Source organism: Chaetodon trifascialis, chromosome 22 (assembly GCF_039877785.1).
Source record: "Chaetodon trifascialis isolate fChaTrf1 chromosome 22, fChaTrf1.hap1, whole genome shotgun sequence".
NCBI lineage: Eukaryota > Metazoa > Chordata > Actinopteri > Chaetodontiformes > Chaetodontidae > Chaetodon > Chaetodon trifascialis.
The window spans coordinates 2942648-3086826 of NC_092077.1; the positions used below are offsets into that span (position 1 = coordinate 2942648).

At 41.3% G+C, this 144179-nt stretch overlaps 1 protein-coding gene across 1 annotated transcript; it reads right to left on the reverse strand.

Annotated features, from left to right (window-relative positions):
• Window positions 1-11903: 11903 nt before the first annotated feature.
• Window positions 11904-76312, reverse strand: arhgef39 (Rho guanine nucleotide exchange factor (GEF) 39). The gene is made up of 11 exons (XM_070992344.1): window positions 76163-76312; window positions 68033-68127; window positions 62076-62196; window positions 57529-57647; window positions 45533-45603; window positions 38418-38546; window positions 23523-23752; window positions 15974-16062; window positions 13305-13425; window positions 12169-12266; window positions 11904-11955 (listed from the first exon to the last, which is right to left on the reverse strand). Exons 1-11 carry the CDS (start codon window positions 76310-76312, stop codon window positions 11919-11921), a joined length of 1260 nt encoding a protein of 419 aa, XP_070848445.1. The 3' UTR covers window positions 11904-11918.
• Window positions 76313-144179: the final 67867 nt, after the last annotated feature.

Below are 144179 nucleotides of genomic sequence, written 5' to 3' on the forward strand. Positions count from 1 at the left end.
GTGGTGCTGTTGTTGTTATGTTGCTCATTCCTCAGCCTTCAATGGGGATCCATATCAGTCAAAGGCAGAACTTTCTAAGCATTGTTGGTCACTCTTTTGTCTCCATAGTTGGTTGAATGGGGTTAATGGGGGGTTATGAAAAGTAGGTTTACTAAATTGTCTGAACAAATTCACATGTAGATCAGATCAGTTCATGTTCCAGATTTGAGGTTGCTCGGTGTTTTACTCACCAAAGTTAATAAGATTGCTGAGTAAAACCTGCTTGTTAAGGCCCCAGGCCCCCCCCATTTAAAAGAGATGACATATTTTTTCATTTATCTCCAGTGGTGTATCCATCTCTGTAGTGTGGGTTTTGCCTTCACTCCACTGCACTGGAGGTGAACTGGATTTAGTTTGTGTTGCACTGAAACATGACATTTAAAATTCAGCAGCAACATCCTCTTTCCTTTCTCTCTGTTACTCTAGATCATCAACAGAACACACTGTCAACTGTTTCAATGTGACCATTCTTTTTAAGAAATAGTCTGTTTTTGTATCTTTCATTTATATTTCCTTTCTGTTAAATTTTAAAATTTACCTTAAAGTCCTTTTAAAATAGACATCTGTTACAGTATGAATTCTTTGGTAAGCTTTGTTATTGAGCATTTTTCTGTGGTATTTTTCTTCATTTTTTAGGCTTAGCAGAGATAGAGAAGAAGAAAAAAATGAACTTTTTCTTACAGCTGGAAGTTGTTTTTGCGTTTTTTTTTTTTTCCACTAACATTTTGCAGGTTAACCATAACTGTTAAGAGCTACTGAAAGCTGCACCTGAATGTCAGATAAAGCCAAAAAGGAACTTTCTAACTCCTTTTCAAAAATGTCTTCACGAATATAACACAAAATACTGCTGGGTATCATGAAAACCCCCAATATCTATTAACTTTATTTTCTTAAAGCAGAGCTGTTCTGCTATCAGACACAATTTGATTGAGAACGTAGGCTAGATGTACCTGCAGCCTGCACTGTGTGCAGTCATGTCAAAGCAAGAACCACAGAAGCAGTTTGCTTAAGGTTCAAGTGAAATTCTGTGGGAAGTTAAATGTTAATGAAGTCAACACATCCAGTCTTCTGCTTCAAGTCACTGCAGACTGCTTCAATATCTAAAGACAACATCTGTTCCTGACCTTAACCAAATACATAGAACCACAAAAATGTCAATCATGCTGTAGTTTATACAAACCGTTTCCTGATATCAGCACTTTGCAGCATTCATTAATCTATCTGCTGCAAGTTAGATGAACTGTATAAGAAAGTTTATTCTAACCAAGTCAGCTTCTCAAGGTTTTATCTGCATTGTCCACTTTGGCATTACATTATATATTAGAAGAATGTGTTGTAATGAATCTAAGTTTGTGCGTATTCCCTTGAAGGTAGTTAGTTATATGGTGGCTATTACAAACATCTTTAAATTTGAGTGCATTGAACTTTATAATTAATTAAATAGTTTGTCCTGGGAACAGTTTGACTGCAGCTGCAGTATCTGATGGCAGATTGTTGTTTCTGGTGTCAGCATCAGTGACTAAGAGTTTTTTTCTATGCTCACAGTTTTTTACTGACAGAAATGGGCACAAATGTAATTACTATAATAATAATAATAAACTTTATTTTTTACAACACCTTTCATACAGGAATCGCAGTTCAACAAGAAAGAAAGAAACCACATATTCCAAGTGAGTGCTTTACACAAAAAGACAGACCGGACATAAAAACAAATAGAAAGAAATGTAAAAAAAGATGGAGAATAAAATCCACTTGGTGACGATAATAAGGATGAAAATAAAAAGACAATGGCAGTAAATAACAGTAATCAAGTCGGCTTGAAATACAGGCATGAATAAGTTTTTCAGCACCTTTTTTGTTTGCAAGCAGAAATCACTGTAGATTTGTATGTAGTCTATGAATGGGGGAGGTCTGGGAGGTGTGTACATGCAGCAGAGGTCAGAGAGCTCTGTGTGCTTCAGAGGCCTGGAATCTGTTTGATGATGGCTAACATATGGCTCTGGTTTGGGCCTGTGGAGGGTAGAAACCAGGGAGACAGGAGGGTCCACCGGCACAGCCTCCAGCCTGATCCCTCTGTGATACGACAGTGGAGTTATAATCAGCACAGTGCACGGTGGGTCCTAATCCGATCCATCCTTCAGAAATCCTTCTAACTTTCGCTCACAAATACTCAGCCTGACTGACAGCTCAATGAAAAGCACCTTTAGCTTACTGCACATTGTTCTCCCCTGTAGCTGGGTACATACTGTACATGAAATCCTCAGTGTGATTTAGCAAGCATGAAAACATAACAGCCATAATGTGTGGTGTTTGAAGTGTTAAAATGTTAAAACATCGCATCAGATCATCAAGTCATTCTCTTTTTAAACACTCAAAAATCTACATCCATGCTTCAGAATGTTTAAAAAAATCTCTTTTTTTAAATCTGTTTTAAAAAAGTTTGCCAATAACTATATAAAAATCAATACACAAGTTGCCAATAACTTCCTTACGTCAGTTGTTACTCTCTTGTTCCCAACTATCTAGTTCCCTTCAGCTGCATCTACATTTAAGTTTAAGTATTGTACTGATTCATGAAATGAAATGAGTGGTCATAAACCAGCATTGTCTGACTGATGACGAGTCCCAGGCATTTAACTTCTTTAGAGCTGTTTTAAACTTGAAGATGGTTGAGGCCATATGTGGTCTACCCTTGGTTCACCTGAATGCTGTGTGAGAGTCACATGAGTCAAGGTGTGAATGGATGTTAAACTGCGAGAGAAAGGTTGTCCAGACAGGAGCTGGTGTGCACCTTCTCTTACAGTGTACAGTGTACATGCTATGGCCACATGCACCACCTGATCATGTACAATGCATGCATCCAGCACTGTGCTGGTGCCATCAACAGTTGAACTCTAATCCTCAATATAAATCAAAACGTATGACAGATGTATCTACAGCGGGACTCCTTTGCAGGGACTGTAAATCCAGTTTTAGTGGACGACAGGCGGTGTTGAAGCATGCCACAACATCACAACGTATTTGAGTGTTACATGAGCACAAGAACCAAATCCCAGACTAAAAATGACCCAAATTGTGCCAGCTGTAATGACTGGATCATCATGGCACATTGCTGTACTGGGACATTTTTAACATGGACTTTCTATTTTCCAAGCAATGTCATGCAAAGCAAATCTGCCAAAGGATTTCCTGAACAGAGAAGCACGTGGCATCAATACGCTTCACAGGTAATGAAACTGAGGTAAGTGCTGTGTTACTTTTCAGCAAAGCCTAAAGTTCCATGAAAAGGTCCTCCACTTCCTGTTACCTGTGTCCTGCTCCCTTCATCATCATCCCTGCCACCTCGCTGCTGGACCCCGCTCAGCCACCTGCCTCTAGCCCCCACCACCTTCTTTGTCTTCTCCTGCACTGCATCACCACGCGTCACCTCTACCTACGGAGACTCTTGTCGGCCGCACTGCGCTCCAACACATCCTCAGGATCCACACGTCTCCCCCGGATCCTGTGCCATCTTTATCACTCTGCAAATTCACCACAATACCATATTTTCGAGAGTCTGCCTGAACACTGTTTACAATAAACCCTTTAACCGGTCACTCCACACTTCCGTCTGCATCTGAGTCCCCATTACTACTTCGATCATCACAGCAACCTCCTCATCACCAACAGTATAGGTATCTCATTATTTCTTGTTGCCCTGCAATCGACTGGCGACCTGTTCAGGGTGTACCCCACCTCTTGCCCGTTGACAGCTGGGATAGGCTCCAGCCCCCCCCGCAACCCCGAAAAGGCATAGTCAGGTATAGAAAATGGATGGATGGATTATTTCTTGTCAAAACTTGGAACCACCTGGCCTTCTGGCCAGCTGCTACACAGAGCTCAGGGCTCCACACCGCCAACTCACTGACAACTGAGATTCAACAAGTGCACTGCCAGCATTCCCACAGCTCTCTCTCAGGGATAAAGACAGAGCTGAGTCCTGTTTGTTGTCCATCACTTGCTGTCTCACTGCGCTCACAGCACAGAGACACCTGTGCAGGGCAGGCATGTCAGGAATGTAGACTTCAGACTGAGGTTATAACTTCAACACTGGGGGAATGCAGACTTGTGCTGTAAAACGCTTGAGTGGTTGTCAGAATAGAAAGCCGCTGTATAAATACAGTCCATCTAAGAATAGGTTGTTCCTCCTCACTCCATTAATCAGTGCAATCTTACAGTGCACCTTTTAAATGGAAACATCTTCAAAAGGCCTTGAACTTGGATTCTCCGCAGCCAAAGATTCTATTTGAGATCCGGTTTTAATTGATTGTAAATATTTGTAACTATACTGTAAGTTTAGCTTTTTAATTTTTCTGGTATCTATTATTTTATCCTGCACTTCATTTGTCCTGTTTGCAAGTGCTGTTTTACATCTCGACACCAATGTAAGTGAGCCCCCTCAATGGTATTTTGAGGTAAAATAAAGATGGATGACAGTTCAGTTTACTAAGGCAGCTGCACATTTGTCTTAATGGCTACTGTAGCACCTGAACCATTCCATATTTGGACCAATTCACCACCTTATCCAACCAAACAGATCTCTTTAAATATGATCAGCTCTACCCAAATCATGCAGGATCTTGTCTTTCATTCAGGACCGCTGAACTCACACATTCCTGTGGAGCATCCACTGTATGAAGGTATGGCCGTCAGAATGCATCCTGTCCTCCACTCTCAGTCTTTGCCTTTGTGTTTGATATTCCTGTACTGATTACTAGTGGCCTTCTTAAACACCACCAGTCTATTTCTTGTACAAGTTATAACCTGAAACTGTTGTGTGTTTGTCTTTAGCATGTTATATTTTATTTTTAGGCTGATTCTTTTTTTTTTATTTTACCAGGAACAACAGATGAATATTAGTCTTTTGGGCAAAAATTAAGTCGTTTACAGTTTTAATTTCACAAAATCATGAAGACCGCCTTTTTTCACCAGCACAACATAGCTGTCCTTGGTTGATGCAGAGATCTTAAATCATACCTTTGTTTCATCTGGACTTGAGTATTGTAATGTTCTGTTGTCAGGCCTGTCAAGTACTTGTACCAAAAGTCTTCGAAAGGTACAGAATGCTGAAGCTATAATGTAACTAAAACTAGAAAATTTGACTTTATCTCACCAATTTCAGGTGCTATCCATCAGACTCTGCGTTGGTTTTGATGACTTACAAAATTGTAAATGTGCAAGCCATCTGAGTGACCTGTTTTCCATTCCATGCTCTCCACCCTCAGAATGCAAGGCTCCTGGCTGTCCTCAGAGTTAAAAAGAGCAGCTGGCTGCAGGACCTTCTCTATCTGCTCTCTTCCTGTGGAATAAACTTCCTGCTGATATCAGACCATCTGTCTCCCTTGGGCTTTTAAATCCAAACTTATAGAAATAATCTTTTCACCTTGATTTTCAGTTAGCTGCTTATTTTTGTCTGCCTTGTGCTCGTTACCATTATCCAGTCTCAGCCTCAATGAATCTCTTGAGCCTTTCTTCTGTGAGCCATGTTTGTCCTGCTGACAAAGATACTGTAAACTTTAAGAAAACCACTGGATCTTTCTAATCCTGTTTGATTGTGTCCCATAAGCACAGCTGTGTGCTTATCTCTCTGTCCCCACCCCCTTTCCCCTCTCTCTCTTGAACTAGTTTCTCCTCCTTGTCCTGTATTGTCACTCAGGAGAGTGGGCCATCGCTCGCTGGCTCCCACTTCTCTCTCTCTCTCTCTCTCTCTCTCTCTCTCTCTCTTCTTGTGTGCATGTTGTCTTTGTCTCTCTCTCTCTCTCTCTCTCTCTCTCTCTCTCTCTCTCTCTCTCTCTCCCTCTTCTTGTGTGCATGTTGTCTTTGTCTCTCTCTCTCTCTCTCTCTCTCTCCCTCTTCTTGTGTGCATGTTGTCTTTGTCTCTCTCTCTCTCTCTCTCTCTCTCTCTCTCTCTCTCTCTCTCTCTCTCTCTCTCTCTCTCTCCCTCTTCTTGTGTGCATGTTGTCTTTGTCTCTCTCTCTCTCTCTCTCTCTCTCCCTCTTCTTGTGTGCATGTTGTCTTTGTCTCTCTCTCTCTCTCTCTCTCTCTCTCTCTCTCCCTCTTCTTGTGTGCATGTTGTCTTTGTCTCTCTCCCCCGGTGTGACTGTGTATTTGAGCTTTGCTCTTGTGACTCTGTGCAGTCTGTGTTCCAAGTCTCCATGATGAAGAGGCGGTCAGGTGTCTCAGGTCCTATTTGGCAAAATCTGCAGTTTCTCAGTGTCTTCTTGGATCCATTCTTCATAAAACCCTGATTCCAAAAGAGCTTAGTGTGCAAAAATGTAGGTAAAATGTAGGTGAAACAATGCAATCATTTGCTGCTAAACAGTGTTTAGTGACAATGGGGTTACGAAGTGTTCCTGTGTCCATGTAGAAATATTCTTTCTACAATCATGTGTTCACAAAGTGGTTAACCTCGCTTCATCCTTGCTTGTGATAGACTGAGCCTTTCCAGGATGCCCAATCATGATACTATCACCTGTTACCAATGAACCTGTTTACCTGTGGAATGATCCAAACAGGTGTCTTTGGATCTTCCATGTCATCAAGGCAGCTGACATAAGTCAAGAAGAGTCCTCATTAAAAGGAAAGGCCTTGTTCTCTTCTGTTCTGTAGAGATCCAGCCAATTGCAAACGACTGTGCAGATGTTTGATGCTTTGTACAATGAAATTTTGAAAACAAGGCCATGCTGCTTTGGTGAGTAATTTACAGCTAAACCAAGGAATTCAATGCAAAAAGAGACAGGGCTTGGAATGACAAATATAGTCAGTGGCCTCAATATTAAGATACATAGCATAAATATGAGTATAGATACCCAACCAAGATGGCCTAAATATAGATTATCTGAATATAAATATACAGACATTTATCTCGATAACTAAAGCAAATGGCTTTTTTGGGCAGGGAGGCGTCCTAGATATACCATTGTTTTGTAGCAGGATAAGGCTTCAAGATGTGGTCCTGCTGTGTTTTCCAGCACTGGAAAACACAGCAGGCCACATCTTGAAGCCTTGTCCTTTTTCATGCAGTGAGCTAAGTCCCAGATAACGTCACCTGCAAGCATCTGCTTGTAGTAATAATAATAATAATAATAATAATAATAATAATAATAATAATAATAATAATAATAATAATAATAATAATATTAATAATAATAATAATAATAATAAAAATAAAAATAGGGCTGCACGGTGGCGCAGCAGGTAGTGCGCGTGCCTCACAGCAAGAAGGTCGCAGGTTCGATTCCCGGGTCGGGCCTTTCTGTGTGAAGTTTGCATGTTCTTCCCGTGCATGCGTGGGTTCTCTCCGGGCACTCCGGCTTCCTCCCACAGACCAAAAACATGCTCATTAGGTTGATTGGTGACTCTAAATTGCCCCTAGGCGTGAGTGTGAGTGTGAACGGTTGTGTGTATGTGTGACCGGTCCAGGGTGTACTTCGCCTCTCGCCCGTTGACAGCCCGAGATAGGCTCCTGCCCCCCCGCGACCCCGAAAGGGATAAGCGGCATAGAAAATAAATGGATAATAATAATAATAATAATAATAATAATAATAATAATAATAATAATAATAATAATAATAATAATGATGTTGAAATAAAAACCTTCTACTTCAGTGTGTTCAGACTTCTATTACTCAATGCCAGCAGCACTTGCAGTGATTCTGACTGCTGGGGATAAAGGTTCAGTGTGTTACCTTTCAAAAGCGACCAAAACCATGCATGTACTCCAAACAGCTGTTAATTTACTTTGGGTATGCCAAAGTAAGTTTTAGGCTTATTTTACAGAAGTTGTTCTTTAATTTAACACTATCTTCTGTCATCATGTAACATTTTTTTTCAGTCTCTCCATCCTTGGTGATGTCACTGTGTTTCCAGATCTGTTATTAACATGGGAGTACAGTGTTATTTTTCGTGATATTTATGTATGAAAGCACCCAGTCCCTGCAGACTGGAAAGTTTGAAGCTTAGTGTGACATTAATCCTGCAGCACAGATCATGTGCTCTAAACTGGGAAAGAGTCATCTATGCATTAGAATGCTTTTAACTCATACACACACGGAGCAGCTTTAAGATTTCTCTGTCTGAAGCCTTTGAAGTCAGGAAGTACAGCTTCATCACTTCCACTCAATTAATTAGGCATAATGAGATTGTGAAAGTGCTCCTGTGCTAACCTCCTTTGATTCTCAAAGCTGATGTCTGATGTGTGCAGATGAAAAGAGCAGGATGAGTCACCACTCCAAGTAATCTCTGCATGATTAAACTGCAAATGGATTGAATTATGCATAATTGCAGGAAGCTGGATCAACTTCTCCCTTATTTTCTAACCTCACAGCATTTAGACTTTTCCTGGTAATCCAGAGCCAAGTTGTCCAACACCCCAAACACTGAGGACCACAGACTGTGGAGGGCGCCCTGCTCTGGTCATTAGGCTGTCAGAGTTCATTGAGGAGTGTTTCCTAAAGTCTAAGCTACAAAGAACCACGAAGAATGGCTCCTTTCAGGCTGTTAGATATATTATTATATTATTAGCACAGATGCATGAACATGTAACAGAACTTATAGTGGTTGTTGGTTGAAGTGAAGCTAATTTTAATTGTAATGTCTTTATATACTTGTGGAAAGATTGCCTCAAAGAATTTGAATAACATTTAAAAAAACTCAAACTTTTTAAATTAAAATACAAGTTAAATGTTAGCCGACATGTGGATGAGCACAGTGTGTGATCAGGGCAAGGCTTGTGCACCAGGAGCATCTGTCCCAGCTGTCCAGTAGGAGCACTGTATTGTAAATGCATTTTTCCAGCAGTAGCAAGTTGCTCAACATGCCGCGTCTCACACATTACTATGATTCTTACTGTTTACCTGTTCGTAGTTTTGGAATTGCGTACACTTTGGCTGTGCACCTTACTGATATTTTACATATAATGAAGCTGGTGGTCGCTGTATATAGTGCTTCCTGAGATGTCATTGTGATGGTACAGCTGTCTTTGCTTCCATCCGGTGTTAATAAAGCAGTACTGCAGAGAGAAAACAAGCAGTGACTGAGCTCTGCTGCTACTCTGTCTGATCATCCACTGTTAAGGAGAAATCCATCAGTGTGATGAGTCTCACAGACTGGGGACAGATGAAGTGACCACCCATCATTTGCCCTCTGAAATAGAAACCTAATCAATCTCTCTGTCCTGCAGTCTACATATAGAAGTGTTGAAAATTTAAAATGTCTTCATCAGCATTACACACTGGCCTGCTACTGGAGGACTGGTAATCCAAATCAGAGCTATGATTCTAGAAAGATACAATTCAACAGGAAATGCCTTTAACCAGCTTAAAACATGTGGACCATCATGTGCTTTGGCTTTCTCCACTCGCTCAGGCACATGGCTGTCTCCCTGACTTTTCAAATGTGAAATGAATTTGATCTAGAAATCACCTTTTTACTGTCAATGCACATTAATGTCATACTATATTGAATATAATATGAACTCAACATGTTTTGGATATATTTATAGTTTGGGATTATTTATGACATCTTTATACTTGTGAGAAAATTTGGCCGTAAAAACACTAGCTTTGGCAGAACATTTCATTATGTGCTGAAGCCTCATAGTAACACTCCTCCCACCACTTCCACTGGAAGCATGTTAGGGAGGAAATTTTATTGGCCAGTGTGAATAAGAGGGATGTTACTGCTTTCTGCTGTAATGCTGGAAATTTCCCTACTGTGGGACTAATAAAGGAATATCTTATCTTATCATAAAAATGGGCTTTGTGTGGTCACAGTGACCTTTGATCAAAATCTGTTCATCCTTGAACGTGAACTTTGTACAAAATTTGAAGAATTCCCCGAGATATCATGTTCATGAGGTTTTCTATATCTATCTGGAAATACAAAACAAATTCTATGTCACATTTTACAAAAATTATAAAAAATGTTGACACACCACTGGTCTGGGTCTCCATTGAGTGTCTGCTATGTGCAACCCCAATTCCAAAAAAAAGAAAAAGAACTGATTTCATAACGTTTGAAAATGATTTCGTTCTGTTTTTATTTATGTTTTACACAATGTCTCAATTTTTTGGAATCGTGGTTGTAAATCCATATAAGAATAAGTGCTGAAAAACACAAAACTACACAGGGACTTCTTTTAGAGTTTTATTGTTGAATTTCCATTATTTCCAGCTTCATCTCATTATTTGCAAAGAGCCACAGACACCCAAAACAGCTGTAAAAACAGCATCATAAAAAATAATGTGTAAAATGCACACTAAGCTTAAAAATCAAAAACAGTGTTAATAAAATCTCTTCAGTATTAGAAGAGGAGCTTTTGTTAATAAAGGATATGATTAAAGGACATAATGGAGGATAAAGACACAATAAAAACCACATCAGTCAGCTGATCAGACTTCACATCTGTTCAGCAGGCTTTCTTGGCTGGACGCAGACACGGACTGTCATTCCTAGAATGGGGTGCAGCAGATTAAATGCACACGTTCAATCAATAATAATTCACTAGTGTCTCACTAAAAGCTATGAGTAACTAATGTGTGTCTGCCAATCAGTCAAATGAGGCATTCCAAAAAGTGTTTATGTGTACAGATTGTCATGTTTGAGGCACCTCAGCTGAGCGAAGAGTCCAGAGAAGAGCAGAGTCATGTGACCTGCTGAGTGTCTGGTCGAGTAATGAGGAGTGTCTGAGCACTTATCTCACAGTGTGTTCCTGTATGATGGCAGAGGTGGTTTGGTTGCTATAATCAATAGTGTGATGATTCATAAATAGAGTTAAGTGGCCGAAAATGATGGCCCATATTATATTTGAACAAATACATTTCCAGTCAGAATTATGGGATGTTAAACAGTTAAACAGCCCATCAACACTAAACTCATTGTCAAATGTTATCTCATCATTCACCTTATTCTGAATGTCTTTTTATATCATAATAGCATTTTTTTTGGTCCGGGAAAACAATACTGTAATTGAATGAAAATAGACTTTTGTTATATGGGCATTTGGAAATAAAATCTATTTCTATGATAAACTGAACTCCAATAAAATAAAATAAAAATGAAATGGGAAAAAAAAAAAGGTGAAAACCTAACATTTCAACAAATGCAATAAATGCTTATCTTAAAAAAAAATGCATTTTTGACTTTTTTTTATTAACATATATATTTTAAGAATGTTTATGAATGTGATACTGGTCATTGTGGAGCTTCATACCATGAACTGAATCTGGTAATTACAGTAAAATCCACACGGCATCAATCGAACATGAGTGCTTGATTGTTTCCTGCTGTCAGTGAAAAGTGAAGGCAGGTCAACGCCACAATCACTCATCACTTTTTCAAAGAGCTGATTGGACAGAATGAGAGGTGTGAACGCTCCTGTTATGTGACTGGATGCTTTGACGTGTACTTTTTAAAATTGGGATGTGGTCCAAGCTCTGAGGTCCACCTGTCATCAAAGTTCTTCCTTTCTAAAGTCTCCCTGTGAACGCAGTGTAAAATGCTGAGAGACTGAAGAGGCTGGTGGAGCGGAGCACTCCGTACAGACTGGACAAAGCACTTCCAGACATGAGCTCATGAATACACTCCTGGTGTTATAATATTGGAAGCAGCAGCAACATATTTCTCACAGTGTAACATTCATTAGATATTTGGTCTTTAAAGCAGTGGATGAAGATAGTTTATATTGCACAGGATGAGCAGAAGCTGAAGCTGCTGAGTAATAATCCAAACCTCTCCTGACTTCACGTGTTAAAAAGCCCAATAAAAAAGAAGCTGTTAGCAGCACACGTACAGGTGCATGTGTGTCATGTTGGAAAAACGAACACAGTCAGTCTGGTCCATCAGAGGATCACACAGCTGGAAGTGGATGCTTCTGCACTGCTGGACACAAATAAAACATCTCAAATTATAGTGAAGCAGAAAGAGCCATCACTCTGACATATGTGCTGCTGTCAGCAAGTCTCTGTGAAGCCTTTAAAGATCCCCCCCAGACATGTTTTAAGGAATGCAAAAATACTCTGGATAATAATTTGTGTCTGATGTGGTTTTCCCACAAAAAGTGAAGCAGCAAAAAGCACAAAAAGATCCCACCTCTGCTCTGGAGCATCACACTGCTTCATCCTCTTGGGGGAGCTGCTCTCCCACTCAGCTGACGGCTTCTGAGCGAACTCGCCGGTCTCTGTGCTCAGCTGAGGAGAGGGTAGAGACACGTTTCATTCCAAAGGAAAATCAGACGGAAGCTCTGAAAACTGCCTCAAATGAAAGATATTCTCTGCAACAGAAAATATTTGGGACTTAATCAAAGTGGACAAATAAATATTAATCTTCTATTAAGAGTTAAACACTCAGAAAGCAATCTGTGTCGGTGAGGTTTAATCAGACTTCACTTCAAACCAGGGAGCATGTTAGCCTGTTAGCACTCAGAGCAGCATTCTCATTCATTTGGCTTCGTGTTTTTGTCTACTGATGAATGCAGTTTCAAAGGTCACCCACCTCTCAGCTCCGGCTTGCTATCCTGAGGAAAATGTCTTTGGCTGATAAATACTGGAAAACCACAACAAAGAGCTGAAAGCTAAAAACTGTACAGTTGGTCACAATCACTACAGGCGAGACCTTCCACACCACACAGTCATGTGACTGATTTCTGATATGAGGATATTGATCTGTGCAGCTTTTTTGTTAAAATTCATTTCAAATTCAGTCCTTTGTGTTCAGCTGTCTAGGATATTATATCAAGGAGCTTTATGGGCACCAGTCTAACTGTGTTCACCTGAATGTGGCGACGCAGAAAGTTAGAAAGTATAAAAAGTCAGCAGCAAACCTGTTTGAGGAATCATTAACATGGAGGTTCAAATCTTCTAATTCTATTTCTAATACTCATTAACTATAAGGACACAGAATCAGGAAGTTCAGTCAAGAAATGTGCATTTGAGTCAGGGGGCGGGTAAACAGCTACGAGTGAGATTGAGAAATTCTGAACATAAAGGTCTCAAATGAAGATTACTATTTAAAAGAAACAACATCTAAAGAGCTTTTTCAAAATGACAGAAGGTCCTCCACCGCGGCAAACAGTTGTAGGGAAACTAAAAAAGTCATAGCTTGGGGGACATAATTCCAGCTTATCACCAGGTTTCAGCCAGGTGTCGGTGAAAGGTAAGAAGGCCACCTGGAAATGGAGATGAAATCATTTAAAATAAATGCCTGAAATGTGTGTGTGTGGAGCGAACCATGCTTCTCTTTCTGCTGGGGTTGCTGCTGCTTGGTGTGTCATGGTTGCTGGCGGCCGAGCGCAGGGGTCTCCGGCACAACTCGTCTCTTTGATGGACGACTGTCTGAGACTGCAGCTTCCTGTTTGACAACACGCACCAGGTTAGATGATCGGGGTCATCTGAACAATTCAATGACTCCAGCGGTACTGCAATCAGTCCTCCATTTACAAAGCTTTTGATGTTTCTGTTGAGAATTGAGTGAGTGATGGTGTCACACTGGACTGCATTCTCTTGAAAGGGAGTTTTACTGTTTTGTCCACCCCGATTCACACGTCCAACTCAGAGGTCTTCAGACAAAAGCACATTCTTCTTCTAGGTTAAAATGAGGATCATAGCCACAAAGGGGCATACCACAGAATCTTGTGAAACAATAACATGATTTCATATCCTGATACATTTCCACTGGCAGTTAGAGATGATAATATGGACATAATGTCCAGCCCTACACATTACATAGAAATGAGAAACAGATCGTACGAGGTGATGAAGGTGGAGCGGGCCAGAGCGCTGAAGATGAAAAGGTGAGTAAGAGTTAAACTGTCTTTGGCCTTCACTCCATCCCAGGTGGTAAGGCCTCAGCCTTCCTCACTGTTCACTTACTGTCACCACACATTGATCTACACACTAATTAAGACCCTTGGCTGGGAGTGTGTGTGTGTGTGTGTGTGTGTGTGTGTGTGTGTGTGTGTATTAATAATATCTTTATCAAGAGGAAATACTCTGCACAGAAAAAACTACAATCAAAAGTAAAGACAGTCTTTAAAGGTCCAGTGTGAGATTCAGGCGTATGAGCATGTTTTCATTAGTGTATAATCCTCTTCCACAGAGTCTGCCATGTTGCTACAGTAGCCCAGAACAGACAAACCACTGTGGGGGAGAATAAGGCAATGGGTGCTCACTTGGATGCAGTCTGCAACCTCGCTGCTAGATGTCGATAAATCCAACGCACTGGACCTTTAAGCTTCCTCTGTAGTCACAGATAAAAGGGCGTAGTGATGTGATGCACAGATGAGTGTCCACTATGTGTGTAAAGTTGTTTTTTTGCCATTAAAATAATCAAAGCACTGAACCGATGGTTACCTATCTGATATGACCTGAGCTCAGAAAACAATACATTTTTAATAGTAATTGAGAGCAACATCTGATAGATTCAGAGATGTCAGTCCAGGCAGTGTGTGTCTTTGTTAAATCAATAATTCAACTATGTGTAGACACACACACACACACACACACACACACACACACACACACACACACACACACACACACACACACACACACACACACACACACACACACACACACACACACACACACACCCCTCAGCCCTCCACTCCTCCCCAGTGGTGTGAGGGCTGCTGACCCCTGGTCCTCTCAGCCTGTCCTCTCCTCAGTCCTCCACCAGAGCTAATTATACTCCCTGGAGTTTAGAGCCGTCAGCCTGCAGCCTCGACCCACATCTGCTGGGTGGTCTGAGCTCTATGACAGCCTCCTCTCTTGCCTTTCTGACAAAGTGATAAACTAATTAGCCTGGCCGGGCACGCCGGGGTTGGGGCCCTCAGCATAGCTGGCCCCTGTACATGGCAGGACTGACCCCGGACCCTCCTCTGGGAAGCCGAGCCACGCAGTCTGAGAGTGGAGTTACTGAGGTCTGGCTGATCAATGCTAAGAGGCTGTCTGAGAGACAGACATGCCTGAGGTTCAGTTTCAGCCTGTGTCAAAGTTTTACTGAGAGTAATTCTATACCTACACACTCCAAACTCATCCCAGACTTTATTCTTTTTATCCGATTATTTGATTAAAAACAGGAAGTTCTGAACCACATGCTTTTCATCAGATAGTGACACACAGGAAGACACAAGTCACACATTATTTGAAAATTCTAAGCGATGAATCAACTGACCTCTGAGGCACTCATAACCCACAATAATGCATTTTAGAGGGTAAACCTGGTGATATTCTTTTTTTCCTTCCTGTGAACAAATCCCATAGAAACAATGAATGTATCCTGCTAACAAGGATTGTGTGTGTATTCAAAGCCTCTTATCTCATTCTTATCTTATTCCTTGATGCCAGAGCTCCACTGTTTCCAACCTCGACTCCACAAAAGTTAGAACGCAGTGTAAAAGTTCATTGATATTCATTGATTTTTAGAAATATATGCTTATTCTGAAATTGATGGAGCAACAAATGGAAAGTTGATGAATGCTCCAGAAACACCTGTTTGGATCGTTCCACAGGTAAACAGGTTGATCGGTAACAGGTGATAGTATCATGATTGGGTATGAAAGGAGCTTCCTGGAAAGGTTCAGTCATTCACAAGCGAGGATGGAGAGAGGTCCACTGATTTGTGAACACATGATTGTATGAAGGATAAACCATTCAAAGTGCCATGTTCAGCCATTCACACAGTGATGGGACAACCATCAGGAGCAGTTTGGGGTTCAGTATCTTGCCTAGTGACACTCCTAACACTCTTGTCCGTGAACACAGTTTGTTTGCATATGACTGCTTTCACAAGAATGGGGGTGTGTGTGTGTGTGTGTGTGTGTGTGTGTGTGTGTGTGTGTGTGTGTGTGTGTGTGTGTGTGTGTGCGCGCGTGTGTGTGTGTGTAGCAGGCACATACCTGACAGCTGAGCTCATGCTTTGGTACCAGTCATTGAGATCGTCCTGGTTGCTGGACATCAGCAGAAGTTTGGCTCTGGGGAAGGTTAGCTGGAGGAGGAGGGAGAGGGCAGCAGTTAGGGCGTTTGTCAGCAGCATGGCCATGTCTGGCTTGTTATGATGGGTGTGAGGTACTACTGTATTTTGTGGGTGTTACAGCCTTGTCATTCTGCCAATAGCAGCGCAGCTAAAAGGCAGACTTCCTCATTCATTTCAGTGCAACAAGCGGTGCTGTCGCTGCAACAGAAGTATTCAGTGCTCTGGCTCGTACTTTTTCAGCTGCGCAGTGGAAATGCATCCAGGTAGAACACCTTGTAGCGTGTGCTTTGTAGGGCTATCCTGATTCACCTCATTAGGAGAAAATTGTTGCTGCTGTGATTCATTTTTCAGAGTACAATGTGACTTTAAAAAGCTTAGTGTTTGTTGGCACTGAAGAAATCTTCACATTAGACTTTGTGGTTTATATTTCCACCTGTACCCTGCGCTAACATGTTTCACCAAAGCTTTGTTTCTGTATTGCCTAAAGTTCCTAATGATTCACCTGGAGACAAAAACAATCAATTAAGGCTGTGCTTTAACGCTTTACATCACAGGAGTAAAACACAAGCGTTTCACTCAGCCTGTAACAGTCATTATTAGCTGGCCCTCGAAAAGAGCAATTCAATATTTGTTGTTGATAATTTATTCATCAACCTGATCAAGATCTGCTCATGGATTTCCAATTCTGGCAGACTTTTAAACTATTAAACACTTAAAACTTCCTTGAGAAATGTACAGTTACAAGGAAGAAGTGATAGATACTTCAAACATGGGAAGGCAGAGTTAAGTCTATTCTTCAGAAATATTTAACCTTTTTAACTGTAAAATGTTCCAAGTAAACGGGAGAAAAAAGAAATGTGTAGTGCTTGTGCCCTTTTTGATCGTTCTAGTGTAGCAACCTGATTTGAAAAGACGCATTAAGGCCATCCATGTTTTTCAAGAGACACAGGAATCATAACAACTGCAGATTTAACAGCTTTTGGTTGTATTTTAGTGGCCTGACCATCTGTTTGACACCACACGCCTGTCTGCAGCAGGGCTGAGCCTGCAGTAACATGTGAAAAACAGTAGAGGGCAGGCCAAATCCAGGTAAAACCTCTTCTCCGTCAGCTCGTCATACAATGAAACCTCACCGTTAGGAGTGTGACTGAAATCTGACAGTGAACAAAAACAGAAAAGTCCAGTAAAGTAACACAATCTGTCGCAATCAGGTCACATTTACAGCAAAATATATTGTGTCCTGTAGGCAGTGGGTTAGAAACCTGGTCTCAGATCTCTCCTGGGCTCTACAGAGTGGCAGGATCCTCTTTCTTTGAGTCAACAGTAATTATCAACTCTCTCATTCACACCGCTAAAACCGGCCTCAGATTGTACTTGTCAAACAAACCAAATGATGATGTCCGAGCCCAAACAAAAGGGGCTTTTAGAGCCGCATAATTACACTGGGAAAGCTATTACAGAGGATCAAAATTAGGCCTCCCCCATATTAAATGACCTTTCACATTTACCTGCAGCTGCAGCCTCTATACAGGAAACTAGCTTGTTGAGAGGTGACATATCGATCATTTCTTTGTGTATGTCGACAGAACCTCATGCTGGTACAAAGGAACATATAGCTCATCAGATATAATGATGTTTTTACACAGGGGAAGGGGAGTGTCTCTCATTATACATTAAATAGATTAAGATTTCAAATGTACCATCATCAAAAGTATTATCTAATTACAGAGTTCACTGAGTGGGGCTGAATAAAGTGCCGCATGATATTAGGCACTCGCCACTTGGGGGACGGCGGTTGATTTATGCACAAATAGATTCCACTTCTATTGCAATGCGGTAATTAGGGATTTGTCAGGAAATCTGACCCTCTTAGGTAGAAATTACTTTGTATAATAAGAACGTCAGAGCACGGAGCTTCATCGCTGCACATAATTTAGCTTGATTATTTATACATCAAAGAGAATCTGTCAGGGATGTGGGAAAATATTCAAGTAGCGAGGGGATATTAGCAGGAGGAAGGCTGCAGACGGAGAGAGGGGAGAGAATAAGGACGCTCGAGAAAGATGTAGGAACAGCAGAAGCCGGAAGATGAGTAGAAAAACGAGGGGTGTACCACAAATAAAAGGCAGCTCTTGTGACCAACATGTGTGAACGAGAAAAAAAAAAAAAAACACCGGAAATTTTAATAAAAGAGATTTTTTTTTTTTTTTTCAAACTTTGCATATAGATTGCCATGGCATTTTCAGCTGTCAAATTTAATTTGGCTTTAATTCTTCATTGCCCTGGATGAGGAGGGCCCTGGAGTGCTGACAGCCCTTTTCCTTGAGCTCAGGTAGGGGCCCGGGATCAATAATGTGTCCTTATGAGAAATTACGTGTAATGCTATTGAGTATGCATTTGGGCCTCGGTGGGATAAGAGGCTAATGAAATGCCATTTCTGCCATTAGATAACGTGCAGCGGGCTGCCGGAGAGCGGCGACAGGCTTGAGGAAGATGTATTTACTGGAGGGCCGGAAGAGATGGATCTGCAGCCTAATCTGATCCAGCAACTGAAAGATTCTGTTACAGCAGGCAGCATCGCTACACTCCCCAGCTTGCTCTCTCTCACACACACACACACACACACACACACACACACACACACACACACACACACACACACACACACACACACACACACACACACACACACACACACACACACACACACACACACACACACACACACACACACACCAAATAATATAGCTCTGACTAATCTCCCCATCAGCAGCCTTTTCATTAGTCCCTTGAAGGCTGCTTTTAATTCACAGTGCTTTCAACAGAGGAAGTCACACAGGCCTGGTCATGACAACATGTCCCCTGTCATGACAAGAGGATCATACTGCAACACGCACATGCTGGACACTCTGGTATTATATATACCAGGATTACCTAAATTCAGCCTCTCGTCTGTGTTTGGTGCTGCATATTTTCACAAATATGTGAATTCTGTTTTTCACCCATATACTATTGGTAAAAATCCTTTCTCTGTTTCTATAAACTACTGAAAATTGGCAGATCACAACAGCCGATGAGGCAGGGAAACTAGCTGAATTTGCATCAACAAGCTGTCAAAGCTCTTACTCATAATTTTTGGGGTTAACCGAAAAAAGTTACTTGTACATGAATCAAAAATAATTCATCAGTCAAAACTACATTCAGGAATATCAGTAAACTGACTATCTTTGGATAAAGAACTGTCGGTCCAACAAGCAAAAACATCCAAAGGCGTCACCTTGAGCTCTGGAAAAATGGAGCGTTTAATAAACTAAACAATTCAATATTAAACACACAGATAGATTGATCATAAAAATGATTGTTAGTTGCAGCCCTGTGTTTCTTCAGGTGAAGTTCTCATATGGCTGCTTGTGTTTTGACAGCATTTTAAAATCTGGGAACTTTAGTTTGTTTTGTTAAATGATTCTAAAGGTGTTGGAGAAAAATATGTTCACATTGCTCAAATCCTAAAATTCCTGAAATGCTGATTCACATGAGACTGATATTATCAAATGTCTGTGTTAAGGGAAAGCCAGAGTTTTAAACACAATTTATGGCTGCCACTAAAGATCGTCTTCATACATTCTATCCATTTATTTTCAATCCACATTTCTTAACTAGTTATTTACAGTTGTCAAGCAAATATTCTCTGATGTCATGTTTTCAAATGTGAGAATTTGGTGCTTTTCTCTGTTTTATGTCACAGTAAGATAAATAGCTTCAGGTTTTGGACTGCTGCTCCGACAAGACAAGACATATGACAACGTGATCTTAGGTTGTTAGAACTTCAGATTTTCATATTTTTCCATTTCATAGATGAAATGTTTTTTGACTAACTGAAAAAGAGACAACAGGTTAATTGATGATTAAAAAATCATTAAGGGCTGCCCTATTTGAACTTAAACTCTAAAAAAATATTACAGGTAAAAAGACATTTATTGGCTCCAGCGTCTGAAATATACCACTTTCCTCAGTTTAATATCATTGATGAATACTAATGAAAAATAAGTTATTAAATTATAATTGGTTATTTTTTTGTCGAGTTTTATCATGTCATTAATTATCTCAGCCCAACTGTGTACTACTGTATTAGTCCTCCGTAAATCAAGCTTCAATGTCAAAAAGCATCCAATGCTGCCAAGAGTTTGGACAGACTGCAGTGTGAGCAGACTGAATCAAACCTCTACATAGCTGCTGTGCATCACAGGGAAGCACATTAGCAGCACAACATAAAGAGCTCTTTGAACGAGAGCGTATCTGCTGAAATGAATATTGATACCATGCAGCACTGGCACTAAACACTCGCTGCATAAACGCTTTGGTTACTCACTCAATGACGCGCGACTCATTCCTTTGAATGTTTCATGACAGCATCTACATCATTTAGACACAATTTGTCAGCCAGCAGCTGTACTAAGACCTCGGAGACGGATCAGATCGAGAGAAGAGACACATTAAAAGTTCAACTTTTGGGCTACTTCAACAAAGGTTTGAGGTGATTAGGGGGAAGAAGAGGCGAGGGAACAAAGGTCTTCTCTGACAAGCAGAACTAAATGACATTTCCATTCAGTGAGCCTGGAAAACATTCAGAAAACCTATGTTTGGCAGATTAGACAACAGCAACTGTCAAGGCCATAAGTAAGACAAATCAAAGCAACATACATCAAAATGGAAATTAAATAATGCCTCTGCTTAGGACTCACTCATGTGTATATTCAAATCAATGAACAGATGTCTCCCCCACCTGCTGCCCAACAAACACTCCGAGCATTTTTCTCCCAACACATTCAACTTTTCCCAGTTTGTCTTCAGTTACACAGAAAATGACAAACCCGGTGTCAACTACTGTTGATGGTCCTTTCACAAACACATGAAGAAAACTGAAAGCTCAGTGATTGTCAGTGACTTTTTCCCCAACTGTATCAGGGCTGCACCCTTAGCCAAACTAAACTGATGACTGGAACTGCTCGCCTTGGTGAGGTGTCTGATAGACTTTAGACTGCTTCTTTATTGATCCCAATTTGGGAAACTATTCTGATGTCAGACTGTAGTAGTGATGATGATGATGATGATGATGATGATGATGATGATGATGATGATGATACTACTTGCAGCTGGTTTTCCGTTTGGGTCGGTCAGTCTTGAGCAGGACTGCGTCTTTGCAAGAGTCAGTTCTGAAAAGAACTGTTGACAGTAGTAGGTCATCGCTTTGCAGCTCAGTGGTTTCATGTTGTTGGTTGTCAGGCACATCAGCTGGTTCCACATTAATTAAACAGTCTAGCAAATATGCTCTGTTTTCTTTTGTTTACTTTTCATGTCCCTAATCCTCTCACCAAATGCCTGAAGGAGATTTCACGCTCACCAGCATGTTCAGATGTCATAGCAGACTTTTGTTCTTGCAGTGTTTCCTCTTTCCTGTTGCACTTGTGACAGCTTTGATTTCTCATCAAATGATTTCACATGTGAAAGCAGAGAGCTGAGAAGCTGGCTGGAGCTTGAGGTTCAGCTCTGAGAGGTACCTGGTAATGTCCACCATGAAGGCCAAATCACACAGACGCTTGCTGTCGCTGAGCTTCCATGTCAGGTTTCCCTTCATCTCTATGAATTATTCCAGACAAAATGACACTTTAGAACAATTTTACTTTCCTTGGTGCTAGCAGCTCTGCAGCAGCAACAAGGCACTCCCTCACAAATTCCCGTTCTGAATGAGGTTTCAGCTGCTTAGCTATTAGCTTACTTGTCACAAAACTTTCCTGAATAACACCGACTCTGTCAGAATGTGGTCTTGTGAAAGCTGACTGTTGGGCACCCAAACTCTGCTGAAGAGCGTTGACTTTAGCCAAGTGCATTTGTCCTTGCAGCTCATCCAGTTTAGCATGTTTCGAGCTATAAAAACTCTTGAGAGTAGCTCTTGAGTCATTTTTCATCACTGTCCCCCACAAACTAAGTTAGGCACACTGGCTTGACTTTTAGTTTCACCATAAAAAAAAGTCTATTTCTCTTGGAAACTGCAACACTCCTCATCAACTTTTGTTCTCTTGAAGTGTCATGATGCACTGACATGATATCAACCACTACGCGTGTTGTGTTCAGGGACGTGTTAGTCTACAATTTAATGTTACTCTCTTTACTGCTGAAAAAAAAAAGCAATTGCTTTTTTGTATTAATGAATTACCTCATAGGCTGGAGCAAGTGGTCTTGCAGGCTGTATGCAGCCCGGAGGCCTGAGGATGTCCTCCCCTGCTGCGGGACAGAATACACAGTCCTTGTTTTTTGTAGAAATGTGGTCTTAAGTTAATCTAAAATGTCTGAATAAGACATAACAAGCTGGTATCTTCATTGTGGCAGTCATGTGTGTGTTTATTGTCCTGGCAAATTACGTGCAACTTCCAGAACGTAAGCTGTGAGGATTCAGCTTTGGAAAACTTTTTTACACAGGAGACCTCTATTTTGTACAGTGTAATTGTACTACGTAGGTATAACTTTGTGGTTAGTATGGAGAGGGAGAAGGATTACAGAGTGCTACAGGGATGATGTGTTTTTGCCAGCAAAGCCAGAGGTTACCATTGCCCTGGTTCCCTTGACAAAAAGCCAATGGGATTTTTCCTTTGGATGTTGGATTATTGCAGAAAACACACTCTGTATTGAACAAAAGTTTAGGATACTTATGTGTTTTCTTTGGTGATATAATCTTCACAATTGAACGCCACTTTTATTACTTTTGAAGTGTACAGTACATGTATAAAGTAAAAACTTACATCAGGCTGTAAATGAACTACAGCACATAATTCCTGTGTCACCAGCACCGAGCTTCCAGCCACACTAAATTATACACACTTTGCTTGATACATCTACAAGCTGGAAAGTCTGAGTGAGAATAGTTTGCAACAGTGAGTATAAACACAACAAAACTGTAAAAGCAGAGTAGCCAGAAGATGATTTTCCATCTTTGATGTGATGATGTTAATATCCCCCAACCTCTATAGTCACATTTAGTTTCTTGTCAACAATTGCCATTTTTAAGACGCGCAAAAGCTTCAAATTTCATCAGTCGGGTATTTATTGATGTTCTCTGGAGCTTGTATTAACCACAGACCTTATTTCAGGCATCTAACAAAAACCTATTCAAAAAACCAATTGATTCGAGACAAGGGAACCAGAATGAAAAGCTTCCTACTGTTTTTCTTGTGTATTGTACTGTATGTATTGTTCCTCCTTCTAATGTGAATTTTCAGCTGCTGTCCATTAATAAATAGGTACTCCATTCATTAATCCTGGTTTGTTAATGTTTTTCACTCTCCACTCTGACTGAGCTGAACACCATCTAAAACGATATTCCATAATATCCTGGAAACTCCAATATTTTAGAAAGAAACTTGTCATACAAACAATGTTCAGGTAAGCAGTTATGGACTTAGCTGGCTGACACTCACGCTGAGCAGGCCTCCCTTGCTCCTCGTGTGGCCAAACACCTTCTCCACAGTACAGTCCTGCAGGGGGTAGGCATGCTGGCCGGCAAACTTTTCTCCATTGTTTAGATGCAGTGGGCTGCAGCGCTTGGCCTGCAGCAGCATGTCAGAGAACAGGAAGAACATCTTGGGCTTAGCATCTGCACCTTTAGGGGGAACCATGTTCAGCCAGCCCTCACGGATGTACCACCTCCCTGGAAGAGGAGGGAGAAACAAACAAAAACATACACAATCATTATCTTTGGCTGCGTGTATGGATTGTATCGAAGCTGAAGGCTTTCCCAGCATGCAGTGAGACATCTGGGACAGATCTCATACCTAACAGAGAGAATGATTGCGTCCATTGGCCATTTAAAGTTTCCTTGCCACCTGACAAGAAATGGGGCTTCATAGCATTTGATCAAATCTGAATCCAGTTCAGAATCTGCTTCTCGAATCTGAACCCTTCCAAATTCCTAATCAAATTTGTTTAGGTAGTTTGTTTAGTAGGGAATGATGACAGCATAGCTAAGCCATGGAGATTCAACTGCTGAATGGGTGTAAGGCTTACACCACATATTTTGTCACTACGCTGTGACGTTTATTAACCCTGTCCTGAGTCATTTTTACTCTTGCTGGAGGGAAAACAGTGTGTGCTCCTCACTTGGGGGCTGTGCTGCAGCTGCAGAAGATAAAGTAAAAAATAACACAGTAGGCACATTATATATTTTACTTTATCATTTAGCAAATATCAACACTGAGGCAAGACTTTTGTTTTTTGGTTCCATAAATTATTTTTAATGGTCTTAAATAGCTCAGGATGATGGGTGACTTGCACTGCAAAATACAACATAATGTTTCATAGCAACACATTTAAACATTATTAATAGCATTATTAGACATTAAAGACATTCTGGTTATCATTTGCAGGTTTCTCACTTTTAGCTGGTGCTGACTGTTGTTTCTGGCCAAATGACATGGCAAATTATCAGCTGTAGCTAACATTAATCCCAAAAACTGTTGAAATGAAAGTTTTGTCTGCTTTCTGCAAACTGGTGTCTGGCTCAACAAGACCAATAGAGTGGCACCTCTGAGAGCTAGCTTATCGCATCATGTATGTGCATCAGTACGCACAAACAGCAAATGCTTTAAGTCCTGATTTGTGAAACAAAAAAGAAAAAATTCCAAAAGTCAGGAGGCCAGTTATTTTTGAAAGCTGAACCAGATTCAAAGTTGATGGGGGATTCAAACAAATTCAGATTCAATTCTGAATTTGGATTTGACAAAACGCCAGTGAACAGCAAACTCACACTGACGGACGACCAATGCAGGTTTACCCAACACCACTACGTCAGTGTAAAAGTGGTAACAATCATTCTCCTCAGCATCAAATTGCAGAACTGCAGAGAACAAAAATAATGAGACTAACTAAGCCATGCTGAATTGAAAAGATAAATGAGGGCTGTTTGAAGGGAGCAAAGACGATGAGAGAAAATCTAAGACAGACTCAGTGGGAGGTAGGCATGTTGGGGTGTGGCGGCTGAGGAAAGCTCCCATATCTTTCACCATGATTGGCAGCAGCATGATGATAGCTAATAAGCATGAGGCTGACATTTGGATAGATAAGATGGAAATTCAGCTTGGGTCCTGGGTGTTTTTGTAATTGCCCCAGCCAGTAGCCTGTGATTGCAGCTAGCCTGAGTGGCTGGAGCTGTGCCTCTGGGGCTCAGAGAGGACATTTTCAGCTACAGACAAGCCCACAGAGATTAAGTGGTGGGGCCAGGCAGGGGTCAAATTGCTTTTAAAATGCCATGGGTCTCAAACGGAAAAACAGTCAAGAGACACCCCATGACTCTCTCAGGTGTTGTGTGGAGATTGGAGCAGTGGTTGTGATCGTTCTATTAAATATGATATAAATAAAACCCTGTTTGAGCCTTATACAACCCTTTAAAGACTGAGCAAGTAACATGTTTAATGACACGCAGTCCAGTCTGTCATCTCAACCCTCCGTTCAGGAAAATTTGAATAGAAGACAAGTGCAGTCGGAAATGTCTTCACACAACAGATGCCTCACACCCTCAGCTTTTTCACAATTAACTGACTGACCTGGGGCTTTTATCCTTTTGGTAACTGTGGTTACTAGACAAGCCTATTTTCTGGTTGCAAATGAGTTTTCTGGCCTCATAACTGCAGAGGAAGGACATTTCATTGAGTTGAATGTAATGCTTTAAGATCATTTTAAGAGGCACAAACGTCAGGAGGAGGACTCTGGCCTCCAAAATGGAGAATCCCTGCTCCAGTGAATCCCCATTGTTCTGCAGGGTTATGCAACAAAATTCAAGCCGTAGTCCATTTATGCTACTCGCAAAACAAAAATATTATTAATGAGTGAATAAATAAAATGTCATAAAAATAAACTATTAGTTAATTGTGAAGTGCGTAGGGTGAATTGAGGAGTCTCACTTAGGGGACACATCTAATGCTAAAACATGCTAATTCATCATCAGAAAATAAAAATATTATCATTATTATTACTGTTAAAATGGTACAAGAGGTTTTGAAACTTGTTCCGGAAATGTAAGTTCCCATAGACAAGCTTGGATGGGCATGAAACAGTACAAAATATAAAAAACTGCATCAGATAAAGAAATACTTCAGAGGAAAAGTTAACTACCACCAACTACCCAAGGTGCATTTCCACACGACAATCAGGTGTCTACACCTGTGTAGTGTGACACGCCCCACAACACCCCGACGAAAAGTCTAGCATGTCCAAATTTTTTTGTTTTGACACACTTAGCGTGACATGTCCCACAACATGTTCCCGAGCGTCAACCAATCAGGTACTCTCTCCAGACCGCAGTCAGGTAACCATGGCAAAGAGGAGGAGGGGGTTGCTGCTGTCAGGTTGGACAATGAAAGAGGGGAAAAGTTCATTAGCTGTGGCAACAGTACCCCTGACTATTTGACGTTTCCTCAAGGGAGTGACCGAAATAGTGGAAAGTCTTCATCAGCCAGGTGAGTAGCTGCTATACGGTCAAAACATTATCCCCAGTCCTAATTGTGGGAATATGCTTACCATCACTCTAGTAGCATACGGTTAGCTAGCTTCTAACCCCAGATCTAACATTAAAGTAGCCTGTTTAATGCGGCAAACACAGGCAAGCCTGCTCCTTATAGAATAAATAAATAATAAATAACTGAAACTCGTTGTATTTGTCGTAATTGTTATCCAGATGCTGACCAGTAGATACATTAATAATGAGCGAATGGGCCAAAGTTGTCACCACCAGCACCACACACAACGCTTCTGTCAGCATGATCGACAGTTGCTTCACCCGCCTGCCCGATTACATCTGAATTTGTGAAATAAGGCGTGCTGTGATTGGTCGGAGTCATATGTATAATCTTGCCAGTCACCCAACCAAGATAAGGCCCTGTGATCCTTAGATCTGACACAGTGACCATTGTCAAAGACAAAAATACTGTGTAGTCTGATCCCGACATAACAGCACATACAGTGGTAAGAAAAAATGTTTATTAGAATCTGCAGTTTACACCAATTTATTTTTGGACTCTAGATCAAGTTTAGATTAATTCAAAAACTACGGTGGTTGCTTTGCCCACAAATTCAACAATGAAGCATTTTGGATTCGACAACTGTTTGGATTTACACCATAAGCTTGCTTCTTTTTCATAGCAATGACTGCTGAGGCTCATGGGTATTGTAGTATTTAGAGCCATGCACCATCCAAACTGATGGACAAAACAAGATTTCAAAGAAAAATTTAAATAATTAAAACTTTTGGTCATAACATAATTCTATGGGATCATTACATAATCAGTGAGGCTCCCATGTTTCTATGCTCAGTAACACTGAAGACAGTGTTATATATTTGAACTTTAAAACATTAGACGTGTCTGCAAAGACTACGAAGTAGTGTATGTGGAAAGTCAGTTATTTTCTAACTTCACTCACACTGCTGAAAATGTGAGCAAAGTGCTTCCAGGATAGTATCACACACACCATGTAACTGCAAGAGCAGCCAGAATACTATGAACATAAAAAAAGAACATAAAAAAAAATACAACTGATTATGAGCATGCTTATTTGCTTAATGTCCTGACATTAAGACTGAAATGACGAAAGAGTTCAAGCATGTTGTGCTTACAGCTCAGACTCTTTGGATGTGTAGTCGTACTGAAATCATATTTAGTCATCCCTCTGTAGTCTCTATCAATGTGTTTTTGAAAAATTGTTCAGTTTATTATCACTAAAAGAAAGAAAAAGTGGTCTTTGAAGATTTATCAGAAATGCTCCTTTTCCTCTCAGCCAGCTGGAGGGGTGTGTCAGTATAGTATTGATTGACAGCAGCTAGTTACACCTACGGTGCAACGCGTTATGGGTACACATTATGTTGTTAGTGGTATTGAAGAGTAAGGAGCACACCAGCATCTAACTGAACCCAAGTGACAGTTCCAGGTACATTTACATGCTGAGCAGCTAATCAGCTATCTAGCCTGCAAACTGACATTACAGTAGCATTTCACGTTACCAGGTCTTTTTCTTGTTTACATGTTTGTAAGGTAGAGAAGGAGACCTCTGTCAAAGCATGTGACTCTTGCTGCGGTAATGATAAATGGACTGTATTCATACAACACTTTTCTATTCTGATGACCACTCAAAGCACTTTTTACAACGCAAGTCTGCATTCACCCATTTATACACACATTAATTCGCCGACAGTCTAGTCCACCTGCTCATTATGAGCTTTTAACCATTCACACACACTCACACACCGATGGCACTGCATCGGGAGCAATTTGGGGTTTAGTATCTTGCCCAAGGATACTTCGACATATAGACATGATTGAACAACCGACCTTCTGATAAATGGACGACCGCTCTACCTCCTGACCCACAGCTGCCCCACTGCTGTCTGACTCATTGTGACTGTCTGCTCTGCATATGATAGAATGCCGGAGAACGTTATTGCTTTATGCAAGATTGACTGGCTGTATCAAAATAACGTCGCAGGATGGAGGGATACTAGAACAGCAGTCCATCAACTTCATGCAAAATTACTACAATACAGTGTTATTCGGCAATAATAGAATATGTCACTTCTATATAGATCACTTTTAATTCATGCATGGGCAGGAATGTGTTATGCCTGGGACACGCTGCCTGCTTTTCATTGGGCACCCCTTAGAGCGGCCACATGGCCCAGATGAGCATCACGTCATCTATTTTTGCTGCAAGATGCAAGCAGTTCTCAGCAAAAACAGACCATGAAAATGATCTGTTGAGTCATATCGACATGATAGCAGTCTGTCAAGACAGTTTCACTGTCTTTATCTGTAGAATACATCAGACATGAAAAAATATCAGGTGAAGGACAGTATTCTCTCTCTCTCTCTCTCTCTCTCTCTCTCTCTCTCTCTCTCTCTCTCTCTCTCTCTCTCATTCTCTGGAGGAGGGTTAACAAAAATCACATCATCATCATTACTAACGGCCACTATCAGAAGCAAACTCAAAAGAGAAAGATGGGGCTGGCAGGAACAACATGGCAGCAGCTCAGTGAGGTAGTCGTCACGCACAGTTCCAGGCAGGTATTACATGTGCTCAAGCATCAGAATGCTGGCAGTACCCAGTGCGCTAGAACTGATGCGTTTCAGGAGACACCAAGTGTAGTGATTATCCAGACATGCTGGGATCTCCCTCTCCTACTCTCTCAAATTATACATCTGACCAGGAAGTGTATGCTAAAGGTGCACGTCTACAAATCCAGTCCTGAGGTTTCAGTTTATATGGTGAGGTATTCACATTTGTACTCTGGGGAAAATAATGCTGCAACAATAAATGGAAATTAATTAGCGTACTGACTTTGTTTCTAAAAATGGTTTCTTATTAACTAAAACTACATCCAGTGCTATTTTTCAAAGTAACCGAGGTTTTTCTAACCTTTTAAGTTTTATGTGATATCCCTAATCAGACCCCCTGATCGTCAAAGTTGACAGCGTCAGAGGGGCTGAATATGCTCTGTGTGTGGAGTTTCTTTGTGGACCAGGCACACTTCAGACCCCCTGCCTAGATCTGACCATCCACAGTGCTTTGAGGCAGCAGCAGGTTCAAAGAGCAGGAAGTGCCAAGCACTCCTTTCCATGTCCAGGCCTTTCAGATTCCCTTGTCAAAGAGCACCTCTGCTCTACTACAAAGTCTTTTGGGCTGGACCAGGTGGGGGGGCTGAGGAAGGTGGGGTAGGACATAAAGATTGATCTACAAAGGGTCCTGTTCCTCCTGATGTATCCGAGGCCAGAGAAATAAGAGATGCAGAGGGCAGCTGCTGTGGCAGGATGAGTGCAACTCAGGTTTGGTATTGTTGAGTTTGGAAAGCCAACAGTCTTTCTCGAATAGTTAAGCTGTTGATGATAAAAGCAAACAGATGAACTCAGGAATGTAAAGGCATAAACCAGACTATAGCTGAAATAAGTGATTATTTTCATTTTTCATATGAATCTGTAGAATCTACAAGTGAAAAATATGCCTCAATCAGTACACAAGCACGGATTCCATTCCAGTAGTGTGTGTGTGTGTGTGTGTGTGTGTGTGTGTGTGTGTGTGTGTGTGTGTGTGTGTGTGTGCGCCCGTGTGTGTGTAACTAGGTAGCTACATTTCCAAACTGGGTAAAGTCAAGCCAGACATCTTCACAGTGCATTTGAAATCACAAAATGGGAAGTAAGATATGCTCGGGAACACACATCTTGTTACTGTATTGTGCAACATCTTAAATGGCATCAATATTTATATCAAATAATAGATTTTAGATTGCATTAAGTCAGTTCACCTCAGGGCACTATATGTCCAAAAAGTAAAACTGCTAGCAAATTGAGTTGTCTCACCACATACACTTTGTACTTGTTTGGATGTGCATGTGTTGGGTACATGGCAGAGTGTGTGTGTCGTTGTTATGCTTCTGTATGTTCCACATACAGAAGCACAGGTGTTAGTCAGAAACAAAGAAACTATGTGAACCGATGTGTGGCTATACTGGAACATTTCATTGGCATTAAGGGAACTGCGCTAAGCTGGTTTAAATCCTACCTGTCAGATCGCTCTCAGTTTGTACGCGTTAATGACGACTCCTCTGTGCTCACTAAAGTCAGCTATGGAGTTCCGCAGGGTTCTGTGCTTGGACCAATTCTATTCACCTTATATATGCTTCCTTTAGGTAAGATTATCAGGAAGCACTCAATAAATTTTCATTGCTATGCAGATGATACCCAGCTATATTTATCAATGAAACCGGAAGAAACCAGTCAGTTAACTAGACTACAAGCATGTCTTCATGACATAAAGACCTGGATGACCTGCAATTTTCTGATGCTAAACTCGGACAAAACTGAAGTTATAGTAGTAGGCCCTAAACATCTTAGAAAGTCACTTTCTGATGACATAGCAGTTATGGATGGCATTGCGCTGGCCTCCAGCACCACTGTAAAGAATCTGGGAGTTATCTTTGACCAAGACATGTCCTTTCACTCCCATGTAAAACAAATTTCAAGGACTGCCTTTTTTCACCTACGTAATATCGCAAAAATCAGGCATATTTTGTCTCAAAATGATGCAGAAAAACTAGTCCATGCATTCGTAACTTCCAGGTTGGATTATTGCATTTCTTTACTATCAGGCTGTCCAAATTCGTTGCTGAATATTCTCCAGTTGCTCCAGAACGCTGCAGCACGTGTTCTGACAAAAACCAGGAAGCGAGATCATATTTCTCCAATACTCGCCACTTTGCACTGGCTCCCTGTAAAGTTTAGAATAGAGTTTAAAATTCTCCTCCTTACTTACAAAGCCATAAATGGCCAGGCACCTTCTTATCTTAAAGAGCTCATAGTACCTTATTGCCCTACTCGAACACTGCGTTCCCAGAATGCAGGTCTACTTATGGTTCCTAAAGTCTCAAAAAGCAGAACAGGAGTCAGAGCATTTAGCTATCAAGCTCCTCTCCTGTGGAACCATCTTCCAGTCTTTGTCCGGGAGGCAGACACTGTCTCTACATTTAAGAGTAGGCTTAAAACTTTCCTTTTTGATAAAGCTTATAGTTAGGGCTGGCTCAGGCTTGTCCTGGACCAGCCCCTAGTTATGCTGCTATAGGATTAGACTGTTGGGGGACATCCAAAGATACACCGAGCTCCTCCGTCCTTCTGTCCCTCTCCATCTGCACGCTCTCATGTCCTACCACGGCGTGTTACTAACTTAGCTCCTTCCCCGGAGTCTCTGTGCTTTGTTGTCTCACAGGTTCTCATGGACAGTGGCTGAATCTGGATTGTGGATTTCAGCTGCATCTCCTGCCTTGGCCCTGCCTGACATCCACTGCAACTGCTACTGCTGTTATTACATCCACTGTCACTGTTACTGTGACTGCATGTCTGTCTCTCTGTCTCTGTCTGTCTGTCTGTCTGTCTGTCTGTCTGTCTGTCTGTCTGTCTGTCTCACTCTCCCTCTCTTGCTCTTCCTCTCTCACCCAACCGGTCGAGGCAGATGGCCGCCCACCCAGAGTCTGGTTCTGCTCGAGGTTTCTGCCTGTTAAAAGGAAGTTTTTCCTCGCCACTGTCGCCAAGTGCTTGCTCATGGGGGAATTGTTGGTTTCTTTGTAGATAAAAGAGCTTGGTCTGTACCAGCTCTATATGGAAAGTGTCCTGAGACAACTTCTGTTGTGATTTGGCGCTATACAAATAAAATTGAATTGAATTGAAATTGAATTATACAGTAAGGCCAATTCAAGGTAATTCAAGGTACAGTATGTCTGTGATCCATGTAGGATAACAGTGCCAGGTCACAAAAGAAGATAGTTTGCATGAAAGACCCTCTGTGAGTGTAAAACAACTACAAACTCAATACTATAAAAAGACATAACCACAATAAAGCTAAATGAATAACTTTAACAGGGACACGTTATGAAAAAGTCACTTTCTCAATGCTTGTGCAAATACCTTTGGTTATATGGAATGTCGACCAAGCAACAAAATTTGAAATACGACAACCCCGTCAGCTTTTAGTCGGCTGGTTCGGTCAGAAAACATGGGATTCAACAAGCCATTCAGATATGGCTCCCCATCCTGTGTAAAGTGCAGGCTCATCCTGCACTCTATATCATCTGAGTATCTTCACCCAGGACCAGAGAACTACCTGACTGAAGGTGTTTCTTTTTGTTTTCCTCACAAGCAACGGAGCTGCCAGCATTATGTTGAGGCTAAGAGCTAAGTATGGGAACTCTGTGGCATTCTGTTGTTGGTTGCATAGACCAGCACAAATCACAACATCTTCCCAGAGCCTCAGAGAACAGAGGAGCTATGTATTCACTTCATTTTTGATGGAAATGTACCTCAACACCGGGAAAACCTATGTGCTTGCAAACCATTTTACTTCAGACTGCTTTCTCAACAGGGGCCAGTAAAGAGGAATAATGAAGGTCAAGGATGGATGGATTTCCAAACTTGGAAGCTGTAAGTTTTGCTATTTCTGTGTTGCTTTACTATTTATCTTGCATTTTAGCCTGTTGAACTTGGTTTTAGTATGTTGCTTGGCTCATCAGGCTCTTGTAGTCCAGTTGCTCCAGAACGCTGCAGCACGTGTTCTGACAAAAACCAGGAAGAGAGAGATCATATTTCACCAATACTCGCCACTTTGCACTGGCTCCCTGTAAAGTTTAGAATAGAGTTTAAAATTCTCCTCCTTACTTACAAAGCCATAAATGGCCAGGCACCTTCTTATCTTAAAGAGCTCATAGTACCTTATTACCCCACTGGAACACTGCGTTCCCAGAATGCAGGTCTACTTATGGTTCCTAAAGTCTCAAAAAGCAGAACAGGAGTCAGAGCATTTAGCTATCAAGCTCCTCTCCTGTGGAACCATCTTCCAGTCTTTGTCTGGGAGGCAGACACTGTCTCTACATTTAAGAGTAGGCTTAAAACTTTCCTTTTTGATAAAGCTTATAGTTAGGGCTGGCTCAGGCTGGTCCTGGACCAGCCCCTAGTTATGCTGCTATAGGATTAGACTGTCGAGGGACATCCAAAGATACACCAAGCTCCTCTGTCCTTCTGTCCCTCTCCATCCGCACGCTCTCATGTCCTACCACGTCTCACAGGTTCTCATGGACAGTGGCTGAATCTGGATTGTGGATTTCAGCTGCGTCTCCTGCCTTGGCCCTGCCTGAAATCCACTGCAACTGCTACTACTGTTATTACATCCACTGTCACTGTTACTGTGATTGCATGCATGTCTGTCTGTCTGTCTGTCTGTCTGTCTGTCTGTCTGTCTGTCTGTCTGTCTGTCTGTCTGTCTGTCTGTCTGTCTGTCTGACTCTCCCTCTCCCTCTCTTGCTCTTCCTCTCTCACCCAACCGGTCGAGGCAGATGGCCGCCCACCCAGAGTTTGGTTCTGCTCGAGGTTTCTGCCTGTTAAAAGGAAGTTTTTCCTCGCCACTGTCGCCAAGTGCTTGCTCATGGGGGAATTGTTGGTTCTCTGTAGATAAAAGAGCTTGGTCTGTACCAGCTCTATATGGAAAGTGTCCTGGGACAACTTCTGTTGTGATTTGGCGCTATACAAATAAATAAAATTGAATTGAATTGAATTGTAGGCCTACATGCTGGAGCAATGTTGGAGTATTTAATATTGAGGAATTTAATAATGTAAAATTGCTATGTATTTGTGTTAGGCTATATTGCTTGGTGCTCATAAGGAAATACAATTCTGCTACAGTTGTCAAAGCTACTGTGTCCTGCAAAGACTGGCGCTGGCAGTGCCTCAGGCCTTTCCAACATCCATACCAACAAAGACTCCTCATCTGGATGTTACCTTTGACCCTGCAGACTCTGCCACAGCTTTGACAGAGATGACAGACATGAGTTATTCAAACACCCCTGTGCATAAGTATATGTCAGTTGTCAAAACTAATGCAGTCAAATTCAGAGTTTGAACATTTTCTGTGATGTTATTCCAGGCTCAGTGGCAGTCCTTGTCTGTTGGATAGTCCAGTGATGTGGAGAAGCTGAGCCATCACCACTGAGGCCTCCCAAAGTGTAATCCTATGGTTCCAAATAAAGATCACAGTAGGTGTAAAATGTAAGTAGAAGGAAACGTATTTTCAGTGCTAAAAATAATTCACATGAAATTAGATCATGCATTGCAGGAGTTACTCTAAATACCAATATAAAAATGATTTTAAAAAAACCTTTCCAAAAACATATCATACTACAACAACCCTGAAAGTGATTCTTATAGAAAGCCAATCAAAGAAGAATAATTCTTAAACATCAGTAACTACATTCGAGCAATGAAATACATAGTACGGTTTACCTAGTTAGATTCAAGAATGACACAATCACAATGGGTGGGTGTCCTACATGCTTATCCTTCATTCGCTGTAGGCCTACAACACATCTACAAATGGTTGGTCCTGATAAAATATGACAGTATAATGCAAGTAACTCTGAATCTGACATGCTGTACAGATTATCCGAGTAGCCTGATGAGGCTTGTGGTGTTCCTGGACCCACCTGACTGTCCTCAAAGTTGGTTTATTGTCATTCATCGATATACATAGTACACAGCTGACAGAAATCTTGTTCCTCCTGGGGCTATCAGGTTACAGTTACAGGAAGTTAATGGAGGAGAGCGCCGACTGTTTATGTAATGACTTGCATTTCATAGTAAAAGTTCAATTTAAGTCACACAATGAAAAACGTGTAGTTCTAATGGTACCTATGTTAATATCATTCAAGAAAGCCACATGCTCACTTCATACCAAAGAACAGTCTACCTGAAGAATGTAACGCCAGCTAAAACCACTTCCAAGAACTGGTGAAGGAAAATAAAATAAGCCGTTTTATTTACAAGAACATGTACCCATACAGTCTTGAAAATACCAAGTTTAGATGGGTGGCACTCACCTAGGATCTAAGGTGAACAAACCTTAGTCAGCAACATTTTAGTGAAAAATCATCCTCCTATATGATTGGCCAAAATGTTATCTACTGTATCACTGCTCATGCTTACTACGGTTTGTGTGTTTATGTGGCAGTAGAGCTATTGAATCAGTGTATTTCTGATTCAGTATGTAAACTGACAAAAATCCAGAAACACTGATGTTTCCTTTTGAATTTAGTCCTGAAAAGCTAATACAGAAATCACTCTGAAGTAATAACATAAAATCTGAGTTGAAACCATATCAAATCACATCTGAATCCAATCCCAGCATATTGTATTGTTACAAAGTGGTTTTTCTATTGGATTGTGGACTCTGTATTCAGATATGTAACAAATAGCCTGTCAGAACATTGCAAAAAATATCTGTTACAATTTCTCAGAGTCAGATCAACCGTCAAAAATCCAAAGATATCCAGTTTACAACATCAAAACAGAAGGAGAAGACTTGTCATCATTTTTGCTTGATGAATGACTTGAATGATTATTCACTGGGAAAAACTGCTATCAGTTAATTTTGAACATTAAAAAAAAGAAAAAAATATGTGATAGATCAGTGTAGGTCAGGATGGTCAAAATTGGCTGAAAAAAAAAATTGCCCCCCCCCCCCCCCCCCCAAATATTTAAATATCTATTTTTGTGCATTTCCGCCCATAGGAGGGCAAATCAATACAATATGAGAGACACACTGTACTGAACATTATTTCCACAAAAACGTCTTAAAAGATTTGCATAACTACACATTACAAAATAAAGAAAATTTGCTTGTATCAGCTTGACCTACATTTCATTTCCAATCAATGTGTGCAGAATTTCCAGTTGGTGTTGGTCCACGTGTCGTGGAAAACTTCTTACTGAGAGCGCTGCAGCCAACAGCCACCAAATGCACTGCAATGTAATCCCTCCTTCAATGCACGTCCACTTAAAGTGTTTATTTGTGCCACTGACCAGCTCAGATTGTTATAGTAAGTGTCTGAAAACATTATGGAAAGGGTCCCTGCAGAGATAGACTTTTTTGTTCAGTAAGATCCTTTTTGTTGAACCACAAACAGCTGTAACATCACTCTCCCCAAAGCCACCAGACTCCATTCACAGAAACAGTCATTTTTATCATTGTAAAGCACACTTCATTCATTCAAACGCAAAACAAGAAGTCACCTAAACTTTTTTGATTCATTTTTTCACCGTTCCAACAGTCACCATTAACTTTGGATTGGATGAAATAAAGTCTTAATTCACCAAATCAGGAGACGGAGAGAGAGAGGACAGACATCAGGGAAGCCGTGAAAATGGTATGTAGACCCAAAATATGTTTACATCCGACTCAGGATTTATATATGTCCGACTTCAACACAGTTAAGAAACACAACACAGTAATAACTGAATAACTAAGCTCTGGCTTTGCAGTGCATTCCAGCGGCCACGGCAACAGTGCTGCTTTTTTTTCCCTCAGTGGAATATTAATTTTCACAATCGAATGCATGGATTTCTTTTTCTTTTTTTTTTTTTAACTGTAAATATAAATTCAAATTCAGAATGTCCTTTGACAGCCCTGGCGTAGGATGAGCATTTTCAAAGGAAGCAGGAAACATTTCATCATCTGTTTCTCTCTAAACTTTTCTTAAATGCACAATAATGTTTAATTGAATGAGGTAGTTTGATTGACCACATGACAAAAAAAATGCAATAACAGAAAAATGATAGAAAATACAAAACACAATTATGTGCAACAGTCAGGAACACAAAGAGACATAAATTAGGAAAAAGTCAATGTGAAACAAGATAGAAAATGTGAGACATCTTTGTTTTAAATTGAAGGAACAGGCAGGCAGACACAAATCTGCGGCCTCCAAGGGAAACAGGCTGACTGTCTGCTGTATCGATGTCCTATTGATTCAGGCTTTGTGTCTCACAATCGCCCCCCTCATCTCCTACAGAGCTACTTAATATGTTTGAGGGGCTCCGACGCTTCTCATCTGTAAAAGGCAGAGCTTTTCTTTTACCCACATTAGAGGTGGTGTTGGTGGGGAGAAGGAGAATGGGTCGGCGTGGGGTTGCGGGGTGGGGTGGTGCTGCTGCTGCTCTGAAGTCTGCCTGGTGGGACCGGAGCTTTATTGGCTGGAAAGGAAGCCGGCGGAGTTGCAAGGGTCTGAGAACTTGGATGAGAGGAAGCTTTTGAAACTTCCCACATTGGCATTAGAGAGATGAGCTGCTATTCAGCGCTCACTCCCAGTCTACAACACCACATCCGCAAATACACACATAAAACAAGCCTGCATATCCAAGCAAACGAACACGCACTCGTGGCTTCGTACACACATGCATTCACTCATATCCACGCACATATAAACACACACACAAAAACACACTTTGGCTTCCTTTTTATCTGCTGGTTGGCGAGATGAGGCTGGGCTCTAATTGGTCCTGGGGGAGATTGGCAGGGTGAGCGGAGCAACGAGGAGGCCAGACAAACAACAGGAGGGGGAGTGGCAGCAAGAAAAGGGCCACTGCTCCACAAGTAGAGAGGGAGCCACAATAGAAGAGGGGAAATAATTGAGGGAGAGGGAAAGCAGGATGAAGGGGAAAAACACACTCACTTGCTAACAGTTAGCAGTAATGCTCTATTAATACAGTGGGTTCAGTGTGATGTGCAAAGTACTTCAGTTTCCTGCAGAAAGTCCAATGAATTCCATTGATTAAAAGCACTCCAGGCGAGTGCTTTCAGAATGTCTCCAAACTAAACTAATTTCCCTTCAGTTTATCTATACTTGTCTTGCTTCCCCCTCCACCCCAATGTGTCCCAAAGGACACAGATGCAGAAAGAGGTAGAGAGGAGATGGAGGTGGTTCTTGGGGGAGATGAAAGGAATATGTGATCAGAGGTTCTCACCTGCAGCCAACACCTTCGTCTTTCGCCCTTTCAGCAGTTTCTGCACCCGGCAGAGCTGCAGGTGATTCTCATGGCACTGGACATTCTTTTGGATGCGCTGGGACACCACACACACTGCAGTCACCGCTCCTACAGGAAACACAAACATTGTATTAGCATACATGTGAGGACACTCAATGATGAAATCCTTTCTGTGTAATGATATATCTGGGTACGACATTAGACCATTGTGGAAAAAGTTGCAGCCACCAGGGATCGCAACGATGAATGAACATAACTCCTTCTATATGCACCACACCTGATGCTCTTTGGCGACAATTTCTCATAAATGACAAAACAACATGTTTTCATTTACCATGAGTGGGATAGAAGGTCCAAAACACACAGGATGTAAATATAGAAGAGAGGATGGTTGGAGCTACGCAAAGACAATTTTCTTTGATTTTGGTCCAAGATGCCTGAGCCCTGAAGTTGAGGTCCATTTGTTAACAGTATGCAGGCCTTTTTCATAGGTAGGTCTCACAGGACGTAGTTATCTTTTTGAGCTTTTGATCCCCTGTGAGCCTCTGAGCTGCTGAAGGTCCTCAGGCACAGCTCTTTTGCGTCTTTGTGTTCAGGTTAAAGACTGCATAGTGTTGGGCTCCAGTCATCAAGGTCTTTAAACTAGGATAGCAGCATCATCTTTTAAGTGACCAATTGTTCATTTTCTTATCTATTCAACCCTAACTGGTATGCCTGTTGTTAATTCATTAAAATTAATTATTAAATTAATGGGTACACTCATTTTAATTTAATCGATTTTATATTCGATATATATAATCTATATATATATATATATGTACGTGTGTGTGTGTGCGCACACACACGCACACGCACACGCACACACACACACACACACACACACAACTGGAAAAATAGGAAAGTTGTTTTATTTATGAGAGGACAGGCAAATAGAGAAAATGGTGAGAATTTTGTCCATGTTTCTGTGCTTCATAATAACTGAACAACAAACATGCATGCACACAAATATACATGTGTATATAGACACATATCATGAGGCTCAGTGCAGCCTGAATGCATTAGTCAAGGCAGAGTTGCTGTGTGGCATCATGTTATTTGAAGTGTAGCGCAGAGGGGAAATGAACAGGGATCACCAGGGAATTCATTGCCTCTATTCCCCCTCCACCTGTGGCCGCAGCCTCAGTCTGTGGCTCTGTGCATGTTTGTCATTCACCCATCACTCCACTGAGATGCAGACACACTCACAAATACAGCATGGTATATGGTTTTAGGTTGGAGAAAACATCAATCCGAGGATATCTAGGTTTAATATCGGTTTATGTTGTAATCTTTAATCAGAAACACGATTTGGCACCATTACTGTCCAGCCCTGATCGTTTGCAGTTTGGCTGATTACATACTGTATCAACTATATTCATTGTAGCTGAACAAGAAATAGAATAAATGTCTGTGGGAAGACATTAAAATCAGTGTGTTCTGAATGTTCTACATCAGATTTCAGGATCAGAATCAGTTTTCTAGCTTAGCCTGCACCAATTCTGCTCAGTGGGGTGCCTCTGAAAGTTACCGACAACACACGGGCCTCGAAATACACCGCCTCAGCATTATACTGAGAGTGAAATCTAAAGGGACCTTAAAGGGATAGTTAGGGTTATTTGGAGGGGGTTCTATGAGGTACATAACCATAACTCGTGTATCATCAACAGTAGATGGTGTCAGCACACCCCCAGTTTAAAGAAGCAGCAGGAGTTCTGGCACAGAAGCTCAGCAGTGTAATGCTGCTGACAGCCTGTCTTTTCCTCGGGCACTACATTTTCTCAAATGTAGAATGTTTTACGCCGTATCTCAGCTGTTTGGGTCAGATTTTCAGCAGTTTGTGGAGGGGACAACAAACATGAGAAATATGAAAGAGTGACACTGAGTGGTATGACAGCAACGACAAAATGTCATTCACTGTGGAGACAACATGATACCTTAGGTTGGAATCAGACTACATGAATCAAGCCTGATTTTGAGACAACAGTGTCATGGCCGATTGTGAAAGACAATCAGGCGTCTGTACCCGTGTAGTGTGACATGCTAAACGACCTGTTGTGCAGCATCTAGGACGCCCAACAACACCCTGACGAAATGTCTTGCATGTCAGATTTTTTTTGTCTTGACACACCTAGTGTGACATCTCCCATGAAATATTCCTGAGCATTTGCCAATCACATGCTCTCTCCAGAGCGAAGTCAAATAACCATGGCGAAGAGGAGGAGGAGGAGGAGAGATGCTGAGGTTGCTGCTGTCAGGTGGGACAATGAAAGTAAGGGAAAAGTTCATTAGCTGCAGCAACAGCACCCCTGCCTATTTGACGTATCCTTGAGGGAGAACCATGACCGAGTCCAAAAACACAAATGTTGGTAAGAAATAGTGGAAGCACTTCATCAGCCAGGCGAGTAGCTTCCTATGTGGTCAGAAAATAACCCGACCAATACACAGCAAGAGCTTATGGCACTATGATAGTTCGATCTGACATGGTGACCATCGTCAAAGATGGATTTGGTAAAAAAAACGTGTAAGTCTGATGTCGGCATTAATGACCTAGATTATAGAGAAGAACTTTAGCAGATGGAGACTGAACTAACCTGAAAGAGAGAGAGGGAAAACACGGTCACTGAGCTACACAATCATTCTCCACAAACCTACAAGTGACGCCACAAAGACTACATCCATGTTTTAAAAGTCTATGACAGTAGTGTGATAGCAACACCATCACGACCAAAAATCTCCAAAGTCTGGGAGCATTTCACTTCCAAGTTGGCCAAAAATATTGTGAATTGCAACATGTGCAAAACTGACTTTCATCAGTTATGCTGGAGCATCGGAGGCACATTGGCGTTGACCGATTATTCAACCATCAAAATAGTTGTAAGTTGCAGCCCTACAGCGGTCTGAGGGCAATATCAGTCAACAGAACACACTGATATCTCTAGATTGTGATCAGGAAACCTCTTTTGTTTGAACACAAACACACACACCATCTTTGGAATCTTCAGAAAAGTGAAGCCTGATTTCAGTCTTAGTGCTTATGTTGTTGAGAAAATGTAGTGGCCAAGGTAAAGGTAGAGCTAAAGCTCGTTATGTATTGCTGCTGACCCCGTCGCCAGCAGCTTTGCCTCTGTGCTGGAATTCTTGCTTCTCCAGAGCGTTCTGATGCCATCTACTGCAGGTGATACACTGATGATGGACCTCATACAGCCCTACTTCAAGAAGTGGAACTATCCTCTAACATCTGGCAGGTTACTATTTCACAGGCTTTTGAAGGTGGTTAAAATAAAAAATCCATGTTTGAAATTTTTATCAGACTCGGTTTTGTTCAGGATTTTTTTTATTGTGAAATTAGAATATATGTTAAATGTGTTTTCCTGTCCTAAACACTGCAATACAACTCCCTAAATAAATATAAATATTCAGCTTTTGTGCGAAAAGTTACAAAATGTGACCAAGATACGCAGTGAGCAGGACAGTTTGCAGATGAAAACTAAACTTGTCAATGCTCTATGTGTTATGTAACTATGTAATTGAAATACTGATTTCAGTCCGGTTTATTGGTCTGCCTCTGGAATGGAAAGACTGATGATATTATACAGGCGAAAGAAATAATCAGGTCACCCTCGGGCACCTTAGTGGTTTAGGGGTTAAGACACATTAACTGCTACACTCCCTGTCAGATACAGCCACAGACATTTGTTTCATGTCATTCCCGATCTGCCTCTTCTCTACATCTCTACTGCTGGATTTCCCTCGGTTGTTAACTGTCCTAATAGAAAATATAAGATTTGAATATCAGAACAAATATATATCCAAAACTGCTGTGTTCCTTTTGTGGAAACACAGTAAGGCTTATTGCATGCAACCCAATACTACACAAGTGCACACACAGACATGTGAAGCAGCTGGACTCTTTGTTTTGGGGGCTCACTCAGCATTGTGTTCTGATTTTGCTTAATTTCACCAGCGAGCTTTTGCAGAGAACTTAACTGAGCTGTGCAAATTAAATTCTCCCAGCAGTCCTGATCGGGCCTGATGGCCTGCTGAGTAGGTCAGACTGACCTGTATGTTGTGTCTGAATGTGTGTGTAGGGACGCCTAAACAGGTCATATTAATTAGAGGGATGCTGGTCTCCACCATGGCGGCCATTGTAGCCCATATTGCATTGACCTCCTGCAAATCAGCTGAGCTGTCAGACTGTAATTTTATACAGCCCCCAATAAGCACTAACTAATTTGGTTGAATAATTTGCTCCGAAGTGTTTACCACAACACCAGACCATTCCCACCTCACCTCCTGTACAATGCCCTGCTGGTTTAGGGACTGTGGATTGATAATGTAAAACTGATACAAGCTAATGCTTCGTATTTTTGTGCATAAAATACCAAAATGTAATCCTATAAATTTTAGCTCTAGTTCATGTGGTGACACGGGTCGTAAATGATGGTAAAAGCAGGTCCCAGATTTCTGTTTGCTACTCCGTCAAAGTGGAAGCACAACTGATGTAATAAATAGCTTACCAGCCGAGCTGTGGGCTGAAATGATTTGTCAGGCACCTGAATGTTATGCAAACTGAACAATAATTAGCATCGTAGCTTAGCAAATCCGTGCTAACCTTCATGTCTGTGCCCACATGATCAGATTTCCACGTGAGCATGCAGTGAGAAATTCTCATATTGCAAGGTCTGGTTGTGGTAAAGGAGAGGAGTGCTGCAAAAATAGCAGGCTGAGGTGGACAAAACACAGGAGGTACAGCAAACAACGGATTGGAAATGGTCGCCTTTATTTTAGCTAAAACTGAATCATCAAAATACGTCCAGATCAGCCCTGTTACTGATCTTTAGGATTGGCTCGGGACATCTCTAATTGTTATATCGCCTCAAAATCTTGTGAGGAGGTGGTTTTATTAATAGTACTATTAATAGTCAAGCCAGTGCTTGAACAAGAGGAACAAAATCCAGCCCTACTCAATCGATCGACAGAATACCAAATGTGATTTTGAATTTTCAGTTCAGTGAATTTTATGTCAGTGGATTAACTGTAATATTCCACATCTATCTGCATGTAAAGAACCTCCTCACAAACTACCTTCCTTACTTTTTTTGTACAAAGCTTTAAAATCTTTGCCCCAGAACAAATAGGCAAATCATCAAAATAGACACAAGCATCCAATTACTGTGTGCCAGCCATAATAATTGCTGTAAACATTTAGAACTACATCATTAACGCGTCCAAAATAACAACAAAGAGATGGATTCTAATTTCAAGCGCAACTTTCCTGCTTTTGTTCTGAGCACTGAAACTTGGCGGATGAACTTGATCCTCAGGGCAACTTGACTACACTAAAATAATCACAGTCTAATTGGCTCGCTTAACTTCACAACAATTACAATGTAAACCAAACAAGGCATCCATGTAGACTTTTTCCCTTTGTTGCACATGTTTGGAATATTTTCTATTGCCTGCTTTAGAAAAACAACAGCTTCTAATTACAGTATTCTTGGGCTGAGTTCTGGCCGAGGCATTAATAATACATCCAGCCCATTACACATTCTGAAGACATCTTCCATTTCTTACTGCTCTTTATTCCATTTATTCACTATTTAGACTGTGTTTGACCACGGGAACACAACTGTTAACTCTTACTATTAAATCTCTGACAGAGTTGGAGAATTGCTTCAAGTCAGGTCAGACTTGGTTATGGTTACTACAGTGGAGTTAGGCGTTAGAGTGTCATATTAAAGCAGGCTGATGAAAACTCCTGAAGCACTGCAATTACAACAATTAAATCCAGCCTGAATGCACTGTGAGGGAAAAGGGAGGGGGGACAAAGAAGGAGAAAAGCAGCACAACAAGAGAAAACAACAACAACAAAGCCTCTTGTGATTCTATCTGCTACTTTGCTTAATCAGATACAATGTGATTTGTCTGGAATTTCTTTTTTTAAATAATTCCCTTTACAATACAACCAGGCTGACTATAGGAAGTATTTCCACATAAACACACACACACACACACACACACACACACACACACACACACACACACACACACACACGCACACACACGCACGCACACGCACACACACACACACGCACGCACATGCACACACACGCACACACACGCACACACACACCCCAATAAAAAGCAGCAGAGTTTTAAAAAAGGATCTCTAATGAGAAGAGGAAGAGGAGATGGTGAAGCACATTTAGATATGTACCTTCATCTTAGAGTAAGGGGCTGTTTTAATTTGTAAGCAAAGGCAGCACACCAGCAATGAGATTTTAATTGATACACATAAATAATTCCTTGTGTACATTCGCACTTGAGTCAGATTTGCTGTTTATGTGACGATTGAAATTAGTCATTATCGGGATTCGTGTTGATGTTGAAGATTTTATTTATTAATATAGCTCCCGCTTAATATCCTCTGATCCGCTCCCAATTAATTATGTCAAAATCCACATCAAACTCGAACTTACACGCATATTGAGCTTTGCCTCGCTTTCATTTCTCTGCTAGCCAAGCGCCTCTGTGACAATAATAACAAATGAGGAATGAAAGGGATAGAGAGCACTTTTCTTTGTTCCTCAAATGAAGATAATGAGGGCTGTCTTTCACTATGACAGAGGCTGACGGGTGCAATCAAAGTCTTCACACGCTGTTGTTTTTTTTGTTTATTTTTCTGCTGTTGGAAGACTGCTCTTACATTCTATAATTGTGCAGCTTTGCTTAACTCATGTGCCCCAAACTGCTTGTCACATGTAGGAAGAGTTGCACTGTAAGTGAGCCAAAAATCTCTGTGACTAGTGACGCCAAGCACATCATCACACACTCATCACTTGTTAGGTTGCTGTCGCTGACAATCCCCAACAATCCTGACAGATTGGCAGAGGTGACAACATCAACCTCAGCTTCACAAGTGTGCAAATTTGCGTGTGCAGCTCCAGACACACTGCTCCATAATAAAAGGACTTGGGGTTAATCTGCAGATGTTTTCCTTGAAATGCAACAACACGATTACTCGAGGCAGCAGCACAATCAGAAAAGACACTTACTTGATACCTGCTGAAACTCTGGGTTGTCTGGACTTGTGTTGGCAGCCAGGTCCTGTAGGAAATGTTTATACCTGTGACAAAACAGAAAATAAAAAAGTGACACTCACTAAGTGTAAACTGGAACAATAAACATTTGATGACATTATTCATGTCGCCCAATCACTAGCAGTGCCACAGTCACTCATTCTTTGACCTGTCACTGCAAATTGAATGCGGAACACTAGCGGCAGCGCCTTAGAAACTGCACCTCGGAGGAATCGAACAGGCCAGAAAATGCACACACAGTGTGACTGAAGCTACTGACTGATGCAGACGGAGAGCAGGTTTTGCTTTGAAGTAATGTTGATGGTGACAACCTCCAGACCTGTGAGCAGTGAGATGAAGATGTGCACTGGTTTTAATTGAGCTCTCCTCAGTCACATGAACAAACAAATGAAAGACTGAATGTATGAAAAAAGTGTTTTTATTTTTTCATTTTCATTTCAAGAAATGTGCATCCGTCACATTACAAGCTCATTCAAATGAACTACCAAACCTACTTAATGAAGTCTGTCTCAGCACTGATGTGATTAGTGAATCGGTGCTGACTGGTTCGGTGCATCCCTAATTCTTATAATGCTACAACAATTAACAATTAACTATTGAAACCAGACACAAACTTCTGACTGAATTTGAATCAGTTTGTATTTTATTATGATGCTACACTTCATTTATACTACTGCGGGAAGACCTTATGCCACACATGGCTATATGTGTAGAGTGCTTGGCTAACATGGACCTCACACTATACTACAGACCTCAATAAGCTCACCCCAATGCCATCTTTTCTTGTTTATGTTTCCCAGTAAGTTACAGTGACACTTGGAGGATCTGACAGAAACTGTGGTTGAGAAAAACAGTGCTCAACCACAGCTGAGTACATCTCTGGAGACGCTGCATACATTGTGTCTGCATCACCCACTTTCATGTATTACAGGGCTTGACTCTGCCATAACATCTATAACATCTGTTGTGCCTTCTCCTCATAAACAAGCTGCAGTCACCCAGGAATTATCCAGTACCCTGCCAGTCACTCGCACTACTCATGAATACAGCTCCAGGACAACACCTACATCACTGAAATGCTATTCAAAATGACACTAATTACGCTCAAAAAGCAAAGCCTCACTTAAAATCCCTTTGTTGTGAAATTAACTTGCTATCCCAATTTCAGGTTCCATCTTAAATAACAGCTGTGAAGAGCATCAGCTTCCTCAGAAATCTTTATCCTTTTTACTAGGATGATGTGACCTTGACATGCATTGACAATTGACATTGATTTCCAGTGAGTCTGTCTGTCTTTGCAGCCCTCTCTTTGTGCAGTCTGAGCTTGTTTTAGAGACACAGTGGTGCCACAGAGAGAGGTTATTAGTGATGCTAGCAGACTGTACACCACTGCTGGTCCATGTGGTGGCATGAGTGGGATGAGACTTGTTGGTGAGTGACAACAGTGTAATGTGATAGTGTTTATATGCACTGTGTGTAAAGAACATAACAACACAATGAAGATTCTCCAAGCTGCATTTGGAAATATTCTTACTTAACTGAAGTGTAAAGCCTTCATTACCCAGGAATCCTGTAAAATGACATCAAAATGGGGAGCTGAATTTTGAGCATTTGGAGGAAGTGGTGTATTTGAAATATTTGAGAAAAAAAAATAAGGGTTAAGTCTGTTAAGTTCCAAATATTAATATGCATTAATTAGTGCTGTCAAAAATATTGCGTTATTAACACGTTAACGGAAATCAATTTTAACGGCGTCATTTTTTTTATTGCGCGATTAACGTTCTTTGTGACCGAGTGAACTTGTAGTTTTTTATAAGCTGTGGCCACTGCTAGTCAAGTAAGAAAAACTACAGGATACGATTGTGATCCGGAAACAAAACAATAGGCACGCCCCATGCACGTGTTTGGTTTTGTCTGCTTGCTAGCTGTAAAAGAGTAGCCTATACTGGTATGAAGACATTCATGAGATTAATCGCGATTACATATTTTCATCGATTGACAGCACTAGCATTAATACTTCTGTGTGATTACAATGTTTTCACACAGCTTGCACTGCATTCAACTGTCCAATGAACTAGAGGAGAGTGTGCGTGTTATCCTGTCTTAGGAAGAAGTGAGAGCTCTTATTGTGAAGAAACAATAGGTTCTGCTGTTTTGGTGCAGCCATGTTGTCTTCTTGTTAAGGTCAACGTGGAACAACAACAAGAAGTCAGGTGCTTATAATCAGGGTTTCAACTACATTTCAACGCAGCAAACTCATTTTGTTAGTGAGACAACAATATGATGCAAATCTGATTTTTTTTTTTTTAGATTGTTTTGCCAACTGCTGTTTCCAAGGTCAAGAATGAACTGTCAGGCTTAACTACAGGTTCTATTTTAACAGTGTAAGACTAGCATAAAGCACTAGGTCTGTGCATGAGGCAGTGTTTCCCCTACATTCATTCTGTAGAGGCCAACTCCAGTCATAACTTTGTTTTAATGAAAACTCAACTCCTAACATTTGCTCCTGGTGGTCTTCAACGCTTTTTGAAAGAAGGAAAGAACAGGTGTAATGTGGCAGATCTCTGGAAACTCTGAAGAAAAGGATTAGCTACAAAAGGCTCAAAGGTCACTGACCAGGAGTTAGTGGACGACTGGAGAAAGATCAAGGAAAATATTTGCATCTGACACCAGAGAACAGAGACAGTTACCATCTCTCCCATATTCAACCACCTGTTATCACGAGACTGACTCATGTGAGCACAGCTGAACTATGTCCAGGACAACTGAGCAACTCCATTTGCTGAGGAAGGCCAGTTGTGAGGTGTTGAAAGCTTGGCCTGAAACTAACCCAGCCAAGTGCATGTGTGTGTGCTGCACTATTACAAATTTACATGAGCTCAACTACAGAACAGTAGGTTAGCACAATGGTGGGTCTGTGGGTGGAGAAGGAAGAAGGGGGGGGGCATTGTTCTTGTAGTCGATTACTCATTGGAAGTAAAACTTAAGTCAAACAAGCTCCAATTAAGCCTCCTTCAATTAAGAGACACTTAAAAAGAGAAATAATTTCACTTCTTTCTCTTCTTGTCTCATCTTGTAATAACAAATACATTACAGGCATTATTAGCAATGGATGCCCTCGTTCTTATTAAGGAGCGGAGACGAAAATCTAATTAAAGCAACTGTGTAACAAAAAGGGAACACTCTAATGAGCATTATTACGGCACATTTCAAATAATGTAAATGGGACTCTCTCGTTTAGCTGCCCTGTCCCGCTCATTAGCAGCAAAGCAAAGAAAAGATAATGAGACAATAACGTAATCTGAACCATATTTATAACAGTTCAGATATTCTAATGAAGAATGCAGCTTCAGAAAGTATGCACGGGTGAAGGGATGTGCCTGCCGCCACTGCAGCAGGAGCTACTAATTCCTTTCTAATATGCAGATGATATGCAGGCTTTTTTCTCACTCTCTCCTAGCAGACATGTCAGGTCATTTGGGCATTTGCACACACGTCAGTAAAGAAAAAAGAGATGGAAGAAATATCTGTCTAATTATTTTGCCTCCCATACATGCATTAAGGATTCAAAATTGTAATTAAGAGACAAGAGGCGCTGGCAGGCTCCTGCATGGGTTACTGAACATGGCATGGGCTTGTGGGTAATTACTCAAATTTAATAGCTTAAAAGGAAAGGAATGCACACCCGTTGTAAATATAGAAGACTAGAGATAGTCCACTGTCCAAACTTGAGCAATTAAAATGTAATGTGATTTGTGATTGTGATTGAAAGTGATTGTGAAGTCAGTCTTATCTTTCTCTAAAACAGTGACTAACAGGGATTTACTCAAAAAGAAAGTGCAAATGTGGATGTTAGGAAACATTTCTCCATCTCAGAACTCCAGAATGACTGGAGCTTTCTTTAACAGTGTGCTGCTGCATGAGTCAACGTTTATCAATCAGTATGAGACTTGAAATTGGACAGTTTTAAGTGAAAATATGGCAGAGAAGCAATTAGGGCAGCCCTTGAACCTTAAACACTGGAGTCAAAGATGAAGAGCTCCTGATTCATCTGACTCTTTTCTTCATTGTGCACAGAGTGGCAGATTATTACCTTTTAGAAATTCAGTTTTAACTAAAAATCAGGTAACTGCTAAGTGTAACTGAAATGGAAGAATGATGGATAAGTGTAGCAGATCAGCGTGATGTCATCCTCATTCACACCCACTGATATCTTGCTCAGGGGCACTTTGACATGTGGAAGAAACAGCCAGGGGTTGAACTTGGGTTCAAGTCAGAGTATGGGTCAGTATCTCTGCCTCTCAGACATTTTGATAGATTTAGATACAGTCTATGATGCAGAAACCACACAGATATATTCTCATAAGATACAACAGCCTGCAAGTCGAAGCTTATTTCAGTTCAGTTCCACTGTACAGACTGATGTCCCAGTAAATAAACAATGAGAGGGGTTCCATCCTCGACTGTGGTATTCAGTTCTCCCTAATACATCCATGGTATACACACTGTACGTTTTTTGTGCACAAATCTGATGCTTTCACCTCCCAGATGATGATCAAAGACACTGAAACATCTTACAGCTAAAATGTGAGACTTGACATGTCGACACATGGTGAAGTGATTCAAAAACATCAGTGTTTTTTAAAGCTGATATATATCATCCAATGACTATACGACTATTATGATAATTGAGTAATATGTCGATTGTTACTTTGATGAATCCATTATTAATCAGATAAAATGAAAACTAAACTTGATTATTTCCAGCATTTCATTCAAAACACAAAACTCCTCATCTTACAGTGCAATGCTCTTTCAAACTATGAAGCAAGGAAAGTACTGACAACAAAAGAGAAATGTAACTAATATATACTGTATTTCAGATTAAGCTCAAGTTTCTGCTGTGAAGAAATAAAAGATTCACTTTGAACTGTCTCAGACGAATAGCATGAAGCCATATTCCAAAACATTACACTACACCTCAGCATCTCTCTCTCACCTAATTTCAGCTAATTAGCATTAGCAAAATCTGCCATCTCCAGCAGATTTGTGTCATAACACAGGCTCAACTAATTGAAAATGAAATTTGTAGCCAACTATTTTTATGATCAATGCAATCAATTAATTGTTGCAGCCCTTATCTATGGAAAAGAAAAAGTATTTCATGTCAAGCCACCATCAACCACTTGCACCAGTTCAGAATACCATGTAATACATAATCTGCACCGGTGACATGGACAATACAGACTCGGGCACAGCCCTAGAAATAATAATGTTTAAGTTTTTCTGGGTCAGTTGATTATGAAAAGCGCATATTCAATCATCAGAATCTTGAACTTTTCTTCATAGAGTTATAGTGTGGTCTCTATGTTCAGGGTCAATAGAATCAACTAACGATGCATGACAAAACACTGTTTAACACCATAACAGAAACACTTTGTTTTATTTCAAGCCTCACTTCTAATTTGGCAATGAACTACAGGGTCAACTGACAATGATTAACGGAAATACAACGGAGCACCTGCAGACCACAGACAGAAGCCACTTATGAAAGACTGCATATATCAAAATTCTTTCAAAATAAATTAATCAAAACTCTGACCTTGTGTTGGAGAACCTTGCTGTGTTCAACAGCTGGAGATTATGGAACTACCTGAGCACATAAAGCAGTCAATTGGAAATCTATTTGGCAATAGAGACAACATCAAGCATGGCCAGCTACACACTTCTCAATGCTTGGCAAGTGTGACACTGACCTCAAGACCTCTCGAGTTGTACGGCCTTTACATGAAGCATGCTCTACAGTGAGCCAACCATTGGGCCATTCTGTTGTTATACTAAATGGTGCTCAGCTAAGAGCAGATATCTAAAGGTCTCCAATTGCTGCCATCTCTATGAGAGCTGCATCTCTATTATCGACACAAACATGGGCAATAGAGGCATAGAGGGCTGCTATTCACTCCTGCAATAAACTCGAGACCCCATCACTGTCATAATGGTGATCTCAGTGGGGAGGACACTGATGACTGCTCCAGCCGGCTCAAGTGAATGCCACTTAATAAAGGCAATGATTTTATTCCTCCCCGAGCAGCAACATAAGTATCCACACTCCAGGCCCTACTCGCCATCCATCATCCTTGAATGGTGATAAGTGACAACAATTTCCTGCTATTCCCAGCCACGGAGCCAGAGCAAGGTAAGGCGCCAGCCATAGATGATTATCTGGCCGTGCCACTTAAAATCATCATACAATTAGACACATCCCTCGAGTCTACTGAGTTTCACTGAGGACGACAGACGAATCAATGATGATGATGGGAAGTGCAGAGAAAAAGGTGGAGTGAGAGATGGCTGAGCTGGAGAGAATGAGGCACACTGATTAGGTGTCAGTCAAATACAGTGGTCAGCCTGCTCACATGAGAGATGGAAGGCACTCTCATTTCTTTCATTGGTTACATAAACAGTAAACAGGCGTGCCACTCTTGTAAAGGAAATACTTCCAGGACATTTTCAGTGACCTAGAGACAAATACATATGTGGTTTTTGTGGAAGTCATGCTTCATTTAGGCAATACAATGAATGGGAAAACAGGAAAACCTTTCATTATACTGACCAGCCTCATTATCACACCATATAAATTAGTCCAATTCTCTCAATACTGATTCTGATACCTGCTGATACAGGGTACTTATCTGAGACCAGAGCTCTTTTTTCTTAAAGTTTAAATCTTTATTCTCCACTGCATGTAATTCATTTACAGTGTGTAAGTTAATGTGAAATGACACAAAGAAAAGGATTGCTGGGGCAATAAAAACTGAGTTAGGAGAACTGTTTTTGTAACGGAGTCTCTGTGCTTTGTCGTCTTGCAGGTTCCCATGGACAGTGGCTGAATCTGGATTGTGGATTTCAGCTGCATCTCCTGCCTTGGCCCTGCCTGACATCCACTGCAACTGCTACTGCTGTTATTACATCCACTGTCACTGTTACTGTGATTGCATGTCTGTCTCTCTGTCTCTGTCTCTCTCTGACTGCATTTCTGTCTGTCTGTCTGTCTGTCTGTCTGTCTGTCTGTCTGTCTGTCTGTCTGTCTGTCTGTCTGTCTGTCTCACTCTCCCTCTCTTGCTCTTCCTCTCTCACCCAACCGGTCGAGGCAGATGGCCGCCCACCCAGAGTCTGGTTCTGCTCGAGGTTTCCTTCAATACAGCTAATCTGTAAAGTAAATGATGGTCCCATTTAGAGTAAAATAGATGACAAAGCATGGTATGCTTTAGGGTGTGGCTACCATGGTATGTCCTCAGGTTCTCAGTCAGATCCAATCAGGATAGAGGCACAGCAATGCATATCAATGGCAGTTCCACTCTTTCGTTCAAATATGATCACTTCTGGCTCCATAAAATCAGGATGGTGATGGCCATAGTTTCAAACTCTGCGTTTCAAAAAGGCAGACAACAATCCAACCAGTGACCTCATGGTGGGCCTGTCCATTATTTATTACACTCACACAGCTCTGGTGTTTTTAGCTGTCAAGTTTAGCTGCTCTTTTGTATGGTGAACATGACCACACTAATCCCTTCAAACCAAAAACTTCAGCATTGCACATTTTTGAGCAGGACTCTGATCTGTTTAGCCTCTGCCTCACTGCCCAGGAGGCCAGCTACACGTTGTGTTTTTATCACTTGTGGAGACATTACACAGACTTACATTCATTTCCTGGAGCCTTACCCTAACTCTAACCATAACCACTATCTGCCTATTCCTAACCCTGTACCTAACCTAACCTTACCTATCCGTAACCCTATCCTCAGTCTGCACCCTAAAATTTAATGATTTACATTAAGGGGACCTGCATTTTGTCCCCATAAGGGAGGTGGGTCCCCACAATGTGAACAATGTGAAAACAGGCATCCAACCTACTGCTTCTGTAATTTAGTTTGCTTCAAATGAGTTATATGTGAAATATCAGGAGAGCAGCAAAGGGGAGGTTCTGGCATCAGAGAGGTAGCAGGTGGAAAACAATGTGGTGAGACAATATTTTCACATCTAACCAGGTGACTTAGTGTTTATTTTGGCCAACCCAGAGTAGGTGATTGTTGGAGCGGTGGAAGGAATAATGCTACATACACATGGGTTATGGCAGATGGCAGACCGGATATCATGGTGCATGAGGGCAGGATGATAGAAATTAGGTTAGGCTGGCACATTCTCCATGAAGTAATTAAAGCCTGACTTAGCTCCCTCACACAAGGAGAAAACGGGGGATTTGGACTACGAGAAGCTAATAATTAAGAATAATTAAATATCATTCTAATGTCAACTAATCTAATCATCTAATAATTAATCATTCTTTACAAATGATACATCACCATAGCGACATATCGGCACGCATGTCGTCATTCCATCATTCCCTCTGCTAATTTTTCCCAGTGCTAGCAAGAGGGTGTTGTCTGTCTGGCATCTACCACCCACCTGAATCCACGTGAATGCAGCATAACAAAGATGGCTTTGTTGAGTTTTGTTTCTGTCGAGTTTGAGTCAAATGTTTTCAGTGATCCGCAAGATAAAACTATTACGTGAATCTGGTTGATTTGAGGAGATTGAAATAATGGCCATTTCTGGCTAAATAAAAAGGATTTTACTCTTTAATACAAAGGTCTATGCAGGAATTCTTCATAATGTTGTCAGACACTTAAAATAACAATCTGAGCACTTTTAGTGGACGTACTTTAATGGTTGCAGTTGCCCACAAGGAAAGCAATGCTGCCACTGTAGCCCGTTTCATTGCTGCAGGTTCAGGTGATCTACCAGACCAATTCCAAACCTTTTTGAACCTATTGGTATTTTAGACATCAAAATAGGGGCCAGGTTTAGACACTGAGTAGCTGTATCTTAACTTACAAAGCAGTCCAGGAGAAAACATAACAACATGGTCAAAATGATCCGCAAATTAATCCTAATAAATATAGCTGCAAGCAGGCATTCTATGCTGGTCAACCGCTCTACCTCCTGAGTCACAAATTAAAATAAATCGGCACTAAAACAAAAGGGTTATATCACTTCAGGGTTTGAATCCTAATCATGTCAAAAATGATGTGACCCTGGCACAAATGGCAACACACACTGGTGGCACATTTTTAATTAACCTACTAATATGAGAACATGCATGCAAGCATGCTTCACATAAAAATGATTTCTATGAGTTCCAATATGGTATACTGACTTTGAGTCTGCAAAAAAAGGAGCAGTGGAATTGGATTGGTACTTGCTAGTGGCGATATTCTGTGTCGATGCGTTATATCATGAGAGAAAAGGTTGGACTGGTGCATCCCTGTCATTTTCTAAGGCTTGTAAAACTGCATTCCAGAAGCGGAGGGAACTGTGAGAAAATAGATGGAAGGTGATCCTTTGTTGTAGACAAGAAAGTAAACAGAAATGAGAAATCCAGTAAAGTGTCTCAGATGTTAAGGTGGGGGGGTCAGCTCATCTCAGAGACAACTTTTCTCTTGTATGATGGATGGATGTAACATTTTGAGTGCTCAACTGTACAGCTGGAGAGATGAGAAGATGAAAAGGGCCTAATTAAGATACGACCAAACAGCTTGATAAACCACTGTCATGATATCTGCTGCATTGGAAAGCACGTTTCAGCGCATTTCTCCTCTTGTTCCACTAATTAACAAGCAAGATCAAGACCGCATGAAATTACAAAACAACCAAACAAAAACTGGTGCTTAACAAAAGAGATTTTGACAGTTTCTGGACAGTCTGAGTACTTACATGGGCGCTACATAAAATAATAATAATTAGATCTGTCATGGACAGTATAGATTGCACAGTGCAGCGGGTGACTGCTGAAAGGAAAAGAAATGGCAAAAACAGAACTCAAGCGTGAAATCTGTGACCCATCGACTGTAGTGCTCTCAATGGTGGAACACACGAACACTTTTCTCTAAGCTGTGAGTAATAAAAAGTATTTTCTATAACTTGAGCATCAATTACATAGACAATTGAACCAATACATGAATAATTTTATGGTAGTTAAATTAAGGGAAAGCTCACAAACTCACATTCTTACACTGAAAGAGGTGATGTGATCTTCTGCTCCTTCCCCCTGTTTTGAGAACAAGGCACAATGCCTGGTCGCTCAAATCTTAAAAACACAGATGAAGTGGACTTGTACTGATGGAAGTGTCATATCATCAGACGTAAGGCATCATTTGCACCTGCTTCCCCTCCATGTTAATCATAATGTTGCAGCCTGAGGAGTTTATGGCACTGACACATGCTTCATGAAGCCATTCAAAGGTTACAAAACGTTACCTTTTTAAGTTGTAGACAAGGGAACTTCAGGTAGATCCAAAGTTGACATTTACCAACAAATTCTCAAATAGTGGCTGAGGCCTTAATTTATCTCAATTGTGTGTGAGTTTAGTAAGACATTTTCCCATTTACTGATCTGTTTGCTGTTGATGTTTTTTGCTCTTAGTGTCAAGTGAAGTCATTTTTTTTATAGCCCAATATCACAAATTACAAATCTGCCTTAAGGAGCTTTCCAATCTGTAAAGCCTGACACCCTCTAGCTTTAGATCCTTGATTCAAATAAGGAACCCCCCCCCCCAAAAAAAAAATATATATATAACAGGGCAAAAATGGAAGAAGCTCAGGAGGAGCAATAGAGGGAGGGGGGACGCAGGATGGACATGCAATAGGTGTCATGTATACTAAAATTACAGTATGGACAATAATGATGAAAAAAGGCCCATTAAAAGCCTAAAGGGAGGGACCAAGCCCTTTGAGCACCTATAAAGCTTTTAGTATGAAAGTGGAAAACATCTGTGCCACAAGCGCAGACTTTCACTGATGGCAGATTAACAGCAACCAAAAAAACAGTAGAAGCGACTAATAAAGTAGTAGTAGTAAATGAGAACAGTGTTCAGACTAAAAGAGTGGTGAGTATGTCACAAATTGATAGAATTATGATGTGGAAGTGTACATCAGGGCTGTATGTAAATTTTTTTTTGCACACAGCACTGGTGTGACTGTATAAAACACTGCATACAGAGCACCACTCAAACCTTAACAAGAAATGTTTTCAGACAAACATTTGTCCACCGTGGTAAACTGCACGGACATAACACCTCTTGCTGTACAAACATCCATATATTACGCTTCAAATGAGCAGTATAAATCTCATCATACATACAACACTATTTATTAGTGATTTACACAAACAAACATGGAAAGCGGCGTACCAACTAAGCCTGCGAGCAGACATCCCATGACAAAAGGGCTCTTTACTTAAGGATCGTCTCCTCCAATATTTTCTGGAGACTCACTCCACCAGCAACAGAACAAGAACTGCCGCTCTTTATTGAAAGTTAACCAAAGAAAATGCTTTATCCACTTGCCATTATATAAATACATTTTCCCACTTCACTTATTTTCATTTATCAGTGTTTCATTAATTAACTCATTAAATGATCCTTATTTTACACTAACATTAAGTCATTTAGCGACTGTTCTGATACCAAGTTAAGCCAACTTATGTCACATAAAAAACATATATTTTAATAGAAGTAATATATCAGTAAGAGTAAGATGGTGAAAATGACATTTATCAGTCATCACCTGTCTCCCTAATCTCCCATAAACAAACAGCTCCAGCAATGTCTTCCAAAATGTTCTCAATCCAATTACGAGTGCAACATTCTAATGTAGATTCATCTTTATTCCAAATTAAAAACTAAAGCAAACCATCACAGACCTTCAATATCTTCAGCAGATCTTGTAAATCACTGGCCAAGACATTCATAATATAATAATGGTGAAATCAGAACATTAGGTCCCCCCCCCCCCAACACACACACACACACACACACACACACACACACACACACTGGAGGCAGTAGGAGTTGTTACAGCCCTCTTGTTTAAACAGAGAGTAGATGTCTTACTGATCAATCCGCTGAACGGGAAGTTGAAGCAAGTCCTCAAGCTTATGGTTGTTGAACTCTGGTCGGGCTTCCTGCAGCTTCTTAAAACGTCTGAAGGCCTTGTTTTTCTTCAACTGAATCTAAGACAACACACAAATCACTGTGAAGTTATTCTCAGAGCTGGGCACATTTAGAAGAAGAAACTTTGTGGCTTTGAAAAATGACATTTTCTGATGTGCAGTCAGGTTTGTCCTTGGCTGTTCAGTATTTTGGCATTATATCACTTCTATGATTACCACATGTAGTACTACCTTCACTGTCTCTCCCAAGAGAAATCCCACATAAACAGGGCTTTCACCCAGGATGCTGCTCGCGAACTATTCTACATGTTTTGGGTTTTTTTGCTAATACCATCTACATACAGCAAACAGATGATGGACATGTCACAACCGGTGACAACCCCTGAATCTTATGTCACTTTCTAGATGCTTACTTTGCCTGACAACCCCAAAAACCATCCTGTTGTGACTCATTATGCTCATCTGAGCCAGCTGAGGTATGAGGAGATGGAGCAGGGGGAGGCTGTAGATGTTATTAAATATGTATTTGTACATCATGTCAGCATGAGTACGTGTCAACATTTGGATGACAAAAAGCCTTATCTTGTCATTTCCTTCAATCATCACAATAAACATTACTGCTCCATTTAGGCAAGGCAAGGCAAACTTATTTGTATAGCGCAATTCATACACCAGGCAATTCAAAGTGCTTTACAGAAGCATAAAAATACATTAAAATCATACATTTCAAAGAATAAGGGAAAGAAAGGAAGAAATTAGAAGAGAATATAAAAAATAAAAATAAAATAAAATACATTTAAAGGAAATTTCCCTTCGAGGGACGAATAAAGAAATATTGAATTAAAAACAGAAGCCAGTAAAAGACAATAGTTCAGCATTAAGAATGATTAAAATCATTGAGCAGATATATTTACTTTAATCAAAAGCTTTAGCAAATAATAATGTTTTCAACCCTGATTTAAATGAGCTGACAGTTGGTGCAGACCTCAGGTGTGCATGGAGAATGTTCCACAGGTGAGGAGCATAATAACTGAAAGCTGCTTCACTTTGTTTGGTTCTGATTCTGGGAACACACAATAGACCTGTCCCTGATGACCTGAGAGGTCTGGATACTTCATATGGAGTCAATAAATCTAGGATATATTTTGGTCCTAGACCATTTAATGCTTTATAGACCAACAGTAAGATTTTAAAGTCTATTCTTTGACTCACAGGAAGCCAGTGTAGTGATCTGAGGACTGGTGTGATATGTACATTTTTCTGGTGTTTGTAAGGACTCGTGCAGCAGCATTTTGAATCAGCTGTAGTTGCCTAATTGTTTTTTTGTTTAGGCCAGTAAAGACTCCATTGTAATAGTCCAACCTACTGAAAATAAATGCATGAACGAGTTTTTCCATGTCTTCTTTGGACAGACATCCCTTAATTCTGGTTATATTTTTCAGGTGGTAGTAGGCTGATTTGGTAATGACCTTCAAATGATTGATAAAATTCAGGTCAGCATCAATAATTACGAATAAATATAATTTAAGTGGACCTGGGGAAAGCTCAGTTAGATAGTCAGTGAGATAATATAGAGCTGGAGAGCGTTATTAACAATGTTTCTGACCTCAAAATCTGTGAATGTATCAAATCTGAAAAAGTTAATGTATTGCTATTCTTGATGTATAACTTTGTATTACTTGTCTACCGAAGCAGACAGTACGTCAATCTGGACCCTGCCCTTAATCAGTGACCAGACAATTCTCCAACTCCATCCTCTCTACTCCGTGGACCCACCATCTAACCGCTCAGCTCCTGGGCTGGCCTTTCCCTGGAGCCGACAGCAGCCCACTGGACTGACTATGTAAGATAACTCTGGTATTGTCAGAGAATCACAAAGCTTGTCTGTTGGACATGAGGTGTCGCTGCGGCTTATTTTTGTTGGCCAAATGTTGTATAGCTTCCCAAACTGAGTGTTTCTATTTGCTTCGTGGGATCCCAAAGAGGAGTTTGTTGTTGATATAAGGACTCATTCATTGGTAGTTGAACTGTGGGTTTTGAATTGACTGCCTCCTTGGTGGAGGTCTGATATCATTGTGCATTTTCTATGCTTTTGAAGGGTCTGTTCACACTGATGTAGGTTCATAAAATGAATATTAATAAGAAGAAGGTGAAAATATTAAATAATAATAGGTAGATCCAAATCCATTTATTTATTCATTTAATTGAAAGTTTAGCCCCCACAGTGTCTGCTTGGAAAAATTCTGGTTCTTGGACAAATGGAGCTGAAGACCCCTGAAATACTTTGAGTTATGTATGGGCTAAAATATGTTTTCTATTTCGAAATACAGTTTCTATTGATCAATAAATTGTTAGTGACGTTGAATATACAGTGTATCTGGAGATCATTCACAGCGATCCTGCCCCAGACGATTGTGGTTTTAATGTGGCTTATTTCCCTATTGTTGACATCATTGTCATGGCAAGGTTAACTGGTGGAGAGTGTTGTGTTTCATTGTTCACACAATGACGTAACACCTGAGAATTTGCTCTCAGCTCCTAAATCACAGATACAGAATGAGTCTTTTCTCTCACAAACAAGTGTAAATGTAATTGTAAGAATACGTCGGAGTCAGAAATAAATACGGACAAACCGTCCGAGCCTTGTTTGCCTCAGTTTTGTGCTGACCCACTCACAAGAGATGTCACGTTAAATCATTGATTAAATGTTATTTTGTGATTGCCAATTGTTCTGGATAAGGATGCACCGATACCGATACTGGTATCGGGTATCGAGCCGATACCGGGCATAAGTACTAGTACTCGTACTCATAAAATTGCCACCGATACCACGATACCGATACCACTTTATGGCAGCGCGCAGTTTACAGCAGTTGACTGCAAGGCGGGCAGCGAGGAGTCACCATGATGTCAGCAGTGTGGAAGTATTTCCGGGTGAATGAGAGCAACAAAAACACGGCAGACTGCAACTTATGTAGAGCAAAACTTTCAAGTGGAGGGACAAAATCTACGGGTTACAATACAAGCAACTTAATCAAACAACTGAAGTCACAGCATGAGGCGGAGTATAAAGAATTCACGTGCAACAAGAAGAGACAACCAACTTTGCAGCAGATCTGCAAATCTGTGATCTGTGTCACACCACATCTCTTGTGGGAGAAAATGTCCAGCGACAACCCGCATGCAGTCAAAATCACGGAAGCTCTGGTTGAGTATATTGCCCTGGATGACCAGCCACTGTCCGTTGTGAGTGTATCCAAAGCTCAAGATAACATTGGAAGAGTCCAAATAATGAAATATATCAAATATCAAATCTATGATCTCATGTAAGTCTATATGGTTGATTCAAAATGCTAAATGATTATGTCCATGATACCGCAGTGTCCCACAGCATCCCCTAAGTCAGAGAGTTGTAATGAGTGTAATTCACGGAGAGACAGTCAACCAGAGAGGAAGAGAAAGATTTCAATAAACAAAGCAGACCTCTTCTCCTCTCACCTGCTCCACTGTGAAGGCCAGTGTGCCAGTGTGTGTGACGAGCCCTGCAGTGTGTGTTGGTCTGCCGGTCTGATTTGTTACGGCTGATCGCTGCTCACTTGTGCTAATGTTTATCTCTGAGGGACGGCATAGAAAGTTCACAAAATGTTTCACGTTCATCTCGCAAATAGAATTATGTAGTCATTAATTCAAAAGACTCTTGCAAACATTGCCTTTTTTTTGAAAATGAAGATAAGCCTAGTGTGTGCTGCACTGGCCTTGCAGGTGAGTTCTGCCCTTTTTGTTCCATCAACATCATGTTATTACCCAACTGAGAAAATAGATTTTTGACATTTGTGAATTGATTCTGAGGTGCAGGAGGTAAGATTTCTTCAGTGAATGGATTGTTTTCACGTGCCCCTCGAAAATAGCACTGGCTACCACAAGCTAGTAGAACATCCTAAGTGTGGTAATGCAGACGTTGAATAACTGGAGCCTTCGCAGAAAGTAGGCCTGGCCCGTCTTGTAAACGGCCTCAGTGTTCCAAACTCAGTCCAGCTTGTTGGAATTAAATCTGAAGTTGCACCTTACTGTTAACCAGGTTATATATAATGATGCTTATTGTTAACCAGTACAATTTTGACAGCCCTGATAGGTACTGTGGTATCGAACCTGTCAAAGTCACTGTGACAGCTACAATTATAGCACCCAGGTGTAATTCACCAAGAAATAGTTCTAATACACGACTCTGAGTAACCACTGTTGAACATCACATAAACAATTCCGTCACGCTATACAGTACACACATGAAAGAATACAGTTACCACTTCTGCATTTGTTATTGTGTATACAGTAAAATAATGGTAGAATACATGGGCTAATTTCCCAACAGAGATGATTAAAACATCACATCACACATCATATCTAATGTAATAACCAAATTGTGAAATGCTCTGAAGTGCAACAGGAGAGTGACACAGAGGTGTGCTAATGTGGAAACACTGTTCCTACCCCAAGCACTTTGCTGGCATTATAGATGTTGTCCACATATGTGTTGTAGTGGTGCAGATGTGGACAGAACTGGTCAAAGCCACGGCCAAAGTAGCCATTCTCCAAATGGACCAGCAGAGATCTGAGGAAAAAAAAAAAAGGTTAGAGAGCTGAAATTTAAACTTTAAACTTGTAAAAGTAACTATGTCTTAACAAGCCATAAGTCATCCAGCAAATGGCAACTCGGCTATAGTTAAGTAATGTTTATTCTTTTACTATTTATTTTACTGTATTTATGTATTACAACAGAGTTTCAGGGCCACATTGAGAAGAAAATGTTTTTTTTGAGACTTCGAGAATAAACTTGTACTATTATGAAAATAAACTTGGGAATTTTCGAGAATAAAATTGTAATTTTTTGAGAATAAATCAGAATTTTATGAGAAAGGGATATTACGTTACCTATCCTACAAAGGGAGCAAACAAAACAGACATGAGCACGGGCAGCGCCCTAGCAACCACCGTCTCCAGCATCGTGTCATGACACACAGTCAACAGAACATGTCATGTTATACGTTAAACGTTAATTGAACCGTTTTGCTCAGGTTTTGGGTACAGTAAAGCTACCTGTGATTTCCAAAGTGCCTATGTTAGCTAAGTTATGCTAGTGTGTGCAAAGTACAACGTCGCAACCTTCTCCACGACTCTCATTTTGACTAAAAACAGAGACAAGAATTACGACTTTATTGTCCTATTTCAATTTTATTCTCATAAAAATACGACTTTATTCTTGTAAAATCACAAATTTATTCTCATAATATCAAATTGATTCTCATAAATTTACAAAATCTTTGATTTTTTTTCATTGTGGCCCCAATACACCGTCGTTATGTATTTATCATGTTATTTCATTGAGTTTTTTATCCCTCATTCATTTCATTTGTTGTGTTTCATCTTTTTAATATACTTTTAGTCTAGCTTTTATCTAACTCTCATTATCAATATCTTATCAATGCTACTATTATTATCATTCTGGCTTTTAAATCTTTTTCATTGCCATCATTTTTACCTTTGTTTTGTCTTTCTAATCTAATTTATACTTTTTTTAAATCTAGTTTTTTTTCCACTCTTATGGTCTTGTTCCATCATATATGAGCAGTTTGAAGTGCACAAAACTAATAAATAAATAAAGTTTGACTGACTGATTGACTGAGTGATATGAATGTAGATGGGAGATGCATTTTTAGTTTCCGAGTTACCACAATATTGGTAAATAAAACTAGATTTTTTTCCCTAAGCCCAAAGTCAATTTGACCATACATTTGTATAAAATGTTGACCCAGCCAATATAATTCATCAGGTGACACTCATTTTTAGGGCATGCAAACAAGCAGTGTGACATCATTACTGAGTCGCAACAACACACTTAACTTCAACACAGGACAGTAACTATTTCAATATGTGTGGCATATTTTTTGTGCATCACAGACCTTTGACACATTCATTTTAAAGTGTCCCCCAGTGAGTATTTAGCCTCCAGTCAAACTGCATTGGACTTTGAGTTAATGCACATTACCGCCTAAGAATGCACTGCTGCCCTGCATCAGTGAAAAGAAGGAGCTCAAATAAGATGAGATCACATCTGAAGCATCATTTTCAGGAAAGGCACACATGTTTAGAGACAGTGTGGAGGTTGAGCAAAGTTCAGAGGACTGCTTCCCCGTTAATGGGGGGTTTAGCAGGCAAAGCTCTGTAGTGTCATTTGAAGGCCTCTCCCTGTGGGTGACGTATTTACTGGGACCCAGACGGTGGGTCTACCTTCAGGGCACCCAGGGCCACTTTGTAGTGAGAACACGCCCGCTGAACTCAGAAACAAAACAACTGGATCAAGGCAGAGGCAAAGCAGTCGTTCAGCCTGTCAGGCACATTACAGTAACACGGACGCAATTGGTTGGGGGTGTTGACACTTGTGAAGGAGCTTGTTATCCAAACTTAGAGGAAGTACCACACACACACAAACATGCACACACACAATCCTACTCTCTAATGATGTTCCCAGAGACTTCTGTTCGTACATGCTGTAAGAAGGAGCACTTTGCTGTTGAAGTTGATTTAAATAGATTTTAATGAAGTTGTGCGCCAAGGTAGCCTCTGTTCATAATCAGGAGATGCAGGAGCAGCCGAGAGAGTTCTAACAAGGGCAAAGGGCGGGAAAAACTGTGTTTCCGTTTTTTTCCCTTCTTACTGCCAGAGGCTATTATGATAAATATGAAATTATGGATTACATTTTTTATACTTTTTTCACAGCAATTAAATTGTCTGGCCATCAGCAGCAGGATGGAGATAACATTAGCATTCCGGGTGTGTCACGTTAATCCATATTAATTCCAAGCAGTTGCGACATCTGGGGCGGATACAACCTCGACCAAACAATTCAGGCCGAGGCGCCTTCATTTGGGGGGAGGGTTGAACAGAGGAATACTAATTGTTACGACACAGTGTGAGCATCCGCTTAACATAAATGACTACTTATTAATTACATTAACATAACCACAAATCACTGACAAGAAAACAAAGCAATAAGGCAGCACTTTGTTGCTCTCAGTGAAGTGTACAACGTGATTCATGCTGTGTTGAAACATGATGACTCGTGTCACTCCGTGTCTGATCTACCTCTCAGACTACACCTATTCTCATTATGATCCTCCTACTCCATATTTCAATTCCAATACTGATTGTATGCTCCTGGATCCACTGACTGCTCTTTCAAGTTGTTGATTCTTGTTTGTCATGTTAGCAGCTGGGGATAATTGGGCTGCTGCTTCTGCTGCCTGCTCTCTGTTCTCCATAAACAGTGAGAAGCAGAATGAATGGCCTGGCATATCAATATATTCACATCTCCTTTTCTTATGTAACTCAACAAAGCTTAATGAAGGCAGAATTCATTACTGCTATTCCCACTGCACTCTGGAGTTAAGTAAATAAAGACAGAAACAGATGAATATACCTCCACGCTGCACACACTGACACACTTGTACTACTATCAGAGAGCCATTAGGCTGCACAGAGCTGACAAGCACGGCTCTCACGCAAGGTTTCTGGCACTGAAGTGATTGCTTGCTGCTTTGTGAATATCAACAACTCACCTTAGAAATCAGTGCCCAAATGCATAAATCATCTTAGTGATGTGTGTGGGATTCTTCAGATCCACGCAACATTCACCATCCAGCTGGAATTAAATGGGAGCATATGGTGACCTGTGCGTTCAGCTTTCCATATGTGCACAGTTTCCAATCAGCTCCTTAACATTTTTCTGTGTTTTGATTTGTTTCATTAATCTTTTAAAAACCTGAACACAACTTCTCTCAGTATCGGGAATCCTGACAAGGAAAATGACAGAACAATGAAACGATGGTGACGAAGAGGAAGCTCTAAATCAAATCAATATAAAAGCAACTTTGGTGCGTTGTAGTGTCAGTATCAGTGCTTGGAAAGTCACTTGAAAAATGTCAATTACTCATTACATATAACTCATTTAAAAAGTAACTGCATTGCTTTACTAATCACTCCTGAATATAGCTTTACCAGGAGCTAACAGAAAGCCAGCAAAGGAAACACAAGATGCAAACAAGACAACTTGGAGGTACATTTCTCTGCTTTTGGCAGTATCTTACTGCCCCCCCACACCTCCTGCCACTGCACCAGGCTAACATGTCTTGGACCACTGACCACAAAGATCCCGAACTGATATCAACCCTTCATCAAACACCTGGTGCGACAGCAAAAACGCTGAGCCCCAAAATGTCAAAATTTTACTTCTTACACATTACAAGTCATCACATTACTGGAACACATTACTAAGTAATGCACCACAACAATACTAATTATATAATCCATTTACACTAAAAGAAATCCCCCAAACATTCTATCAATGGTTTACCATGCAAAGTACAAAAAATGTTTGCGTCTGAGTTTCGATACCGAAATGTATGTGTATGTGCATGTGTGCGTGTGTGTGTTTCCATTTAACAAAAGAAGGCAAAGTTCTTGAATGTTCAATATTGTCTAAACACAAGCAGTGGAACTGGGCTACAATACAAAAAGTCTAAAATTTGACATTTTTGATCGAGATCAAAGAATATGAAAACAATTCTGAATCTGATCATTCATTCCAGACTTGGTGTTAGGATACCAAGCATTTGCTGACAGAAGCAGCAGCATGCATTTTACAAAATGTCCCTTGATTATAGTGAGCCTGTTTGCATTAAGACTTACAGTGGATAAAACTTTTATTAAACTGTTTCATGCGGAACAGATGGATGACAGAGTCACCTGCATATCCATCTATGAGAGACAATCATCACCACTGTTATTATCCATTATTCTTGGCACTGTCACACAGATATTCAATGTATACCAAATGTTAGAGTGAAAGCAAGTGAAAAGAATATGGGAAATTCTACAATCAATCATTTGGCAGTGGTAAATCAGTCTCACACTAACATACTGTCTCTCCATGGACCATTTTTTAAATGGAGTGCTTGCTATTATGTTTCAACCATTGATTCAATAAGGGGCTCATAATGAAGATGTATGGGAACTGCGGAACCATTTATCCAATACATCAGACTGTGTAATTCATACTTCAATCTTCATTGTAGCATTCTCAACAAGAGAGCCTGTCAGTCCGAAGAGGATTAAAGCCCGAGGGAACCTGCACCACTCATTATTTATTCTGGAAATAGAATTCCCAATCAAAGGTATCCGAGCCACTCACACACAGTTTGTAGGCTATGCAGTCTGATACTGAAGTGTTTAAATGCTTTGTCCTGTGTTCAGAGTGTAGACTGAAAATCGGATGGGCTCATCACATTTAGAGGCTAAATGTCCACATTGTTAGCTGTAAATGGTGTCGGAACTAAATAATTAATACATAAACACATTGGTTATCTGATTGCTGGAGTGTATTGGCAGGAGACAGAAGAGAGAGTGACTGGGTCGGGGTTACCACTGCCTAACGACCAATCATTCACACTCAGCATGCATCTGCAGGCCAAATTTCAAAAGGCATGCACCCTGATTTCATGTTGACCATAATTACATAATTGTGGAGGTTTATTGGTGCGTGCATACATCTGTGAAACCCAGTACTTGAGCCAAAGAATTCTCAGTTTTGTTTGTTTTGTTGTCTAGAAGACAAAATTACTGAATATCATGACAGACTGGAAGCAGAATCAACCGATAGTACAATAATTTACTAAATGTAACTGTAATTTACTAACTGAAAAAAAGGTAATTTAGTGTTGATCCTCCTTTTAGCGCCAAGGTTGGTAAAATGTTGCAGATACAGTAAGGACACTGAATGTTGCTATCTTTAAACATAATATCGTCAAAGTTGAACTCCTATGACTTTGAAACAAAAATATCAGTTTTGGTAAAAACCTTATTTTTCTGCTTTATTGATCTATGGATACTGTGGCTGAATCCAGTACTTCAGCATGTACCCACGTACTAACTTCAAATATCAGCTTTCAAGTTTCACTCGGAGATTTTGGTTTTACAGCACACTGCCGGCAAGATCAATCTGACATCTAGACATGAGGTGAGATCAGCTTCTCTCAGCTCTGACTTCCAGATGGCCACCCTGCCCCCTCAGATCTTCAACAGCAGGTCCGGCAGGCAGCTAGAGTTCATTCATTTTCTGTGGTAACAATAATGCTGTTCACTTCTGGTATCACCTTGAGTAATTATGCCTGATGTGCATTAATGTATCCACTGGGGAAGAGAACACCTGTACATCACAACATAATATCATTGACTTCTACTAATGGAGAAGATAAGGACTTGCTTCGGTAAACTAAGAGTTTATCTAGACTGCATTCTTACGCAAGAGATAAACTGCTAATCATCATCCCTTTCCATGGTCTCTCCCATCTCCGAAGCATAGCTATTGTTTAAATTATTCAGAGGATACTTACTGGTTTACTGAATGAATGGCTTTAATTGAACTGAAGATGCTTTCTCTAATGTCATGCCTCAGGGTTCCTTTGGCCTTCAAGATCTCCACAAAGTACTGTGGGAAACAAGAGAGAAAGGGGAGATAAAATGACATTATTTCTCAGCATTTGCATTTAGAAGCTCAAAATGGGATGCCTCTGATTGGATAGACCTTTGATTATTATAGATTTTTTTTAAAATATAAGTAGGTGCTTTGACTGACATCTCAGTTACTCTCCCAACACAGAGACCAAAGGTAATACCAACAAACATTGCCAAAAAATTAATGACTCTTGACAACAAGGACTTAGAGGTTGGGAGTTTTTTGCCCAACAGTCCAAGCTGACTGTTAAAATTACATTGTGCTGTATTGCTCATATGAAGCACGAGTAAGGAGGGATGTTGTTGTCCCACAACACTCACAATAAAGCGACAGCTGTGCTGGTCTCAAGTCATTTGAAGTGAAAATGGGATTAGTAAATTGAATGCGCATTATGCCTAAAAATGACTCCTAATTGGAGTGAACGAGTGGAGGGTGAGTAATTGTGTAGAAATAAGGCTGTAGCAGTGGGTGGAAAAGTCTGTTCCCTCCACAGGGAAGAGTACCATAAATGCTTCCTCTTATTCTGATAATGCATATGTACTGTACAGTTCCACGGCTACAGTAAAACAAGTGAAGTGTTCCTCTGCTGTCTTACTGTCTGTATGTTCAAGCTTTTGCCTCTGAACATGTACTTCGGAAGTTTTGCCTTTATGTGCTTTATATTTTTTATTACGGAAACAATCTTAGTCAAACACACTTTTAAGGAGATGATGATGGCAATGAATAATTTATCACAGCATCACCGTGTGATACAGCTTTGCGTGTGAGTGAAACAGTCTGAAACGGTTATGAAACCCTGTTTTAAAATGAAAATGCAGACATAATATAAGGTGAGGTGTTTGTGTGTGAGGTGAATCGATGGTGCCTTGCTATTCTGTATTTGTCCACACATCCAATACCAATTCCAATAATTCCAAGGGAACGGCCACCATATTCTTACACCAAACCCGTCCCTCCTAGTGCATGTACTAAGTCCATCAAGTATAAAATGTCTTTAAGGATATAATTTTGTTTTGTCACCTGAAACTCTCAAACCACAAGCATGTTAAGTCTGTTTACTTGTGCTGTTGTTGTCCACACTGAACCAGGCTGGAGGCAAGTTAACTTTTGACTGATGTTATGCTGGTCTGGCAGCAGTCTGCTGGAACAAATGGTGACCTCAGCTAATGTCAGATATCATAGCCAAGTTAGTCAAGACAGCCTCAGTCAGGGGAGTGTCAATACAGGCAGTTACAATAGGGGTGCTTGGAGTGCCTAGAAGGATGAAGAAAGATTGGCAGAAATCATTTCCATATTTTATATAGCAAATAAAAAAGATGCTGCACATTAAGGGCTATAGTTTGTTTCTCTCTGGAGTTGATTTTCACATTAGCTATGATCGTAGCATTAGCCAGTGTTAGCTCTGACAGCTGACACTAGCCAGTGTTAGTTCTGACTGTGGACATTAGCCAATGTTAGCTCTGACAGCTGACATTAGCTAAGGTTCGTGCTCCCAGCAGCCTGCTGTCAGTTTAGCATAATATCAATTAAAAGTTAACTTAAATCCAGCCCGGTTCAACCTAACTGGTGGAGCCAGTAGGTTCTGGCAGATTCAACAGTCTTTGAATCCCGCTGTGGGCGCTGGTGGCGTGTCCTCCACCATGCCTTCAGTGCCTGCTGCTTGAGGAAAGGGGCCTTTCTGTGTGGAGTTTGCATGTTCTCCCCGTCCTCACCTGGGGTATCCTCCGTAAAATACCCCCACTAAAAACATGCAAGAAGATCACCACCTGACCAATGGTGACGACAAAAGGAACTGGTCCCCGGGCGCCAGTTGGCTGGCAGCCCACCACTCCTGGTCTGCTGCGGAGGAAGGACGGACCAGGGTGGGTTAAAGGCGGAGAAAAAATTTCACATATGCATGGTGTGTGCAGTTTCCCCTCCCTAACTTTGCATGTTGTGTTAAATTGTGACTAATTCTGGATTTCTTTCTTTTCTTTCTTTCTTTCTTTCTTTCTTTCTTTCTTTCTTTCTTTCTTTCTTTCTTTCTTTCTTTCTTTCTTTCTTTCTTTTATTTGGTGGTCATATTAAAATAAACAACAAAGCCATTCACACATGGCTCAAGGAGCCTCCCAATGACAAGAATGGGACACTAACGAGGCAGACGACTGTCGTTGACACCCAAGGGTCGCACCCTACCCGCCTTAATGGGGGATCGTTTGCCTCACAATAGAGTGATACCATCCTTGTGTAGCAGTGGGTCACCAGGAAGCAGCAGAGAATAGAGACCAATCAGAGGAGATGGGGGCTGGGGGAGAGGCTGATTAGTAGCAGGTGTGAAGTTAGGAGCCACTCTCCTTAAACCCTTTGTGTGCTCTCGTGGCTGTGACTGTGGACTCTCTGTTGCGTGGTAAGATGGACTTTTCGGGTTTTTAGCATTGTTTTATAATCATTAGTATTTTAATTGTGAGGGTAATGTAGGGGTGCATGCATGCACCCTGAGGTGCCTGTATTTTAATTATTTTAATTGTGGGTCTGTCATTTGTTTGTAGGCATAGCACTGGCTGCCGTTTATTTTAGCTTATAGTTGAACCATATTGATTTTATTGTTTCTTATTATTTTAGACTCGAGGTTGTTAGTTTTAGGATTTTAACATTCTGTCTCCTTTGTTTCTAGTGTTGCGGCTGGTGGGGTCCTCCACTCACCAGTGTGGTTAAGACGCAGGGAGTTCACTCTAGATGGTAATAGGGTTTGTGGTTATACGTTGAATTAGTGTGGCGTTTTTGTTTGAAGTGTGTGGGGTTTATATTTCATTTGGGTATTCAGTATACTCCCTGTGTCCTAGGCAGTGACTGGTTGGCTTCCCGGCCGTGATATGACTGTCTGTCCTCTTGCCTTTCATTGTCTGTATTTCTTAGAGTTTTATTTGCTGTAAAATTACAGCAAATGGCCTATGATTGACCCACACTGACCGTTGTGGCCTCCTTAACTGAAGCCCGTGTGCTAGATCAATCCCCACGGTTACACTTGGTTTTGGGGGTTGGCCTCACTCAGAGGATAAATACTTGAACCTAACACCATTTCATTGGACTAGAGGTGTCCTATCTAGTCTGGTGTGCATGAACTGATGAAGCCTGCTCGGATGAGAGGCGAAATGTCTTCCAAGACAAACTGACAAAGTCCAGTTGCGATCGATTGAATGCCCTGAAGCTAACAATGACCTGGATGGATGAGAATATTCACAGGCATGTTTCTGAACATTTTGGGTTGGCTTCCCTAAAAATGGTGCGGGAATATGAAAGGATGGCCCGGAAAATGGCAGATTACAGAAACCATCTCAGGTTTAACCTGAGATGCAGACAAAACTGTCTCACACCAGTAAGCCTACGCCTACAATCCACCATGAAAGGCTACAGGACTGACAAAATCCTGGAAAAGGCTCAAAAACAACTGCTGAATGAGAGAGTAAGGCAGGTCAATTTCACAATTGAAAGCCTGAAAGTGAAATTTGACAACCTACAGCACAAACTTATGTCATCACTACCTGAAGATATCTGTAAGAAAGTCATAGAATTCACATTGAAAGCCCAACTTGCCCAGCACAACAAAACTAAAGACAGACAGACAAAGAAATGTCAGAACTTGCAGTCAAGACATAACACTTCCAACATACAATTGCTCGCCTGGAGGCAAAAAAGTGAAGACTCAACACAAAATGAGTTACAGAATAGATGGGTTAAGAATTTGTCTGAAAGAGTACTTACCCAGCTGGAGAAGGAGGTTTTAGCTAAAGGACTGAATTTTGCCATGACACCACAACAAGTCCCAGTAGTTGATCTGATCACGGCAACAGAATCAGCTACAAAGAAAAACAACCTAACAGAAACAGAAGGTGAACAGCTCAGGATGAAAGTGTCGGCAGCTCTCTCCAATGAAAAACCTCCCCCTTCAAACCTCACCTATGAGGAAAGAAAAGCCGTGGCATCACTGAGCAAGGACGAAAACATCACAATCTTGCCAGCAGACAAAGGGAGATGCACGGTAATTCTAAACACAAACAACTACCAAGACAAGATTTTTTCACTACTCAATGACAGTAACACATATGAATGCCTGAAACGAGACCCAACCAGTGGTTACAAGAGAACAATCATAGAATATCTGCAAAGTTTACAGAAAGACGGAGCCATTGACCGTTTACAATATCACAGGTTATACCCACAAGAGTCCATCCCAGGCATCTATGGACTCCCAAAAATACACAAAGAAGGAGCGCCTCTCAGACCTATTGTCAGCAGCATCAACTCTGTGACATACAACATTGCTAAGTTTGTAGCCAAAATCTTAGCACCACTGGTTGGCAATACGCCACACCACATCCAGAACTCTATGGACTTTGTAAATAAGGTCCGGGACTTAAAACTAGACCCATCAGAAACAATGGTTTCCTTCGATGTCACATCGTTGTTCACATGCATTCCAACTCAGGATGCAGTGGAAACAGTGAGGCGGCAGTTGTTACAAGACAACACTTTGCAGAACAGAACTACCCTTAACCCAGAGCAAATATGCAATTTACTGGAACTCGGCTTAAAAACCACCTATTTTCAATTCAGGGGGAGGTTTTACAGGCAAAAACATGGGTGTGCGATGGGTTCACCAGTATCCCCCATTGTGGCTAATCTGTACATGGAGAACATGGAAAGAACAGCCCTGAACTCTTTCAAAGGAACAACACCAAGTCATTGGCACAGATATGTGGATGACACATGGGTAAAAATCCAAAGCCAAGAAGTGCAAGCCTTCACTGAGCACATTAACCTAACCTCCATATTGGGGTTTACAGAAAACCTACCCACACAGACCAGTACCTCCTTTTTGACTCACATCACCCACTGGAACACAAACTAGGTGTTATCAGAACTCTCCAGCACAGAGCTGATAATGTTCCAACCAGCCAACAGGCCAGAGACAAGGAACACAAACACCTGAGGGATGCTCTCAAAACTTGTGGTTATCCCAGCTGGTCTTTTGTGAAAAGTTCAGCCGTTTCCAGAAAGAACAGGGTGACAGAGGAAGAAAAGAGAGACAGACGGCATAACATTGTCATTCCATATGTGTCTGGTTTATCAGAGAAACTCAGGCAAATCTTTAACAAACACAACATCCCAGTACATTTCAAACCTGGGAACACTCTCAGAAAGGCTGGTGCACCCCAAAGACCGGACACCTCATACTCAGAAGGACAATCTGGTGTATGCAGTCCAGTGCAGTGAGGAATGCACAGACTTATATATTGGGGAAACAAAACAGCCACTGAGCAGACGCATGGCACAACACAGAAGAGCTAACTCTTCAGGTCTAGACTCAGCTGTTTACCTGCATCTCAAGGAGGAGGCACACTCCTTTGAGGATAAAAATGTGCATATTCTGGACAGAGAAGACAGATGGTTTAAAAGAGGAGTGAGAGAAGCCATCTGTGTCAAGGTTGAAAAACCATCTCTGAACAGAGGGGGAGGTCTGAGACACCTCCTATCTCCCAGATACAATGCTGTCCTTTCATCTCTTCCAAAGAGATTCAAAAACTTAGCCTCTGAAAATAAACAACAAAGCCATTCACACATGGCTCAAGGAGCCTCCCAATGACAAGAATGGGACACTAACGAGGCAGACGACTGTCGTTGACACCCAAGGGTTGCACCCTACCCCGCCTTAATGGGGGATCGTTTGCCTCACCATAGAGTGATACCATCCTTGGTTTTGGGGGTTGGCCTCACTCAGAGGATAAATACTTGAACCTAACACCATTTCATTGGACTAGAGCTGTCCTATCTAGTCTGGTGCGCATGAACTGATGAAGCCTGCTCAGATGAGAGGCGAAACGTCTTCCAAGACAAACTGACAAAGTCCGGTTGCGATCGATTGAATGCCCTGAAGCTTACAATGATCTGGATGAATGAGAATATTCACAGGCACCTATATGATGAAGTTTTAAAAATACCACAACCTTATGATTAATTTCAGTGATAACATGCAAGCCCAGAGTTGAAATTTCACCGACCTACTTGTCTAATCACATCAAGCATACGACTTAGCAAGACAAATAGTGTCACGCACCAAAAAAAAAGAAAAAAAAAAAAAGAAGACATAACCAAGTGAACATGACCTGAAGCTCCTTACTTAACAATAATAAAAAAGAAAAAAGAAGACGTAACGACATAGCGGCAGGTAGGCTATAGCAAGTATAAGGGAGGAAAACCTGCTGAATTCCGCTGTTTGGCTCTGGAGATGAAACTGTTCACAACATCAACAAGGCATAATTTCATGATGACCCACCGCTACGTTATATCTGCCGCAACCGCTTTATAGCTGTGGCCAGACGCACAATAATAATATAGGCCCTTTCGGTTACCGTCACTTCGTGGGAATAATAAATCTCCTAACGTGTCTCAGCCCGTGGGGCGGCTCCTGGTTTATCAATAAACAACACCAGAGGTGATTATAGCCTATAAGTTTAACAGTACAACAACGTGTCCTTGTTTGTTTACCGTCGCTTCTCCCTCAGCGCTCGTGCTCTACCTACACTACGGTGCTGCAACGTAACTACTGGTGTTAAATGATCGTCTTTTTGCCCGTCACTCGTAAAGTTCAGGGATATGAGTCAGGCAGAGAGCACACGTCGAGGAGATTATTCTCATTGTGTTTTATTTTCAATCAATAAATTTACCGTCGCGTCTACAACTCACGTGTGTATTTATTTATTTATTTATTCATTCATTCATTTATTCATTTGAGTGAGTTTTAAGAAATGCTTTTGGAAGGTCCCTGCACTTTTTATTAATAATTAAACTTTAAGGCATTTCAATTAAGATTTTGTTTGTGTTATTTTACAAAAAGTTAAGGTCTTTTTTTCAGTGTACACAAAACAAACAAACAGTATACTGTATTCATTCTAATCCCAGGTGTGTTACTAATTTTTGCTGCAAACGAATATCAGTTCTAAATATCGGTTATGCTGGATTATTAAGAATCGGTATCGGCCCTGAAAAATCCATATCGGTCGATCTCTAGTCTTGTTCACAAGTGAGAGCAAAATGAAGGCTGTGGTCAACAGGTGGGTTGGTGAGGCATCAGCAGAGACATACCAGGCGATTGTTGTGGAGAGGCACCTGAGCCTGAGGGCAAAGCTTTTAATTTACCAGTCGATCTACATATATTCCAGCTTTGAGCGGAGACTGAAAGCAACATGATAATGAATACAGTTTACTTTGTAGGGTAAGAGAGAGACAAGGTAAGGAGCTTGAACATCAAGAGGGACTTTGGAGAAGAGCGGCTCCTCCTTTGCATCAAAAGGAGCAAGCTGAGGTGTCACAAGCACCTGGTTTTCCAGGCATGACCAACTGGCAAGCCCCAAGACAGACCCAGAACATACGGGAGGGATTATATATCTCATTTGGCATGGGACTACATTGGGATCTCCCGATGAAGCTGGAAGACATTGCTGGGGAGAGGAATTCCTGGACAACCTTGTTCAGCCTACTGCCACCACATCCTGGCTCCAGATATGCAAGGGAAATCCACGTGTAGACTGATGGATGGATGGATGGATGGATGGATGGATGGATGGATGGATGGATGGATGGATGGATATGAGAAAGCAAGTTCTGTAATTTGGGTGAGGTGACCCTTTCAGAAGAGATAAACTTCGGTCACACAGAACAAGTGAGCTGATATTTTCTATAGCACAAAGAATTCAGTACCAGGAGGTTGAGGAGAAAATAAATCCTTGCCAAATGCCAAAATCAAGACTTCTATAGATCATTTCAACACTACAAAAAACTTTACTCAGAGGAATTGCAGCAGCTCCTGAGTGTCATCTGTGGGCATGAAAGTGGCTACCATTAATAAATTATATTATTATAGCATTAAAATAAAATATAAGTAAAAATAGACCTTGAAAGTCGCTCTTTGTTAGACATGTAAACTCTGAGCTTTCAGCAGGTTATACCAGTGCCCCTGACAGCTACATACAGTGGTGACCAGCTCCAGCTGCTGGCAGTAGCGCTGTTCTGTCTTCACCAACTCTTTGGCTGTCCGGCTGCGCTTTCTCTCCCAGCGTTCCCTCTGCTCCTGGATGCTGGTGCATCCAAGGGGACCAGGCGGACCACAGGAGAAACTCATGGTAACAGTGGTGAGGGGGGACACTGCAGAGACACAAGCAATTGGAAAAGAAGAAGAAGAACTTTACTTTATCAATCACAACACATGCACATGCCATGCTTTGAAGAACACAACACATCATGCACATGCTTCAGTGAAATTATTCCTCCGCATTTGACCCATCCTGGTAAGTTCTTCCTCTGCGGCAGAAAAGGAGCGGTGGGCTTATGGTGTACGATAGCTGTCACAAAGATGTGTCCATATTTTAATGTTCGTATTTGTAAAGTTACTGCTGGGTTACTGCTTTTATATGAGTATGAGTCTGAAAGATGTGAGTGCAAAGTCTTATGAATACAACTAATTTTTGTGCATAGCTATTATTGATTTCATAAAATCTAACCATTTTATACAATATACATTTCTTGGACTCACATACTTTTTGCTTTAGCTTGCAAGCTAAAGATATTTACATGCCGATGAAGCTAGCTTAGTGCTATCGTTACTGGGTGCTATCATTCCTAATTTTTGACCAGAGCATTATCAATCAAGCCAGATTTGGGATGAATTAACGTGAACCAGTAACTTGGTGTAAAGTTAACACGGAAAGAGTGAGAAGGTTGATATCGAGAAATAAACCCGGACGTGATGAATCATCCTGCTTATTGCACGGTTTACAAGTGAAATTATAAATTTGAGACAATAAGTTACTAGTTCACGTTAACTCATCCCAAATCTGGCTTGATCGTCGAAAATTATGAGGACAGTGCATTTTTGGGGGGGGTAACATTATATGTTTCATATTATGCTGTTTAGTGATAACTAATTAGCACTGGCCCACTTCTAATCCCAGTAACAAAAGCACTAAACTAGCTTCATCGGCATGTAAATTTACCTTTATCTTGCAAGCTAAAGCAATAGGTATGTGAGTTCAAGAAATACATATTGTATAAAATGGTTCGATTTTATGAAATAAATGATGGCTATGCACGTTATTATTGACGTTACCTGTGCAGGGCTCTCAAGTTTCGAACTGAGTTCAGAGTGAGATTTTGGCAGTGGCAGTGAGGGTTGGGTTTGGATGAGGGCGCAGTACTCTTGGGGGAGGGTTAGGGGTGGGGACGAGGGTCTGATCTGATAAATGACACATAAATTGGTACAAATAAAAATATTTATTCAATTCAGCATTTCTTAGTGCAAGTGTGTGTGTGGGTGTGTTTGTGTGCGCGCGCCGTGTCTGTAAACCCCGCCCTTTCCCATCCTGCTCAGTGCGTAAAAAAAACAAAGCGGCTCCCGCTCCGGCTCCCAGGCAGGAGACTGCTCCGATTGTTCACTTCAAAGAGCGGCTCTATGAGCCGTTTCGTTCGCGACCGACACATCACCAATTCCTCTACCTGTTCCACTGTTTTAAAAAATAGTGGTGCAACTTGGTGGGCGTTATCCTGGTAATTTCTCTTTGTGAGAAATACAAGATATGGCGTGTGAGCATGTGAATGGGTTGAAATGCATGTGTCTCACACCCAATGGGTAAGACTTGAGAGCTTTGCCAGTGAAGTCTCTCCGGGGCTGGCGGCGTTGCCCTGCATGTTTGCGTCTGGGGCATGCGCATGCGCAGTTGGAGGAATTGCCAATCAATTACTTTCCCCTGCGACTTGACTGTGACCTCAGTGACGTCATTTCAGCACTTTTCTAGTCGTACCCGTAAACTTGAATTCGTATTCACAGTGAAGACTTCATAGTCGTAGAAAAAAGAGTTGTATTCATAAAACTTTGCACTCACAGCTTTTAGACTCATACTCATATAAAAATAATTGTAACCTGAACCCAATTTCACAGACTCACATATGTGACAGCAGAAACAACTTTTATCACATACAAATTGTTAACTTTACAAATACGAACGTTAAAATATGGACACATCTTTTTGACAGCGATCTTACACCATATGGGTGTGGCAGTGGCACCCGGGGGCCCAGTTCCTTTTTTTGTCACCTTTCAGTCAGGTGGTGATCTTCTTGCTAGGGTTGGACGGTAATCTGGTAATAAGGTATCCCACAGTATCTAAAAATAGCAACGGTATCAGTTTCATCAGTTTTACCGTCATTAAAAAAATGCTGTGCATATAGGTCTATAGGGGTCTAACATAATTGTAGCATCGTCATAACAAAAATGAAGTCCACTCCGTTCAATGTATCTGGTTGAATTTTTACTTGAGAAAAAGGTGACTGTGCAAAATTACATGCTAAAAAAATTAACCTGAGCAGTTTTACAGGTGTTTTAACACAGGTATGTCCAGGCACTCATATGGGCGTGTCTGGGCAAAGTACCGTTATCTTGTCCAAGCATACGGAGAAATTCCTCTGTTGAAAACCCTTTCAGCCTTTTTTCTGCTTTCTATTGTTCTTAGCTCTCAGTAAAATAACACTTCGGGCTGCTCAGCAGAGTCCTCTGTGTGCGCTCAGCTCGTTCATGAGACGGAGCTGTGAAACTAACTGCGTGGTTACGCCGGTCAATAGCTCAGCGACCCACCCACATTCACCATAGAAACACCAATGACGATCCAGAAGGAAGTAAGCCCAGAGATAGGTTATTCCATGAAGAGCGCTCCCTCCATTCGAGAAACCCCCTCCTTTTTATGTAAATAAGCAGGACCTTTGTGATTGATCTCAAACTACCACAGAATCATAGGAGGAGACATTACCAGCGTTTTTTCCAGCTGTAATATAACTTTTGACCACAAAACAGCGAAGGTAAAACATACTGTATGATTTAGCAAAGTTTTCTTTCTGGTACTTTTTGGCTGTTAGCTCAGCGAGTTTTCGTCGCACAGTGTGGAGGCAGACATCTTTGTGATCATCAGACTCCCTGCTTTCATATGATACCGGGCTTTGGTGGTGTGCGTGAAGTGGTGAAATCAGCAGATAGTGCCATTGACATGCGCTGTTTTCGTGTTTGTCGTTAAAAGCGCATATAATTTTGTGGGGTATGAATTATGTTTCGTTTGGGTGACAATGCTTGGTAGAGGCTTTTAACTGAGTTTCTCACCGTCATTCTGGTATGCTACAAGTTAGGACTGGTGCTTCTTCGGGTGAGCATTGACCGTATGAACTGCGCGCATGTCACGCTGCCCTGCAAAGTGATTTTTAATTAGTCACGGTAATACCGTATACCCCGGGAAAACGTGGGGAAAGTTTGACAGTATCAAAATTTGGATACTGCCCAACTCTACTTCTTGCATGTTTTTAGTGAGGGTTTTTTATGGAGGATACCCCAGGTGAACACGGGGAGAACATGCAAACGCCACACAGAAGGCCAGGTTTACGGACAGGCATTGTACTAATGATGAACTGAACATGACATGGCTATATACACAAGTTATTGCACATGATGTTTAAACACAGTATACAGTCACAGTATGACCAAACCAGCATGGGCATAAACAGGTACAAAATACCATCAGTCAGCAAAGGAAAAGGCAACCAGTTCCATTGAAGCAAGGACAACAAGGATAACATTACACTCAAAAGCGACAAAAATACTGCAAGGACTAGCTCCAACTCGAATTACATTTGCAGTAAAGTAATACAACAAAGCAGTGAATCTAGTTCCTTCTTATCATCAGATAGGCATCACCCATCTCTCAGGTAAATGTTCATCTTTTGGAATATAATAATAATAAACCACATTTCTAATTTCTCTGTTTTAAGAGCATAAGGGGAAACTATTGTGATTGTTTGCCATTAGTTGTATTGTTTGCTTCCGCTTTCCAAAAATGTAAACTAAGCCTGGCCAGGCCAATAAATTGACTGAACGGTTTCATACTGCACACTACTGTGAAAAACAGTATGCAGTATGCATTACACATACTGAATGCATTGTTGGTAAATAGCAGGCTGTTCCAAAATCAGCCTGAGTACACGCACTAGGATGTGTGGCTTCCAGAATGGTGGCCATTGCCTAGGAACTGGTGTTGGATACAGCTACCAAGAAGCATAGCGATGTGTCATTGATTCACCTCACACGCAAACAAGTGTCTGGTTACATGGCTAATAAAGATCACCCCTTAACTAGGCACTAACTCTGAGATATGACCATCTGAACTTATCTCATATAAACACCATCTTTGCTCCAATTTTTGCTCTTGCTGGACACTAGCCGACTCAGCCAATCAGAGCCAAACAATTACTGCCTCTCAAAAGCATAAATAAATGCCTGTGACTAAAATTGTAGCTTTCAATATAATTCTATCCCAGTACAAGATAAACATTTCATTCTAATTTTAAAAGGGAAATATTTAACACATAAAAGGAAAACTGATGACATGCTAAAAGTAGTGCCCTCAGGTGATTAAAAAAAATAATCTAATTTACAGGATTTGTAATTAATTAATCTAATTAATCGCATTTTAATCTCATATCTGCTAAACGTCCCCAAATAAAGAATTTGAATTCTAGGACATTACAATTCACTGACATTCACATTACAGCTGGTGAATTCTTTTCATCACTGTAGTTCTCGACGGTAGCTGGAAATTAGAGTCAGATGACGCTATCTGAAACGCCTCTTTTAGGCCCTCGTCTTCCACGATTGAAAGCGGCCTGCAATCAGCAGCAACCCACTTTGCGATTGAGTTTGTCAGTTTTTCTGTCGTGGCTTTGCTCATTCGTTTTCCTAACTCAGCAAGTGTGGGTTGGCGGAGTGAGCTCACGGTAGCACTAGCGGCACTAGCAGCAACTACATGTTTAGCGTTTAAATGATAATTCAGGCTGGAGCTGCTACGGTGATAGGAAAATTCTTTTTTACACAAAGTACAAACCACTGCGTTCTTGTTAATAGTCCCGTCTTTGTTCTTTTTATAAATAAACTTGCCGTTCAAAGGTCCAAGTAGGCTTGCCTCGCTCTCCGGTGTCGCATCCATGTCTGTTGTCACCCTGCTTTTGACTAGTGGCGCAGGTAGGATGCGACCTGCCACTGCAGCCTACAGGTCACTCAAAGGGCCAAATTTAAAATGCTTGCGCATTGACTTGCCACTCATGATTAATTGCGTTAATTTTTATAGCGCGTTAATTTGCAGCGTAATTAATTAATCTAATTAACACGTTAAACTGACAGCCCTAGCTAAAAGTGAAAAAAATGTTCATTGATCAATAGAAACTGTCTGAATTCCACAAGTTAAGTAACTTAAGATATTAATAAAGTATAGGAACAAAAATTGGCAATATAGCTTTTCAAAGGTGAGGTTTTGCTAAATGATTGAATACTTAAAAACATTTGGACTGTTTGATAGCAATTTGATGAATGTCTTTTTTGCTATAATCACAAAATGCTGTCACATGCATTGTTTCTACTGGTCTACTATACCAGCTGTGGTAATCATCAAACCCTCCCCCAGTTGACCTACAGCCATGGAGAAGCAGTGTCCTCCCAGCATCCCCTCATTAGTGTCATCTCCTTTGTATTAGGAGAGCGAGGAGTGTGCAGAGAGCAGAATTTTAGCACCAATTAACCCCTGTACTGTCCCTGAGGATCCAGGCACTGTAAACAAGAGGGCCTGATCAATGCTAACCAGGGTACACCTTTCCCACAGGAGGGTACTGACATGGTGAGCTCACTGTGACTAGATGATGAGCTGAACTAGGGTGCCATCCAACAATACACCTCTGCAGTTTATCATGTAGCCTGCACCAAATCTCCCAAGCTGCCCCTGTGTGCACCTAAAATCACCAAACTGGCCTTTGTTCAGCCTGAATAAAAATTATAATTGGGTTAGACAAAGCAGACATGCTTATAGTCACTCATGAAACCTGCCGAGGATGCCAGGCTTACTCATATAGTGCCAGATTGCCACAACTAGAATGTTTCTTCATCTCCACTACAAAATCTGAGTATGGAAACATTTGAACATGGGGCGGTGGACTAGAGACCGTGAGATAATATAGGTACCATATGCTGACAAGAACTTGACTTTTCAGTTTAAATAAATAATTATCTATTTGATCTATTTGGATTCTGTTAATGTATTTTCTTTTACTGAAGTGTCAAAGTTAAGGAAAGCTGTATTGCGTTAAATTGCCTTTTCTAAATTGTTTTTATTTGTTTACATTTGGGCCACCAAAAATGTACATTAGTGTCCATCCCTGCTGAACAACACCCTGTCCATTATGAAATTAGCAATGATAAATGAAGCTTTCTTGCTGAGGAGTCTCGATAGCAAGCTATACAACAAGAAATGACCATTAACTTGATCAGTCACTACTTAAGGTTGTCATCAGACAGACACGCAAATACACATTAGGTTTTCATCACTTTTACATACATTTCCATTCATTTCCTAGAGACTTACCCGAACCATAACCATGACCACTACTTGCTTAACCCTTATCCTAACTTTACCTTAACCTTTACTCAAGTCTTCACCCAAAAATTGAATGATTTCAGTGTTTCCTCTAGGATTTTTTTCAGCAGCGGGGGCAGGCTCTCCGGGGAGCCGTGGCGGCATAAACAAATGACACTTGACTGCAGATTTTACTTTTACAACCTATTTATTGAATGGCTAGTTGAAAATTGCTTTTTAAAGGCTGAATTTGTCTGCGTGTGTGCGTGCGCTGTGTCTGTAATCCCCGCTCCTCCCCCCCACTCAGTGCGTACACACTGAAGCCACCACACATCATGTAGTTGACCAATCACGTGCGGCTTGAACAGAAAAAAGTTGAGAGAAAAAAAACAAAAAAAAACCCCAAAGCGGCTCCCACTCGGGCCTCCAGGCAGGAGCTGACTCCGATCATTCACTTCAAAGAGCGGCTCTGAGAGCAGTTTTGTTCGCGACCAACACATCACTACTGACTAGCGTCATCTTCATCAGCTCTCTTTCTCTTCTTAGAGAAATATCTGAACAAGCTCATCTGAAAATGCAGTCAGCAGTTACATCATGGCGTGCAGATATTAGCTTAATGCTATCAATTAGTTTACTCACGTTAGTGACACTGTGTTGTGTGGTGTAAGATCGCTGTCAAAAAGACGTGTCCATAATTAAAGTTTCGTATTTGTAAAGTTAACAATTTGTGTGTCATAAAAGTTGTTTTACACAAAATTCTGCTGTCATATACGTGAGTCTTTGAAATTGGGTTCGGGTTACGATTGTTTTTATATGAGTCTAAAAGCTGTGAGTGCAAAGTCTTGAGAATACAACTGATGTTTCTACGTCTACGAAGTCTTCACTGTGAATACGAATTCAAGTTTATGGGTACGACTCGAAAAGTGCTGAAATAACGTCACTGAGGTCACAGTCAAGTCGCAGAGGAAAGTAATCGATTGGCAATTCCTCTAACTGCGCATGCGCATGCCCCAGATGCAAACATGCAGGGCAACGCCGCCATCCCCGAAGAGACTTCACTGGCAAAGCTCTCAAGTCTCACCCATTGGGCGTGAGACACACGCATTTCAACTCATTCACATGCTCACACGCCATATCTTGTATTTCTCACGAAGAGAAATTACCAAGATAACGCCCACCAAGTTGCACCACTATATTTTAAAACAGTGGAACAGGTAGAGGAATTGGTGATGTGTCGGTCGCGAACGAAACGGCTCGTAGAGCCGCTCTTTGAAGTGAACAATCAGAGCAGTCTCCTGCCTGGGAGCCAGAGCGGGAGCCGCTTTGTTTGTTTTTTTTTTATGCACTGAGCAGGAAAAATCTCCAAAATCTCACTCTGAACTCAGTTCAAAACTTGAGAGCCCTGCACAGGTAAGGTCAATAATAACGTGCATAGCCATCATTTATTTCATAAAATCGAACCATTTTATACAATATACATTTCTTGAACTCACATACTCTTTGCTTTAGCTTGCAAGATAAAGGTAAATTTTCATGCCGATGAAGCTAGTTAAGTGCTATCGTTACTGGGATTAGAAGTGGGCCAGTGCTAATTAGTTAGCACTAAACAGCATAATATGAAACATATAACGTTAACCCCAAAAAATGCACTGTCCTCATAATTTTCAACCAGAGCATTAACAATCAAGCCGGATTTGGGATGACTTAACGTAAACCAGTAACTTATTGTCTCAAATTTGTAATTTCACTCGTAAACCGTGCAATAAGCAGGATGATTCATCATGTCCAGGTTTATTTCTCGATATAAACCTTCTCACTCTTTCTGTGTTGACTTTACGCCAAGTTACTGGTTCACGTTAATTCATCCCAAATCTGGCTTGAGTGTTAATGCTCTGGTCAAAAATTAGGAATGATAGCACCCAGTAACGATAGCACTAAGATAGCTTCATCGGCATGTAAATATCTTTAGCTTGCAAGCTAAAGCAATAAGTATGTGAGAAGAAGAATACACGTATATTGTATAAAATGGTTCGATTTTATGAAATCAATAATAGCTACGCATGTTATTACTGACATTACCGGTGAAGTCTCTCCGGGGCTGGCGACGTTGCCCTGCATGTTTGCGTCTGGGGCATGCGCATGCGTAGTTGGAGTCGCAGATCGATTACTTTCCCCTGCGACTTGACTGTGACCTCAGTGACGTCATTTCAGCACTTTTCGAGTCGTACCCGTAAACTTGAATTTGTATTCACAGTGAAGACTTCGTAGTCGTAGAAAAATGAGTTGTATTCTCAAGACTTTGCAGACTTTGCACTTTTATGACACACAAATTGTCTCTACAAATACGAAGTTTTATTAAGCACACATCTTTTTGACAGTGATCTTACACCACAGAGTTGGCACCGGGCCCAAGTGACTTAAGCTACTGTTACGTAACGTTAGCTGGCCATCAATATTTTGCGAATGTCTATTTAACTTGTAAAATCTATTATGAGTTATCTTAAGCTAATAAGTCTACCTTTTCTCCGGTAAGTCGCTGCCCTATTTTCCAAGACGACACTCCTCTGACTCTGACCCTCTGACCTGGTGTCTTGGTACTTGACGTGATGCCACTGCTAAGGCCACGCTCTCGCGAGTAATTAAACGTCAGACTGTGCTGTGAAGGCGGAGACATGTGGCGGTGTATTTGTGCCAATAAAAAAGACAAAAAAAAAAAAAAATTTGAAGTAGCGGGGGCTAAGAATGGCGGCCCGCCAGTCCTAAATGAATGTAGAGGAAACACTGGATTTACATTGTGGGGACTTGTATTTTGTCCCCACAAGTATGGCAAGTCCCCATAATGTGAGTAATACATGGGTGCCCACACACACACACACACAGACACACACACAAATACAAATGTATTTTTGAAGATTCTCATGATGGGGCTGAGGATGTCACAGTTGGTGGAAGAAAGTGCAAAGTAACTGGAAGGAGTGTGTGCAGAAAAAGAGAAGAATAATGGGAAAGCCCCACACTTGGAGGAGCAAGTGTTAGTATTCAAGGACAGGAAATACTGAGTGCACACATAGCTACAATAATGGGCTGAGGAGGTACAGCAATCAGAAAGTCATGGTTTGATTCCTGGCCTCAGCAGTATATCAAAGTATCCTTGGACAAGATACTGAACCTCAAATCCTCCTGATGCTCTGCATTACATTACATATATGCGGCTAATTTACCATTTCCCAATAAACCTTGCAACCTGTGAGTTGATGGTAACATAATGTGATACACTTACTACCTCAGATATGGCTGTTCTAATCCATGATGAACAAAACACAAAGCTTATAAGTCCGTTTGTGTTTGACTTAGGTAAAATATTAATAATATGACACATGCATGTATCTGACCATATATAAAGGCCAAATACCAACTTTGATAATGCGGAGGTCAATTATTTAAAATAACCCAAAGTAATGGTTTTGGACATACAAGGTTCCCATCCAACATCAACTCGACATTTAGGACAACTACGGATCAGATTCATTTGTTTTCCCTTCAAAGTATACATTATGTCTACATTTCATTTTGACATTCCATGGAGAAATTCAAGGGTCATTCAAGTTTTCAACCTTTTGCAGGGGAGAACTGGGGTGAAAGTTACACTTTTCAGATAAACGTCATTTTAAAAGTGAATGTTACAGACAGAAACTAATTTTCAGTGTGATCAACAGCCCACATGTGTTCTATCAATACCAGCTGCTATTTTGTACAAATTTGTGGAATGATTTTGGAATAATTTGACTTTGAGCAGAAGCTGGGCATTGTGACTTTGGACCTGGTCAGTCAGAATGAAAGTGACACAGTGGCATAAACTTAAATTTTTATATTGTTCTTGTTTTTAATAAAAAATATCAATGCCCTGATCATATGTAATTACAAACACATGTTTTATCTTAATAACATAAGATCATATTTTCAATTTAAATTTTCAGTTTCATCAAAATGTTGAACAGACCTTTTTCTGTTGTTCTCACCTTGACTCTTAACATACTGTTTTCTAATAAATGCTGTAACACACAATGTGCTGGTATTGACAGAAGCACCAAAGAAAGGCTCACTGTTACTTTGCAGAGAAAGCTGACTATTAATCCAACTTGCTTCTATGCTGAAAAACTGACAGAGCAATCAAAAGAATGTGCTAAACCATCATGACTATGACACATGAAACAATTAGCACAACTTGTCATTCAAAAAATGAGTGAATTTACTTGCTGTGAACCAAAACATTCTTTGGAATAACCCTCCGCCAAATCATGGCGTTCCTGACGTATGTAATTTTACGTGGTTCTGGAAAGTGTTACGTTTGCAGACAAGTATTTCAGACTTCTTTGCACTCAGAGAAAAATTACTGCCTTACTTTAGTCCTGTGTTACATTTGTACCGCTTCTCACATACACTGTGGTATGCAAAACTTTCATGATATTACTTTCGGTAACATACTGAAAGCTCTGAAACGCCCGCTGAGACAGACACAAACAGGATTCGAATAGCTGGGTTTTAGGCTGCTGATATTTCACTTAATTCTTCTGTTAGAGAAACTCAGTTAACATGGTAACATGTTAAACTTAAACTCATGTTAAACTCATGTTAAACTCAGGTAACATACCGGCAAATTACAGCGGCGACACTGTGAAACATGACATGAAACAAAACCAAATCCTCGTACACTTTTACGTAAGGTAAAGGTTGCATGAAAGAGTAGTAAGACGTTTTCGAAAGGATAGTAACGTTATTGATTGAGTCCGTCACTGTGCGAAAGCGATATGAGCAACCTCTGCAAAAATTCAACAACAAACTAACGTTCTTTGTTACAGTAACACTGCTACCTTTTGTGAGAAACAAATATTAATATAGAATATCTTAACCGTGTGTGAGGTATTACGAAGCTTACCTTCAGGTAACGTCTCAACTTTTGATCAAGGCGCTCTTTTCTTGTTGAGCTTCCTTCTTCCGGGCTGCGATGTTAACGCGCATGCTGATTGGTTCTTCACACTCAGACGATGACGTCAGTGTGCACGCACGGCTGGGGAGACACTGTTGCAGAGATACTTCTGAAACCACGCAACAACAGACACACCAGAAACGCTTTGGACTCACTTCATTCTTTTTTCTTTTTTCTCGTGAGGGAAATTTGAGACATTCAAAATGTTGGCATTAGCCTTAAAACCCTGACTTCTACAATGGCACGTGTGTAAGTGTAAAATTGTAGAAGGCAAAAAACTCCTTTTCATGTCATTACAAATCCCAAATTCCCAGAATTATTACAGAGAACATGACCTCTGTGTGCTCATTCGTAGTAAAGGCTATGTATGTGAAGGAAAAAGACTTGGCTGGGTTCAGCATAAATACATTACAGAATTATTATGATTTCACCTCAAACTGACTCTGTTAAGCGTCTCTTAAATGAGGAAACGCTGTTCAACTTGGTCTTATACCTGTTTATTTTGGGTTGATGTCCAGAGTTTTGTGAATAAAAAAATGGGCACTAAAGCCAAGATTACTTGTAGTATTTGAAATCAGAATCAGTTTAAAGTAAATGATTTAATTGATTCCTCTGGCTTGTACTGTGTGTTTGCATGACTAATACCTTCTCCTTGTAAAAAAGAAGACAGAGAAAAAATGTATATATGAATAAACATAAGAAATAAACATGAAATAGAAGTGAGGTAAACATGGCCCTGCAGACATACAGTAAACTGTAACAATTACCCACTTTGTGATAGTTATCTTCTTTCCAATTTTTCCCAATGATTTTGCTCACAATTCATTTGGCGTGTCCATCTTATTTCAGTGTTAAAAAATATGTCTCAGGTCCTCAAGATCAGGCATTAAAGCAGGACTCACTTACTGTGTCAGCTGATATAGTACTTCAGTGGTGGAAACCCCTAAATAAATAATAATAATTGAATTTGTGTGACACACAGACACAGTAGTTTGTTTTCTCTGTTTTTATTTTGCAATCTTCTCTAACCTTTTCTCCAACCGTTTACAGATTTTGCTGTGGCTGTGTAAAGTTGTATCTGTTTACTTAAGATACAACTGTAGTGGCAACAAGTGGTGAGAGATGCAGCACTGGTTGATGTTAGAGTGGGTCCAGAGCAAAGCCCAGCTCAGCGGTTTGCAGCTCATTATGAGACGCTTCAGTAATCAGGCTGTGATGCATAAGGCTATAGCATGAAAACCATGAGGACTGAGGACTTTCAAGTGGAATAGTAAGATGCATTTTTAGGGAGCACATCCCACACTGTAGTTCATGTTGCCTGCAGCTCCACAGAGCAACGAGAACACTGACATCTAGTGCTGCAAGACAGGACACAAGTCAGGAGGGGAGTTACTGGAAAACCAGCAACTAAGCTGCACATGTGTGCTGTGAGACATCCTATGTTGTCTCTGTGGTTTCAGATTGTTTCAATAGATATTCATCGCGATTGCAGAGCTTGACTTTTAAATGAAAAATATAAGCAACTGTCAACTGATTATAAGAATACAGGCCCTCCCATGCAGCGAAATATCTTTGATAAAGAATAACTTTAACAATGTGCATGTTTAGATGATCCGTTCTTAGTTGTTAAATTAACACATGCCAATCCATTTGTCAAATAGCTATACAACAGATAAACAACTATGATTTTTCTAACTTCTCTGAAAAATTAGTTGTTTACTGTATTACTGCTGGACAGATATTTTCTCATTTTTCTTTGACATTTATTACACGATAACCCCTTGGAGAAATGTGTATGTATAAAATGTATATGGGGCTAGGAGCAAACAATTCTTAGACTATCTATAGCTTTTACACTGAAGATTACTGCTCACTTCATCTTCACTTCAGCAGTCCTGTAGCTCCATGTTCCTGAAGCAGAGTGGAAATGTAACTGAAAAAACATCACAGTTAAACTGTCATAATGCCAGATAAACTCACAATCAATGTCCCTGTTTCCATCCATCCATCCATTATCTATACCGCCTATCCCTTTCGGGGTTGCGGGAATGTCCCTGTTTCTCTCACAAAATACAAGTATGATTACCATTTTTATCAGTAACAATATTTTATACAACCCTGATTCCCAAAAATTGTTATGTTGTGTAAAACATAAATAAAACAGAATGTGGCCATTTGCTAAACCCTTGAAAACAATATGAAGACAATTTAATGTTTTATTAATCTTATTAATATTAATATTTAATGTTTTCCTCATCATCTTCATTGATTTTTGTGAATATCTACTTATTCTGAATTGAGTGCAGCACATGTTTCAAACAAGTTGGGACAGGAGCAACTAAAGACCGGGAAAGATGAGGAATGCTCCAAAAACACGTGTTTGGATCATTCCACAGATAAACAGGTTGATTGGTAACAGGTGATAGTATCATGATTGGGTATGAAAGGAGCTTCCTGGAAAGGCTCAGTCAATCACAAGCGAGGATGGAGAGAGGTCCACTGATTTGTGAACACATGACTGTATAAAGGATATGACTACATGTTCTCAGGAACACGTCACCAAACTGTAAACACAGTTTGTTTGTAAATGATTGCATTCTTTATTTATTTCTGTTTTACACAGTCCCATCTTTTTGGAGTCAGGGTGTAAATGTAAATCAATGTAAAGCAATGCTTGTCTAAGATTAAGATTAAGATTTACTTTATTGATCACTGCACACACATGCTACAGGGAGGAGACTGCACACACACCATGCTTTGTGAAATTATTTTCTCCACATTTGACCCATTTTGGTCCATCGTTTCTCAGTGGCAGACCAGGAGCGTAGGGCTGCCAGCCGATGCCCGGGGACCCATCCTTCCTCATCACCATTGGTCAGGTGGTGATCTTCTTGCATGTTTTTAGTGGGGGTTATTAAGGAGGACACCCTGGGTGCATTCTTGGCTATGATTAGCCATATCAAGTGCATATCTTTAGAGGTCTATGAGAGTGATTTAAAACACTTAAAACAAGTCAGGTTATGACACAAGTACCACAAGGTCAATATCACAAGGTGAGCTGATTTTTTTATTGATGAGGTTTTGTGAATAAACAACATATGCAATGAGCCATTTATTAAGTCACTATACAAAGACACACAGTCATGTCAATGGAAATATAGAATGAAAAAAGATCTGTCAATATCATATAAAATACTTAAACACACACACACATTAGGCTTATTACAACGGTCTTAGAATTTCTACAGTGACACCTGGCTAACTTAAAACATGCCTGACAAAATGCCTTCCACTTGCACACGACATAACACTCTGGTTTGTATAATGCAAAAAAACAGGTAAAGGGACACCTTCCACCTGTAAAGTTTTTACATGTTCTTGCTCATGACAGCTGGAAAGAGGATGACTGGTGAGGATGTTAAGTCTCTGGGTGATTAAAATTTCATGTGATTAAAATTCATATTTCTAATTCCACATGTCACTTAATCATTTAATTGGTCACTTAATGGGTTTGGTGTGAAAAGCAATTCCTTTCCCCATGCTATTTTTCACAGGTGATATTACATGTGAATTTTCTGAAAGGGGACTTAAACTGAAGAGAACTGAAGGCCTCTGAACAGCTCTCTTCACACCAGGAGCAGGTCCATGTTCTGCAGGTAATGTGAGTCTAAAGAGAGTGAGGTAAAACGTAAATTGCTGAACAGATCAAATGCATCTTTAATGAGTGGATTATTAAAATGCATGATATTGGTAGGCCCACTCTTTATTGTTTTCAATTTTATTGTGTTTCCAGTACATTTGGTATTATAATAATTGGCCCCAAAACAGACCGGTGCAAATTAGGCCTCTTTTGCCTTGAGGCGATGGAAGCATGAACAGTACAGGACACCACAGACAAAGGGTCCATTTTTTTTACCTGAGGATAGGAAGGAAAAAAAAGTAAAAGCGCCAATAATCTACACAAGTGGAGGAACTCTCCCAAGGTTCTGGAGCCCTTCGGTGTATTATTCATACCAGCTATTGCCAGAGGACTCATAATTGACCTCTGCACTTTGTAAAAAAAAACTTTATGAGATGAAAGAATGCCATGTTTTGTAATTCAACTTTTGAGTCCCCCTCTCCCCAATCCAATAGTATTGAATTGCAAGTCATGAATAATTCAACACATAGGAGGCAGGGCTACCTTAGCTGGAAGATGTTATACGAAACAAGGTTGCAAGACCAAGAGATATCAAATGAGTTGGTACTAAAAAAAAAAAAAAAAAAAAAAAAAAGTCACATCAAAATAAATAGGAACACTGTTGGACAGAATTCTCTTAAGTGAATACAGGGGAAATATTACTGTCAAATAGCATTTTTTCTGCAGAATGCTGGCACTTGATCTGAAAAAATCTCTTAAGTGTTTATTGATGTGGAATCCCATTATCTACGATTGCTGAAGGGGGGCAAAGGCTTCATTTATGTTTTAATGCTTCAGCGCCTGGCTCTTCACTTAACTTCTGAGTTGTAATTAACAATGTTTTTGTCAAATGGTAATCATGGCGTCAAGTGTTGACACTTGAGTCATGCTTCTGGGCTGTTCACAAGTACATAATTGTATCAGTTAGACTTAAGTAGTAAAAATTGTAATGTGTGTTGGCTTTTTCTACAATTGTTTGAGAACTCTTTAGATTAAACTCTCTGCTGTCATAAGAATTATGTACTCTTTGAATCAGTATAATTATTTAAAGTATGCCTCTGTCTTATCTCATACAAACCTTTTCCAGCTTTATTGAGATTTAATGATTCGTAGATCTGGGGTTAGAGTACTTTAGATAAAGCATTAGCATGGACAATCAACTCCATTATTTTGAAGAACAAAGAAATAAAAAAATATGTAGGAAGAACAAATACAAAACAAGAGTCTTTTGTGGAGTTTTTCAAAAGCAATTAGCTGTAATTGCCTATTGTCTACCTTTAGTAGCCTTGGTTAAAATTCTCAGTCAGCCTTTGGAACCTTGCACTCCACACCCCACTGCTGCTTTGTGTTTTTTAGTGTGGTGAGCTCATTAAAGTGAAATGACCGTTTGGCCTTGGGAGAGAGAAAATAATCACATGGAAACAAACAGCTGCAGAAAATTGAGTGACACTTGAGTGGTGGAGGACCATCAAAACAGCCATTTGTTTGCAAAATCCAGCAGTTTTCATGGATAATGATAAACTGTCATGCCCACAATTACTGAAAGCACTGGATGGCAGGGTTTTTTATGTGTGTCAGTGAGGTCTGCTCCTAATTGACGGTCAGGGACACTAACTCTCTCAAAAGCTGTCGTTCAAGCGTCATACTACAAAATGGGCCTGTATTGAATTGTCAGATAGACAGGGTCGGGGTGCTGGAGAAGTGCTCCAAGATATTACAGCACACTAGTTAAGATCTTGTTTGTAGTTTGTAGTTACCACACCAAGGTGCCTGATACTCAGTCCTACACAGATTCAGTGAGGGTCGTCGATAGACCTAATGCTACATAGCTACAACCTCCTTACTTTCCCTCATATAAATACTTGACTTGCCAATGGGCCTGTGGTAGCACTGTAACAATACCGGGGTTTAGAGGGGCAAGCTAGCATTGGTGGAATATAACTACGTACATTTACTCAATTACTGTCCGGAAGTACAGTTTTAAGACATGTGCTTCTCTTGAGTATTTCTATTTTAGGGTACTTTATGCTTGTACTCCACTAGATTTCAGAGGCAGACTACACTATAGATTTAGTGATGTCACTTATCCCTCATTTTCATTCAAAGTTGACATATGATCCCTTTGTTGCTTGTGACCCTCTTACAATAAAGCAGTGTCTACCTGCAGCCCATTGCCATCAAAGAAAGAGGAAAAATGCTCTAATAATTCAGAAAACAATAAAAGAAAAGTGTGAAAAATGAATCCAAATGATTATAGCAGAATTTTGATTTTTCTTTTTTGTTTTTTTTTTTCTTTGTCTTGTCCTCATCTAATTGAAGGAAATTTGAACCAGCCAGTCATTAATATCTTGGAGACAGTTTTGTAATGGAGTTACATTGGCCTGATTTTAAAGCTTGAGGAGCACGTAGATCTGAGTATCATATGGGTAGCAGTGGAAAAAGATGTGGCAAGTTGGGGTGATTCTTCGCAATGGGAGCATTTAGAGTCAGAAGAGTAGTGGACCCAAAACTGAACCCTGCGGTACCCCACATGAAGTATTTACAGGTGTGAAGGATAAGTTGCAAATGTCAACAGTCAAATTTCTCTTTGAAATGTAAGAATGGAGCCACTCAACTGCAGGCCCAGAAATGTCATCCCAGCATGTTGCAATCCAGGAGAATTGTGTGGTCAATGTCAAAAGCTGCATTCTATCAAGTTCTAGAAGGGATAAAAACAACATTTTCTAAAAGAAGAGAAGAGAAGAAAAAAAAATTTGAAATTGGACTAAAATTAATTGGAACAGCTGGGTCACAAACAGATTTCTTAAGGAGTGGCTGAACTGTGGCATGTTTAAACGAGATGGAACTGTACCTGTGGCAAGAGAAATGTTAAAACATATGTCAATATGTTGAGACCAACTGCTTCAAATGCTTGCAATTATCTGTCCAAGTATGGGTAGAGAGACTCGATGGAAACTGTTCAAAGCAAAAGGTTCCTCAAAAAAAAAAAAAAAAAAAAAAAAAAGCTAAATATTTGACCTAATGCTGTCAGTTTTGTTTAGAAATACATTTCTGAACTGCTCAAATCGATTGGGGAGGAATTGTTGTGGAACAAGCAGAGAGGTTAAACATGATCTTGGAGTTATGACTGGACTTGGTGATGATATCTGAGAGGTGTTTTGCTTTTGAATCTTTAACAGAGGATTGGTATTTGATTAGAAGCTCATGCTTCATAAGAGACACAATCTGTCTTTTATCACCTAAAATCAAAAGACTGCATATCGTGACATGACAAGAGATAGGCACTCAGAAAATTCACTAAGAAAGGCTTTGCAGAGCAAAGTGGTCTGGACTTTAATACACAACATGGGTAATTTATCATTTAGCACAAAAGTGGCAAAAGGAGCAGGAGAGCAAGTTAAAGTATTCCTATAGATTACTGCAAACCACCACCTTGTGTGCCCTGTGGCTTCTATCAATGAAGTAGTATCTGTTTAGCCAGTGACAAAAATACAGCTTACTGGAGGAGGTGATGTCTTTGCATATAGATGTTTTTGTTGTTGTTGTTGTTGTTGTTTTTTAAAGATAAGGAGCTCACCATAAGTAGGGCAACTCTGGTTGGGGAAAGTTAACCTGATTGGTTTAATGACGGTCAGATTCAGAGATCAGATATCAGAAATGACACCTCTGTCAGATATATCATAAATCTGAATTATGGGTCTGAGAGTATTGGAATAATTATTGCATGATACATTGCAGTAGTGTTTATGTGATCTGTGTTGAATATAAAAAACTGCCATGCTAAAAATGCTCTCTTGGGAATTTATCAAAATAGCTTGAGCAGTAGGGGGAGCCAGTGGCACAGACCGGTAGGGACGGAAAAAACACTGGGGATGAAGAAGGAGCATCTTGTGGCCAGCGTGCAGTCTAGAGCTATTGCAGATCAAACAGCAGTCAGTCAGTGATGTTGCCTTAAGGCCTTTCTATTTCAGTTTGTATTAATCAGTTAATAAAATTACAACTTGTCACAAATTAATCACGACACAGAGAACCCGAGGTGAGAGGAACAATACGTGTAGCCATGGTTACTGTACCCATCAAAGATGCAACGACAGCTGTAGACTCAAAATGCTTGAATGCCATGAACATTAAAAATGCAAATCAAATGACTAAAATGTGACAAAAACTAATATACATTTTTGTCAAAATAACAAAGACTAAATCTTAACTGCCAAAATAAACACTGATTTGGATTGTGGAGGTTCAGACATTTGACACGAACCTTGGAGAACCTACTCCACAGTACAGCTGAAATGTAAACAAACAACAACAACCCTCTTCAGTCACCTTATTTTCTGTACTCTTATCTCATTAAAATAGGTTTAGGAATACTTCATTTTCAAAGCAAATCTCTATCTCATTCTTTGCAAAAGGAGCCTACATTTGCTTATTTCCTCCAGTACACATTATTAGTGCTGCTCCTGATACATCTATTGCACTTCCCATAATTCAGCTATCATCAAATGAATCCTACAATTGACAGTTACATTATTTCAGATTTAAAAAAAAGCCTGTTGCTTTTTGATAAAGTTACCAGAGGCCTTAGAGAGTTACCCATCATCCGCAGACCTCATCTGTGAGCCTCAGGTCATCTGATTGTGTCTCTCTCACTTTGTTTTAATCAGTATGTATAAGACAACAGACAATGGACTTTAGTGGAACTTTTTGATATTGAACACAGTAGGTGGAGGGTTGATAGAGCCCCTGGCTTGTTACTGAACTACATTTGAGAAGTAGCACATTGAGTAATTCTATGAGGTAAGTTGCACACAATAAATGGATTATCTGATCAATATGATGAAGACTCCCCAGCCATTCAATAACAAAAAATGTTAACATTGTATTGACTTTAGGCTGGCAACAGTCCACTGCTTTGCTCCAGACTGAAATCTACACTAATGGATGGGTTGTCATGTGATTTTGATATTAATTAGTATCATATTTTGGATCCCGTGAATTTTCCTGTATCACCTCCATGAGGTTGACAGTTTTGAGTTTGAGTGAAATTGCTCAACACCTTCTTTAAGCAAATGTTTATTTAACCTTTGTGTAGCAGGAAAGCTCCATTCACATTAAAAATCTCTATTTCATGAGTCTCTTGATCAAGGCAGCAACACTGGGATACTGATGAACAACATAAGATAGATAACACATATGCCGGAAAATCAGAATCAAACAGAAATATTGATTTTGAATATCATTTCAATATCATCTTTAATCCTTGAAATAACATAAATGGCACATTAGACCAATTCTAACTCTATACCCCAAAACATGAGAGGCCAGAGGAGAGAACACACCGTCTCAGCAGCACAGTTGGAATAAAACTTTCAGATCACTTTAAAGTGATTGTCTCCACTTTAGAAACATCAGCATTATTTTTGCTTGCTTGTTTTGTTAGCAGGCACATGCTCACCTGCCTCATACACACTCACACGAACAGTTAACATGCTCATGTCCTCTCCTGACCCCCACACACCAAACCTGCTGAGAGTCCCTGTAATCTCATGTTACAGTGTTTGCTTTGTTGCATCTTCACTGTTAAATCACTCGTACTCTGTTGCCTTCATCAATAAAAAAAAGTTATTGAGACAATTGTGCATGCAGGGAAACAGGAATACAAGAACTCAGGCCCAAATGCAGACACTGGAGGCAGAGCTGAGGCGGTTCAATGAATTTATTCATTCAAAAATCAACAAGTACAAAAAGCTCACGGGATTGTGAGGCACGTAAAGGTCAAATACAGAGAAGGGAGTCCAAAACAGGCAAACAAAGCCATCAGGGAGCAGAGAAGAATCAAAATCCAATAACAGGCAAGGTCCAGGTAAACTAAGCAAAAATCCAGAATCACGAGAAACAAACACTGGGAAAAGGCTGGGCATACAACAAGGCCAGGAGTGAAGAAAGAACATTGACTTAAATATATGAAGCAGGGAAGGCTAATGAGCAACAGGTGAAACTAATCAACAAGCACAAAGGCCAAAAACCAAAGAGAGGATGTGAGTTTACTGAAACAGAGACATAAATATTTCAAAATAAAACCAAAAACAGACCACCAGCAAACCCCAGTGTGGGGATCTGCAGTTTTCCCTCCTTCTCCTGTCTGTCTCCTCTGTCTGTCATGTATGGGTATGTTTCACTGCAGGGTGTGACTGACAGGTCTGGTCCAGCCTCCTCCTCTCCTGAACACACCTGCTCTCAATCACAAAATCAAGACTCACCTGCTGCCACAGTATATAAGCACCAGTGTTTCAACCCAATGTTCATTGAATTTTCAGTTCATCTGTGTGGTAATGATGGAGAAGAGTCACTTTTGTATTTTTTTATATCCTTTCCCTGTCTGCTTACTTGCATTCCTGATTCTTGTGCTCAGGTGCCAAACCATTACCTGCTTCAGTCCATGCCCTGTCTGCCTGAGCCTCATGAGGACACTCATCTGGCCTGTTCACTCTCAGTCATCTCTCCAGTTTTTGTAAATCATCTGAATTCGTCTGTTGTATATTCTTTGAATTTCTTTGCTTTTATTAAAACCTACCTAGTCTACTTTTTACCCCACTCCATTTGTGCAAAACCTAACACCCACGGCCATAACCATTTTTTGGGTGTGGGTGGCTACAGTCTTTTCATTTTAATAATGACGGTACAGTATGCTTTGCAGTTAACAATGGCATATGTTGTTATACTGACAAAATATTTTGTAATAGTGTCATGTGACAGCACTAAACCACACAGGCAAAGACACGGGCTCCAGCTGTACATTTGTGAAACAGGAAAGTATTAATGGAGAATTCTGACAGCAGCTGTTTTGTGAGTCAGCAACAGGTGTATGTCACATCCAAATGAGGAGGGGACAGGGTTGGGCCCCTAGACACACAGACTCAGTGCTGGGCATGCTACCTGAATGTATGTTCATCTATTTGTGTGTGTGTGCGCGTGTGCGTGCGTGCATATGCCTCTGCTTGCATGGGTATGTTCAATTTAGGCTTGGACACATTTTCAGGACAAACTGTAAGTCAACTCACTAATAATAATAATAATAACTCTACCCTAACAACTGTAGAAAAAATAAAAGACTTTCAGACTCCCTCAGGATCAGTTCCTCTCCATCCTCACCCTCTGCCATATTTCCATCAAGTAAAGTCAAGCTTGCATGTCTGGATTCCCCTGCAGCAGAGATGCTGTAGGCATCAGCCCAAGGATTGGTACGTGATGTCACCGTCATATGGAAACACTTCTGTCAGCTGAGCTACTGAAAAGCTATTTGATTCAGAAATCAGTGACGTCACCACCACTGAGAAGTGCAGTAACAATAGTAACACTGCTACTTGTAGCAATAATACTGCCCAACACTTGATAATCTCGTGGACTGCTTCATCAGAACTGTTTATCTGGTAGTCAAATGTCACTTGTGAACAACTGTGCAACACTATGAAAGCCTTCCAGAAGAGAATGGCTGAAAATGTTATCATTTCAGACATTATCCCCTAACAACATAGCATCCATGACACAAGGCTTCTCACCCTGCCTTAAGCAGTAGTTTGGGACAAAACGTCATATGAACTAGTTAATTTCTAGCATAACCCGTACTTTATGGCCCACCAGTTTGTGGACATATCCTTTTTCCTGTCACTCTAACCTGCTGCTATGAGCTAAAAAGCCCCCCTAACTCATGCTTGGCACAAGAGAGTGACAAGCTGAGAGAGTAAAATCTGGATTTGAGACCCCACAAAAGGTAAAACAGCATGCTGGCTTTCATGTGGCAGTCTCATGCTCATCTCTAGTTGTCTCAACATCATCCTGTCACTGGATCAAAGTGATAGGATTATGTTAGATATCTATAATCTATATATATATAATCTATATTGTGAAAGTCATGTTTCCATAGATCATTTAAAGCCCAATAGAACTGAAGTGACACTCCTCGACATGAGGTCTTTGCATGCTGAGGTTTCTGCTGTAATATTCTTTTAATGCAGCAAGTGTGACAATCATATAAACACCTGCAGGTTGTAATCGTTGAAGAAGAAGAAGTCCAATTAGTCACAATTATACGCCATGCATTTGTGAAATTCTTTCTCTGCTTTTAACCCATCCCGTCTCATCCTTCCTCCGCAGCAGACCAGGAGCGGTAGGCTGCCAGCCGACCGGCACCCGGGGACCAGTTCCTTCGTTGTCACCACTGGTCAGGTGGTGATCTTCTTGCATGTTTTAGTAGGGGTTATTGAAGGAGGATACCCCCGGGTGAACACGGGGAGAACATGCAAACTCCACACAGAAAGGCCCCCGTTTTCCTTTGAAGGCATGATAGAGGACACACCACCAGCGCCCACAGCGGGATTCGGACCGGGACCTTCTAGCTGTGAGGCGACAGTGTTACCACTGCACAAAGTTGCTCATTGGAACAATAGGGGTTTCCTGATATATAATTCCAATTTACACTTGCCAGCAAATCAGAAATTAGTATTCTTTTGAGGCCATATTATAGACTTAATGAAACAGAAGAGGAGATTTCATTCTGGGGGCGATGTATTTCCTTATACGACTAGTTTAGACTGAGAAAGACTTTTTTCATGAGGCTTATCTGTTTTGAAATGGGTAATCACCCTCAGAAGAAATTATTAAGGGTGTAATCACAGAACATTGTCATTAGTAATCAGCAGTTTATTTGGAAATTGGCTCATTTGAACTGAGCTGACAACCAGAGACAACTGTTGTTGCAGCAATGACTTTTTGTGTGTGTGTGTGTGTGTGTGTGTGTGTGTGTGTGTGTGTGTGTGTGTGTGTGTGTGTGTTTTTCACCATATGCTATTAATTACACATTTATCAGAGCAGCAGCAGTGGATGAAGGCACATTAATGCTACCAAGGATGCCACAGATTAAAAGAACAGGGTCACTTTTAGAAATTGAAGGATTTTTTCACTTTCTGAGCAGAAGCTGTCAAATGAAACCTGGCAATTTAAAAGGCAGTTACTGACATGTGATCTCCTCACAGCTGTGCTGCATGTGCTGGTTTCAGGAGGTGAGCCTTGCTAATGAAAGGATTGTACAGATGAGTGGAAGTGGTAAACATATGTGGATGAAAAGTAGAGGTCTGATGGCTACTAAGCCGCCATGTGGTAGGTTCATGTTGTCTGACCTCAGGGATTCAAAGAGCGACAGAGACAAGTGAAAATCAGAAATAAAAATAGGTCAAAGAAAGCTTTGGTGAAAACTGTCAAACAATAACCCTTTATTCTGGTGACCTAGCTAGGCTTAAAAAACAGCTTTATTTAAAAAAAGAGAAAATCTACACAATAAACAAAATGTCTTCATATGGCAGAAATGTTTTTCTTGTACAAGAACACAATCACTGCTTCTGAAAACTTAATGGAAACACTTGAAAGTACATGTACTGTGCAAAACAGTGGGCTGAGACTGGTCCAAAGAAAAGCAATGTTTGTGTTACTGCAGCTCAGATGGATGATGCGCACATTGGTGAATAAAGTGATCAAGGTTTGTGCCTTTTAAAATGGGCACTCCTGATTTTACACATGAAGGTCATTTTACTTCAGGATGTGAAAACAGTTGTACTCTATAATGTGTTCTCTTTTCAAGTCGGAAAAAATAATTCTAATGATGTCATCAATGATGTCTTCCTGAATGGCACTAAAAGTTCATAAGAGTTTCCTCTTAAGAGCTATTCACTGAGATGCTGAGCTTGTACTGTGCTCCTGAACTCAAAGAAGGCCCATGGCTGAGCCTGTTTCTGTGGATGACATCATGTTTCTGAATAGCTTTTGTCTGTCCACAATCATTAAAAGCAAATGTGTTGTCCTGAACATCCTCACTTAAAGGTGGGGAACAAGCCTGCTGTCACAGAGAAGGACGAGGCTTGATAAACTTTCAAATATGTCCTCTATGACTTGCAGTGATTGTTAAAAGGAACCAGTACATTGACAAACCAAACCAGACGATGAAAAAACTTTATGTCCTTCTAGTGGTATCAATCCAGCAGACAGTTTTGTTTTTATTTTATTTTCCTATTATTTCTTCAAACACAATTGTGCTGAAGGGAATTTAATTTGTGGAGGTCACTGTATTGCAAAATTACACTCAAAATCAGCAGCAATGTGTCTTTCCAGGAACAGTGTCCCTGTGGCTCTGGATAAACCACAGAACTCACAGAGGCAGTTTTCTTTGGAACTACTTTCTTCTGAAGAAATAGCTCCTATGAAAACTTTTGAAATGTCTGCTAGATATCTCAGAAACTGGTCAAATAAAATCAAAATACTCTACAAAAATATGTTATTTGTAATTTGGCTGAGCCAGTTTGCGTCATGGCATTTAAGCTTTTTTTAATTTCTGTACGGTTTGCCAGGCCGAAGTCAATATGATTAGAGTTTCAGCCAAACCTTTGCATTCATGTGTAATAAATCTGACCTTTAACCGCACTGCAGTCACTGAAAAACTAGCTTGCCACATCAAGTGAAAAGAAATCCAAAGTGTGAGTTGTTGTCAGGGAAGCTTGTCAGGTCACTGCTGGCTGCTCGTTTGCATCATGAAACGGGTACCCCTATCAGCTCTCGTCTAATGATTTCTCTCAGCCTCAGAGTATCTCCCCAAAGCTGAATCCCCCAACGGACACAGTGCCTTTAAACTCAGCAGAAAACCTATTTACCCACAAATTAAAGCACTGCACTGGTGTGGCACAGGAATCTGTACTTGCTGAAAAACAGGGCAATTACTTGGAAAGAGTGAGCCGGGGGAATAGGCCTCATCCAGAGAGTAGGTGTGGCGTGTACTCAAACTTTGTATTTAAATACAAGCAGGGTGGAGGGCTGGGGTGGGTGGGTAGACATGTTTCAAGGAGAGGGGTGGGGCGCACTCTAAAAACTTCCTCTCTGAAACTGAAACAAAAATGCATCTGAAAAAATGATCCTACAGTGAGGAGAGAAAAAGGCGAAGCCTTGCAGGTTCATTACATCATTGAGTATGGAAGTTGTGTGTGTGTGTGTGTGTGTGTGTGTGTGTGTGTGTGTGTGTGTGTGTGTGTGTGTGTGTGTGTGTGAATGAGTGTGAGAGGAGAGGAAGCAGGAGATTGTGTATATGTAAGCAGGCAGTCAGAAATGGCCGCTCCCCAGTGGGGATTGCTTTGTTGTCTTTGTTCAGGGTGTAGATCGACAGACTCGTGGGACGCAGAGGGGGTTTGATTGGGTGTTTGTGGCTGTGTGCGTGTGTGTGTGTGTGTGTGTGTGTGTGTGTGTGTGTGTAAGGTAAAGGAAGTGCCTACTAGGAAGTTTTTTTATTATACCTATCCATCTATACTCCATTCCACAGCGCACCTTCAAGGAAGCTTCCTAGAGACAGCATGCGCAAAACTGTTTCTGAATGCGTCTTTCCTTTGGAACTGTTTGCCCGTGGGGAACATGGAGGCATCAACAGGGATACCAGTCGCTGAGGGAATGGCAGAACCTGCTGTACAGGCTGCTTGAAAGAGGAAGCTGTGTTTGATATGTTACTTAGGGTGCATGCATGCATCTCATTTTGACTTGTTCCGTAGCTTGAGGACTGCATTAGCCAGTGACTAAGGCTGTCCAGAACCTGGCTGTGATTAGCTGGAAACTACTACTGGTGCTTCTGCTACATGTAATTAAATCAAACAGCTCTGGAGAAGCTCATTAGACCTCTCAGTAGCTTCAGTTGGGCTCGTTCAGGTGTAAACTACATTGAAGGGGTGACAAGGGACAATTTCTCCTGTCAGAATACAGCTATTTGCTCTTCTACAGGAAGTCAGCAGCAAGTTTGTGTTCAGTGAATGTTAATCAAAAGCTTTGTTAGTGGCTTCAAATGTGTGATAGTTGAATCTACACTAAGTTGCCAGTAGGCCCATGTCATTAAAACTAATGCATTCTAATACAGTTCTGCAATGAAGGCTCTGTTGTTCAGTTTTTGATGAAATTGTTTTAGAGAGGTGGAGGTTCCACTGTGTGACCATTTTGTTGGTTGTAGTTTGTGGTGCTGTGATGGTACTGTAATGTATTATACTGCAGCTGTCTCAATTCTTTTGTCCACTTTTTGAGAGGGTAGGCTAAATCACAGAAACACTTATGCATCAAACTATGTAGACCTTAGAAACTGGCAACTGAGTGTTCATCTGCTTTGACAAACAATATTAGTAGATGTTTTATGCTTATACAATTCCATTTTGTAATTTACATTCACATTGTTGGGATACGACTTTGAAATCTGTATCTTGTTCAAGCTGTCCCAGCTTGCACTGGGTGAGAAGAGCCTGTCCTGTACCAGGAAAATGACTGTATAGCTCAAACTTGCAAGATACGCTATTATGACCCATATTTACATTATTGTTAGGCAGCAACCTCCAGTGGCCAGAGTAATTATGACGGAAGCAAAGGAGGAAGTCCGGTGATGTGGAAGAGCAAAAAAGTCTACATTTGGAGGGAGGTTTTGGGAATGGATGGGTCAAATACAGGACCTACACCCAAGAGGCCACTGTTTGTGTCCCATGTGAAACTGAAAGTCAGCAATGACCCATTTTAAGTTACATAATGTACTTATGTTACAAAACGTACATAACGGTAACATACCGATTTTAACCCATGATCTTAAACTCCTCTCCAGGAACCATCACTTTATTGTGGTGGAGAGGTTTGTGTGTCCCGGTGAACCTGAGAGCTATGTTGTCTGGAGCCTAGTGCTCCTGGTAGGGTCTCCCATGGCAGATTGGTCTCAGGCGAGGGTCCAGACTAAAGGCCCATTTATACCCTCCGTAAATAACGGATACGGACGCTTTCGTCCGTATCCGGAGGCTGTTTCATCCGTCAGTTTGTCCGTCGGCTCTGAGCTTAGCCATCCGGAGCTCTCCGGACAAAACCACTCGAAACCACCGGAAGTCGTGGGGGCAGTGTAGAGTCAAAATGAGCAAAATGAGTCAAACTAAAAACCGACGAAGTAGAGAACCGGTGAACCAACTGGTAGAAAGTTGCGGCGGACATCCGAAAGTAGGAGAAATGCCTTTCTTCATTCATTTCCCGCATGGGCAACACGAGTGAGTTCTTCATTCAGTGGCCTTACATGCCACCGCCTCGCAGACCTCTGATTTTTTTTTTTTTTCCTATTTCTCAGTACTGTCATTATGATAACCTCCTCTACTGACGCCATTACTGATGCCGGTATATGCTGACAGAAGCGTTGACAAGGCATCGGCTGCCATGACAACGGCTCTGTAATTTCCGACTCGACATTGCCCCCTAGAGGACACACTGACAAAACACTGAAAACGGACGGAGGTATGAAGGCCCCCTACGGAGGCAACGTGTGGGACGGACGGATGGATTTCGTCCGGATCCGGAGGGTATAAATGGGCCTTAAGAATGGTTCATAAAAACCCCATGAAAGACCATCTAAGAAGAGGTGATACCCAGCCCAGAGGAAGCCAGGGGCCCCCGTCTGGAGCCAGGCCTGGATGGAGGGCCAGTCAGTGAGCACCTGTTAGTTGGACTTACCACAGAGTCCGCCTGGGCACAGCCCGAAAGGATTACGTGGCACCCTCATCTTCATCCTGTGGGCCCACCACCTGCAGGAGAAACTGCTGGGGTCAGGTGCGCTGCCATATGGGTGGCAGTGAAGGCTAGGGATCTCGATGGACCAGATCTGGGCGGCAGAAGCTGGCTCTCGGGATTTGGAACATCACCTCTCTGTCTCTGTGGGGGAAGGAGCGGGAGCTTGTGCATGAGATGTAGCGCTACCAGATGGATCTGGTGGGGCTCACCTCTATGCACAGCGTTGGCTCTGGAACCATCCTCCTGGATAGGGGTTGGACTCTTTTCTTGTCTAGAGTCGCCCAAGGTGTGAGGCGCCGGGTGGGTGTGGGGATACTCACAAATCCTCGGCTAGGTGCCGCTACGTTGGAGTTTACCCCAGTGGACGAGAGGGTTGCCTCCCTATGCCTTTGGGTTACGGGGGGAAAACTCTGACTGTTGTTTGTGCATATGCACCGAACAACAGTTCAGAGTATTCAGCCTTCTTGGAGACCCAGAGTGGAGTCCTGCATGGGGCTCCAGTAGGGGACTCCATAGTCCTTCTGGGGGACTTCAATGCACACATGGGCAACGATGGAGACACCTGGAGAGGCGTGATTGGGAAGAATGGCCCCCCCGATCTGAACCTGAGCGGAGGTTTGTTATTGGACTTCTGTGCTAGTCATGGACTGTCCATAATAAACACCATGTTCGAACATAAGGACACTCATAAGTGTACATAATACCGAGCGCCCTAGGTCGAAGGTCAGATTATTGATTTCGTTATATCATCTGACCTGAGGCTGCATGTTTTGGACACTCGGGTGAAGAGAAGGGCAGAGTTGTCAACTGATCACCATCTGGTGGTAAGTTGGGTCTGAGGGTGGGGGAAGGTAAAAACGTAAAATCCTATTGGATATTACAAAGGGCTCTGGCACTAGACTTTAGAGAGACCTGGTAAACCCCAGCGTGTGGTGTGGGTGAACTGGGAACGTCTGGAGGAGGCCCCTGTCCAAGAGATCCTCAACTCATACCTCTGGTGGAGCTTTTCTGGCATCCCTGTGGAGGTTGGGGGCATCGAACCTGAGAACCTGAGATGTTCAAAGCTTCCATTGCTGAAGCTGCAGCGGAGAGCTGTGGTCTAAAGGTCTTTGGTGCCTCAAAGGGCAGTAACCCTTGAACACCATGTTGGATACTGGTGGTCAGGGAAGCCGTCCGGCTAATGTTATCTCAGACTACTCCAGAGACAGTTGCAAGGTACTGACAGGCCCGACGGGCAGCAGCTTCCACCATAGGGGAAGCAAAGCAGCAGGTGTGGGAGGAGTTCAGAGCAGCCATGGAGAAGGACTTTCAGTTGGCACCAAGGTGTTTCTGGAAAACCATCTGGAACCTCAGGACGGGGAAATGGGGAACCATCCAAGCTGTGTACAGTAAAGATGGGACACTGTTGATCTCTACGGAGGAGGTAGTCAGGCAGTGGAAGGAGCACTTTGAGGAACTCCTGCATCAGACCGATAGGCCCTTTATTGTAGAGGAGAGCTGGAAGCTGATGTGGGATCATCATCAATTACCCTGGTGGAAGTCACTGAGGTAGTTAAACAACTCCGCAGTGGCAAAGCCCCGGGGACCGATGAGATCCGTCCAGAAATGCTGGCTCTGGCTGGCTCTGGGTGTTGAGGGGCTGTCTTGGGTGACACATCTCTTCAACATTGTGTGGAAGTCTGGGACAGTGCCTAGGGAGTGGCAAATTGGGGTGACGGTCCCCATGTTTAAAAAAAGGGGACCAGAGAGTGTGTGCCAATTACAGGGGCATCACACTACTCAGCCTCCCTGGTAAGGTCCACTCCAAGGTGTTGGAAAGGAGGGTTCCGCCAATAGTCGAACCTCAGATTGAAGAGGAACAATGCGGATTCCGTCCTGGCGGTGGAACAACGGACCAGCTCTACTCTCACAAGGATCCTGGAGGGGGCCTGGGAGTATGCCCATCCGGTCTACATGTGTTTTGTGGACTTGAAGAAGGCATATGACCGGGTCCCCTGGGAGATATTGTGGGAGGTGGTGCAGGCATGTGGGGTGAGGGGGTCACTTCTCAGGCCCATCCAATCTTTATATGCCCAAAGCAAGAGCTCTGTTCGGGTACTCAGTAAGTCGGGCTTGTTTTGAGGGGGTTGGCCTCCGTCAGGGCTGTGCCTTGTCACCAACCCTGTTCCTGATATTCATGGACAGGATATCAAGGCCTAGCCAGGGGGAGGAGGGTCTGCAGTTCGGTGTGCTGAGGGTCTCATCACTGACTTTTTGCAGATGATGTGGCCCTGTTGGCATCATCGGTCTGTGACCTCCGGCACTCACTGGATTGGTTCGCAGCTGAGTGTGAAGCAGCTGGGATGAGGATCAGCACCTCTAAATCTGAGGCCATGGTTCTCAGCAGGAAACTGATGGAATGAGTCCTTGTCCCAAGTGAAGGCATTCAAGTACCTCGGGGTCTTGTTCACGAGTGAGGGGACAATGGATTGTGAGATTGGTCTGAGAATCAGAGCAGCAGGGGCGGTATTATGTACGCTCTACTGCACCATTGTGATGAAAAGAGAGCTGAGCCAGAAGGCAAAGCTCTCGATCTACCAGTCAATCTGGATCATGACCGAAAATACTAGATCGCGGGTACAAGCAGCCGAAATGGGTTTCCTCAGGGGGGTGACTGGCGTCTCCCTTAGCGATACGGTGAGAAGCTCAGTCATCCGTGAGGGACTTGGAGTAGAGGCGCTGCTCCTTTGTGTTGAAAGGAGCCAGTTGAGGTGGTTCGGGCATTTGGTAAGGATGCCCCCTGGGCGCCTCCCGAGGGAGGTGTTTCAGGCACGTCCAGCTGGGAGGAGACCACAGGGAAGACCCAGGACTAGGTGGAGAGATTATATCTCCACACTGGCCTGGGAACACGTCAGGATCCCCCAGTCGGAGCTGGTTAATGTGGCCTGGGAAAGGGAAGTTTGGGGTCCCCTGCTGAAGCTGTTGCCCCCGCGAGCTGACCCCGGATAAGCGGTTGAAGATGAGGATGAGAATCTTAAACTTCCCTGAACCTAACGAAGTTGCTTTGGACCCTAAACCTAAGCAAACTGTAACCATTACGTAGTGTTAATGATGTGAAGAATAAGGTCAGGTAAGGAAAGGAAGGTCCACCTTTGTCACACTGGCTTGTTGCTTGTACTCTCCAACCGTTATACATGTTATTTTGCAAGTCAATGGTAATCGACCTATTCAGTCATTTGGGTATGTGTTGTGTTGGGTTGAGAGGTGGGGAATGCCCTGGGTAGGTGACCAGTCTACAGTATCATAGGGCTAATACACATAAATAAACACATTCACACCTAAGCCCAATTATAAGTACAATTAGTCATTTGGCAGATGCTTTTATCCAAAACAACATACATATGGATTCATACACCGATGGCACAGCATTGGGGGCAGTTTTGGTGTTCAGTATGTTGCCCAAGGATACTTTGGTTTGTGGACTGCTGAGGCCAGGAATCGAGCCACTGACCTCCTGATTGGCAGATGACTGCTCTACCTCCTGAGTCACAGCTGCCCAGTCATGGAGTTGGAGTTTCATACAGTGTCTCTCTAAAACAGTTGACAGTTACAAAAAGAAACCTCGAGATAGATAAGATGAAGTATTTAACAAGAAAGTACTTTATTCAAACAATTACAAACAACTTCTTCAAACAACTCTCTATTAATACTGATAAGAAATATGTTCAAGTTGTTTCAAGTTTTTCAAGTTTTTCATGTCTGTTTGAATACAATACTGACATGCCATATGCTATGGGAGCGGTTACTGATAGCTGCAATTATTCCTCCATACTGTTATTATTCCTCCATACTGTCAGAGCCAATAGACAATTGACAAAATACAAATTCCTTGCTAATATGAAGATTAAACATTTTCACATGTAATCTGACTGCTTTGCTGTCACAGCAATATTTTCTCAGTCTTTGTTCATCGACGTAAATACAGCTGATCTGAAAATATGATGAGAAACCCACTCACATGTGTATATATGTATTCAGCCAAGACAACAGATTTCTCCAGTAAGACATGACATGTAAGAAAGCAGAAAGGTGAGGTTATTTACTGGTGAAACAAGAATATCTTTCCCAAAAAACCTTGCATATTGTAGATTTAACATCCAATTAACAAGCAAAAGGACACATGCAGCACATCAGTGCAGTACTGAAGGCCTCTAGATCACTACTGCGTTCCTGTCATCTAACTTATCTCCATGTTCTCTCATTGTTATATTCACTAACATAAAGAAGGATGAAGTGGTAGATGTAGTAAATGCTTCAGTGCTTGCATCACTGGCCTTTCCTTCCCAGTCACTGCTTTTGCATGGACTGAAATTACATATCTGCTAACCCAACTGCCCCCCATTCAAATGGCTTTTGACTGTAATAAATTGCCTCCTGAATTGCAGCTTCATAAATGGCTCTTAAACGGAGATCAGGTGTTGGTCTGATGATGTTTTAATTGTAACTTGCAGAATGTATTAGCCGTGACCTACAGACTTTTTGTGGCAGCTTCCATTCAATATGTATGTGCGTTCAGACACCTTGGGTTTAGAAAGGTTAATTAACCTCTGGTGGCAGACCTTTACTTTGCACTTAACTTGGTCTATGTCCTGATAGCGCCATTAACCCGCGCCCTAGCCTCTTAACCTCTTCTATCATTACAGACGTAGAACCCATTAAAACTTCCTATTGATTTTTTTAATCTTTTTTTTACATACAACTTCTGCATTTTCTCTACAGCTTTGTAACATTTTTCATATTCCATATACATAACATTAGCATTTTATAAGCATGTGGTGGTGTGGTTGGCACAGGAGGGTTTAGTAAATAGACAGAAAGTAAATCTAATTAGTTATAAAATTCTGTATTTTTTAAATTACTAAAACAAGACATGAATAAAACATATCAAATGGGATTAAGATTCTAAACTGAGGTGTGTGAAAAATGACACTGGAGCACATTTGAATGCCGGTTGGAAAATGTGCTGTCAGTGTTGCCTGGTTCTAGACATCCCACATTTGAGCAATTCACATAGGACTGTTTCAAACTGGTCATCAGGATTCTTGGGATGTAACAAAACGGAAAAGAAGAGTCACATAGTATGTTACCAAACTTTTGCAAAGACTAAATTCAGCACTGTTTAAAAGTGTGTGTTTGAATGAATGTTATGTTTCAGGGCATCTCTAAGTATAAGTTAGAGAGAATGTAAATTTTTAATCGAAGCTGCTGAAACTGGTTTACGACTATTGATTGCCCACTGTGACACAGGCCAGTGTGTCTGTGATCTGTTACGGAATCTTGTGGCAAAAAACACAGCCAGGACCCAGAATGCAGAGACTAATATCACAGTTTATTGAGAAACTCAAAGTCCAAACAAAAACAAAGAAAATCTCCACAAAGTGGGAAAAAGGGGCAATGAGGCTGAAAAGGGCTAACTGAGAAAATGCAAAACTGCAAGACCAAAAGGGTCATATCCAAAACACAAAATCACCAATACTGGGAAATACTCGTACAATCTAGAAACAAAAAATCACCTTAGCAGGGAAAAAACGACACAATAACTAATGACTGAATAAACTCAAGAATCACAGAAGCTGGGAGCATGGAAAGGCAAGGCGGACAGCATGGCAAGATACACGTGAGCAGACCAAGAAATCTTCCGGCACTGAGCAGGTGGAAGAGCTGGCTGAAGTAGCCAGCGGCTGATGAGCTGATGCTGCTCAGGTGTGTCTCCAAAAGTGGCCAGGAGATCGACCCCGCCTCCCTCCACGCTCCAGCGCTGCAGCTTAGGAGAGTGAGAGGAGAAGGGAGAAACAGAGGGAGGAGGGAAAATGCAGGCAGGGCAAGAAACAAAACACTGCACCAAATCGAGGCCACAACATGATCAAAGGTCTGGAGGATGTATCAGTGTAAAAGCTACAGCAGACAGACAGACAGACAGACAGACACACACACACACACACACACAGACACACACACACACACACACACACACACACACACACACGCACACACACACACACACACACACACACACACACACACACACACACACACACACACACACACATCCCCAAGGGAAATTCACAGGTTCCACCATATTCCACAAATTTTAAGTAAAAGGCATGCAATAAATAATCTAAAAGCACAGCAAGCAAAGAATTAAAAGTTAAAAGTAAAAATGTCCACATGTCCAGTGCAAAGAGGATTAAAAGTGAAGGTGTCCAGTGCAAAGAGAATTAAAATTAAAGGTGTCCAGTGCAAAGAGGATTAAAAGTAAAGGTGTCCTAACAGAATTAAAAGTAAAAATGTCCAGTGCAAACAGAATGCAAGTTTAAATGTCAAATGTTTAAATGAGTTTAAATGAGATTGTTAGGATCCTGCAGTCTGTCTTATCCTTGTGTTTCCTTTTTCCCTTTCCCCAGTGTAGATTGTGTCTGTTTGTCTTCCCCCTGTCTGTGTAGCTGGGTGTGTCTCTGCACCTGGCCAGCTCTGCCTTCCCCGGAGCACACTGGAGGCTCATGATGCTGATTAGGCACAGGTGGAGAGAGCGCTCTCCTACCTGTTGCCGGATTGTTCCTGACTCCTTCCTCCCGAGCCTGCATCCTGGCATGATCGTGTGTTCAGTATTGTGAGTACTTACTCTCTTTCTCCTTCACTCATGAGTGTGCTAATGTTCCTCATATGTACCACCACTTATGGTGTATCTCTGTTTCAGTTGCCTGCCTGCCGCGTCTGTGTGTGCCTTGCCTCAGACCCGTCACTACGGAGCTCTGTTTTTTTCTATTATCTGTTATCTTTCCACTCCTTTTGAGTGCGCTTTTGGTTATCAATAAATTTTGTTCTTTTACTCACCTTCTCTCTGGTCTGCATCCTTGGGTCCTGTCAAAACTTTAGGTGCAAACCTTAACAGAGATGTCCAGAGTTTAAAAGTGTCCAGGGCTAACAGAATGCAAGTTAAGGTGCATGTTGAACAGAGTGTTGTACAGATTCCGTTCAGAACATTGAGGAATGTTCTGCAATTTCAGACTAAATCTAAAACTGTCAAGAACAAGTACATTAATGAAAATCCCTATTTATGGAAGTTCAGCCTAATTCATGAATCAAATCAAATCAAAAGCAGGTTATGTAGATGATTTACTTAATTTTTCCAATTCCAAAACACCCAGTTTTTTTTTTATACAGTATCACCTGCCAACTAAAATAATCTTTAGCAAACAGAAAGCTCCATAGAGAAATGCCGCTACAGGAGCATGTCAGAATGAAGAAAGCAGGAATGCAGAACCAATATACAGAAAAAGTAAACTTTACATTGACTATGCACATAGAGAAACCCTGTCATTATGATTCTGAGTTAACAAGGACTAGACAGCCCCATTTCTCTAGTATTATGAATGGGAATATCAATAGTACTTTTTTCAATAGTCAAGTACTTTTTAGTACTTTTGACAGATTCATAAATCCCCCAATCCATACTTCCTCGATCACAAAATTGAAAATATCAAAGTATTAGCTCCTCTCAGCCTAGCAGTGATGCTACGACCTTATCACCTCCTAAAAAAAGAGTGGTCTTTATGTCTGAATTCACTGCAATTTAATAATACAATCCTTGAGGAAATAGTGCTGCATATTAAACCATCCACTTGCTCGCTAGATATTCTCCCTACAAGCTTTTTAAAATCATTTTTAGTTCTTTGGCAGTGGATTTGTTGCTTATTCTAAATGGCTCACTACTATTTCCAGCATCACTAAAGACTGCAGCTGTCAGGCCCCTCCTGAAGAAGAGAAACCTAGATGTTTCAAAATGAAATAACTACAGTCATATCTCCCATTTCCCCTTCATTCAGCAAGATTGAGAAAGCAGTTTTTAATCAAAACATTAAATTTTGGCGGACGAATGACATCCTTAACAGCTTTCAATCAGGTTTCTGCCCACATCATAGCACTGACACTGCTCTCACAAAAGGTTTTAAGTCTAACAGTCTGTCACAAAATGGGTTTTGGGCACAAGTGCAGAGCCACCACAACTCAGATATAGCTTATACTGACTTTAATGTTAAACTTGGCAGGATCAGATTAGCAGCAAGTACGCAGTCTCTGGTATCATACAGTGAATCAAACACCAAGCTGTCACAGGGGGGTAAAGATCCAGGAAGTGCAAGATATCAAGTCTCTGAGTCTCTTCAAGTGTTTGGTGTGGCATACACCAAACAGTTTCAGGTAAACAAAGATGCAGGAAGGGTAAGGCAAGACTCGTGGTCGGGAACAAAAGGCTGAGATATTTACTGGGCATCAGGAGAACAGATGTGGTAAGAAACAGGCAGGTTTGGCAATGGGAGATCAGTCCATATGAATTAGCTGGATAGTCTTGCATAGAAACAACAGCAGCCTGGCAAAGAGTGAGTGTTGCAGCGCAGCTTATATACTGCACTGATTGCTATGAGCCTCAGGTGTGTGATCAGGTGAGCAGGCAGGTAGGCGTGGCGTAGACGATCTTGCTGCAGCATTTGACACTGTGTCTATCATAAAATATTTATGGATAGAATGGAAAAATTTCTATTTAGTCAGCATTGACAATTATGAAGCTGAAAGAACCCCCGTGAAGAATGGAGTCCCACAAGAATCAGTTCTTGGACCCCTACTGTGCAACCTGCTTCCTCTTGTTAAAATTCTCCAAGTTGCTTGTATTTGCACCCCTTCACTTTCCCCACATTGTTACAGCCTTTGTTTTGCAAATTTATCAAAAATAAAACACTGAACTATTGCACGTACATAAGTATTCACACCCTTTACTCAGCACTTTTTTGAGGCACCCTTGACAGCGATTACAGCCTCAAGTCTTCTTGGGTGTGATGCTACAAGCTTGGCACACCTGTGTGAAAAGTATTTCTCCCATTCTTCTCTGCAGATCCATTTCAGTTTTTTTATTTTTAATAGATTTGCAAAAATTTTCAAAAAAGCTTTTTCACTTTGTCATTATGGGATATTATGTGTAGATTGATGCTACAAAAAAGGAATTTAATCCATTTTGGAAAAAGGCTGTAACATAACAAAATGTGGGGAAAGTAAAGGGGTGTGATTTCTTTCCAAATGCACTGTATGTAATGCTTACACCAAATGACAGTCCTATACACTTTGTCTGTGAGCAGGTAAAACAACTGGATGCAACAAAGTTTCAGTTAAAAAAAGACTGAAATAATCCCTTTTAGCAACACAGACGGAAGGACGGCAGTAAGTTCACCAATGTTAAAAATCTTGGTGTCACCCTTTAGGATTTAAATGTTAGTGCCCACATCAAAGCACAAACAAACAAAATCATCATTCTGGCATGTTAAAAACACATCTAAAATGAGGACCCTTTGAGCAAGGCAAGAAAAGATCATTCATGCTTTTATATCCTGAAAGCTTGACTGATGTCATGATATTATGGCCTCTGCAATAAGACCATTCGACAGCTGCAACTTATTCAAAATGCTGATGCTCCAAGAAGAGAGAACACATTTCTCCAATTCTCAGATCCTTGTGCAGGCCTCAGTTGAATATAGAATTGATTTCAAGGCGCAATTTATTGTTTATAAGCCTCTTAATGGTCTGGGTGAAAATAAATTGTAGATATGTTTGCTCTGTACAAGCTGAGTAGATCTCTCAGAGCTCCGATCTCTCTTAGATCTCTGCTAGGCCTGGTCAAGTAGTGTTGGCCAGAGTTCAAACTAAATGTGGTGAAATGGCCTGAAGTCATTATGCTGCCCACCACTGGAATCATCATGCTCTTTTTTTTCAACTGCTTCTAAATCATCTGTTTTATGGTATTTTTATTTCATTCATTGACTGTATTTTGAGTATTTGAGACTGACTGTATTTTGTTATTAAACTTGTTTAAATTTTATTTATCTTATCGTTTATTCCCATACTTAATCTGCTGACTTTAAGTCTGTCTTTCTGGAAAGCATTTTCACAAACCCCCGTGGATGATAAGGCAACACAAGGCAGGAAACTTTAGTTTTGGCTGCTTAACCCAACCACCGACTGTTTGACAAAATGACATTGAAGGCCCAGTACACCTGTCGCCAATACTCTACAATAGTCATATACAGTCATATATTGTCTCGGGAGTCACTGGCAAATGACCCGTTCTGTCATTTATGAGGATGAGTTGCCAAGCCAGATAGAACATGTAAATCAGTGAGCTTTAGAGGTGCTGGTAGGTTAAGTTTTAACTCTGGACAGAGCCAGACTAGCTGTTTCTCTCTGCTTCCAGTTTTTATGCTAAACTAAGCTAACCATGTCCTGACTCCAGCTCTGTACTGAACACATATGCAAGATTATATCTATTTTTGTATGTAGGATTGTATCATTTCAGTTTTAATTATGATTTAGTGGTGCATCACAAACCAATTTATACTTCAATTACTACAGCCCAGCCGATAAACAGCGAACCAAGTGCTATTGGGGGGCCACAGGAAGTGTAGGGCTGCAGGGCTGCTTCCCAGTTTGCCCAGTTGTTTATTTAGCCTTGTCCCCAGGAGTAAATTGTGCTTTCAGTCAGTGCAAAGCAATGACCAGTTACCTCCAAACAAAACATACAAAAATCTGTGTGAAACTGTATGACTATGAATTATAATTCAAAAATGTGAAAATGTTCCTTGGCACTCTAAACTCGACAGCAGGTAGGTGAGCACACACTCATTGCTCTAAACTGTTTTCTCTTTCTCGTTCCACTTTTTTTTTTTTCTCTTTGTATGTGTGTGTATGTATGTGTCAGAAACAATGGAGCACAATTAACAGGGACTCTGCTTTGCTGTTTGCTTGGTTACCACAGCAACAGCATTGATTAACACTTCAGCAGTTGTCAAATTAACGAAGTAAAAGCTCCCATAAACAGCTACTTAGAGCAGCAGTGCATCACTTGTGATGTGCAGGTGTTAAAGCGGGACCATTATCCTGAGATCTCCAAGTGGGTGGGGGAGATCCGGATAACAGTGGATGATGTCAATAACTTGGCAGCATTCCTCACATTAAACATTGACATACTGTACCTCAAAGCACACTTTTAATTTGACAGGATTTCAGAGTAAATGGGTTCAACAGAAGAGGCGTATTTGCTGGTTCCTTTACAGGCCAGGATGGTTCTTCTTGTCAAACAGACATACGTCTTTAATGGTCAGTCATCATTTCCATAGATGCTCCAGCCTTATAGCTACACAAATCAATAGTTTTGTATTAACAATGGATCAATTGTGAAAGGAGTCTCCTGTAGTGACAAACCCACAGAGTATTCTCACTACCCTCAACAGAGCTTTTGAGTCTCCTTCAGCTCACCATTTTAATTTTGCCTGCAATCATCTCTCTTATCTAGTGACTTTCCAGCAGTACTACTTAGCTATTTTCAGTGAAAAAACTCTGATAAAACCATTGTACACTACCTGTTCAGCATCAAAGAACAGACAGACACAGCTATGCCAGGATCAGACGAGACAGTATTTTTGTCTTTGACGATGGTCATTGTGTCAGATCTAATGATCACAGTGCCATAAACTCTAGCCATATCTGGGTGGGCAAATGCAACAGGAGGTGTAAACCTCAGCCCATTCGCTCACTATTTATACATCTACAAGGTGGTATCCAGATAACAATTATGACAGGTACGAGTTTCACATATAGTCATGTAAGAGTGAAATTGTGATAGGTTTAACTATCCTAATTATTTTGACATAAGTTCAGTATATTTTCATTGTGAATTATTGTTGTATTGGTTGCACCCATTCAGTGTTTGCAGTGGTGGTTGTATTCTGCCCGCTAGTCGGCGCTGTTGTGGGGCTGTGGTAGTGTTTTGGTCAGCTGTGGTTGGGAGAGAGAAGAAAAGGACGGGAGTAAGAAAAAGTGTGGATTGAGCTGAATACGGACTCTACTAAAGTTATGAGTAAAGCCCAGAAGTTGTTGGACTGTTTTATTCCTGCTCACACACCCACGTCGCTTACAGTCATTTTATTTCCATAGTTTCTGTAGTGGCTGTGTTGGCCTCATCAAACAGGCTACTTTCATGTTAGATCTGGAGTTAGTAGCTAGCTGACAAAATGCTACTAGAGTAATGATAAGCACATTCCCACAATTAGGACTGGGGATAATGTTATGACCACTGCAGACTTATGACCTGGCTGAAGAAGAGCTTCCACTATTTCTCACCAACATTTGTCCCTCCTCCCATGTCACGGGAGATGTCAAACTAGGCGTCAAGACAAAAAATTCTGACATGCTAGACTTTTCGTCGGGGTGTTGTTGGGTGCCCCAGATGCTCAGCGATAGGTCATTTTGCATGCCACACTACACGGGTATAGATGCCAGATTGTCATTCACGATTGGCCACTATGCTGGTAATTTAACTTCAGGAGTAGCTGAAGTTGGAGATTGGTCTGTAATTCTCTAACTGGGCTGGGTCTAGTGAGGATATTTGTGGTACACTGGCAATTTTGAAATAGTCAGTGACAGACCTCGAAGTGAGAGTGGTTGAAAATAGAGAGCAAGACCAAAAACAGGAACGATGGATTTTAGGAATTTTGTAGCAATTCTGTCATATGCACTAGAGGAGGAATGAAAATGAACTATGGAGTTCATATGGATCTGCAGGGAGAAGGGAGCAAATTCAGACAATAGAGTAAGACAGCTGAATGGTGTGGATGGTAAAACAGACAGTGCAAATTTGAACCTCAGACCATCAACCTTGGAATTAGGAATTTTCACAGTCAACAGAAGATGAGGCAGGAATGACAGGAGGAGGGGGATTTACAAGCTAAAGACCCAAATATACGTTGTGATTATAATAATGTTCAACTTCCAAGCAAACAAACCCATGCCACGGGTTCAAGTCAAAATTAAACAGGCAGTGGAGATGAGTAAGAACATTATATTTCCTTCAGGCTTGAGGTGGAATAACTAAGATCTTCATAGATTTACATTCATTGTGTTTTTTAGGTTAGGTTTGATCCATAATTACACAAACCACCAGTTAATTCAGTGGTCAAACTTTCTCAAGCATGCCCCCATTCAAAGGTCGAAATAAAGCTCCCAGCCCCTAAATGTGATCTATTATTAACATTGATAGGGGAAACAACTGGGGTCCAAATTTCTTTTTCACATATTTGTCCCTTGGTCATCCATGCCTCCGTGCAGTGGCTCCATGCCTACCCAGGAGAGGTTATCCCCCAGTTTGAGAACCACTGGGTTAGCCTGTCCATCTGTCATCACCTTACATCAACAACATTGACATTTATAGTACATCTCAGTAAAAATGCATTGTACAGCTTTATTTTTTATAATAGCTTGCTCATCTGCTTTAAAGGCCGTTTTCACAGCAGGCATTCTTTCTTGTCAAAGCAGAAAAAGCACAGGTGTAGTTGATGGCTGCATTTTATTTAGATAGGCCAACACCAGCGATCTGATATAGTGCTCACTCACTCACTGTCATGGCTTACTGGGACCCTTAATGGAATAGAGCTACCTTAATGTTACTGTTCACACATGTGCTTTTCCTGCTTTGACAAGTCAAAATATCTGTTGGTAAAAGGATCTCCAGGGTTTGGGTCATCGGGGCCCCCGCCCACGACTGCCACCCATATCGCATAGCACCGGCCCCTTCCTGCGGGTGGTGGGCCTACGGGAAGGCGGGCCCACGTTGCTCCTTCGGGCTGTGCCCGGCCGGGTCCCGTGGGCCACCAGGCGCTCGCCTGCGAGCCCCAGGCCTGGCTCCAGGGTGGGGCCCCGGTGACGCCAATCCAGGCGACGTACGCTTCCTTGTTTTCTTTTTTTCATAAGGGGCTTTGGAACCGCTCTTAGTCTGACCCATCACCTAGAACCTGTTTGCCTTGGGAGACCCTACCAGGGACATTAAGCCCTGGACGACATAGCTTCTAGGATCATTCGGGTGCTCAAACTCCTCCACCACGATAAGGTGTCAGTTCAAGGAGGAGCCATGGCCATGGTTCTCGACTGGAAAAAGGTGGCTTGCTCCCTTCAGGTTGGGGGAAAGTTCCTGCCTCAAGTGGAGGAGTTTAAGTATCTTGGGATCCTGTTCACGAGTGAGGGAAGGGTGGAGCATGAGATTGACAGGCGGTTCGGTGCAGTGGCTACAGTAATGCGGTCGCTGTACTGGTCTGTCGTGGTGAAGAAGGAGCTGAGCCGAAAGGCAAAGCTCTCGATTTACCGGTCAATCTACGTTCCTACCCTCAACTATGGTCATGAACTTTGGGTCATGACCGACAGAACGAGGTCCCGGATACAAGCGGCTAAAATGAGTTTCCTCCGCAGGGTGGCGGGACGCTCCCTTAGAGATAGGGTGAGGAGCTCTGTCACCTGGGAGGAGCTCAGATTAGAGTTGCTGCTCCTCCACATCGAGAGGAGTCAGCTGAGGTGGCTCGGGCATCTTTATCGGATGCCCCCTGGACGCCTCCCTATAGGGAGGTGTTCCACGCATGTCCCACTGGGAGGAGGCCCCGGGGAAGACCCAGGACACACTGGAGTGACTATGTTACTCAGCTGGCCTGGGGACGCCTCGGGATCCCCCTGCAAGAGCTAGGGGAAGTGTCTGGGGAGAGGGAAGTTTGGGCGTCCCTGCTCAGACTGCTCCCCCTGTAACCCGGCCCTGGATGAAGCGGGAGAAAATGGATGGAAATGGATGGATGAATGGTAAAAGGATCTTCATTTTCTCTTGACATGTACAACTTTTCCTCTGCCTCTGTAAGTGTTATATCAAGTTTGCGGTTGGATTCAAATGATTTTGCTCGCAAAAGCACAGATACTGCTGAGTCTGTCTTTTGTTTAGCTTTTTTTAAAGTGAAATCTAACTTTGTTGCCTTAACTAACTAATACTTCTCTTAGCGTATATGTATGGGGTCTGGCAGGGTGGGATACTGTCCCCCCTGCTGTTTAATATCTACATGGACGATCTTTCTGTACAGCTCAATAACTGTAAAACAGGATGTGGAGGATCTGTGATTAATCACCTCATGTATGCAGATGACCTGGCTGTGGTCTGTTGGTACAGTGCAGGACTTCAACAGCTTCTGAATATCTGTTCTCAATATGACTTTGAAAATTATATTAAATATAATGCAATGAAGAGCTATATTATGATTGTGAGAACGAAGGACACTAAGAAACTAACATTTCCTGTGTGGCAGTTCTCTTAATGCTACTGATGAGGTGAATATATCTGCATTGACCTCACTGATGACAGGGACAGGCACAGGCAGCTGTGTAAATTGTATGGGCTATCGAACATGTATCTATTCATAGTGTCTGTAATTAGTATGGTAAGAATCAGTACTTGATACCCAGCTGGCTTTCCTAGTGCAAGGTAAATTCTTTGACAGAGCTTAGGGAGCTGCCAGCAGAGTTTTTTTTTTTTTTTTAATTTTGCCATCTACATGTTTGAGGTAAGGTCATTTGTTTTGCTGGACCAATTTATACACTTCTGAGAGAAGGGGTTGTCATTTCCTTGACAAGAAAGTGTTTGTGGCAACAATTCCACACCTGTGTTTGTTGTCTGAATAGCAAACCTGAACTACTGTGCTTGCAAACTAAACAAAGCTGCACTGGCAGATTGTGGAGAGGAATGGTTGTACAGTGGATATTTCCTCTGGGATCCCTGGGTGCTGTTGCACAGACTGAGATGGGAATCTGTTACACAGCATCAACATTTGTGTGTTTTGTCCCTTCCTGTACATTATTGTCCATTGATACTGATCCAACTCCCAAACAGCTTCATCATTCTGTGGGGTCATGTGCGACATCCGGTTTATGTAAACTGAAGAGCGTACGGTGATCAGTGATGACTGTAAATGGATTACAATCCAAGTAGTGAAGAGTCTAACAGACCAGACAATAGGTCAGACTTGTTTGTCATATGTGGACTACTTTTTCTGTGTGAAATACATCTGTACTGAAAAGCAGTAACTAATGTTGGGCATTGCCATTATTGGAGGGGAGGTGAGTGCTTCTTTTAATGCCTAAAATGCAGTTAAGCACTCTTCAGTCTATTCAAATCCCACATTTTTGTGTGAGTCTGTGAAGAGGATAAGCAATGAATGCATATGAGAGCAGATTTGCAAAAGTCTAATTTCTTTGAATTTAGTTTCAAACCTGGGGGTCACACATTGTATGGTTATACTTATATGGGATTGGCACATCCATTCAGAAATGAGCAGGAATTAAAGGAGAACTCCACTGATTTTACACATAAGTGTATGTTTCCAGGTGTTGGTGTTGGTGTTGGTTCTAGGTGTGTCCTTCTTTTGTAGAACAAAGTTTTATAAAGCATTTTGTGTCTCCAGAGAGAGCTGTGTGCAATCTCAGGAATGTCCTCAAGTGATATCACTTAAGACAGTTTGTGCTGGGGTTGAAGAGTTCAAGTTTTAAAATGAAAACAACCTGGTGGTTTGAAAGAAATGAGTTTACCAGACCTGTGGAGACCGCTCCTCATCTCTGCTTGAGGCTAGAGGCTTCAGGCTACATTAGCTGCTACTAGTATAACACACCTGAATCTTTAACCAGACTGTTGTACTGTGGGTAATATAGGTGGAAAGAGAGAAGAATGTGTGTAATAAAAATATGTTATCTCCGGTTCTGCTGCATTGATTTTAATCCTCTTTTTAAACTGTCCATTGCGAGTCTGATAAAGGAGTGCAATGCTAAATCAGTGGAGTACTTTCAATTATGGGGGGAGGATTAACAACTGGGAAATAAAAGTGGCCTGAAAACACCTCCAGAAGAGAGAAGCAGGAGGCACACCACTGTGGACACACTTATTAAAACTATGAGTACAGACTGACTGCCCATAACCTGTGGTAACTCTAAGCCCATTGGGCACCAGGTAGGTTTGGAATCACAGTGAGAGTGAGTAATAAGATTTAAGACAAACTACTGTTTCCATGCCATATTTTTGCATGTTATGACCCCAGCTGCTGCTGTATAAGCAGTGACCCCTGAAGATGCCCCTCCCCTCTCCCCCTTAGCAGCTCATTTAGCAAAGTTAAGGCAAGACACATGCAGCCTGTAACAATATGACAGATAGGTCTTGTGGCAAGACAGCAAGCCAGCAAGACAGCAAAGGTTAACTCTCATTAGGTCTATAGAGTCTCACTGTCGTCCTTAACAACACTCATCTGCACCTGCAGCTGCTGTCGACGAACATACACCAGGCTGTGGCCAAGTGGAGGGGCTACATCTGACAGTCTCTGATAGAGGTAATAGACGTTTGAATGGAACAGACAGAATCAAATTTATCTAAAGCTTTAGAAAACCTGATGTAAAATGATGTATTGTCCAAATCTTGGACAATAGATAATTGGTGTACATGTTATGTACAAGACCCCTACTCACTCGTTCATGGCTCATTGTGACACCCAAAAGACATTACAGACTCTTGAATAAATTCTTGAAGAGACATTGGGGAGGTGTAATGTGGCCAAAGGAGATGCCAGGATAAGCTAAGTGTAATGTGTATGTGTATGAGTGTAAATAACGTCTATGAATTTACAGGTCTGTTCAGCCACAATAACAACAAACACCTGTGTGGTTATACAGAGTCCTATAATCTATGTATAATAATGCATCTGTGTGTAAAGTCAACAAAACTAGTGAATATAGCTGTCAGTAATATCAGTATAATCTCGCATTATGCTTTAGTCCGGAGCTGGCTCTGTCCTGGACTGACAGAGCCAGCTCTCCTGACCAGTTTGTTTAGTCTTTTCTTGTCCCCTTCTGAGCTTCCACAACCCGAGCAGACCATTGCATAGAAAACTGCAGATGCCACCACATCTAGTGATAAAAAGATTTTACCAGTGTCCCACATACTCCAAAGGACCTCAATCTTCTTAGCAGGTGTAGATGACTTTGGCCCCTCCTATACAGAGCATCTGTGTCGTTTGTCCAGTCCAGTTTGTTGTTGAGGTGAACACTGAAGTATTTGTAATCCCCCACGATCTAAATGTCCAAACCCTGGATGTTCACCAGTGTAGTCTGCGGTACCTTCTCTCAGAAATCAGTCACCATCTCCTTTGTCTTGCTGATGTTTATATGCAGATGGTTCAGTCCACACCAGTCAACGAAGTTGGTTATGTCATCCCTGTATTTCAGTTTGTTCCCGTGTGATACACGTCCAACGATTGCTGTATCATTGGAGAACTTCTGGATGTGACTGCTGTTGGTGTTGTGTCTGAAGTCTGACGTGTAGAAGGTGAAGAGGAAAGGGGAGAGCACTGTCCCCTTTGGAGCCCCCATGCTGCAAACTACTACATCGGACACGCTGCCGCGAAGCCGCACAAACTGTGATCTGTTGTGAGCAGTCTACTCCATCTCCTTAAAGCTTCCCTCTTAGCTGTGATGGTTGGATTGTCTTGAAAGTACCAGAGAAGTCAAAATACATGACCCTCACCGTGCTTGCAGTATGCTTCATATGAGAGATCAATGGAGCAGGTAGATGACTGCGTCCTCCACACCGATGCCTGTTCGATACGCAAACTGTAGGGGGTCAAGCTCGCTACTCACCAGGTGACGGAGGTGGTTCAGTATGATCCTCTCTAAGATCTTCATCAGGTGGGAATTTAAGGGTAGCCTTCCTCGCCTTCATCCTCCTGAGCTCCTTCCTCACCTGGTCAGCTCTTACGGGGAGGCTTGGGGGACGACTGGGGGGTGGCTCCTGTAGAGTGAAGTGGGGGGAGGTGAATGTAGTCTCTGATGTGGAGTGGAGGGGGAGTTAAGTGGTGTGAAGAGGGTGCTGCTGGTGTCAGGGGTGTTGCGAGGGGGAGGGAGGGAGTGTGTAGAAGTAGCAGCATCAGGTCTGGGCTTAGGTGGGTGGGAAGGAACGGGGGTAGAATCAAATCTGTTGAAAAACTCATTTCCAGTCTCCAGATTCAGGGCCCCCTCTGCTGTTGCTGCTGTGACATGAGATGGTTTTCAGGCCCCTCCAAACCTCTGGTGGTGTTGTCGTGAAGGTGCTCCTCCAGCTTCCTCCTGTAGCTTTCCTTGCAGCTGTCCTCTCCCTCTGCACCCTCCTCAGCTCATCTAATAGACTCTTCACCAATTCACTTCCCATGTATTTTCATTTTATATCTTAATGTATGCCACTGCATACCATTAAATGAGAAGTGAGTGGGTGGGTTAACGATACATACGGAATTATTTGTGTTGGTTTTTTTAAACAGAGGTACAAGAAGCTGATTTAAAATGTAATATAAAGTTGATGAAATACTACCACCAACGGCATGCCATTACATTGGATATTTACTATGCAACACAATAAGCGAGTAAACGGACAAATAGTTTAATGTAGACTAATGTAGACTGTAAAATTAATTAAAACTAAAAGTGCGCAATATAAAAATGGAGGGGCATGTTAGTGGTTACTAAAGCAAGCTGGGGTTTGACGTTCTTACTTTGCAGAAATCTACACTGAAGCAGACAACAGGCCACATTTGGTATTTTCTGTTCTCTAATTCCAATTAAAATCCTGGAGGCGATGAGGAGGAAGATATCAAAAGAAAAGCTGTCCCAGAGATGGGTGTTGGCTGGTGGGATGAGGGGAGACACTGTGAGGGGGGGAGGAAGGGGTAATTATTTTGAAGGGTATTAAGTCATCAGATTTACTTTTATCTTGATTGCATTGTGGAAGTCGTGCATAATTAATGGAGGGAGCTTATTAGGAAAAGATGATTAGGCAAATTACACAGGTGTCGGATGCATTTTTCATGATGAATTTTGCCAGGACAATCCTTGATTTCCATCTGTTCTGCCCCTATCAGAATGTCACTTCAGGGGAAATTAATACGACACAATAAAACACAAATTGCAGGCTGGCAAAAAGGGAAAATAAAAGTATAAATAAGACTTACGGGTTGTCGCTGAAATAAACATAAACAGGGAATAGACATTTTGATGATATTCTCATCATCAGCAAGCTTTTGGCAATTGGGACATAATATGCAGGTTCATTTTAATGGACACTGGGAATTTCATTTTATGATTACACCGCACAAAAAAAAGGAAAAAATGAAGAAAAAAAAACCGACTTTGTCCTTCACCATTATGTGTGGTCTAAGCTCATTCATTCTTCACTATATGTGGGCCATTACTGCAGGTATAATTAAGACTCACCTTTCATTTGGTCTTTAATAGTGGAAGGTTTAAAAAGCCCAGTATTATTCCTCGGCACTGTTTATCACCGCCTAAGTATAGCCTTCTCTGCTATCTGCTTTTCATTGGAAGCATTTCTATTAAATGCTGATACTGATGCTTAGACCTTCACTTTAACTGAGTGGTCTTTCAAATAACATTTCTTAAAAGCAGCCATAAAATGAATCGCTCTGACCTAGGTTTTGGCTTTTAATTACACTTTGACACATTCTGAATAGTTTTCCACATTTTCATAAACAAAATTTCGATTTGTATTAATTTAATGACTGCAGTCATTCTGCTAATCAAATTTTATGTGTTGATCATAGCAACCAGAGAAAAGGGAGAAAACACCATGAAACTTAAAGGGAAATGTCACTGCTGGAAAGATGGTCTTCTCTAGGGATGCACCGATACCGATACTGGTATCGGGTATCGAGCCGATACCGGGCATAAGTACTAGTACTCATACTCATAAAATTGCCACCGATACCACGACACCGATACCACTTTAAGGCAGCGCACAGTTTACAGCAGTTGACTGCAAGACGGGCAGCGAGGAGTCACCATGATGTCAGCAGTGTGGAAGTATTTCCGGGTGAATGAGAGCGACAAAAACACGGCAGACTGCAACTTATGTAGAGCAAAACTTTCCAGAGGAGGGACAAAATCTACGGGTTACAATACAAGCAACTTAATCAAACAACTGAAGTCACAGCACGAGGCAGAATATAAAGAATTCACGTGCGCCAACAACAGACAACCAACTTTGCAGCAGACGCTGGCTAAGTGGGAGAAAATGTCCAGCGACAACCCGCGTGCTGTCAAAATCACGGAAGCTCTGGCCGAGTATATTGCCCTGGATGACCAGCCACTGTCTGTGGTAGATAATGTGGGATTCCGGCGTCTTCTCTGTGTACTGGAGCCGAGGTATGAGATCCTGAGCCGTACGCATATCACGGACACGGTGCTCCTGAAGCTGCACGATTTCGTGAAAAAACACATTCACAACCTGTTGCATGATGTTAAATCTTTAAGCTTCACCACAGACATTTGGAACAGCAGTGTCAGCCCAATTAAAAACACAGACATACTCAGCCTCAGTTTTATGTTGGCTCTTGAATGAATATGTTGTTATTATAACAAGTTTTGAAGTGAAATATGTGGCAAAGCTGTTAAAAACACAGAAACAGAAAGTGACAATTTTGCACTCAGGTTCTTTGGTGATATGTGTGGCAGTGCCTTGTTTAAGCACTTTTGTTTAATAAATGTCAGACTCAGTATTCACTCAGTATACGATATGAAGTTTCACTGTCACCCATATACAAGGAAACCTACTGAGGAATGTTGTACAGATGATATGTGGAAAAATAAAAAAAAATTCTAAGTAGTAACTTAATGTGTAATGGCGTAAATAATCAGTATCTGTATCGGTATTGGTGAGTACTGAAATGCAAGTACTCATACACTACTCATACTGGAAAAAAAGTGGTATCAATACATCCCTAGTCTTCTCATATAACTGGTTTGTCTGTGCAGCAGATAGGCTTGACCAGAGACCACCAGCATCATCACTAGCCAGCCTGCACTGCCAGCCAAAACTGCACTGATGCCCGAACCTTCAAAGGCAGTTGCAGTAACCAAATTCCAAAGCTGTTTTTGAAGCAGACAGACATCAGGGGGTGAGGGTGGACTGTGTATTAATGAGCAATAATTGTTACTGATTTTACTGATTCAGATTGAAATATCCTTACTGACACATTTCTTGTTTGCCTTTGAAACTTCAGTGTAATATTGCAATTTGTCAATAGATACAACAGAGCTGAAATGTCCAATTCCAGCATGACACTGTTAAAGGAGAAATTTGCCGCTTTTTATGTCAATACTCAATGCAAGCGATACAAGAAGGATAAACAGCAATCTAGTCCACCAGACACATCACTAGTTTGCAGATGAGCAACCGAATTTGAAGCAGTGCCCCAGATACACAAAGAAGAAATAAAAAAACTTGTTGTTTGTCACACTCTATCCATAATTTGGATATAATAGAGATGCCCTGAAAATAGCCAAAGTGTTTCACTGCAGGTTCAGACCATTCTCACCTTCTTTCCCAATGATCAAACCTCATCAGCTCCTGCATTATTGAAAGGAAAACTCTCTTCTTGGCTCAGTGTGACCACCATGTCTTTTCTTGGTGTGGTCCTCTCCCTCTTGCTTTTACTGGAGCTCCCCGAGGACTACTTCAAGGCCCCTTCAGATCATTAGGCTCTCAGGCAGTTGGGTTTTTCACCTCTCACACCTGTGAACCCTCTTCATAAATTCCATCCTCCACACAAGCAAATCAGCAATGCTGTTTGTGCTGCTTTCATCTCAGCCTTCTCTTGCTGTTGGTTGTTGAGCTGCTCATTTGTCTGACGACTGAACAGAATCCATTCAGGGTTTTTTTGTTTCACTGGTCATTGGACAGCTTAAGCATTGATGACACAAGAACATTTGATGTCAGATATTTACTAGTTGTAAATAAGCACAAGATAACAAAGGGACAAGTAAAATAAATAAAAAGAAATCCTTTGTAACTGCCTTCCAAAACCCCCACAAATGGCCTTACTGTCATTAAAGTTTGATCAGGTTTAGGCACAAACTTGACTCAGTTAAGGTTTGGGAGAAATTGTGGTTTGGGCTAAATAACTATTTTGTTCGGGAATCGCTGTGGTTGCTTGGTATAGGGAACTATGGTGGTCATGGTAAAAAGAAACAGTGTTGATTGTTGGTAACCATCAGTCAGCAAGCAGTGGTCTCCCATGTTAAAGCTATACCCACAAGTCACCTCAACCTACTTACTGTTTATTTTGTTTTTATTTTTTTCCCAGCTGTATAAGGATGTGATTATTCTATCTTTGCTGCGGACAGACAACAGCCATTATTCTCACAGCTGCTAGAGGGCCATTAACATACATTGTATTTATGCATTTGAATAAAGGGCTGGTACTGATGTTTCTTTTGCATGGTGTCAAGCTGTCACAAATTCTGCTCCATTAAGACTTTATTTAAACATGTCTTTCCTAATTTCCTCATTCAATCTTGGTGCTGGTTATCGATGGATTTCTAAACTCCTGATTGTTTCAATAAGCACCACTGGGGCCATTATTCGCAAGTGGAAGGAACATCAGTCTATCATCAACCAACCATGTACAGGCAGCAGGTACTGTCATCACAGAGAAAAAGATGGGCAGTTCACTGCACTGCCACGGCCCCCATGCATGACCACCCCAGAAGAATCCATTACTAAAGAAAAGGCACATTGAAGCCTGTCTGAAGTTTGCTACACAACTAAAAATAAATTGGAAAAAGAATAGAGACAATGGTGTTGAAAAGGCCCAGTCAGTCACCAGACTTAAACCCAGTAGAACATTTCTGGAAGGAACTGAAGATGAAGATTCACCAGCAGCGCCCCCGGAATCTCCAAGATTTAAAAACTATCTGAGTGGAAGAATGGACCTAAATCCCACCTGAACACTGGGAGAGATTAGTTTTTTTCGAACAGGAAGCCTCTTGAAGCTGTCAGCTGCAAACAAAGGCTACTTCACCAAGTACTAAATAAATTTCAGTTGGCAGGTGCCATACTTATTCCTGTGTCATTCCACTTTATTGCATATTACTTTTTTTATGGACTGTAATATTATGATTTCGTTATCTGTCTTGTTTTATTGAGTTAATACCATGCCTGGTCTAGATTTCATGTGAATAGCTGCACTGCATATATATACATATCGCAAATGAGAGGTTGATGCCGCTCTTTCAATTGATTTTGAAGAGTCTCACCATTTGACAGGTGAATGAGATTGAATCCATGCAATGTAAACAAGGTGGAACAATAATGGCTTTCTCTCTTCCCTTTAATGACCTGCAGTAGTGTGATAGTTCTGGTTCCATTTATCCAGATTCTGTCCAGATCTGAGATTTTTGCCTCCACTTTGATACAATAGAGGTGACTGAAATTTAGTTTGTGGTGCCCACAGCTATAAAAAAAATCGAATTCATTGTCACTTGAACAGCATGTTCATTAGTAAACTCTGGAGCAGATTCAACATGCGTTCAGTTGAATATGCAATATATGAAAATGTATGCAGCTGCACAGACTCACACTTAAATATAAACTTTTTAAGGTCTCCAAACCCTTTAGCATAAGTGAGATACGCTTTTGATGACTCTGTACTCATCACTTGCAGTCTCAGCTCCCTGTATTCCTTCAGGTCATTCAGGATCTAGTTTCAGTTAAGTACTCTAGAATGCGAGGGCCCCTGTGTAAGTGTGTAGGTGGGATTAATCGAGCATCTGGAAGAGAAGGTGACAAACTGTCAGGACTTTTTGGCCTGCCAGGTGGCTTCCTGGCTGTCCCTGATCCCCACCAAGTCACATTGGATAATGTTGCAGTGAGGATGATGATGAGGAGGGTGACAGATTGAGAGAAGTTTGAAGGATGGCTGAGTGGACAGACGTGTGACCTGAGAGGAGAAATTGGATTTGGCTCCTGTCTCTTGGCGCTGGCAGAGGTTGGCGACAAGCTCGGTAAACTACCCCCTCACACATGCACACGCGTGCACACACACACACACACACACACACACACACACACACACACACACACACACACACACACACACACACACACACACACACACACACACACACACACACACACACACATTCATGCACCTCCCCTCCACGCCATTTCCATTTCATTTTCCGCAAAGCATGAAATTAAAGCTATTTATAACCTGGCTGATAATTACATTATACTTATTCATCACGATTAGGTTTCTGGTTTTTATGATACAATGTCACAGTTTTAATTAAACCATCTCTGGCAGCCTGCTTGGCCAGCCGCACTGTTTATTCACTTCTCACGTGCTCCAAGTGTAACTCAGGACCAAGATGACCACCTGATGACACCCTTTACTACAGCCTGCTGATTGCCAGCACTGTCGCCACTGCACCGCCTGTGATTACACTGGTAATCTGTATAATTTGACTTGGACATATCCTCATTTGATTGGGAGCCTTAAGGGTGGATGTGATGAAGTTTGACATAGACAGATCATGTCACCTTTAAAATGTCTCAGTGTCTGTTTAATGGCTAATTACATTATCAAAGCAAAACGCAGACTGGTGGAAGTCCTCTGTCACCTTGGAGGAATTAATGATTGAATTATGAATCAAGATTCCCCTGAGGGGAGTAAAAGAAAGTTGAGATCTAATGTTAACAGTGATACTTTGGGAAAAAAATGAATGTGAAAATGTACCCTCTAGGTATTGTGCACTGAGACCTAACTTATGGGTAAGAAAGGAGAAGTTACTGAATTATTTAACAGTGATATATACTCAATAATAAATAGGCGATAAATAAAATATACAAGCTTGTCTTGATTAAGGTGTGTGTATTCCCCTCCCCTGACGCCAACAGGCCTTTGATTCATGTATCTGTGTTTGTGCAGTTCTCCTTCCTCCTCATATTCAACATTTCCACTTTGTGTAACACACTTGAAAAGGCACTGGTTCTTGGCTGGAGGTATGTTGTATAGAAAGGAGCCAGAGGAACGCCTTGCCTATGGCATTGGCTCAGGGCATAGTTAGAAGCCGGGACCACCCTGGATGCTCATTCATGTTTCATTGTGGAGAGAGAGACTATGAGTGTAAATGTGTCCCACTTGAGTGAATTGTGGATATGGCAACAGAAAATTGTGCAGACCAGTAATTAATACCTTGTGGATATTTCTCGTGTTTTTCTCTGTTGATCGATTAAATCATGCAAAACACTCCTAATTATAAGACTCCCCACAGAATGATTTGTGTCTCAGAGCTGACTGCAAATGTCATGGATGAGTGTTTGTGGCACCAGCATTGACTCTTAACTCTGCTGGAGACAGATGGGGTTGAACTTTGTATGCAGCTCCTCTTCCAAATGAGCCGCCAGCCAGGCCATCTAAACTAGTGTTGGAACCATTTATCACTGTGCTGATATTGGCCTTTCAATAAAAGTCATGTAGTGGCCAGTCAGTGTGGCCCACTGGAACTGATATGATAGAGGACAGTACATGACTTCACTTAATAGCTTCAGAGGTGTCTGTCTGTAAAAGCTGTAATGAAACATGCTTCACTATTCATTAAAGATCAAACATAAACAGTGAGGTGGTCAGGTAATTTGGTAGTTCAGTGGTGGTATTACAATTTCAGGGAATGTGCTGTTTTGTTGGAAACAACCCTGTCTCCTAAAAGTGGTGTTTATACGTATGCTAGAAGTTTGTAACAGCAAATACACTCTAACAGAAACATTGTGCAATCCAGATTACATTTTTTTTATATAAGGCAACATTTTTAATTAAGGCATCTGCAAAGTAACATATTGTTTTTACTGAACAGATCTGCATACATGCAAAACTTAATTTGTTTAGGTGATACCATATGGTTAAAGCCTGCAGTGTAGTTTACAGTGCAAGGCAGTGGCTGCCACTGAACAGAGAAAGGTGAACCAGAATGAGAGCAGTTAATAAAAAATCTTGCCTGCCTTGTTGGAGAGTATTTTTAATAAAATTATTAATCTAACATAATAACCTAAATTTACACAAAATTGCAGTTCCTGTCTCTTCAAAAAAGAAAGTAATTTGTGTTTGTTAAGTTCATTAAATTCCAATTAAGTGTTGCCTAATGTTTTAGATTCCTAGTTTTATTTCATTTTTCCTTACAGGTTAGATTGAGCTGACCATTGCTGATCATTGTGAACCTTTTTAATTCAGAAGTGGTAATTGTAAAGCTCTAACTGTAAAGAACACTGTGGCATGTGTTCTGACAAAAACGAGAAAAAGAGATCATATTTCTCCGATATTAGCCGCCACTTGCTCCCTGTAAAATCCACAATAGATTTTCAAATCCTTCTCCTTACATTCAAAGCTTTAAATGGTCAAGCATCATCTTATCTTATAAAGTTCATACTACCCTATTAGCCCACTGGAACACTGAGTTCCCAGAATGGAGGCTTACTTATGGTTCCTAAAGTCTCCAAAAGCAGAATGGGAGCCAGTGCTTTTAGCTATCAAGCTCCTCTCCTGTGGAACCATCTTCCAGTCTTTGTCTGAGAGGCAGACACTGTCTCTACATTTAAGAGTAGGCTTAAAACCTTCTTTTTGATAAAGCTTATAGTTAGGGCTGGCTCAGGCTTGCCTTGGACCAGCCCCTCATTATGCTGCTATAGGATTAGACTGTTGGAGGACTTCCAATGTTACAGCAAGTTGCTCAGTTTTTCTCTCCCTCTCGATCTCGGTCCCTGGGCGCCGCTATTGGCTGGCAGCCCACCACTCCTGGTCTGCCGCGGAGGAAGGACGTGACGGGATGGGTTAAATGTGGAGAAACGAATTTCACAAAATGTATGGCATGTGCAGTTTCCCCCCTCTGTAACTTTGTGTATGTGATTAATAAAGGGAGGTCTTTCTTTCTTTCTTTCTTTCTTTCTTTCTTTCTTTCTTTCTTTCTTTCTTTCTTTCTTTCTTTCTTTCTTTCTATTACCATTAGATCCATCATGCTGTTTTATGTACATACACTATCTGTTACTAATACGTGCATATATCACATACATAAATATATCATGTAAGTATATATTATGCTATATATATTACATATAGTTAAGAGTCTATTACTAGAGCTGTCACTGTTACTGAAATTGCATTTCTGTCCACCCCCTGACCACTTCCTCTCTTGCCGTCTCTGTCTCTCTCTTCTCTCTCACCAAACCAGTCGAGGCAGATGGCCGCCCACCCAGAGTCTGGTTCCGCTTGAGGTTTCTGCCTCTTTAAAGGAAGTTTTTCCTCGCCACTGTTGCCAAGTACTTGCTCATGAGGGAATTGTTGGGTTTCTGTAGATTAAGACTATGGTCAGTACCAGCTCTACATGGAAAGTATCCTGAAACAACTTGTTGTGATTTGACGCTATATAAATGGAAAATTGAAAAAAATTCTAAACCTCATATAAATAGAATTTTTGTCTCTGTTGTATTTGATTGCATTAAATTCTACAAATGTAGAACATAAACTGGCCATGGCAGGTAAGTTTTAAACATATTTTTGGCATAGAGGAACCTACATGCCGTTACAGTAACATGCTATGAGAAAGTGAGACAATATTTTTATACAAACAAAGGACCACAGAGTCAAAAAGGTCCACAGAAGTCCCCCCCTGCACTACAAAATCCAGAGTCTCCTTAGCAGATGCAGTCTGCTTCGGCCTTACTTATATAATGCATTTGTATTGTCAGCCCAGTCCAGTTTATCATTCAGGCGAAGATTCAGATAATTTTGAAAAAAATTGAGCATGCAAGTCCACCACCAGTCCACTTTGTTTTTCCTTGCATTGATTTGGATGCAGTCTCTCTGGCACCGGTCTGCAAACCCCGGGGTCAGCTCTCTGTACTTCCTCTTGTCCCCATCAGAGGACTTTGGAAGGTGGCAGCTATCTGATTTGCGAGTAAAGTCTGTAGTCTACAGGATGAAGAGGAAGGGTGCATTAACTGTTCCCTGCAGTATAAGGTGGGCCTAGTCCGGCCACTCCAGCATCTTCATCAAATGTCATCGCACCTGATCAATCATTGTTCATGCCAAATGGAGACGTCTTCTTGGGAAATGGAATTAGACAGCATGGGCTCTACTTTCGACTCTGCCACCGGTGCGGCGCAGGCTGCGCTGCCAGCGCAGTAGTATTTTCAAGGGGAATTTTGGAATTTTTGGAATTTTGGTGTGCCAGGATGGGCGTTGCAGCGCAGTAGGGGGGAGGTGTCGGCATAATGAGCTGGCACATTGGAATTTTCGACCATTTCGGTCTGCGCCGGCGGCGTAAAAGTGCACTGAAAGCTCACCACCTCAGACCTGGTCAACTCTGTGCGCCAGCGGCGCAAGTGGATTTTCGTAAACAGGCGGAGTCGTGCGCTCACGTCACCAACACCTCACAGTCAGGTTTCCACAGTGTCTAGCATTTCACTGCGATCAATTATTAGCAACAGCCGCAGTTCAATGCAACTATCTGAGTCAGCACATACAGTCAAGGCAAGGCAAATTTATTTATACAGCACAGTTCATAGACTAGGCAATTCAAAGTGCTTTACAGAAGCATAAAAATACATTAAAATCACACATTTCAAAGAAAGAAAGAAAGAGAGTAGAAGAGAATATAAAAATAAAAATAAAAATAAAATACAATTAAAGGAAAATTAAAAACAGAAGCCAGTAAAAGATAATAATTTAGCATTTAGAATGATTAAAACCATTGAGCAAATACATTTACTTTAAGTAAAAGCTGTAGCAAATAATAATGTTTTCAACCCTGATTTGAATGAGCTGACAGTTGGTGCAGACCTCAGGTGTGCAGGGAGAATGTTCCACAGGTGAGGAGCATAATAACTGAAAGCTGCTTCACTTTGTTTGGTTCTCATTCTGGGAACACACAGTAGACCTGTCCCTGATGACCTGAGAGCTCTGGACACTTCATATACACTTAATAGAATATATATATATCCATCCATTTTCTATGCTGCTTATCCCTTTCGGGGTCGCGGGGGAGCCGGAGCCTATCTCGGCTGTCAACGGGCGAGAGGTGGGGTACACCCTGGACCGGTCGCCAGCCGATCGCAGGGCACATACACACACCATTCACACTCACACTCACACCTAGGGGCAATTTTAGAGTCATCAATCAACCTAATGAGCATGTTTTTGTCTGTGGGAGGAAGCCGGAGTACCCGGAGAGAACCCACGCATGCACGGGAAGAACATGCAAACTTCACACAGAAAGGCCCAACCCGGGAATCGAACCTGCGACCTTCTTGCTGTGTGGCACTCGCACTACCTGCTGCGCCACCGTGCAGCCCATACACACTGAGAAAAAATAAATAGTACATACAAACGGGTGTGCAAAGTAATGCAAACAGATGTCAGGAGACATGAGTGATGTCAGTCTCCTGGAAACTTGCCATGTGCCTCGCCAGCAGCATTCTTAAAGGTGAGACGAGGAGCTGCTGTGATTGGTGAAGATTTGACTCGGCTGTGCCAAACCCACTCCACGCCTTCTCCCCTCCCTCTTTCCGAGTTGCGCCGCTGGGTGGGACTGAGATGAGAAGGGGGAGGAGCTGCGCCGGTGGCGCAGCGCACGAAAATACCAAAGTCTGCGCCGCCACGCCCCATCGGTGCAGCGGACCTGACTTTGCGCGGCGCCTGCGCCGCACTGGTGGCGGAGTCGAAAATAGAGCCCCATGTCTTACACAGCAGAGGTATATTCTCCTGGTTTGGGCTCAGGTTGAGGAGTGTTGCATAAGAGCAACAATAGAATTGAATGTTTTGATCATTTGCCCAGATTAGGTTCAGCTAACCCAAACCCTAACATAGCGATTTCCGTCATTCCATTCCACACACATCCTTGTTGCTTTGATCTGCTGGAGTTTGTCAACAAATATGCCATTGAGCTGATTGGCACATGTTTTATGTATACAGTCAGGGATGCTATCAAGCTCAGCAGCGTCACTCAAATTCATTCTCGGCAGGATTCTTCTCACATTTGCTTTGGATACTGACAGTGGCAGGTCCTCTGGAGGCAGACTACAGTTGACAGCTGACTCTTTGTTGAGCAGATTTGTTCAGCTCATTGGACAACTTGGCCTCATACATGATGGGGAAACTCCTGCATTTGTAGCCTGAGATGGTCTAGATCACTTGCCACATATCTTTGGTGTTGCTGGTGTTGATATCTCACTCTAGTCTCTCCTGATGTCCAGTTTGCCACCTTGTTGACAGCTTTCAGTCTTGCTCAGGCAGTGTTGTATGTTTCCTTGTCACCTGTCGAAAAGCAGCCCTTACCTCTCCATTCACCCAGGCTTCCTGGTTAGAAAATCTAGTGTCTTTATGATCACCACATCATCGACACATTTGCTGATGTAGGATGTCACTGCTGAAGTATGTTTGTCAAGACTGGTGTGGTTCAACTGGACGGTGGCATTTCTGAACATGTGCCAGTCTGTGCACTCAACCCTGTCTTGTAGTGCTGCTTTAGCTTCTTCCGTCTGTACTTGAACAGTTTTTGATTTGTCATGTAACTGCTGATTACCTCATACAGTTCCCATAATGAATAAATAAATGTTCTTTTCATATTTTCAAGAAAAATATGTACTGAAAAATGGGCATCTTAAATAAATAAAGTGCTGAATTTTAGGAAATTGAAATAAAAAGTGTGACTTGAGTTTCCCGTTTTCTTAACACATCTTAACAATTAAACAGCTTCAACACTGCTCCCCTCCCACCACACACACACATGCGCGCACGCACACACGCACGCACGCACGCACACACACACACACACACACACACACACACACACACACACACACACACACACACTTCTCTTGCTCAGCGAGAGAAGTGAGCTCTAGCTGGTCCTCCCAGGATTTGTCAATCATTTGCATGGAAGGGTTATAAATAACTCTAATAATAAATAAACTTAAAGTTAATAGTACAAACACTATTTATTATCCATATCTGACTCCTGCAATTCATTATGGCATATTTTTCTGTAACAGTATTCTTATACTCTTGTATATAATTTACATATGTATAGTTAATGTTTTTTTTCCCTATATCCTTTTTGATTGTCATTTTGATCTTTCTATGTCTCTCCTTTATTCTTTGCTGTCTGTAACAATTTACTGTAATTTCCCTGGCATGGGAATTTTACCTTATCTTAAGTGTTATTTTTTCATTTCAAGTAAAACAAGGGCTGCATTTAAAAATAAAGTATTAAACAGAGGGTATTTGCTTGGAAATGTCTTGTTTTCCCTCCAGAACACTTCAAAGAGTGAAATCTAAGTCAGGTGAAATATCTTAAAGCGAGGCAATATGGCTTGTTTTTTGTCTGACAAGATATACATTTTTTACTAGGCAGTTTTTATGGCTGAGCATTTCACTTACTTAAATTAAGATTATAAAGATAGTATTCTTACTGAGATTTTATTGTTGTTCTGAGTAAATTAATGCTTGAAACGAGTACTTAGAGAATTATAAATCCATTTGATGAACACTGGCAAGCACAAAAACTGCGTTGTCAAAGTCACATCTTCCTTGTATTGAGACAACAGTGCTTGTTTTTACTCTGACTGCACTACTTTAACTGTGGATTCTTTACGACTGAATGCTTTACTTTTTTAGAAATCTTGGTAAGCAATATTTCCCCAGTTTTATTGATTTTTTTTTCTTGTCTTGCAGAGCTGAGTTTTTGTAGTGGAAAGTTCCAATGACTGCACTTGACAAACCCACCTTCCGTAAATGGTTTTTGGTGTAAATACAAAATCCAAGCAACTTCAACAGAACCTTTGTTGGCACTTTGTGCTAACGAAACGAGACGAAATGTTCTAACGTTATTTCGTCTCGTTTAGTTGCATTGTTGTTGTGTTGTGCAGTATTTCTGCTTCCTGTGTCTCACTTCAGGGGCTGCATCAGGTCGCAGTCGCGGGCGACGTCACAGCAGTAGTTCCCACTCGCGGCATTATTTAGAAGATGCAGCTGCGGTAGGTTAACATTAATGAATGACAACCGACACAGAGAATGGTAACGATGGCCGGCCAGCCGGCTTTGGTTGGTAAAATAAATATGTTGTAAATTCAAATCAGAGCGTCTTCATGTCTGGAATGAATGTATTCTTGAGTCTATAAGGTAACAATATAATAATAAGACAACCTTGGGGTTAAATAGAATTGCATTACTAAAAAGAGACTACAATTTTCATTGATTAAAACTCGACTAAAATGTCATCAGTTTCGTCGACTCTAAAACTAATAAAAACTAAAATGACAGCTTGACACAAGGACTACATTAATACTAAAATTAAAACAGGCCGCCAAAAACAACACTACTTTAAGCCAAGGTCATCTTAAATGTGTCATTATGGCAGTATTGCACAACAGTGCAAGAAATTATAAATTCTTTTTGTGTGTGGAGTGTGGAGGATTTGAGCGGGGGATGCATTCCCCCCAGCAAAACAATCAAATTGCTTCCCCTTTGTAAACTTGCCATTCCTCTTCATCCCTCGCAGGTCACTTATAGGTGGACTGCAGTGTGGGTCCAGACCCAGGCACTGTCCTTTGTGGATAGTGACTTACTATATAGCCAGTACATTATTGAGAATTATTACAGTTTTATGGAGCATTTCTATTGGAATCTGCAACTTTTCTAGCCTTTATGGCACTGGTTTAGTGGCCCTGGAAACTCAGACCAATTGCGTGCACTGTAAATCATCTGACAAGTATCTCTCATTTGTTTCTCATTATTAAAAGCAGCAATTTGAAGTGCCACTAAGAGACAAAGCACAGAACATCTTTTGAGCAAACATACCTACTCAAATCTGAACTGAGGGAACAGAAAATAAAATACAGTATTTTATATGGCACTGAATCATAATGCAACTTAGACATTATGATATTCCAGAACTTTCCTTGAGGAAGTTTTCCCTAGCTGGACCTCTTTTAATTTTAATTAAATACCCCTGCACACAGGAATATAAGCAGCATCACCAGCTTTGTGAATTTGTGGCCAGAATGGCTTCAAAGAGAATAGGGGGACAGCTTGACCTTCGTTTATTTTTTGAAAAGCAAAAGACAGGTGTGAAATTAGCTTGGATTTGATTCCTGTCCAGACAATTAAATAGTGGTGGGTGTATGTGTGTGCCTGTGTGTGTTGGGGGGCTGCTCCCATTGGGCCATCTCCTCCGTTAAAAATGTACCAACTGCCTACTGTGAATGTTGCACTAGAACGGCAAAAGAGCTACAAAAGTGTGAGCTTGATGCTAATCAAAGCTACACATCATTGCCAAGCAAAGCAATCACTGTTTCAGACAGTCCCTACAGTTTGACTGTTTGTTTTTCACATGCATCTTCAGAGCACATCTGTCAAGTAATGTCAAATTCACATTCAGCAGCTACACACACACACACACACACACACACACACACACACACACACACACACACACACACACACACACACTGCCAGCGCGGCTGCGCACCCCGCGCAGTGGTATTTTCGTGCAGCGCAGGCAGGCGCATGGCTCACTTGGCACTTGGAGGTGCGCCAGGATGGGCGTTGCGGCGCAGCAGGGGGAGGTGTTGGCATAATCAGCCGGCGGATTTGGATTTTCATTCCATTTCAGTCTGCGCCACAAAAATGCACTGAAAGCTCACCACCCCAGACCTGGTCAACTCTGTGCGCACCGCCGGGCAAGTGGATTTTCGTAAACAGGCGGAGTCGTGCGCTCACGTCACCAATACCTCACAGTCAGGTTTCCACAGTGTCTGGCATTTCACTGCGATCAATAATTAGCAACAGCCACAATTCAATGCAACTATCTGAGTCAGCACATTCAGTCAGACCTGAATTTATATATTTTGATCCGTATCTCATCTGACCACATCGCAAGTGCGTTCAGCACGCGTAATGGTCACTCAACCTGACAGAATGTACACAGGTGAAACAGGGATGCAAACTAATCAGTTAACGTCACTGTGCCAACCAGAAACAGCCGTGACATCCTACAGAGCATATATACTGCATCTATCTCAGAGCACTCAGAGACAGAGAGAGACAGACACATGAAAAAACTTAAGTGATGATTGTTGTCCGCTATTACCCACGTCATTTCATTCCAAATACAAATGTAAACATAATAATGCTTAACGTTATCTACAAAGATGGAGTACATCATTGCTTTGAGGAGGAGGATTTACCATCTAGGACCTCATATTTAGACGTGAGTGACGTCATTCTCCTCCTGGGAGAAGTTTGGGCGTCGGACACTTTCCTGCGCGGGCTCAGTCATCCTCAAAACGTGCCATGCGCCTCTCCAGCAGCGTTTTTAAAGGTGAGGTGAGGAGCTGCTGTGATTGGTGAAGATTTGACTGTGTCAAACCCACTCCATGCCTTCTCCCCTCCCTTTTTCCAAGTTGCGCCGCTGGTGGGACTGAGATGAGAAGGAGGAGTAGATGCGCCGCCACACCCCTTTGGCGAAGTGGACCTGACTTTGGCGGTGGAATCGAAAATAGAGCCCACAGAGGTTACTGGTGAGGAATGGGGGCTTTCATGTCACAACAAAGCCAGCTGAGCATTGCACTACAATGTTCTACAAAAAGCATCATGGAAAACCTGTTGCTGATATCCACACTACTACTCTCATATTTTATCGGCTTCAAATGAGGGTTAATGTTCAGGATGCTTGAACATCCGATTTTCTGTCAATATAACACAACATTTCAAAGTTGCTCTAGCATGTGCGCCTCCAATCGAAGCTAGTTGCATTAGCTATGCAACATGCTAATGCTAAGTTCAACAGGCAAACAGCAAAACAACATTAAAAACATTGTTTCCAAGGCGGGTCAGACAGCTGGTATCAGTTTTGAAGTGAATCCTACTTGTAACTGGTGAAAAGTGCATTTGGCACAGTATGTGCTTTAAGTAGCTTTAATCTATTTTGGAATTTTCCACATGATCAAAATACATTCAATTGAGGATGTATTTTTTGAGTACACTGGGCATCTGACAACAATGTCCATGCCACTGTTAAAACCAAACCTATGCCGTTGAGCTCTTTAAAGTTTGAGGAAAGAATAGGTCATGGACCGAATACAATATGGATAATATGAAAAACAGTTGGATGTAATGCTGTAATGAAAAAATTATAATTGTTTCTCACAAGTATCAACTAATAAAGGTACTCATAGAGGTACAGTGTACTCGAGCACTATTTATTGAGGTAAATGTTGCCACCCTCCTCTGTGTATTAGAGACTAACCCTAACTCTAACAGTGAACTGGGAGAAAACAAGACAGATGTTCTTCAAACAGCAGAGAGCATATGGATGTTTTTCATGATGCTTTGATCTAATTTTGGTGCTGAATTCACTTGTGATATATTAAACCAGAATCATTTCCATATTTGTTTGTCTTTGGTTGCTGCATATTGTTATGGTAATTTAGACAACACTAGCTACACAAAAAGTTTAGACATAATCTTTATTCTTTGACTTGAACAATTAGAATTATGTTACTGCTGAGTTGCAATTCAAATATATTGCAGAAAAATAAAAATGGTATATTAATAATAGTAAAAGTTGCCAGTGGGCAAAAGACAGGATTTTGTCTATCTATGACACTTGCACTGCTGCCTGTTCAAAGTAAATGAAAAGAAACAGATCCTAATTCATGTTTTCTTTTTCCCACTGAACCAAGCTGGTACTCCTAAACCAGGGTATGAACTGAACCATGACATACGTACATTTATACTCCCCACTGCAAAAATGGTAATACTGAATGTATCAGTAAAATGTTCACTGTTATTTGCATTTATTTTTTTCCACTAAAATAAAAATTAAAAAAATCTTTCAATACACTATCTACTTGTAGTGTAGCAGTGTAGTGTTGTTCAACCTTGTTCTGTTTAGGCACTACCAGCACTTAATGTCAGACTGCAGAAAAAGTCTGCAGAGATTAGATACACAAGATGTTTTTGCTATTAACATTTAGCTGAAACCACAATTTTCTCCCTAATCTTAACTGAAGTGGTTTTGTTGCCTAAACCTAACCATATTCCAAATGCAAGGATCCATGCGCACCAGCAATTTCACTTGTTGTATCATAACATAAAAATTGTATCCACAGCCATGCAGACCTTTTACACATTTTTATTACAATTTTGAATATATCACTCAGCTGATACAGATATAATTCTTAAACACTGTAGGTGTTTAAAATAAACTTGAAATTTGTAAATCCTTCCACTCTCAGGAGGTTGAATAATTTGGGTTGCAGCCATAATAAACATCATCTGCCTGTGACATTCAGTACATTCCAGGATTTATTTTGTCATTAAATGAAGTTGCAATTTCCACAGCTTTGTCAACCTAGCTTATGCATATTCTTTTTCAGTTAGAGATTTCCTAGATTTCCCAGAACACTCTTGAACAATGATCAGAGAGACCGAACCAACCAAAAGCACTGATCATGCTGAGTGAGTGAGACAAAATATTGCCTCCTGCACTGTGGAAGTGTACTACTTTTGTGAAACATTTAAATTGACCAAAAATGCTGAGAAAAAGTCCTTTGTTTTTGTACTTGGGATGCTTTCATGCCTTGATAAACGTTTGTACTCGCAGCTGTTATATATGGGCTCTGTGGCTGCTCATAAATATGCTGGTCACACCTCCAGCTGAGGAGACACCAAACTAAAGGGTAAATGTAAAGTGTAAATAGTACACATGGCCTTTAAAGCAATGTTAAGGTGAGAGCAGTGGAGCTCCTCAAGGCCAGGACACTAAAGGTTGCACACCTCTCTGTTGGCAGAGCCCTCATAGTTCTGACAGTCCCTCAACACGCCACTCTCCCGGTGGCAAAGCAAAACACCACAAAAGGTTTGGGCAAGTGCTAAGTCTGACCTTTTCTCATCCACTCAGATATGTGGGTATGTGTGCGTGTTGGTCATGTTGATTGTTGGCTGTGGGTCATAAATACAAGTTTAAGAGTGAATGGTCCTCTGAAGTGATGCTTTGTGGGCGATGTTTGCTTGTGTTGACACTGGGGGTTAATTATCAACAATAGCTAGCTGACCTTCTCACAAGCCTACATGTGACATGCTGGAGATGTTTGCAAAGCACCCGGCAGGATTGTGGGTGGTATATCCATGTCTCATCACCGACAACCAATAAGCAATGGGTTTGCATCATAGGACCTGTTTATACCAGGCATTGGCATGCGTCTAGGGTGATCAAATCAGATTGTATTTGGAATGAAATGACGTGGGTAATAGCAGACAATGATCATCACTTACGTTTTTTCCACGTGTTTGTCTCTCTCTGTCTCTCGAGTGCTCTGAGATAGATGCAGTATATATGCTCTGTAGGATGCCACGGCTGTTTCTGGTTGGCACAGCAACGTCAATTGATTAGTTCGCATCCCTGTTTCACCTGTGTACATTCGGTCAGGTTGAGTGACCATTACGCGTGCCGAACACGCAATGTGGTCAGATGAGATGCTGATCAAAATATATAAATATAGGTCTGACTGTATGTGCTGACTCAGATAGTTGCATTGAATCGTGGCTGTTGCTAATTATTGATCGCAGTGTGTGTTCGATGACTGACCGAGCACTGCTGAAAACACCGTTAAAACCACGCTGCCGTCTTGTTGACGGTGTGATATATGGCGTCATCAACCACGTTTTCAGTGGATAGCCGTTATCACCTAGCAGCCACACATCCAGAGGGGTGTACCCCTGAAAGACTGTGGGGACGCTAGAATTCGCCACGATGAACGAGTCGTGCCGACCCGGGGAAAGTGGCATACACGTTTGTCACCATTTGATTCACAGATCACCAGACATCCCTGTTTCACCTGTCTACATTCAGTCAGGATGAGTGACCATTACGCGTGCCGAACACGCTTTCGATGTGGTCAGATGAGATACGGATCAAAATATATAAATTTAGGTTTGACTGTATGTGCTGACTCAGATAGTTGCATTGAATTGTGGCTGTTGCTAATAATTGATCGCAGTGAAATGCCAGACACTGTGGAAACCTGACTGTGAGGTATTGGTGACGTGAGCGCACGACTCCGCCTGTTCATAGTCCAGAATCCAACTTAAAACATCAGGACAAGAAAGTTCTTCAAAACTCAGTTGATTTCCAAAAAGCCCCCAACATAAAAAGTCAAATTAAAGATGTCTTTTTCCAGTTGAACAGCTCTTTACCAGAAATTTCACTGGGCATGTCTGTGTCATGTTATGGCTGTGACACAATTTGATTTGTCCTCCACACAGCTTCAAACCCCACCGGGGGCGTTTCAGAGGCGGAATGCTTTACCAGCCTGATTTTGTTTACTTACTCAGATTTTGCTGATTTGGTCATTTTTCCTTGATTTTGTGCTTCTACTATGGGTAATGGGTAGTTAAATGGTTTCTTTTTTGTCTATTTTAATTGTTTTAATGTTGGAGTCTGCAGGGTTTTATTTTGGAAATTTACTGGATTCTCTATGCCTATGTCT

Excerpts from the sequence above, each read along its gene's own strand:
- arhgef39 (XM_070992344.1), bottom strand. The coding sequence starts at position 76,312 with ATGAGTTTCTCCTGTGGTCCGCCTGGTCCCCTTGGATGCACCAGCATC. Across the intron at positions 68,128-76,162 it reads AGCTGGAGCTGGTCACCACT|TACTTTGTGGAGATCTTGAA; the intron begins GTATGTAGCTGT and ends TGTTTCCCACAG. Across the intron at positions 11,956-12,168 it reads TGTGATGCTCCAGAGCAGAG|TGCAGAAGCATCCACTTCCA; the intron begins GTGGGATCTTTT and ends TGTGTCCAGCAG.